Here is a 123383-nt window from a genome sequence, read left to right as displayed (position 1 = left end):
GATGCAAAGACAAAGAGACTTTACAGAGTTGTGAAATTTCACATTTTCCGCTCAGACCACTGATGGGAGATTCAAGAAAACACACCCACGTGTTATAATGAGAGGGGTGCAAACTGTTAACTGATTTACAAGAGGTTCCTGTCATTCCCCCTCTATAACAGTCATATCAATAAAAAGACTTGTGAAGCCTCGATATCCGGTGTTTTGCATGTGTTAATGTTTTAGAAAATGTGAATTTACCCTGTTAAACTCCTTGATCTCGTTACATTTCAGTCAATCAGACTTGCTCTCGGATGCAATGTTTGTTATTTACACAATAATCTGCAGAAGTTACACTCGTGCTCCAGATTCACAGTCACAACAGTCGTAAAACTCTCAACTGCTCTTCAGTTCAGACCGTCGAGACGTTACACGGGTGACAGAGAAGACACTTCACGCTCCTTTATTTGGTTTCTCCCCCCTGAGGTGAAAAACTGGGGCCCGACATAAGTCACGCAGGACGTTTCTGTTTTGTAAACAGTGTGTGACAGACGTTTGGAATCTGGATCATTCACGAGTGAGCGATAATCAGATATGTCAACAGCCTCCCGACATTTTCGCTGTACTTCACTGACAGGCAGGTGTCTGCAGTTGGATGTTTACGTCCTCATAATCTCTCATCTGTACTTATGCAAAGCAGCGACACTGAGGGAGTTGAACCACAGGCTGCTGGAGATGTTACACTAAACCAGGACATTCACTGAAAACATGTCCTCTCTGCAAATGATGATGTAATGACACCGTTTACAGTTTAACAGCTACTGAAATGTGTTGCTTCGTTTAAACAGTAATAACACACCAGTGTAAATACAGTCAAATATTAGTATTTTACTTCCGGTGAGTGACTCTTTCACATCTGTCCCTCAGAGATCACAAAACCCACCTACCAGCACCTCTCAAGCTTCCTAAATGTGTCCAAAAAAGCTGTGTTAACACAACAATTCACTGTTTTAGGGTCAGTTATGTGCCAAAGTGGAACTCAGGATGTGAATTGCTAATAGCACTTAAAAGCTCAGTCTGGCTGGATTCACTATTCTGCAGCCACTGCTATGGAAACAGACGCACTGTAATTGCTGTGGCAAACCTTAAGGAAAGACAAACAGAGGAAAAACCACCGCCGCAGTAATCACATGTAACGACTGCGATTGATTTAAAGTAGCACACAGATGTGAAGCTGACAGATGCTGCTTGGAAGATGACGGATGCAGGGGGGGCGACGAATGAGACGGAGGAAATGGTTCAGTGAAACAGTTTCCCAATGCACCGTAACACTGATGGTCTCTTCAGACGTGACTTTCTATGAAAAAAATCTTGTTCTTTTTGGGTAAAGCTTTTACAGATTAGCGTCAGATTAGAGCAACACTCTAATGATTTGTTATGTAAAAACTTTTCCCTTTTGTGGGGAAAGATCAAACTGCAGCTGATCCGATTACTGTTTGCAAATTCACAGCTTGCCAGTTTAATAATACAAGAGTTTCATACTTAAGCCGCATGCCGTCTTTTCCCATGGGTGCAGTGCCAGAGGAGGGATCGTCCTCCTCAGCACGTTATAGCGAGCCGGAGGACGAGCTTGATGGAGCATTTGCAAGATGCTGATCGAATTGTTTCAATGTGGGGATCGAAACTTCTGTTCAGATTGGAGAAGAAAGCAGGCACAGATGACTGATGTCTGCTTGAACACGATGTTTAGACACATAAAAGAGTTTCGTTCTTCCACTATACATTGCTGGAAGGCAAGGCTGTGATTAGGGTTTGTGGTGGGGATGTTTGCACCGAGTTATTTGTCTCCCATGCCAGGGTTTGCTGATGGTTCTTCAGCTACAGGCCTGCTGGGATACAACCTTTTTTAAGCTGACAAGATTTTTACACTTGATCATTTAAGCGTGTTTATATATAAAATATAAAAGAAATCTTTTTAAACTTCTTCTAAATAGAAAGAAATAAACTAAAATTAATTTACCTGACTGTTCTATACAGAGAAGAATCGAATTCAGCCTGCCATCGCCTTTAATGCTCTGTAATTAAACATGATCACAGGTCTCAGTAAATGATTCTTGGGAAAACAAAATATTAAACTTTACAGTATCAAAAGTCTCGGTCTCAGCAACAGAGGGGACTTTTTTTTTTTTTTACTGGGACTGCTAACAACTCATGTGATGTGTGATTAAACTAAACACTGTTGTTTCAGAAGTGTCACATGCCTAAAAGGTCGGGTTTCATCTTTATTAATGTGTCACATTTTATGAGTGTATCACATGCAAAGGAGCTGATGTTGAAATAAAACGACTTCCCGCATAAAAGTGTCTCATTATAAAAGCCAAAGCTCAAAAGTCTGCTATTATTTTAAACAAAATAACCCAGTCAAATAAAAACAGCACCATGTTAATATGTTTCTCAGTGGTTATGCACTTTTATTTAAAGTTTTGGGACCCACCCTGGGTCCCATGGTAGTTAATACCAGGATCAGCTCATAAACCCTGAGAGGACAGTGTCGGGAATGAACTGTTCAAACCCTCCAGATACTGGAGAATAAACACCACAGTCATTTAGCTGCACAGTTCAAAGCAGTACAAAAAAAAACAACTCATGTCCAGGTCATTAAAAGCATATGTAAACCACAGAGAGGAAACTACAATCTAAACATATACAATCACTACTTCTTTTTCGACACAGTACACAATACTGTAATCAAGATGTACAGCGTAACCCAATATGGGTGAGAGGCGACACAGAGGGAACAAACACCTCCATGTGGAAACACTGATGTTGCTCTTGTTAAGTTCTCGCTTCACAGGTCTCAACAGCAAACAGCCGATATTATGTGTAAATACAGAACATTCATGGTAATGTCGTTCATAATAACAGGCGGGCTCGTCAGTCTTTTGTGCAAACTATTACAGACCGAGGCTCAGATTACACTTTTACACTGGTTATTATTTATAGTGGATGCCGCTGTTTCAAACTGTGTGTCTCTTAGTTTTTCAAGTGGCATTCGTCCAAATTTAAAGCAACTGTTGAACCTTTAGAGGCGAGCGACTTCTCAGGAGCAAACATCAGCTCATTCGAAACTCAACTGTGCAACAATATATATATATATATATATATTTTTCAAAGCAATTCAAAAGCTGATTGTAACCCCGAATCAAAATCTCTTCGACTCATTACTTTTCCCTGATTGTAACAAATGCAATGAGAGTTTTTAAATACATAATAATGAATAGATATTGAGATTTTGAGGGGTTATTTCTTTTTTTTTCTTTTTTTTTTTTTTATCGTTTGGACACAAATCTGAAGTATGTCATTAAAGGACATAAATTAGGTCATTTCACCACATAAAAAAACATCAAAAAGGTAAAAGTGCTTTGTCCTGATATACCTCAGATTAGGTCAACAAAGGATGCATTTGGAAATCTGCCTCTTGCCAGCTCAGGGTTGTGGGAGTATTAACACTGTAAACTTAAAAGTACACCATCTTCATATTAGAGCATCTGTCCGGAGTCATCTCACTTAAAAGATCTAAACTGCCTGGAAGCCAATTTTATGTGTTAAAAGCCAAACAGCCTACACACGTAGACCATAGCGGCTTCGAATTTTTAAAAGCTAAAACAAAATCATGTTAATAAAGCTGGCAAAAAGGCTTGAATATAGGAGAATACATTCTATGAGAATTGCAGATTCATTTACAAGCAACATATACATCACAAAGCTCAACTGATTGCCTGCAAAGCTTAACGTTGAAAGCCGCTTCCTGCCGAGAGCTGGAGTCCCCCGTCCGGGCATTATGGGACGAGGTCATGGCTCTGGACAGGAAGAAATAGTCCCAAATCAGGCCGCACAGCAGCCCAGTAAAACTACTAAAGACCACGCTTGCTGCAGCAACAATACAGCAGCAGCGTGGTCAGATACCGAAACACTGGTCCCCGCGAGCCTTTCAGATACCGAGGCACGACGGGGACGAGGATGAAAAAGGAGCGGTCGCCCTAAAAGGCAACCTGAGGGGGGCACCATGGGGTGTCTGGATACAGAAGACAGTGCACAGACTTGAACCTGGAAATAAAAAAAAGACAAAACAGAGTTCGAGTCAGATTAGTGAATGAGTCGGATTAAATCTGTGCCACTGTCTTTGAAAACGGACGACGTCTCACCTCGATGGATCCTCCTCCACAGGAAAAGCCCCTTTCAAATTGATGATATTGCTTTTGTTTTCAAACATCCCATAACTGAGGGTGATCTGTAGGAGACATGACAGCAGAAACATGAACAACAAAGAAAAGGAGCCACTCAACAATGATTCTTAACTTCCTCCTCTTCTTCACACTGTGGAGTCTGTCTAATAAATGAAGGTCTGCAGCTCTCACCTGCTTGTGAATCTCAGATCTCGACACCTGCTGCAAGTTCTCCAGATGGGAGTGGAACAGGTTGCTGCGGGTCAGAGGGACCCCCAGAACCGACTCGATGATGTAGCCGATGGTGCAGTCATCGGGCAGACGGATCTTCTCCGCCGTGTTCATGAAGTGGCCGCCACTGAAAAGGGCAGAGACAGACGCTCGATGAGTGTTGATGGGACACATCTACTCCGGCTCTGACTTCTCCGCTCTGTTAAGGAACAGCGCACAGCGTGTATCTGTTTATTACCTGGCCCACGGGCTCATCTTCAGTGCCAGACCCCGACTCACGCAGAAGCCGGCGCCTCCAGTAGCGAACCAGAAGTTGACAGGTTTCTACAAGAGGAGAGAGGAATTAGTTTAGCTGAAAAAAAACATGTTGTACTTTTAAAATATATATTTATATTTCTTCTACTTACCATCTTGTTGTCCCCCAGTCTCTCAGTGGCCTCTATGGGCCGGTCCAGACTGGGTTTGCCGATGTACATGTCCTGGGTGTGGGGGTACTGGGACAGGTGCTTCACCAGAGTCCGAACATTCACATAGTTGTCATCATCAACATGACAGAACCACCTGAGAAGCGGAAACAGATGAATTGTTGTTATATCCTGAGATAGTCAAGCAAAAAAAAAGAAAGAGATAAACTTAGATAAACGAGTGTGTGTGTGTAGCCTGCTTACTTTTTCCCAGACTCTATGAACTTGTCATATTCGACGGCCATCTTACAAGACAGAGCTTGTCGGCTATGAGCCGCAGAGCAGTTGGTGTTGATTGCGTGACTCCCTGTGGCAACGCAGAAAGAAACAGGAGGCTGTTTAGTTAAAGATGACACCATGAATGGAGGCTCTGTGTTTTTAAATACCGTCTTTATCGTAGGAAATAATGCTCAAAGCAGAATTTTTATGACCTTTTCAAATATGATGGTTTTTCATATGTTCATAGCTTTGAACTGAAATAATCTCCATCTCTGTTCCCAACATGAAATATTAAAACCCCTCTTAAAACGTACCAATTTTCTTTTTCAGCTCCTCGTCCTCTCCGTCTGTGAAGATGTACGTCTGTAAACAAACAGAGGGGGGAAAACAATAAGTGCATTTGCTCTTTAACCGGCTAAATCACTTCGGCTGGTCATGTGAAGCGGTCACACGATCGAACCCAACAGTGTGTCCGAAGTCCTGCTTCCTGCCATGACGCCCGGTGTGATTAGCATCAATCATCACGTCTTTTATGCAGTGGGAAAACACATTGAGTTAAACAACCCTCTGCCCTAATAAAGGCCTTTTGTCCAGCGTTTCACTCTCTCCATGGAAACCATACAAGCACCCCGAAGCATCCCAGACATAGAACAAAGGAAGAGGCAGACTGTCCGCCCCCACACACACCCGATTCATGTATCACAACCCCCCCCCCCCCACCCACCCAGCTGAGCCCTGCACTCTGCTGGACCTGCTGCCAGGCTTCAACACGTTGAATGCATCTAAACCTGTCGCATAGATATGTCAGAGTCAACACGGATCTGACACAGCCCATACCGTTCCAGTTGCTGTATGACAAAAGGCTAACACATAGTTCAAACCACGGGGCCGCAGGTGCTTGTTAAATGTAGCAGTTAGTCATAAAAGGAGTAAACAACAAAGGGCACAGTACACACTTGAAAGGAGCAGGGGGGGAAGATTAGACTTCTCTTTATGATAGCTCACACTGAGCAGGTGCGAGCTGGTGAATGGTGATGATGAAAAGGCTGCCGGGCCCCGGGCTCTGTAACCGCCAGTGGTCTGTTTACTCTTCGCCTCAGGTGAGGCAGCACCTGCCTCGCACCTCTCCGCCTTATCTGCGCCACGTGTCTCTACACGCCAGGTCGTGTCGCCCTAACCCTCGCTGACAGAGCGCCGTTTGTCAGCTAGGACCCGCAACATCCTGCTGCCAAGCAACTGTGGTCTGTGAGCAGCATCTACAAGCATGCTGCCGACTTCATCGCCGTCATAGAGACAGAACGCCGACACGTCTTTCTACTCCTGTGGACTTATTCTGCACAGAAAAGGGGATGTCCAAACTGTTTACAGAGCAAACTCTGAGCAGATGTTGCTTGTCGCTGAAGCCATGAGCCTCTATTTGTTTAAGGAAGCATGGTGGTTTCACTGGTGAAGGGATCACAGGCTGGCGCTGTTTGCTTTAAAGCCCATTGAATAGACGGCCTAATCACTGAGGCAGCTGCCAGGGCACTGACAGAAAGAGAGGGGGGGAGGATGGAGGAGAGGGGGTGGAATCTCACCGCTGATTAGTAAATCAAAAACCGTGTGTGGCCATTCACCCCCTCTCCAGCCTCCATCCTGCCTCCTCCTTCCTCCACCAAGCCAGAGCCTCTTGAATAGAACAATGCTGCGAGTTTTCATGCTGGGTAAAGTCTCCGCTGGGTAAATCCTGGATATGTTTGCCAGCATTTGCATACAGCTGCAGGAGTTAACTAAAGAGAAGCCTCCCGGTCTTCTTTAGTCTTTGTTTCTTAAACTGAAACAGTTACTTTCCAGGAATGCTTGTGCACACCGAAAAAAAGGAAAGAAAAAGGAAAGTAGAGTTAGCCGTGTGTGAAGCAGAGATAAGAGGTGAGAGGGCACAGGGTGAGGAAAAGAGGGAGATGAGAGCAAACAGAGGGGGGGGGGGGGGGGCTGCACTCCTGACCACAGGAAGGGCTGGCACGGCCCCGTCTGAGCTGAACGTGGTGCCTGGCTGGCTGTCTCCAGCTGCAGGGGAAGGAAGGGCACCAGACTCCACTTGTTCTATCAACCACCTCCACCCTTCCCTCTTCTGTCCCAAACTTTCAAAGCATTTTAAGCACTTTTTTTTTTTTTTCATCAGGACTAATTATTCGAAAACAAAAGCTCACAGGGGGGTGAGGGTGATGTCAGAACGGGACATTGATACTGATGAGGTTAAAAAAAAAAAGCTCATAAAACATAAGGCACAGATTTTATCAGCAGGCTGTCCCCTTGAAGGACGCCCACCATCTTTCTGAGCACTTGCACTCCACTTCTTCACAACGCAGCCATTTCATTCACTCAAATACAGCGCCAAGTGTTTCCTTCTGAATGCTAAACCGCTCATTGTAGGAGCGCTGGCTAATTATCGTACCCTTAAGAGAGGAATGCGTGGCACACCAACACGATGGTGCCAGCTGTCCAGACACTCGAATGAATTTAGGCTCCATTAAATGCAGCTACTATGTGCCAGTTTCACAAATCGAATCAGGAAAAAGGAGAAGAAGAGGGGCTGTGTACGTCCTCTAAACTTGATATACGGGGTACTTTTCACTTCTGGTTTGGATTAAAGCTGTCTGGATCATTTTACAGATACTAATTTGGTTTAATTATCAGCGACAAAGAGTTTTCAAGGTGATAACAGGGTAGGCTAAGAAATGCTTTTTATTTTATTTTTGCCCTGAATGGGCTCAAAGATTAAGAAGATCTCAGCCCCTATTGTGTCAACACAGCTATCACAGAGATAATCTACCCTCCCAGTTCTCATGTAAACAGCAGAAGATAACAAGTCAATCTGCATACAAGTAAAGAAATCTGAGTTGAAGCAGAAAAGTAACAGCACAGACAGTTTTTTATATATAAAAAGCTGCTTTTTTACATGTTTCTGCAGTAATAATACTTCTGACCCCTTGTGTCTACGGCTGAAAAGGGATCCACACTCCACAGATGTTCATCAGCTGAGCGTGAGAATCAAACCTGAACACAGAAGATGGCCATATGTACATTGTGGGAACTCAGAGCATCATATGGCTGGCATTAAGGCCATCCTTTGTTCCGTCTCTCCCCACCACCTGGCACCCTTCCTCCAGGAACTCCCTCCTGCATTGTGGCGTTCAGTCTGTCCTTTTTGTCTGTGCAGCCACCCACCAGCTGCCTGCCTATAATCCCTGCTGTTAACTCTGTGAAATGGGTTAACCAACATCCATCCAGTACAGTAATTACAACCAATTAGCGCGATCATTTCACATATGAGCAGATGTTGTAGTGCCTGGTTTGGACATTACCATTAGCAATGCAGGTAATTGTGTCTAAGTGATTGTGACAGCTTATCTCTTTGCCATTTCCCTGCCTTTAAACACATCGTGAGAAAAGAAACCTCTCCCAAAACGTTACAGACCATGTGGCACCACCATTTTCCACACTATAGCCGTACTATAGTCTTTGTGCACCCTCTAAAGAGGCTTGGTCCTCAAGGCCACATTTTCATACCCAGCGTGCTACTTCCAAGCACTAACTTGCCTATAGATGCATCCCTTTGTCCCACCAGGCATCCCTTTAACGAAGCCCCCCTGTTTTCCCATCCCTCCACAGTAAGCTTGACCCAGACTCAGCTCCCACGTTCCCATGGAGAGAGGGGACACAAGGAGGCTGGGAAAGCTTTTCTTCCCCCTTCAGAAAGACGCTTTGTTAGTCCTGGAAGGGGGACAGCGCTGGAGTCGGTGCTGTGAAGCATCCATTGCACCGGGGGCATTCACAGGGACACCCAAAAAGAAGGAGGGATAATAGAGAGTGGGGTGAGAGGGGGGCTGAAAGAGAGAGAGAGAGGAGAGGGAGACCTGAAGCGGCTCCCCTCCGTTCTCAGGGACATCACTCAGAGAAGAATAAAAAGTGACAGAGCCAAGGAAATTCAGCATGGTTAACAGGGGTTGTGGCTATTTCAGTGTGTCATCTTGTGACAAGGGGAACAAAACAGCACTGTAAGCAGCCATCAAACGAGCATCACCTGCCTTAGTACACTGGATGATTGTTCAGCTCTGCAGCACAGTTTGCACAAAAGTACAATACAAGTTATACATGCATATAACAAGAATACAAGTTACACTTTTCCTTACCTGTTGCACGTTTCTTGAGATCCATGTGTCCAGCAGCAGGTTCAGTCTGGACTGGTGGAACTTCTTGGTGGTCTTCACAGCGATGAAGATGTCATCCGCGCTGATGTCCTCGGCTGGAGGCGGCTCAGCGGCGGATGCGGAGGAGCGTGCGGGGCTCTCCACCTCCCTCCGTCCCCGGGTCAGTTTGGTGAAGTACGCGGAGAATCCTTTCTTTGCCTGCGCGTCCTCGGGCTGCGCGTCCGTCTCGTCCTTGCGGAGAAGAGAGCGCGTCGCGGCGTCCTCTCCATCCGACTCCGCATCCACCTGAACCCGGTGATGCTGCACGGCGACTACGAGCAGCAGCAGGCAGAGGCATGCTGTGCTGGCCACAGAGATAGCAGCCTTCTTCCCATTATTCTTCAACATGGTTAAACCTAAACACGACTAAAGACGAATCCTCACTGCAAAGTCCATATGGTTTCTGTTCCTCTCTCTCTCAAACAAAATAATAGGTCCGTCTGTCTGAGTGGCTGTTTGGCAAATGAGTTCTTAGGTAGGAGTGAAAATATATAAGCTTCCATGCTGGCCACGCCCCAGGGGAGGTCCTAATGCAGCATGTCAGCCAATTAAAATGTGTGTGTGTGCGTCTGTGTGTGTGTGTGCGTCTGTATGTGTGTGTGTGTGTGTGCGTCAGTTGCATTTTTACTTTTCCAGATAAATATTTTCACCTGGGGGAAAAAATGCATCATTCAGCAAAGCTGTGACTCATTTTGGTAAAAATGAAGGTTGTTGTGTTTTTTTTTTTCCTTGTCTCCAGATCTGAATCTGTCATCACAGTTAACCTCTTCATTCGTTCCAAAATCAAAGCTATTTCCACTCAGGCCCTTGTGTGAGCCGAGTGTTCACCAGAGAAACAGGCGCCATTGTTCCTCGCTGACCTTGTGCGCACTCCAAACAGTTGGCCATTCCTGAACACTTGTTATTCAAATTCTGACTCTCACCACTCAGTGCCGTCTGGTGCTGGGAAGCTGACCAAAAAGAGTCCCATTCAGACCAGCGTGCAGCTGGTGGAGCCTCAGAAGCACCCGACTCCCAGCAAGCCTGGACAAATTAGTCTGAAACAAACATGCAGTTAGATATTGTTGGAGCGAGATTGAAACCAAATCTCTTCCTCTGCATCTCTGTTGGTTAATCTAAGACTTTATGAAGTTGTTTATCGCCACTCTATGACCCTTGAGTCTCCCAAAGCAGTTCACATTTAGGACAAACGCCTGTAAAAGCTTGCGTTGTCCTTTAAGCTGTATAAAGTTCATTCCCTATCGTGCCTGTGATCAATTTCAACACATCCTCCTTCACTGGTTAACTCCTCTGTCTTTACTTGGAGTTCCCAAAAATGTGTCAGTCCAAAGCATTTGCACAAGAAAACACTTCTTTTCCACTGCAGGTTTTTTTTTTAATTCCTTTTTTTATTCTGGGCCACACAGGACATCAGTTACCTTTCTGCTTTGTGGCCTCTGACAAGATCTTTTGTTCACGTTTTAAAAGTGTGAACATAAAGGCTTTTTAAGAGTAAGTATAAGAAACCAGGCGGAGGGGGTCGTCTCAGTGGCCTTCATTCTTCTTCGATCAAGCGCCTCTTTCGACCGGGCTTACAGGGCATCCGTCCCACCTCGGAAACGCTTTTTCGGTCCTTTTGGACTCGTGAAAACAATGTCACTTGCTAAAATGGCGAGTGAAAGAGTAAAGTCCTCCAGTTGTATTGGCTCCAGCCTCCCCTTCAGTTTAGCAGTTTCTTTCAGCCTTGTGCCCCCCCCTGGGATCGTCCCACGTCTCTGAGCCTCAACCATCTAACAATACAGAATAATTCCAGAGAGATTAGGTATAGTTTCACCGCACAATCCCACTTCCTCACTATGGTGCCACAAACCTATAATTAAACACCACAATGTCCTTGATTTTCCTTGTATGGTTTATGGAGGATCTGGGGGAACCTCAGCTGGATTGTAAAATTAAAGGGCCACTTCTACAAAGATGAATACTCAATGCACTACAATGCAGCAGGTAACAGTCCTTGCTTACTTTATTACAGAAGCATCTCTGGGACCATCCCACAACTGTCCAGAAAACATTAAAACAACATTAAGTATAACTTCGTCATATCACTAAACAGGAAACACATGTTCACACTCAGCTCTGCAAGCTGTCAGCTATAACTTGATACTCTGTATACTTCATATATATCTTTTTTCTGTTTTCTGATAGTTTTATGCATATTTCTGCTCTGTGAAGCCTTTGTTGTTGATTTGTATTAATTTAATGACTCTCACTTTAGCCCAGGATTAAAAATATTCTTCTTACATATTTTCACCATTTTGCCTTTAACAGTTAACAGTCATTGATTTTCTCTCTTTAAATACATAAAAAAAATAATTGTTGCAGATACAATTTCACCATGTAGGTTCTGGTTACGCTGACGGTGGCATCGGTCCACAGTTCTGTTTATTTTCCCATCACGGATACACTAATAACTCAGATGGGATTTCGGGTCACACCAGAAGTGAGAGCCAGGGGACCAGGCGTCCGCCTCAGAACTCGGTTTCAGTTTCCCTCCTCATGCAATATAAGAGGAAAGTCTCTACGGACTGTGGCTAAGAATGCTTCAGACAAATAAATACGACCCATTTTCATTGATCTGCAGGGAGAGTTCCCATATGTCTGAATGGACTTCATTCAGGTAAACACAATGGACTGGTGAGATCCTCCGCTGAGATACAGGACAAATGATTCTCATAATGGACGAGGAGTAATAATAATAATAATTAATATTTAAACTCCAACAGGACCCTATAGGTTCATTTCCATATAATATAAAGTACATTTTAGGAGGTAGGAAGGTGGTAGCTATGTTAAGAGGCCTGTGAAAAGGTCCCTTGTGTTGTGGTAAATGCCTATTGTCCCAGTCAGTACAGTCTCTCTGTGTTTGTGGCCTGTAGCTACTTTCCTGGGGCGTCCAATGGGAGGTCCAGCAGACAAAGAAAAGTCACCAGAGCCATCGAGCTACTTTTAGTTGTTTGTCCTCTCATCAGGCGCTTTGTCATTCAAATACAGCAAATGCCTGAGCCGCTGCAGAGGTGGTGTGCGCTGTCTCAGTCATCGTGAGACATTAGCAACGTGTTACAGTTAGTTGACGTTTCATCTTTTTTGGAGGAGGTATCAGAGAGTAAGTTTACTCTCAGTCTCTTGGCTAAACAAACAGGTTCAGCGCTGTGAGGCGAGGGAGATTTTTGCTGCTGAAGGAAAACATGACTGTGCAGATCCAAAGAAAACAGGAAGCCCACGGCTGGTGCTTGATGTCCTATTTTAAAGATACCACTCCACACCCCCCACCCCCAATAATAAATCCCCTTTCACTCTTCTCTCCACAACCAGAGAGACTCAAGCCATTTGCATAACTGTTCTGGCCTGCTCATCACCCCCTGCTCCTGCCCTACTTCCACTCTGTCAGTCTAATGCTTCCCAGCACTTTCTCTTTGTGCCGGCTCTTGTTATTCTGGGAACTTCAAATGATTGACACGTTAAATTGGGAGGACTCTTGTCTGGTTCAGTCTTTGCAGACTGGACAGCGTGAATTATGAATGATGAGGGAGATTGGCACGGCTTCCTGTTTGTTGTCTCTCTTCTCACCAGTGTTACAAGCAGGGCTTTATCATGTTGAGAAGCATGAAGAGGTACAGAGGTACGATCTGTGTGTGTGTATTATGGTGGAAGAATAGGGCTGTGGGATCTGATACTGTGAAAATGACAGAGCAGTCTGATGTGTCAGACTCTCACGGGGCAGTCGGCTGAGCGGAGCTGCAGAGAGAGAGGCTCCGATGGGAAACTGCTGAAGTTACGCTCTAGGTGTGTCATGTGGGTGTTACTCACACTGTGCAATTTCGGTTTTGTTAAAGAAACTGAACCACATTTCAGCCAGTGAAGGAAAAAAATAGCATAACCCAAACCCATTTCATAATTTAGACCCGTTGACTTTATCATCCTGAACTTTTTCTTGTGCTAACACAAACTAGCTGCCATACAATTCTTAACAGTCCCATGTAGATTGATTTTTATTGATGACTGATTTGTTCCCAGCCCTTCTGTTTGTGAACATTTGTGATGAGTCATGTGACCTCAGGTAGGAAAGTAAAGGTACCACTTTGGGTCCACCACTTCAGAGCGTCTTGTTAGTCTGTTTAGAAATGGCCAAACGTCTTCCACTTCCCAGGACTTGGGAGGTTTTGGTATCTCCCAGCAGGCTGAGAGGAAACTACCACTAACATTGCTCATCAGGGAAAGTCTGAATATTTGTCAGAAGCTTGATACACACTGAGTTTTATCACAATATTCTCCTCTGATACTAATCCCCCGCAGAGAACATGCATCTACATATGTCCATCTGTTGCTGTTTAGGACGTTAATGGATGTTTTTGCTATACATCCAGAAGTCTATTAGCAACTACAAAGATTAATTACCCACAATCTCCTAGATTCCAGCCTTTTGCTGGTTGTTTTGATAACTCGAGCAGATTTTAGTTCATGTTTTTGTAATGCAGAGTGGTAAAGTTCAGTCATGGCGTATTGTTTACCAAGAGTGAGCTCTGCAGGGAGCGGGGTGATATACAGCAACATGAGAGGCCAGACAAATTAAGGAGCCATGACAATGAAAAGCAGATGTGAGTGTAGGGCAGCTAAATTACTTTATTGCCATGTGAAAACAGGGAGAGACAATATAGTAAATCGTGGCTAATTGTCAAAGACACTGTGATAATTGGTCTAACACACAGTGCTTAATATAATGCAAATAGAACAGTTTGTGTCTTTACTTAGTGAATGAATCAAATAAGCAAATTGTTGATGAGGTTGTTATTAAGGTCACAGTGGATATCAGTAGTAATTTCTCTGTGATCTCTCGTTAATTTCCCAGCAATGAAAGCTGCTGTTTATTTTCATGATCTATTAATTGCTATTAAAATCAGACAATCCGGTGTTAAATAACAGTAGGACGCTGTATTAAAGGATAAAGTTTAATAAGGCCAAGCAGGGTTTGGCTCATGGTGTACAGTATATTCAACCTACCACCTGTCAGGAAATCCCGCATCACTGTTTCCACACACACACACACACACACACACACCTTCTTCCCAGCTTCTCTCAGCTGACCAGGTTGGACAACTGTGAGAATCCGTTTTATTTGTTGCTGGGATTCGTTTCTGGCACCACTCTTGGCCCAGCTCCAGCCGAGGAACCAGAGCAGCTTCCATCCCACAGAGCAGCGGTTTACCCCCTGTGGTGGGTCCAACTGGGCTGATCCTCTCATATTAAATGGATTAGCTGAGGCCTTGTTCTACTGTCAAGGTTTTTTCTTTTCTGAAAATTTTCAAACCGTAACCATGTAATCATTCACACACAAGTCTAGACACTAGTGTAGGAACGCTGTGAGTATTAGATATGTTTAGCTCTTGCAGGCTGAGTGATAAACTGTAGAATTAGTCCTGCATACAAGCATTTTGATTTCCCACGGGAGGTTAGGGCTAGACGAGATCAGAACTTGAAATTTGCAATGTTCACATTGAACATTTATTCCGAGACATATTTAACGAGCTTGTCACCTGTCCTCTGTGTCGCGTCGTCTCCATTTCTGGTGGACTGCACTTCAAACACAGTCAGCCTTAGATCTGTGAGTAGCTGGATGGCAGGTGCTGCTGCTTGCCTCCAATCTTGGATTAAACTTCTTTAGAAGACAACCAGCCTCTCACCCTCAGCTTCCATATGGGCGCCACGCTAATCACACTGTTCAAGAGGAGGAGGCTGTCTGTGTCCGTGATGCAGATGTGCCGGGACCAGGATGGGCACAAATAGCCCTGACCCAAGATCAGCCCTCTGTCCTTGTTCCAGGACCCAGGGCCTGGACTGTGTTAGCTTGTTTTAATCTGTTTCTGGTCACCAGCCTTAACATAGGTACTCATGAAATGATGTTGCTGTAGGCAGAATGTTCTTTTCCTTTTAACCTTATTACGGTGAATTAGTTTTACTTTAAAACACTATTAAGAGATTACAGCCCAACAACATGCATGCAAGCCATCTGGGACATATAAGTGTATGTGTATGTTTGTGCATCTGTGAATGTTTAAGCATTACATGTCTTCACACACTCACGCACACACAAACGCACGCATATATAGTTACAGTTTATCTGTCCCATCATGTTGAAGGTGTTCTTGGTCATGAATGTGAGCTGCAGTGAGCCCTCCCGGACTCAGCGGGACTCAACGCAGCGTCATTGAAGTCTGTGTCTACTCACTGAGGTATGACTGGCGCCCACACTTACTCAATGACCCTTTCCCACAACCTCCCGGCACCTTGGAGGAAGTCATCCATGCATAACTGTGCTCTTTAATCAAAGGCTTGAATGTAGAAGTTGTCTCGGAGGTTGGCTGCTGCAAGTGCACTAGCAAAGCACATGCTCTCCTTTCACAGAGAAACAATGCTGCCTATTGTGTCTGGCCACAAGTGTCTATCTTGATTTTAAAAAAGGGGGTCTTACAAGCAGACAATGAAAAAAGGGAATAATGCACAAGAAACGCTCAGGGCTGCACGCCACCAGAAAAAAAGGAATGAGCCGTGTGTGTCAGCACCATCCTTGAGATAAGACACCCTGCATGCTTTACTGCAAGATTAACAAACAACCAGATTCCACCGCAGCAGATATCAGAGAGGTGAAGGTGCTGCCTGCTGGCCAAAGCTGCAGAGGAATAACCTCTGTCACTGCCTTGACAGGTTGAACTGGGCTTCTTAGAGATGCTAAATAAGACCTTAGTGTGCTTAGTGTGGGTGATTCATTAAGGGTTTACCTGACACACAAGGCAGCCTGATGGATGTCACGAAACGTCCAACCCACCTGAAAATAGCACAATAAATTAGGCACGTCTCGGAGAGAAAAGCCTGAAATGTTATTCTCGTGTTCCATCCCACCTCCTGTGGCCTCCTCTGAGGTTTATAAACAGCACTGACCCATCTTTAAATAGGACATTGTTTTGGCTATTGTCTTTCTATCCCCGTGCTGTCCTCACCACCGATGCTGAAGCGATGCAGTAAACATCCTCTGACCTTCCGAACGCCCCCACTCCCATGAAACTCTGACCTCATGTTCTCAATCCTTGGTTACACTGTCCAGGCCTCTGTGTGTGTGTGTGTGTGTGTGTGTGTGTGTGTGTGTGTGTGTGTGTGTGTGTGTGTGTGTGTGTGTGTGTGTGTGTGTGTGTGTGTGTGTGTGAGGAATGTGCAGGAGAAAAGTGATAAGTTCATATATCAAGGTCTATTTGATAATTAAAGGGAACACTTTGTGTTTTGAGATTTGTTAGGATGTCTAAATATAAAGCTATGGGTCACTGGTGAAGAGTAAATAAAGATGGAACACAGCACAAATTGTTGAGATGTTAAAGGAAAAAGCTTCCACTTTGCTGGGGGAAATAAAACTTGCTTAGACATGGTTTCTCCTTTCAACATGATTAGGCTCAACATCAGACTGTTTAAGAGAAGCCTTTTAAAAAAAGGATGCTTAGGGGCTTGTAGCAGGGGGTGGGCTGGCATGGTGGCTCCCCATTCTTCCCATTATCCAGCTCTCTATTTTCACTGGAATGAAGACCATCTATCAGCCCCTATAGGCCTTTTCAGAGCTGAATAAAAGAATCACTGTGAACCGACCTGTCTGTGGGCTGCACAGACATAGGAGACAACAGATGTGTTAAACATAGCCAGCTCCCTCACAAAAAAAGCACAGAGCCGGGTCTGCATGCCCTCTAATGGCGAGGCAGCTTTACGTTAATTGCTCAATGGGGTTCGGTCAAAGCTGCAGCGTGTTTTAGTGAGCACGTTCAAGGAATCCCACATCATAAAGAAGACTTCCCGCCTCTTAAGAAAGGAGAATGAGCCACAAAGAAAAGGCAATAAAATTGTTACAAGGCCTGTATACATCTAGATCTTGTGAAGACCCACAGTGGAGCTTTTTCAACACGTCCGATTTCACATCAGTTTAGATTTATATTTAGTATTATATTCTGTTGAAGGAGTTTGTGTATGTGTATATGTGTTTCTTGCTTGCAGACACCAAAGAAAAAAATATTTAACCAAAACAGACAGAAAACCAACTGCAATATGGGAACTGGACTGGGAATATACCAAGCTGTAAGAGCCTGTTGTTTGCCTGCTGGGACTACGCTTACCTCCTGTATTCCTGTGGGAATCAGTATAATCCAGAAAGATCACAGTGTTTTCTCACAGCTAAAATGTTATGTTGTACTACTGTTGTTCTACTGCATGTTGCCTCAGTCAAACTCTTATGTTTGATAGGTTCAGCTACATGCATTGTAGCTTATGTAAAAGTGTGCGTGAAATATCAGATGCTTTATTGACTTCAGTACGCTCAGAAAGGCCCAACTTCTGCGCCTCAGTATCCTCTTGTGACACAGAAGGAGGAGGAGCGAAGATCCCTGCATCGAAACCCTGCAGCCTAAACAATGGGAGCTTGGCGTGGACAGCCTGAGGCGAAGCCATCTGCTGCGGAGAGAGTGGAGTCTCTTTGTCAGCTATTGTGGAATGTGGAGGCAGATTGATGAGGGCCGGGTGATTCCTTTAGGGCCCAGCGAGGCAGCAGGCAGCTCACAGACACCCCAGGGAACGCCCTCTCCTTCTGTTTCCACATTCAGCGGTCACATGACGGAGCAGCCGGACGCTATACCTGGAATAATGCAAAGTGTTGTGAGAAGGATGTTTAATAAAACTAAAGCTCGCTCAGTGTTCTCATCATTCAGTTCAATAGAAGACTATTTTCACTGATCACTTGAAGACGGATAAAGTGAATTTTCTTTCTGAGAAAAATGTAAGAATCTCCATTTTCTCCTTTACAATGTTGCATCAGCGTCCTGCCAGGTCACGGTAGCCTGTTCATGCTTGGGTGATGACCTCTAACCCTCTCAGCAGGTGTGTGTGGATTGGCCTTTATTGAGAGGAGCCAGTCCAAAAGGTCTGTGGCTTTTGGAGTGGGGAGACAGGGCAGATGTTGTTTGGAAAATCCCCTGGGGAAAGTGAGCCGCCACCAAAGGAAGAGGTCAGAGCAAAAGGGCGGATCTCTGACACAACCAGCACGACATACAACCCTGGTTTCCATGGCAGCCTGCTGCATCACTAAGCCGTCTGGGACATAAAACAGGACTCTGGGATCTGGAATCACAGACAAAACAAGTCTTTATTCAGCTTCTCAAAGCATTAAAACCACAGAATCTGTTTCAGAATCAGCGCCGGGAGCGGATTTATTTTTACCTTACACCTGGTCAGGTTGTTAAAACTAGCTCCACCATGGCCCAATACAATAGTCAAATGCAGCTTACACACTGGTGGTTTATAATTAGCCAGATTTCCTTTGCTGTCTTACATAATTATAGGAACATCAGTAAATTGTTTATACTTTAGCTTTAGATAAATACACTTAGTCGAGAAGGGTAAACATTTTTAATAAAGATCTTTTACTGGGAATAAAATGAGTCTGCCAAAGACACTCACACAGGGTTAATAGTGATTGTTACATCATTTTTATAATATAATTCAATTTTTACAGGGAGTTTTCATTTAGCTGTGATCACTTGATGCAATAAATAAATATATTTTACAAACCGGTTATGTTATTTATGAAAAAATCACATAAACCACAGCTGCTAAATCCATGTGAAGAAGTAGAAGTAGCCGAAATGGATGTATTCAAGTGAAGCATAGGTATCTCCAACTCTCCAAGTCTTTTCTCAGCACAAAATGCTTTCACACAGTGTTTGTATATCATTCTCTTCATTCCTTCCTCTGTGTTTTTCTGCTGTTCTTCTCTGTGAACAAGACAAACACAATACTAAATCTTCCAATAAACACTGACTATAATAAGAAACTTTATGCTGGGGATGGTTACAGCTGCAGGGCTTCAAAGCCACAGGGTGCCGCAGAAATAAGACAGTGATAAAAAAGCACAGCTTGTTGTCCTGGCTGTTTACTGTAGCTGGACTGTGACTCATTTCCTTTGAGGTGACGACTGCAGAGGAATGTGACTTTCTACCGATCTCTTTGATCAAACCCTGGCTTCATCAGTTTATCTCAGTGTGCACTAAATGGGCAATAAACCATTCACTTCAATTGGAGTATAGCCCATTGACCGTCCTTTTTTCACCATCCAACTTTGGCCATCAAAGCTTCCAGTATGCCCAGTGATAAAGAGCTTGTGATAAATCTACTGTTATAATGTTATAATTAATAAACCACACTACACTGCAACACAAAGAACTTTGTTCCTTTTAAACATCGCTCAAAGGAAGAGCCAACTCGAGTAATGAATGACTCGAGAGAAGCAGCACATATTATGAAACACCCTACAGAAGCACTGTTAAGATGATTTGTAACCAGAAACATTGCTTCACTGTCTTGGTGTTTTATTTCTGCCAAACCTTGTCCATAAAACATCGTTGTTCATTTTGCCTGGGGTAACTGTCCACCCACAAAGAACCCTTCGGCAAATGCTTGCCTCTTATAATGTGGAGTTGCCAGTTCTGTGATACATGACATTTGTGCGACATTACTGGTGTCACAGGTCACAGTCAAGGTGATCAGATTGAATAAAAGAAAGTGGGTCAGGACTCTAATGCTATAGTAATAGCATTATTTAAAAAGGCAGCAAATGTCATGAAAACAGATCAGCTTTATTCTGGGTTGCTTACTTGAAATGCAGTTCTGAACTTTGTTCATCAACTATATTATACCAGAACGTGTCTCAAATGAAAGGAAACTTAATGATTACACTACTTTTAATGCACTTAAATCAAACAAATACACAAAACCTCTAGCATGACAAACAAACTTGACCGATGAAGCTGTTGCGAGATTCGTTTACCATTCAAACCCAGTAGATAAGTCCCTGTATCCATGTCTTCTGCCAGAAAGGATACAGGTAGCTTCATACCTCCACATGCCAACACAAATAAGGAAACTTCATCACTGCTGGAGCAGAGGTGGAGGGAGGAGTGCTTTCCTTTCTGCAAATGTCCCTCTGATTAGCAGGAAAGGGTCATCATCCTCTGACATCTCTTTGTCTCTGTGGTATTTACGGAAAAGATCCTGATTTCCCAGGTCAACACCGCTGATGCTTTGCTGCTCTTTCTCAAAGTCTCACCATGACCTCTGCAAGGCAGTGTGGACACAGTCACATCTCCAGGAAAAGTCAGCATTGTGATTTTTTCCTTTGTTGTCTGCATGTTGAGAATATCGTCCTGGATATTTTTTCCTGTTATATCACCAAAATACCTCAAATATACGAAGACATAGTGGGGGAGTATTGGTATTTTAGGCAATGGCGGGTATCATTTAGTGTTTGTCAACAATTAACATGATAGATCATGTCATTGTTACATAAAGTCACAAGATGACACGCAATGTCAAAGATGTCTGTTCACGTACATTTGTCATGTGAGGATGCTCTTTCGCTGCAGAAATCAAAAAACGCACCTTAAGCCAGCTTTTGCTTCCGCAGGCCAAATTCAGCAACACTCTTGAAAGAACACAAAGCGAATCCTGCAAAGAAATCACAGAGGGATATCATGTGTGGAAATGATGAATTCCAGTCTGTACATGACAGTCTTTGAGGATGTTTGACTTCCCAGTTCTTGCTGTAATGTTGTATCTGGGGTCCTTTGTACATGACAAACAACGGTTTACTAGGAAAAAACTTTCTAATTATACCACTTTGCAAGACTTTTACGAGATGTCACTGCAAGTTTACCCCATTTTACAACTCAACAAAAATCCTGTGGCTCAGACCTCAGTATCTTTTCAAGCTGTCATGAACCCACTTATGAAGAGTTGCTGTGTTAACGGCAATAATCTCATGTGAGCAGAGCTTTAAAAAAGTCATTTTTAGATGAGTCCCTGGACATTATCCCCAGTTGGGAGTCTTTCTGTGTGGTGGCGGAGATTGGAAGAACTGGACAAATACTGAGTAGGATGTGAGCCACCCAACTCTGACCTCCATCTGCGCTGCTTCCTCCAGTCTCCCTGGGTGGGAGTCCCCCCCAGGCCGCTAAAACTCACACGTATGTACTATTCCCCAATAATGTCTCCAATTATGCAGTGCTACGCCTTCTCAAACTGGCTATAATGTTTCTCATGGTGCTGAGGTTAGGGACTGTCGCAGTCAAGGGATTGTTGCAGTTGGGCTGCTGCCATTAAAGATATTCATCTGCAGTCATGGAGCAGGAAATCAAAAATAAGCTGTAGAACACACTCGAGTAGTGGAAACAGCTAGTTAATCCCCTTTCACCATAACAATCAAATAAGAGACATGTTTGTCAGAACATATGTCAGTGCTGAGATCATCTGTAAGAGAGGAAAGTCATCTTAACACAAGCCATGGTGGGAAAACTGAACCATTGCTTACCTTAATGTAAGCAAATGGTACAAATTAAACTATGTCAGTGGAAGATCTACAGTTTCTTATCATTTTAAGCATGATGGGGAAAAGAAATATCTATACAAAATGTTACGGGAATCATTGTCTCCACATATGGCATCCTGTTACTGGCAAGATGTAGGCTTACTATTACCACTGAACATGCCTCATTAGCCACACTAACATATCTAAACACAAAGACTAAATAACAAACAACAAGTAGATTTGGATTGGATTGCTATAACTGAAGCAAAGTAGTAATATGTGAATAAGAATCTACAGTTATGCCAAAATGCCCCCAAGAATAATAATAATAATAACACCAGCCTGTTGAGGGTGAGTAGATCTAATGTTTACCATGGCAGCTATCTTTTTATGCACAATTAGCCATTGCTGAAGTGGTCAAAATAAGAATTTTAACCAATACTAATTTTAATTTCAGAATAGATCATCTGAGAACAGTTGATTTTTTATCAAAAACATTTTGAGTTGAGTTTCAATAAGTAAGCTTCAGCTTGCTTACATCAGAGAGTACATTATATACCCCAGAGATTTTGAACATAAGTTGGAAATGTAATCCATCCAGTAGCTGTTGATAAGACATCCTGGTTCTGGTTCCTCCATTCTGGTCTACAGTAACATCAGCATGTGGCATGAATTTGGTCGCTGAGCGAAACACGCCTAGCTCTTATCGAGGACTAGGTTCAATCTGATGCGTCGCTCAATCCCCTCAGGAAGTGCCTGCACCAGTGCAAGCAGAGGAAGTTTATTCTGCTGCTCAACAAATCACTGTTTTTGTTGGGGCCCTGTTGCAATGATGCAAAGACGTTCTGATTTTATTTTTCTTTCCATCTGTACCATTAAATTTGCCTTTTTTTCTCACATCATCAGTGAAAAACAAAGATTGGTTTCGTTTTTTGCTGACACGGTGCACAGCGGGTTTGAAGGTGAGGAACCCTGCTTCAGTGTCAGCGTCGACATCAACGTTACAAATTACAAAGTGCCATTTTGTTCCCTAAGGCAAAAATATTATCCTGTAAAACAGTGGAGTTTCCTGTCTGAGTTGTGGTGGTCTTACAGATGCAATCTAGCTGAAGATAAGGAGATTTGATGTTTGTTTTAGAGGAAGAAAAATGTAGGATTTGTTTTTTCTTTTGGTCACTGTTTGGGATCTGTTGTTATCACCACCGTGTTTTCCACACTACAGTGAAACAGAGATGGTCTGGCAGCCCAGACACACAATGCACAGGGTTATCAGTGCAGTGAACCCCACTCTGTTTCTCAGGGAGGGGGCCCTGCTCCAAATTTGTTTTGCCTGCAGAAAAAAAAAAAAGTCAGACAGGATCATAACATCCAGTGAGTTCATGGAGGTCAGGCTGTGTCATTTTTGACAGTTTCCATTTTTCACACCCTTTAGATAAGGTATTGTATTCAGACCTCTAACAGAAATATGTGATTTCAAATCACCCTGAACTGCACAGTGTCAAACTCATTGATACGTATATCATATACTGTATGTTGTTTCTGTGACTGTGCCAACTCACATTAACAATTTTCGCCCATGTCCCAAATCAACTATCAATCCAGAAAAGAATAAACCTTCCCATAACCAGGGGGTATAGCTCAGTGGTAGAGCATTTGACTGCAGATCAAGAGGTCCCCAGTTCAAATCTGGGTGCCCCCTCTAGTAATGGATGAAGGTTCATCTTCATATGTTTTATTGAGTTTATTACAGTGTTCTTTGTTGTAATGTAGAAAATCCAGTGTCAAGCCTCCTTACACAGTACTGTAGTGTAAAGGTGATAGTAATGGGACCTTTAAAGGGTTTATCGGGTCAAGACTGTAGGAGGCATGTAAAGAAATCTATTGTCTTTGTCTTGGTTACACATTGTTTCTGAGGCTACAAAGGCAGCACAGTTAAAGGAGCTGTGACAGATTGGGCGCATTCTTTCCATTTGATCTCTTTTGTTCTCTGTTTAGTTGCATTTACGTTACTGAAACAATAGGACATTCTGTTGATATGGAAACTGGTATTTAAACATAGCCCTGCGAAACTTTTCCTTCACCTTTATGCCTGCAACACAGCAGCGGTTGAAGTATCCTCTTTTGGCTTGACTACTATTGGTGTGAAGCTATAACATGTTTTTTTCTTCATGCAGATAACACACAAGTGTGTGTCCAACAAAGAAAGCATCCTTTGAGGAGGGGGTATAGCTCAGTGGTAGAGCATTTGACTGCAGATCAAGAGGTCCCCAGTTCAAATCTGGGTGCCCCCTGTATCAACACTGAGGGTTCATTGATTGTAAAGATGACTCCTGCAGTTTTGTATATTAAATGTGTTAACCTGCAATTTAACTCATTCTAACTCCTGCACAGAAAAGAGTTTGTTACCAACTCCTGCAAGTTTTACTGTCCAGTTTGAGTCTTTCAGAAATCTCCTTCACGTGTGAAAGGGAAACATTAGGCAGTTGGACTAACCCTTGGTAAATGCTTTGTTAAAAGATAACTGTATTACCTCTGGTATGAACCCTTTACCAAAATAGGTTACAGCTCCAATCTCAATCTATGTTGAACACAGAACTGCTAGCAAACAGTGCAGTTGCTTCTCTTGACAGGGTGTTGAATCATTTATCTATATTAAAAAATATCCCTTTTGTTACTTAAGAGCATGTCACTTTCCCAACCAGGGGGGGATCTATTATGCTGAAGAGGTATGAGTTTAGGATGGAGCCATGAAAGTCTAATTAATGATCCAGCATAACTCAGTGAGAACTGGGCCACAGTGGTGACAAAATCTGACTGAGAATGGTGGGAACCGAGGTCATTCAGGAATTGGATGGTGCTTTCTCAGGGAAAATGACTAAGTGAAAATTAAAACAGTGGAGAGCAAGAAAAAACAACAACAAAAACAACAACAGCACTGTGGTTTGGTTAAATAGGTTGCGAGAATTGGGTTTTCAAAATGCAACCAACTGTGGTTACCCAAGGCGGCAAATTTATGGTCTGACAGTTTATGAACTCATGGTGAAAGAGTGGAAATGTTCTCCCATTGTGGCAAGACAAGAGAACATCAATAAACAAACGAGATGAAATTGTAGAGGGCAGATACTTCTGTCAGAGTTTGCATTGCACTGCTTTGTTCTGCTGTCTGAGAAAAATATCCAGTTCACGTAGTCAATGTACAAAAGTCCAGTGCTCTCAGAGTTATTTTTCCTTTTTCTCTCTTTCTCTTTCCTCCACAGTGGAAGAATAAATAAATGATATTACATATGATGTATATTTATATATGTTGGAATAATGAAAAAACACAACTTAAAGTCAATCTTCCCAGTTCGTGCTGTAATGGATGTGATTAGAAACGAGATCCACCAAAGGAGGTAAGATGGGGAGATCAATTACTCTGAGATTTCCCATGATCCTACCTCTCTCCAGGGAGCGGAGGCCTCTGCTCCGGCGATGTGTGGCTCTCTCAACTGTCATTATCGCGGGACGGGAGCCACAATAGGACAGGGAGATGAGATAACATTGTGAGTGGCAGAGCAGCAGGTGAGAGACTCAACAGGGCATGATTAGGTATCCGGGTCCCAGGGTGTAGCATTGCCTCGGGCCTCTGGGGCCTCGGCCCCGCCATCTGCCAGGGTGAATTCTTCCTGCTTTAGAGGAACCGCTCAATAGCAACACAAACTGTTGCTGTGGGGCAATGCTTTGAGTTTCTCCTGTTACCTTTTCTTGAGAGAAGTGTTACACTTTACTTTCTTTTTTTTTTGTTTGTTTCTGTTTCCAACACGAGCTCAAACAATGAAGAAGAAGAAACTCGTTCACACAAAGGACTGAAACTTCAGGCATTTTGTAGTATAATGCTTCCTGTTTGTTGCAGCTGTAACAGATCATGTCTATATAAACTTAGACTTTGCATCATCTCTAGTCACCCTGCATCCTTAATTCATTCATGAAGTGTGATTTTAAATGAGAAGGGGAATCCCTTGTCGTATGTGCAGTCCAGGATCCTGTTGGTTTCACGGCACCAGAGAGGCGCCATCATTCAGCAACAGCACACCCCAGGGATGTTCTGATGACAGCTGTGCTGGATGGTTCACACATGACCCAAGGAGTGCTGCTGCACGCAACACCCTGTCCCGTGACCTGCGAGCACCAGCCCTCGCTTTGATCTGACAACGTAGTGTAAAATCGGAGATGCCCACACTTGCCAGACACGCAGCCTGTCTGACAGACAGGCATGAACACAGCTGAACACGACAATATTAAATTAGGAGCTGTCGTGCAAATCTAGGAGTTGCCTGCGAGGCTCTCAACTCACCAGGCAGGCAGGTAAGAAACGATCAATCAAGAGTTTGATATGGATACGCTTTGATCCAGAGCTTTGCAGAAAGTGACCAGCAGAGTTGAAACTTTACCCTTCAGATCTTTTTCACTTCACATGTAAATAACCAGTGTTTTCATAAAGCAGTTACAGAGACTCTGGGCTCTTGATGAGATGGAGGAAGTGTGTAACCGAAGAGCAGCAGCCGCATCTGTTAAGTCACTTAAAATCAGTTAAGAAGCTCAGGGTGCTGTTGTACATATCACACACTAGTAGCCGTGACCAGAACCTGAAGGTTAGAGGTTGGTGCTGGAAAGTAATGGATCTTGACATGGTCATTAGCCTCCGTATCTACTTTCACTCTTCCCAACAATAGATCATCACAGTCCATATTTGATATGTGTAAATAGTTTTCAGCCTATGCACGTGACAATTTGTTGATTACTGAATATAAAGATGTTTATTTTTATCTACAGGATGTTGTCGGACACCAGTCCGTCACTGGTCCAGGAACACTGGCTGTCATTGTACAGATATAGAGGGCTGATGACATGTCCAGATGTGGAGACTGACCCTGTGTTGACCCTCAGAGAAGCTTACAGAGTTCCAGTTGTGCATCACTGCTGGGTTTAATGGTAGCGTATTATATTACAGTGAAAAGAAATTCAAAACAGTATTTCTTGCCCATATTTTTTTAAATTGAATGATTTGCAATCGTATGTCATGTAAAGAAATACTCGTGTCTCTTAAACACATAAATTACCTTTTCCCTTTTTGAATTAAGAAAATACTAACATGCTTTATGACTTTTAGGTCTTGTTTAGGGACATTTCTCACAGTCAAACATATACATTTGTGAAAACAGTTGATAGAATAGACCAGGGGATGAATGGCTGTTATGGCCCCCACCTTACAACATAACATTGGCTCCATCTGTTCAGCCCATTAGGTCTTCTGCTGGAAGCTGCTGGCAGCCTCCAAAAAACCCAGAGCTAGGGTCCCCACCTCCTCTGGGTCAAACCTCCTGCTGAGCAACAAAAGGCCTCTGTTTTGATAGTGGCCATTGACCTCATTGGTTTGATTCTCTGAACTAACATCCGTGCCAGTAGATACACAAGTAAGCACAACTTCAAGCATGCTCCGTGACACTGGGTAAATATGGAGGAACGTGAAGACGGTCAGTTCAAACACAGAGTGTCAACAGAGAGGCTGTTTTAAATGTGCTTTATAAATACAGTGAATTGAATTGTTTGCACATGTTTTTTATCGGTTTGTATTTAATGCATAAACCTTTCTAGCCTGGGTGGACCACCAGCATGTGATGGATGGAGCACTAAATCTCACCTTCACCTTTCATTATTGCCTCCAAATGGATAACCAAGAGTTACCACTGTGTTACATCACTTTTTATTCATTTGGGAACCTTAGGATAGGACTTGATACAGTTTTATAAGTCAAATATTGGACCATTCTTGCAAGTCATTCAGCTGCTCAACAGTCTTTTTCACAATGTGCCACACATTTCATAGGAGACAGATCTGCACTGCAGGCAGGCCTTTCAAGGGCATGCACCCCGTGTCTAAGAAGGCATGCACAATGAAGCCTGGAATAGTTCTGCTATCCACTGACTTCCCAGGAGAAGACGCTGCCTTGATAGCAACACATGTCCCACTAAATTCCCATTTCCACTGCCTTTCACGCCATCTGACATGAGGTCAGGCCCAGTAAACTTCTTACTGTACACGATCGATGTAGAGTTACTCTTTGTGTGCCAGAGCTTCAGGTTGCATTTCTATCATTCTGTGATAAGTGACAGTTTTCCAAAGTACTCCTGAGTCCACATGGCTATACCCCACACCATGCTGGTTTCCTCAGAGTGCCCGTGGATGTGGAGGATCTCAAGTGTAATGAGAAATATTGTTTCTAACTTAATTGACAATTCTCTCACAAAGTTGTACAGCTTGTCGCCCTTTTGTCGGATAAATGGTTCAAATGAACGGACAAAACACTGGAAATGGGGTTTGTACATCACACTTTAATGGCTTATTGCTGTGCCAACTTTCTGAGGGATCAGACCTCTGCTCTCAAGCAAACACTCTGTGGAAAGTTGGGTGGCCTGCCGGGCTGTCGTGCTCCCTGGGGTGTCTGCTCCTCAGAGGGCCTGTTATTCAGAGAACATTCGGAGGCCCTCCCACCCTCCTGTAGTGTCTGGGAAAGCCCCGGTACAAAAGAGGACAATTTGTGGTTTGAAGCTAAGACATTGCTATTTAGGTAAATATTGTAGCATGGGTGGAGAGCTGGGATTTCTGTTATTACAACAAAAACAAAGATGAAAACAGTAATTGAGAGAAATATTTGTTTTTGAAAAGCAAACCCACAGATTAATGGTAGCTAACCATTAAATGATGGGACTGCTTACACGCCTGAGTTCACACTTAGCCACTTTCTCCTCTTCACATCCATAACATATGGTTCTCAGTCACTCCAGCATTAAGAAAGAAACACATAGAGATTCCTTATGTTCGGAGTGACGCTTCTGCCGTGGCAGACGGAGGACCAGGCTGCATTAAGGGTACGGGGGGGGGGGGGGGGGGGGGCACTCACTGATTCCCATTGAGAAAACTGTCATCTTTGCAAGGAGGAATAAGGGCACATGCAAATGACTCAGCTGATGCAGCCAGGCCATGAATACACTGGATCGCAGACACAATTGAGCATCTTTCTAGCTGTAATTCTACAAAGGAATCAGGTCAAGTTGTAGCTATAGCATCATGTAGTGAGGCTGCAGTCATGAAATAACGGTGACTGACTTTTAAATGACAGAGCTGCTGTGGTTAACGTGAAGTTAAACAAGCAGATTATGGTCAAAATGAAGACGATTAAGTTGTTTTCATTTAGGTTTGCGGTTAATTTGTGCAGCAATAATATTGCATAATCCTGCATTCTGGATAAAGTTTAAAAGCACAAACTGGGGGAGCTTCTGTATCTTTATTTCACTATTGCATGTTACGGTTGTCTGCATGATTTAAATCGAACATGGTAATTTACAGATACATGCATGCATTTTGAAAACCTCTAGTTCAAACACATGAAGTAGGTCCTCCACTTTAGGACTCAGGCAAGAAACACCTATTAACAAAAACAGGTGTGTGTCGCCCTCTACTGGACACATGAGTGTTATATTTGCAACCAATAGGGGGCGCCGCGTCTACAGGTTTATCAACCAAACATCAAGTCATCAATCATTAAAACTCATTTCAAACGTTACATAAACGTAACACTCATGTTCTCCTTGTTGTCTGGACACCTACAAATATACATAAAAATAACCTCTGTTTGTTTGTGAGGAAAATAACCACACAGTTCAGTTCTGCACATCCCATCTTGCATAAAAGTAAAAGGTGTAGTTCCTATAAAATGTGGTACTAAGATGCATGAGCACAGACATAAATGACTTGTGCTCTTTAATGTAAATAACACAACATACTCACTAACTCTATGTCAATCAATTCACAAATCCTGTGTCTTCCTTTCTTTCTTCTACATGTTACTCTGGGATGTACTACAGTAGTTTAGATGAGCAAACTGTTTAATTGTGATTCCTGTGAACTGGTGGTTTTTAAGTTAAAACTGTCACAAAGGTGATAATTCCACTTTATGTGTATTATTGACTTATATACAAATGCCACCTGGATGAATAAAATAATAATAATAATATAATGCATTATTGGATTGTCTTTGATTGCACAAATGTCCCGAATAATGTGGCTCAGTGTACTGTACATACTGCAGGTATACCTGCATAACACATCTTTGTAGGTGCAGAAAGAGTGGTCAGAACTGAAAGAAGGATGAATACAGTCAAATGCAGATGTCACGGAAGAAAACCTGCTCCAAAGTGCTTGAGACTTGAGAAGGTCAACCTCCACTAGTTTCTCATACAGGTTTATATCTGGATGTAGGCGTTAGATTATTACTGCTGTTGTGATCTGGTGCTATACAAATAAAACTGAATTGGTTTGAACTCAAAGGCAGGGTCACTCCAGCCTGGTCCTGGATGTGTGATTCAGGTTACTGTTGTGCCCGTGAGTTACCCCAAAACTTGAAAAGACCTGAACATTTTAGATTTCTGTAGAAACCCAACTCAAAAGTTTGTAGGTGTAAATTTACAGCTGATGCAAACAAATACACAATACTATGTCTTAAAACTGTTTATGCTCTGACAAATTTTGTAAAATAGCCACAGATATGGACAGAAACCCAGTGCCACATGGAGCAAAGCAGCCCTAGAACATAACCGAGCCTCCTTCATGTTTTGCAGTAGGTACTTTTCTTTGTATGCTTCATTTTTGTGTCCAGGTTCCAGTTTTGTCTCATCTGTCTAAAGGACATTCACCCAGAAGCTTTGTGATTTGTCAATATGCATTTTCTGTTTTTTTTTTTTTTTTTTTTAACAATTTGCTTTCTTCAGTTTCCTCCTCTGTCGTCTTCTATTATGTCCATTTTGGCTTAAACAGTGATTGATGCTGTGATCTGACTCAGATGTACCTTGACCTTGGATTTCACCTCTAATCTCTATGGAAGTTGTTGTGGGTTCTTTAGTTACCATTTGTATTTTCCGCCCATGGCCACATCCTGGGAGGTTGGCCAGAGCCCCATGGACCAAGCTGCTTGGAGATGGTCTTAACATCTTCAAAATGTTTTTCTATAATTTTTCTTTCTTATCTTCTGAGACAACTCTCTCTTTAGCTTTCTGTTGTCCATGTTCAGTGTGGTTCACATTATGATACCAAACAGCACAGTGACCACTTTTCACCCTTTAAATATACAGATTGATTGACAAGTTGACAAGTTTAAAAACACCTGTGATGCTAATTACAGGACACAACTTAGTTTAACATGTCCCGATGGGCAAGTTTTATTAATTTTTTCTAGTTGTCTAGTTCTATTGAACTACAACTAAAAAGCAATGTCTGATTTTCATGAGTTAATTTTTATTACTTTTGTTAGTTTGAAGTTATTTCTGTGACCTTTGTGGGTTTTTCTTTTTCTTTCACAGAAGGGGACTAACAACTTTGTCCACATCTGTATATGTAACAGTGGAGACGGATGAGATTGGCATGGGAATCCAAATGATGAAAGAAAAAAAAAAAAAAAACCATGAACCTATCCGAGCCAACTATTCCACTTGTCAAATTGCTTCTCTATTGGATTTCAGAGTCACAAGTCAATGCATTAGACTTCAAACCAGGCAACTACATGAAGTTGAAGTTTCAGATGCCTGTTTGGTGAAGCTTAACAAATTGAGGTGAGCTCATCACCTGTAATCTTCTGTCCTAATTTTGAACATGCAGACCAAACAAATTGAACCGTACTTTTTCCAAGAAAGCCTATTTTTCAGTGTCTCCATGTCACAGATAAGGCAATACCTAACTTGTCACAACAGTTTCTAATATGCAGTTTACCAACATGTTTATTATGCACAAGCAAAAGACTGAATTCTTTGGAAGCAAAACTGATTTTGCAGATGTATTATTTTGTTTCAAATGCAGAGAAACGTACAACAACCAACAAGGCTATTTAAACAAGGTTTTCTTTATTTGACAGTGAGACAAGTTAGCCAACAACAGCCTTCCTGTTCATGGTCAGATCTAAAACTTCTGGAACTGCTTCTTGGCTCCAGCAGCCTTTGTCACTTTAAGGACGTTGAACCTCACGGTCTTGCTGAGGGGTCGGCACTCTCCAACAGTCACAATGTCTCCAACTGTGACGTCTCTGCAGAAAGACAATTGAGACAAACATAAGCGGGTGGATAGGCTATGTTTGCCCCAAACAGAACTGACCAAAAATAGCTGTTAGAGCAAGAGGCGTAAATCAAAGCTGCATCAGTGTTTGCCAAAGGCAATGTCGTCAGAGCTTCTTGAGCTTGGAAGACCATCGTGAGAAAAAACATCATTTGCAGCAATCTCGTACTTTCTAGCAAAGTTTTAGCATAACTTGAGCTGATTTAAAACAGTGATGATCTGCTAAATTGCTTTTCTGAGAGTTATAGCAGAACACCCTCAAGGTCTACACAGATACAATTACTAAATTAAGCCAAACATTAAAGTTGGCTGACTATGGCCTTTTTTAGTCATCTCATACACACTTCTTGTGAACGGTCCAAGCCTGGAAACCACATCATCAACATCTGACTATCCTTTGTTTAATATGTCTATAGGGGCCATAACAGGTGTTAATACCTGAAGCATGGTGACAGATGAACAGAGAGGTTCTTGTGCCTTTTCTCAAAGCGGTTGTATTTGCGGATGTAATGCAGGTAGTCACGTCTGATAACGATGGTCCTCTGCATCTTCATTTTGGTGACCACACCTATCAAACAGACAGAATTGTGTGTTACAGAAGGCACTTAAGCAGCAGTTTTGACCTCTGCACTTCCCAGTTTTGTCACTAGACTACATCAGTAAAGCCATTAGGCACTGTCGTCAAAACCCAGAGGGCTTGGAAGACCATCGTGAGAAATACATCATTTGCGGAGCAGTGACAAAAGGTATATCTACTATGTGGCACAAAAAAAACATGGCAGAAGCACTACGTGCACATTAAACATTGCAAAGAACACAAACTGCTTAATTAAGATTTTTTTTAATGATTCACAATTGGATCACTTTGTGTGACCTTTTTACTACAGTAGATTTTAGCTTTAAAATATGTCATGTCTCTATATGAACAAACAGAATAAAGTTGAAATAAACTGACCAGAGAGGATACGGCCACGGATGGAGACATTTCCAGTGAAGGGGCATTTCTTGTCAATGTAAGTGCCGTCAATTGCCTAGAGAAAATCAAACATTTGTGTTAGCACTATATCCATTATACAAAGCAATAAAAACACTGTTTTTGAACTCTTTAAGTGCATCAGTTTTGCCAAAAGGCATTGTCGTCAGTACCCTGCAGGTTTGGAAGACCATCGTGAGAAAAACATCACTTGCATCTCGATAATCAGTTGAGAACTAGGCTTCAGTTATATTTAAACTTTCTCATTTGAGTAAGTTTACAGACTATGATTTACCTCTCTTGGGGTTTTGAAGCCCAGCCCGACACTCTTGTGGTAACGGGGGAGCTTTTCCTTGCCCTCCTTGCCACCATCAGTGACCAGAACACGCTTCTTGTTCTGGAAGATGGTGGGCTGTTTCTGATAAGCCCTCTCGGTCTGTGGAGAAACAAAAAGATCACAAGTTTACCGGAGTGCAACACCCGGCTACGACAACATACTGCTACCCGGCCTTGCTAGCTAGTTCTACACTTACTTCCTCTTACAAATGATTAATAACGCCTTCACTACCACGACATGTAAGATAAATAACAAGTTAGAATGCTTTGTTGTGAATCGCCATCTATAGAGTATGGATGATAGAAAGCAACATTACTGGAGAGAGTTCAATGTTTAGAAGGCTAGGCTAGCTGTTAGCTTAAGAATTAGCATCCGGCTATTTCAACGGTACACGAGGGTATGCAGAACGTACAACAAAAGTACGATGTAAAAGCCCGATAACGGTTTATAATGGCTCAGGGTTGTGAATAAGGAGTACATAAACTTGTATAAGTCATATCACACGGCCAATTGGGTTTTTGAATGCATTAATAACGATTTAAATTCACCACGCCGTTTTGCTGAACGTACTTGTGCATCCGCCATCTTTGCCAGCCGAGTCGTAAAGAGGCCGGAACATGCGCGCCACGGACGGAAGACTGCGAGGCACAGGAAGTGACGTCTACGAAAAGGCTAGACCCCCACATTTCAACACATATATTTTTTATTGTGAAATTATTTTCTTAGTCTTAGATTCAAAAAAACAATATTAAACACCATTTTAGCTGTTCATTGTTTATTCGGAGTCCAAACTGTACTAATGTGCTCCATGGTGTGCCATGCTGCTGTGAATAGATCTATAAAACATATTGAATGGGTACAGTGCGGCTCGTGTAACCTTCTGATATCACTCCAGGCTCCCGCGGAGATTAGGAGATCGGGTAAATCCAGTTCCACCGACAAATTAAATGTCGTCACATGGTTGAAGCGATACGGAAGTAAAGGCGATCTAAACAGTCAACAAGATGGCATCATACCCGGGAGGAGGCGATCAAGGTATTAGCTAAACTCAGCAATATTATGAAATAAAATCGACTGTGACAGTGTCGCTAGCAGTTAGTTGAAAACAGATCATCTTACACGCTAACATGTAGGGCTTGTCTTGTGGTCGGGGTGGGTTCGCCTATACTAACATTATCTGAACTGTGATTAGCAAAATAACTATATTAGCCTTACGTTAGCCTCAGCGATAGCTAGCGTTAGTCATTACTTTTGCTCCTTGACAGTGTTAGCATTGGTACGAGCTAACGGTACTAACATAATGTTAGCTACTTGTGCCAACAGTGAGTTAGCAAATATATTTAAACCAACCTGAATCAAACATATTACTAGACTACATCATTTCGTTTACCAGACTCGGCACTTATATAATATTATGTAACGTTAGCCACTACATTATCTAACTTGACTTAGGCAAATTAACGTTAATTTAAAAAGGTATATTTAACCTAGCTAAGTAGCATTGTGGGTATTTTGTTTACCGTTAAAGTGTCACACCGGATATAAAGAGTGAAATAAGCCGAAAATATAAATCCACAAATAAAAATTAACAAAACAGATCTTAGACTGCAAATATATCCGTCGTTATATACTAATTGTTTCATTTTTCTCTTATGAATTTCTACCTAGAATAAAACTATTGTTTTGATGCTTGAACTCTGGTCTTTGTTTTTCAGGAAATACCAAAGATCAGATACTGGAAGTAGGATGTGTTTTGTTAAAGGAGTAAGTATATGGTGTACATCTTCGTTTCTCATCATTGAAGAGAGCTAATAGTCACATTATTCCTACCACCGTGTATCTGTGTCCACCTGTGCAGTTTCATCTATGAGCGAATTCAGAGGCATGGAGATGCCAGTACTGCAGTGACCAGGGCACAGCTAGGTGGAGGAGAGCTGTGTGACCCAAACCACAAGAAGCTTGCCCAGTGTCTGCAGCAGATTGGAGATGAGCTGGATGCAAATGTAGATCTCCAAAGGTACAATTTCCGTGTCTGAAGTATTGGAATTGAATTATAATATTTTACCAACAACTGTATAAGTCATCACAAAATGTTGTTTTCGTCAGGATGATAAATGACTCTTCACTCAGTCCCACAAAAGACATATTTATGAAAGTCGCCTTAGAGATCTTCTCAGATGGAAAATTCAACTGGGGCAGAGTGGTTGCTCTATTCTACTTTGCCTGTCGACTTGTCATCAAAGTGAGTTAAAGCTGCTCTGTTGTTACTTACTTAATTATCAAAACAAAACAATGCTATTTGTATCTGTATTGTTGGGTTATTGTTGAATACAGCATATCTAAAGTATTTCCCTTATCACCTTCTCAGGCTGTTGTGACCCAGGTTCCTGATATCATCAGAACCATTATCAGTTGGACCATGGATTACCTCCGGGAACATGTGATAAACTGGATCAGGGAGCAAGGTGGCTGGGTAAGAAGCTAATGAATACCACACCTGTAACAAATCATTTATTAATAACTGAAGACATATTAATATTTGTGTGTGTATGTATATATATGTTTTTTTAGGAGGGTATTCGTTCCTACTTTGGCACACCCACATGGCAGACGGTGGGGGTTTTCTTGGCTGGTGTTCTCACCACTGTTCTCGTCATTCGCAAGATGTGAGGGATGTGTGAAGAGCAGACAGGAGAAAGATGGGAAGACCACGACTGACAAGAATAAGGACAGGAATAAATACAAAAGATCATCGCAAAGAGTGTGATTGAAGTTATAGTGGCTTGAACAAGTTGAACAGGAAGAACTTGTATTTTGACACAGAGAACCACTCTTTGTTTCTGCCTCCTCTTCATTTCTAAGAATTGGGAGTTGGACTAAGCGCACTGTTATACCCGTGATACCTGTGCCACTAAGGAAGGGAGTGATGTATGACTAAATGCACAAACTGGGGGGTGGAATGGTTGTCAGACTGGCAGTGCATTTTAAATAATTTATTTTTTACTTGGTACACATAACAAAAAGTCCCTGCATTCTGTTTTCTGTCCCAAAATATATATGGGCTGAGATGTTCTGATGAAGTTAAGAGGTTCCTCTCTGCATTATTTTCATGGTAGTTTTATATTTGTTCCACTTAACTGACTTTTCTGATCTTCCCACTGTCTCCAACCATCTCATCATGGTGTCTGTGTGCTAGAAATTCCATCTCCATATGTATTTGTGATTGTTCACTGGTGTAAAATCTGGAATAATCTGCTGGCAATGAGCGAGTGGGAGGGTGCTGACATCCCAACAATTCAAAGAGATATTTTTGCAAACATTTCTTATATTTACTAAGAGAACGATAAAGACAATGAGAAAATACACCTGTGCTAATAATTGAATTCAAACAACCCAAGTAATTTCTCCCCTTTCTTTCCATGAATACACAGTTCAACTGCAGTTTCAGTGAATAACAAAAGTGCCACAGCAGGGACTCGTGTACGAAGTCGTTTACATTTACCATAATCCTTCACATGGTTAAAAAGTCATATGATCTCAGCAAAATGACAGAAAACAGAATCTAAGTTCAGTCATATGCTGTTTTCGGGCATTTTGACCAGGATTTTGACCTTAATGTGGCTTCTAATAGGTCCTGTTTTTGCTTTGTATTGTGTTGTGAATGGAGCCACAACTCATGAACTGATGCTTCCTGATGCTGTTGGAAGGAATTGCACTGCGGCTGCAGAAAGCACTGGATTGCTCACAGATGCTTACCTCACTTTACACCTATTCAAAGTACTGTATTTTTACGTGAGTTATTCCAACTGCAATCTTATCTATATGGCAAAAGGCTTTTTATACAATTTTCTTGTTTGTCAGTGCCTTGGTGTTTTTTTAATTCTCAAATCACTTTGATATTCTCAGATTTTCACCTTTTTCTATCACGTTTGTAAAGTTAAAATTAGCTTCAAGTCTCCCTGAAAATCTTTTTGCCTACAGTTGTACTGCAAAAATAAACCATATATATACAGTGTACACATTTCTTACATGTCTATTAGCCTCCAAGAAACTTTGGGGATTCATCACATACTAAATATGTTATTATTCAGGTATTTGTGTTATGTCTCACAATTATGCCATATTGATACCTCTGAAGTCTAACTTTACTTGATGTAATTAGAATAGAAAGTAAATCCCAGGTAAAGTAATTATCTAGACTCTTGTGAATAAATTGAATAAGTAAGACAGCAAATGTATTACACACTGCGTAGCTGAGTATACTGTTTATTGATTTCATGTATGCATGCAATAAGAAAACACACCATGTAAACATTACAGTAAGCTCACCGCTGTGAGTCACGAATAGGTCAAAAGGTTCACAATATCCCATTACAGCATTTTAAACATGAGGCAGTTATGTAATAACGCATTTCACAGATGAAAAACATGGTCCTGACCCAAAGAGACAAATGAAAAAAGACATGTTCACTACAGCTCAAAGAGAAATGAACAAGAGTTAAGATAAACTCTGGCTGAAGGAAGAGGAGAGTCACAGGCTCTTTCTTGTCTCCAGTACTCCTTCTCTGATCCTCCACTTCCAGGTAGGGTTAAGGTCTTCTGCAGGAACACAGCAGAGCTCCAGACCGGACTCATGCACCTCCTCATCATGAGCAATCTGATGGCCCTGCTGGGTCTCCAGAGTGAAAACCCTCCTGGAGATCTACAAAAGACACAAAGACACGCTTTAGATGACTGTAGTCTTGCTCAAACACTAAAATGCATTAAGATGGGTTGCTGCGTTAATACAAAAATGTGTGATGCTACTAGAACTCACCTGGTCACTGATTCCAGTGGCGATGTGGCCAACCTTCACCCGTCGGGTCTCCCTGATACGGATACTTCTCCTGCTGAAGTCTCTGATGCAGACATCCACCCCTAAGTCAGAGAAAGACACAAAAAGTAAGGAAAATTGCATCACGTTATAGTTTCCTTTTATATGAAATAGCGTGAAAGAACAGAAATGTTAGTATTTCTCATCCTACCTTCAAAACAACAGGGTGGTGGTTTTTGAGTGTGACCAAGCAAATCTATACTGAACACCTGCACATCTGACTGGCTGTTGTAGGAAAAGACACCAGAGCTTAAGTCGTCTACTGGGCTCAGGGACCAGCGGCCAGAGTCCTGACATACGAAAAAATAAAAAACAGAGAAACACAGGTTTGTTAAGATTTCAGTCGAAATGGTTAAACACCCAGGAAGAACATGGTTTGCACGGGGATATCTTGTGTACTTGGACATATCAAATTTTAGACTGAATTGGAAAATGCTTCTCATGTGATGACTTAACAAAGAGACAGTGTAGACCTTTAAAAACATGTTTGAAATGTTCTAGATGTCTGTAATGGCTACACTAAGCCATTACTGATAACCAGGAATCAAAGGTTTAAGTTATTAACCTAAAACCAACATGATCATATCACGATTGCTAAAGGCCTCGGAAACTAGAAGCTACAGATGAATGACACTTGTAACTTGTGAAGTAAATTACAGAGGTATTGTAATGCATTTGTATACTTTAAGTTACCTTTTTGTCCCATGGTTCCCAATTGGAATAAGTCTCACTGCTGAGACACGACAAGAGCTGCTCCTGCATCTCAGCAGACTGAGGCTGGGACAGACTGCTCAAGTAGAAATCTGCAGTCAAACAAGAGAGCAGTGAGCAGACTAGAACATAAACTAGACCAGACACAAGAAAATAAGTTGGAAACAAAAGAAACCTCACCTCGCTCCAGTTTACTTAGTTCATGTTCAGGAGGTATTGTGGTGATGTTGTTGCCCTTTTTGCGCTTTAACTCAGAGCTCAGAGTTTGTGGACTGAAAGGCGAGCCTGGCTTTGACTCATTAGAATCAACCTTTATGTCTTCATCATCATTAAACAGTTTCTTTGCCATCCTGCCTAGTTTCTCAACCGACTCTTGATGTTCCACCTCCTCATAGTCAACACTGCTGTTGTAGAGTTGCAGGGAGTCAGGAGGTTTGTTGGGAATGTACAGGGGCTCTGTGTAGGGTCCCTTCACTGGGCTGGAGAGTCCTCCAACTGCAATTACACAATGACATTAACATTTGACAGACTATGTGTATGACAGTATGCAGTAAACTTAAAAAATAGAGTTAGAATACAGAGCTTAAAATAATTTTGCTTATTTTATATAACTATATATCTTGGTTACTTTATTTTCTTACACCATTGTGTCCCCTTCATCTCTCAAACAAAACCTAAACCTCTATGAACAACGGTAAGAACAAGAAAGTTGCAGTGGAGTATTAGCTACCTTCTTTCAGAGCTTTATCAGTTATTACTTTAAGGTCTGATGCTGATGCTCTCTTGACTGGATCCTTCTGGAGTCCCGCCTTTATAACTTCAGCCGTGTGAGGGCTGCAATCAGGTGGGATCTCTCTCAAAGGCGGAGGCTCGTTGGCGATCTGTAACCATCACAAAAAGTGGACTAGGTCAAAGCTTATTTAAAGAGAGTTAAGCTTAGACTAAATGTTAGTGATATAACAGCAGAGTGGAGTGTCTGTGTGTCACTGTAAAGGATACCTTCAGGTAAAGTCTGCAGGTGTAGTATCTTGTCCAAGGTTGACACCCATTGAGCATGTGCAGTAACATACAGCAGCTGCTCCACACATCTGCTTTAGCTCCGCGGGGTTCCCCTTTTACAATCTCAGGGGCCATGTGGGTCTCTGTGCCCTTTAGATCTGCATTAAATTACATTGAGAAAACATTAAATTAAGACATGGAAGTGGATAAATTACACTTCTCTTCGAATTAATAGCTAAAGTTACACATTTACCATTGGATCTACTGAGGCTCTGTCCATGCTTGTCGAGTCTCTCTGCATGACCGAAGTCACACAAGAAGGTATCTCTACCATCCTCCGACAGCAACACATTTTCAGCTACAGGAAAACAAGACAGATAATGCAAGAACTACATCAATCTGCATTGAGAACTTAGATGAACATTTGTGATTTTTAGATGTCCTCTATCATCAATTGACTTCACTAGTGCTGGTACTGTTTACTGTTAAAATAAAGTCATCTATAGACAAAACAAAAGGGAAACATAACAGCTGCTGTAAAAAAATGTTATTGTGGAATTAATGTGGAGTCTAGTAACAAGCAGCAGACAGAGATTAAGAGTTACTGCATTGGTATTTCTTAGGCATTACAGACACCAGGGGGCGCTTGAACTGTAACAGCACAGTGATGTTGTTTGTCTCCCAATTCAGCTTTTGTCTCTTTCTGCTCTTGCAGAAATAAACAAATACATTTAGTTCCCCTTTTGTTTTCAATCTCCTTAATTCCATTACAGATATTTTCATCGTTATATTTATTCTCTGCCATCTTTCTTGTGCTCTGTCTGTACTTTTTCTCCTCTTGTTCTCTCACTAACTTCCTGTTCCTCAGCCTTAACCGCCCCCTCCCTCCGTGTTTCGTTCTCCCTTTCCTTCTTGCTCTCCTGATTCTGTGCACATGCGCTGTTTCTAAAGAGCAGCAGTGAGTCACACTGTGGGAAATTCCCAGCCTGTCGTCTTCTTTGTCGTAGTCTGGTTTCACACAGGTGAAGATCAAATCTAGGCTGTATCTATGACACTTGTGTTCCACACAACAGCTGTACAAAAAAAACTCTATAAAAACATCTAGTGAGAAATAATTAGAAGCCTGATACTCTACTCTATATATATAATTGACTTTCACTAGGTAGTAAAAGTCCATCCGACAGATCTTGTGTTGTACTCTATTTCGCTACTTTGATCTATGCTATTAAAATTAAGTTTTGCTTATGTTAAGTTTCAGGAAATCTTTGTTGTTGCAGGTTGCAAGTTATAGAAAAAATACAGACAATAAATAAATTCTTTAATAATGTATGTCAGAAGTATCTTAACTTCAATGATGGTTAATTTGAGGTTGTACCTGGTGAAGTTAAAGACAAATCAAAGTAAAAGTACCTGTATATGTCATGTGCTTTTAGATTTTAGGTTTAACTGAGATGAGTGAATCATCATCAGTATTAAAAAAATGGCTTATGGCTAAAGTACACTACACTATCCTTCCACCAAATCAGTCTTCATCATGGCATCACCCTTTGACCAGATAAGACTCGGCACATTAGGTTAAAGGCTGTATATTTGTGTCAAATACATTTCCATTTTTACATGACAAACCTTTTATATCTAGATGAACAACTTTTTTCTTCACCAAGTACTCCAGTGCTGTTAAGACTTGAGAGTGGTAGTGCAGACTTAAATCCTCTGGCAGTCGGCCACGCTCCACTATCAGCTGGCCCAAAGAGCCTGGAAAAACAGATAAAGTCAGAGCAGGACAGAGACAGAGATGTCTTGTTAATATTTACCTTTACACAGTATGTTATTCAACTTTTCTATCTGAACAGCAGCAATGAGACTAGTACATAATGTACAGCTTGCTTACCAGATTTCTGGTCCATCAAAAAGACAACATTAGGCCCCTCTCTGACTACTCCAAAGAGTTCCACCACACAGGAAGATTTTAGGGCACTCCACGCACCCACCTCCTCACTGTTGAAACTCTTCAGAGCCATCTGTGAAAAAACAATGGAACAAATGATTAATCAATGAACACAGAATCACACATTTTAAATTAGGCAGTGGAGAAAACACAAGAGAGTATATACTCTGTGTTACCTTTTTGAGAGCAAATTTGAAGTCTGTGTTGACATCCTGTGCACTGTATACTTCACCATAGGAGCCTTTCTTGATAAACTGTGTGAGGATATACTCTCTTCCCTCCCTGTATTCAAAGTCTACAGGCTGAATGTTCTGTTAGAAAGAGTGAGAAACAAGTTAGTATGGTAGAGACTTTAAACTGACAGAAGGCAGGAAACTGAAGCAGTGAACTGAAGTAAAGCAGAACATACATCATTGTAAAAGATTATCCCCTCATTGCAGACTGAATCATATGCTGAGAGCTCCTCTTCCTCTTCCCTTGCTTCCCTCTCCATGTCTTTGGAAAAAGGCCCTGCATAGCAACGATCCCCCTGACTGACGTTACCCCTGAGGCCAGCAAGGGCCAACGAGCAGTCTCCCAGACTGCTGCGGCAGTCTGAGTCGCTGTCCTCCCCATAAGAATGGACACTGGAGAGGAGTCTGGAGAGAGGCTTGCAGACCTCTCGTTGCATCCATGTCAGAGGTGTGCAGCTAGAGCCTGTGTTGTAGATCTGATGGCTGTAGAGAGGAGGCCCTCTGTCCTGCTCCTCTGAACTTTCAATGCTGCTACAGCAAGAAGTACTGAGGTGGCCTCTGCCTCCAAGTGGCAAATCCTCCTACATAAAACAAGCAAACAGCATTGTTGACTATGTGCCAGACTAGATGGTGTTTACATTCTCATGTGAGTTTGCTCAGGAGCTAATCATTCAGGCTGTGAAGAGGCAGCTTTGTCAGAATTAAGTTGTGTTTTACACAGGAAAGTTAATTATCAGCTTCAATAGCGTTTACATGTGTAAGTTGGATGTGAAGAGTAATCTCAGTGCTCACCAGGATCAGAGAATCTCCACTCTCCTGTTCAGGGAATCCAGAAGGCATACGATGTCTGTTTCGCTGCTTCTTCCTCTCATCTCTTTTTTTCCTTCCCTTACGTTTCTGTCTCTTCCTGTTCTTCCTTCTGCTCGTGAGCAGTCCTGATGGGTTGCTCCGCTCTTCGATGGAGGCTGTGGTTGGACACGCCACGTTGTTGTGCTCTGAAAGACTGATGCAAAAATATGCCCACAATATTAATTCCAGACATGCCATTAAACAATTCAGTTAATCTCTGATAACACATACGAGGTCTGAAATGCAACCAGTGTTGTCAAGCTAAAGTAATACCTGTTAACGAAGCAGTTCGGGGACGGAACAAAAGAACGTTCAAAACAAGAGGGACTAAACTCCTGGGAGTCCTGGGTTTCACCTGAGGAGAGCACAGAGTTCCTGTTAAATTCTGTCCAGGTGCACTTGAAATTTAAAAAATATATATCTAAAAAATATATACATCTAAAAGACATATTTACATTCTGCCTGAGCAATGAAGGTTGATGTCTTCAATGGCATTTCTCCCACTTGCTCTGCAGTTCCATGTGTCAAGAGTTTATTTATAAGAGGTGAAATGAAATTTGCATAGCCCATTTTGCTGTCCTTCCCCTCCTCTTCCTCCTCCTCTGTCTCCTGGTCAGGGGCTGAGCTGGACGGGTATGACCCCTTCAGCTCAGCTTTGGGTGACCCGGAGAAAGGTGCTGTTGAGTTGAAAATTCTTTGTCTCACCGCCATTTCATCGGCTGGATCTGCAAAGAAAGAATAAAACAAGTACCCTATAAGTCAAGCTTTCAACAGCACCACAGTTTTTAAATGACCACATTAATGTCAAATAACAAATAATTGTTATAATAACTGATTATATACAGTTTGCTTGGAACCAACAATTTTTGGGAAACCCTCATTGCTACTCTTTCATGTATCTTTAGATTATAGGAGTTGGCTGCAAATATCCTGACTGTGTTTCACGAGACCTCCATGAAGAAAAATTAAAAAGATTCCAGGGATCAGACAATAATTCTCTTTATTAATAATTTTCTCTAGGCCATCTTGGAAACAAGTAAAAATTGCCCCTTAAGTCTAAGTAAACATTATCAAATATTTTGTCATTCAGTTTATCACATATAATAAAGAAAACCATCAAATCTTCACATAGGATAAGGTGAAACCTGGAAATAGTTTTCTTTGACATGATGATTTAAATAATTTTTATGTCAAACAAACATAATGTTACTACATCATAATTATACAGTAAATCGCATGGTTACTGCTTATTGTTAGTAGTGAGTGATCATAAATGTAAAGTTTATATTTACAAAACCTTTTCCCTATGATGTACTAAATGATTTTTGACTATTTACTAAAACACATAAAATATTTTTTTAAATAATAAAATCATTTAATTTCTGTTTAGTTTTTAGATTCTTCTTAGTTTAGTTTTTTATGTTTTGTGTCTTTATTTTTATAAGACATTTGGCTAATACCACACCTAAAACTTTGCTTTTGTCAAGTACATATTAATATTCTTTTTTGTGACTTGTTGAAAATATTACATATTTGAATGTGCCTTGTCAGTTCAGAAGCATGATGATCAGTTGATCACTAAAATAACTGAAACTTTCAAAGTTTGCGGTTGGCAGATGAGACAGGAAATTCAACCCATGCCTTGTTTTGACAGTTGCAACTATGTCGTTAAACGCAAGTACTCATTCTCACTCAGAGGAAGTAAATTACGAAGCATTAGACACGGACAAGCTGAATAAATCCAAAAAGATCTGCACACATTCATCCCACAATTCCTTTGATGAGTAGGTTATGATCAGCAAAACACGTACTGTAAATTGAGACAGTATTTATTTTTTTTAATGGGATATAAGAGACACAAACTTAGACTACAGCTGCAGCATGTTGCCTCGGTGTGCCCATTAGAGTCAACCAATTCCTGTCAGCTTTTAACTCTTTGTGCACACTTACATCTAGATGTTTTAACTGAGGGCACACCAAGATTCAAATAAATATCTTGTTGCCAAAGAAAAATAACCTCAGTAATATTAGAATATTCTTGTTCTTGACAATACTATTATAATTAGTATTAAAAAAGAAACAGACAACAAACTGCAGGCAAATATCAGCTAAAGTTGTTTAAGTTTAGTAATATTATTACCTTTTATAACCCCGTCATGCGCTGCAAAATAATCTAGAACGAAGTAATTCAACTGTCACTTCCTTCTAAAGACGCTGCACTGGTGTACTGAAAGCCCGGTGAAACACCACACCCCACTGAATTTACGTGTAAAGGAAATAGAGAAAGCCCCAGTGCAGTAAACACAACCACAAAAACAACTGTGTATGTGTGAGGTTGAGGGGTATTTAGACATACCAAAAAATGCCAGTCTGAAGTGCGATCTCGCTCCTGCGTATCCTTTGTGAATTACCTGTCATTTACATTACTAAAACTAGGTGCTGCGTTTGTCTGCCTCTTCCTTCATGCTCTGAATGTATCGGCTCAGTCTATGCCTCTCTGCTCTGAGAGTCAGTTTGATGCTGGCTCTCAGCCAACCGGGGGGGAGGAGCAGCCTGACACTGACTTATGGGAAATGCATCTCACTTCCCATATTCCCCCCTCCCTCTGCTCCAGCAGGGCTGGCTTATTTGCTCTTGCCTCTATCTAGATTATAGTACAACAGCTTTGTTTTGATGATCTAATAAGGACAGTAACAAAAGAGTAACATCAGCAAGAAAGAATTAAGGATATTACTATGGAATAGATTAAAGGTCAGATTATCAAAATATAGTTTGCTAATTAAGTCAAAAATATAACAGAAGTGCATCCACCCATACCAACAAATTAGTTTTGTATAATGACACATCTATTATGAGTCACATTTATTATGTAGATTTAATTTGAATAAACTAAAGAAGAGTTAAATTAATACATTTTAGCTCAATGAGTGCTGGCATTGTTGTCCTTTCAGGAGGCTCTCCCATCTGGTTCCTGGTTCCTGGTTCCTGGTTACCTCTGTGACCCAGGCCCTTTTTTGCAGAGTTACTCTGTTGTCAGCTTAAGAAATGGTTTCATAACCTTGCACTGATCTATGCCTCTCCACAAAATGTTATTGCAGAGGTCTACACATAGTTCCTTGGACTTCAAAACTTGGCTTGTCCTGAAATGAAGCCTTAATATACACAGGTACACAGCTTTGTAAAATTATGTTTAACCAATTAAATTTGCCAGGTGGACTCCAAAATGTATTCGCCAGGTAGGCAGAATGCACCCAAGCACAAGTGCCACAGCAAAAGGTAAATACATTTCATTTTGTCATTGGGAATTAAGTGAATATTGATGGGCAAAAATGACATTGACATTGTATCCATTTAAACTATACCGACATCACAGTAAAGTGTGCAAATTGTTGCAGCACTTAGATGCAAATGTTCAAGAGGTTTTCTTTTCCTTTTTAAATTCATCTAGCAATAAGTGAAAATAAATCATGAAATAATTGTGTTTTTCTTATGGAGAATATTTGTCATCAAGACAATCAGGAGAAAGTATATGAGCTGACACTTACTGGGTAACTTCTGTATCTTGCAGAGATAATCTCACTTGCTTTTCTTTTCAAAAGTAAAACAACGTACTCATATGAAAACCGCTACAGAACACAGGAAACTCATCAGAATGCAAGTTGCTCCTTCATGATAACGAAACCGTTTATTGTCATGGCAACAAGGTCTTAGATACTAAGCTACTAAACTGAGAGTGATCAAACATTTCTAGGAAAAAAATCTGAAAATTACATATCTCATATTTCCAGTGGCATTGAATTAATCAGGATCAACAGAATAATAGATGAGTAGTAAAACTACGAGTGTACTACTAGTAAGTAGCAGGCGGGGTGACAGTGGGTCAGTTGTTAGGGTAGTCGTCCACAAACCCCGGGGTTGGTGGTTCGACTCTTAGTTCCCCTCCGATATATGGTCACGTGCCAAGTTTTCCTGGACAAGACATTGTACTTCAAACAATTGGCGCCTTAAATTACTGTTGATCAACTAGCCTAAACATTATTTTGTATGTTTTTCAGCACCAAAATTTAATATATTCAGTAACCACTGAGTTCAGACCAACAACTGGACCAGCACCTCATTCACAGGGCCAACAAAAACCAGAACACTATCAAGTTCACATAAATACTACTAACAGCTACTGTGGGGTTGTTGCATTGGCTTTCATTCAAGAAACCTGTAACTAAGGTGCACATATCACCTTAAAACTTCAATGCATTTAGTTGAAATCCATTATAATCGAGTTTGGCTGAGAAACCTTAAGCTAAACTGCACATACAGTCAGTGGCTATACTAAGCAAACTTCTGTTATACTCCCACACAGATTAATGAAATTCCAAAGCCATTAGTAAGGACAGTGAAAAAGGACACAACCTGAAGTAGGCCGCAGCAAACACACAGGCAAACACTCGAAAGAAAAACACTGGCTGCTTCTCAGGAAAAACTCTTTCCTGAGAAGAAACCTGCATGCTATAATATCATGCACAGGTTTAAGTGTGTTTTTTCTAATAACTTCCCTTTTTACTCCCTAATACTAACTACAATGATGAAAGGGTGTCATCACATATAAAATATATGTAATAAATTGTTTTGTCCAACCAACTGTCCAAAACCCACAGATATTCAATTTATCATGACACAAGAGGAAGAGTATTAACTCCTCACATTTTAGATGCTGGAACAAGCAAGCCACCACATTTTATTTCTGTGTAAACAGCATCATGCACAATGTTTGATATTGTATAACAAAGCTATGTAATGGGGCCAATGTAAAACAATATACTGTTCTTTTCTGCTTTCTTTATTTTGCAGATGTAAGAATAGACATTTGCAGAGACAGAGTGTGATTCGTTTTTCATTTAAAGATCTGGCCAGGCCCGTGTTTCTTTAGCTGTAAATACGAGCCATGAGTTTGACTTTAGGCCAGAAAGTGCGGAAGCCGCAGAAATTGGGGACAACATACAGCACTATAAAGGCCAAGGCTGACTAATGTAAACCGCTAACTCTGGGGAGGAAAACGCTTATAATGGCATCATGTTTAACAAGGCGAGCAAAGATATGAGCTGTTAATGGTAATAACAAACATGTTGTACGATGTTGGAAAACTTGAACATAATTTAATGAACATCACTAATAATCCAGTGGTCTCTCCAACACACAGGTAGCCATTATTTAGGCTAAATTAGTCAAAAATGTCCCCTTTTTCTTTGTTTTCGTCTCTATTACTTATTATTTCTTACGTATTTTTCCAGATTATGATAATTTCTTAAAGGGAAAAATAAAGAAGTCCTTTCAAGAGGCTTCCTTGACGAACTAAAGTCAATAACCAGTAGAGTCACTGAACCAACATCTGGCTTCAATAGGAGTAAGGGCGGCTTTTAAAAGGGCTGATGACCTGTGCTAACAAACGTACAGTAACAATAACAGGTCGGATAATGTACTTATATCTCACAAAATAAGCGTAGCTGTTTTCTCCATTAGCTGTAATGTTAGCTTCGTATCACTTCGAGGGGACATATGCGCTCTCAGAGAAGTAACATAACAACTTCCTCCTGGTCCCACTAACTAACGTTAACCGCCATTTCACATCAAACTTCACCCGCATTGTTTTCCCTATTCATTCAGATTTCGAACATTTAACATGTGAAGCCGTTGTCTTAAAATGGTATTAAAAGGTTTGAGGTTAGAAAAACTGTTTACCAATGGAAACATTTTGACTTAATGATAAATAAAGAGTAGTTCGTTTCTTTACTCACCGAGTTTACCGTTAGTAGGCGTCGGCCGTGGAGAGCAGCTTGGTGTAAAGGCAACAGATGATTTCCGCTTATAAATTTCAAAGTAACTATTACTTTCCCTGACTTTACAATAATGTTCTTCAGTGGCATCATACCATCATCTGTTTGGCGCTACATTTATTATTCAATAACTGATTAACCGCACTGACACATATTTATTGTTGCCTGGGGTCTAGAAATATGCACTGTTCTTGCTAGTAACTGTTATGCTTTTATTTTGAAACTGTATCCGCCTGTTTTCAATTTGACAGCGACGCTTGTGAAGCTACAGATGAGGAAATGGTTCGGAGGTGTGAAACTGAAATGACGCCAGCCAGGGACCCGCAGACACACCTGAACCTGCGGAGGGGCCTAAAGGCAAAAACATGCATTTAGGCCCCTGTAGAAGTCCATTATAAATATATGGGGACACAGCTGAATAGGCTTACTCTATTCTAAAGATAAAATGACTATACTATCAATCTATTAATGATCAGGAGAAAATTGCTAAATTCTAAGCATCTTGATGAACAGTTTTCATTCTTAGGAACCCGGTTTTCTTCTTTTTCCCTATAGAGCCGGCTCCCAATTCCAATTCCAAAAATGGCCCCATCTACTTTCCTTTATCTAATCTAATAAAAATTATAGTAGATGAGAGAGTAGGTGACTCGTCATTATCTTTGTATCTTCTTTCTTCCATAGTTGTACTCGTGTGTGCCTTTTTCCAGGTATCCGAGGTCTCAGAGCTGTATGGTGTGCAGTTACTGTCCTCTTGCTTTTTTCTCTCTACTTTTGAGTCACTCCAACCTGTCCAGGCAGATAGCCACCATCCCTGAGCTATGTCTTTCCTCTCCTATGATGCCATGGCCAAGTGGGATTTGTTGAAGTTAAACTAAACTTTATTCTGAAATGTGATTATATAATACATGTGACATACTACTTTTCATGAACTCAACGTCCTTACAGTTCTATAATAATAGCATAAAACAACATTTTCTTAAATTGTACCACCTTAGAAAACACACATGCATGTATGAATATTTAATTTGGAAAGTGAAATTCTATTGGGGAAGAATGTTATAACTGAATGTATTAATAAAGACTTACAACTGATCAGACATTTAAATTTTTTTTTTTTAAAGCTTGGTATTGTTTTTGCATTGTCTTTTCTTATCATATGCTAAAATGTATATTCTTCCGTTTTATTTATGACTATTCATGATATTTCTTAGATTTTATGCCTTACTATTTACCATAAGTTTATCACGTTATTTGTATCTGTGTGCACATATTGAATATTATGTATGTAGCCCACTTTCTTAAGTTACCTGTATCGACACAAAGGTTCCACAAGATGGAGTCATAAACTACTGACTAAAGGTTTAGGTTTAGCACATATTGTTAGCATGTAACATTTTGGCCTGTCTGATGTGCAATACAATATAGTTATGGTTACATATTCTGTAGTGCATTTTAGGTAATTAATAGGTATTTATGTCTTTCAAAGAAATATCTAAATTGCAAAGAGGAAATGGCTAAAACATTCAGGTTTTATCATTTCCCTTCACTGTAGAAAAACAAGTTTTTACAAGAGTAAAACCAACTGTCTGCAAAATGTAAACAAAATTAAACATGACCTCCAGGAATATTTATCACTGTGCCTATGATTTTATTTTGACATTGTGAATTTATTCTGTCTAAAGAGTGGTAATGCTCAAATAAAAGCAGATCTCTGTTTCTAATATAAATATGTACATACAGCAGCTTTATGCAGAAATGTGCTGAAGGTCTGCGACCAAGTCACGTGTGAGAGAAGACCAGAGAAGATACTGAGCCTTTGGTAAGTGTTTCCTTTCAACTCCCTTGATATGATGTTGAGATACATGTGTGAACAAAGTCAAAACAGCAAATATAACATCAAAACATGTTTTATGTAAATTGAATGAAAAATTACCTACCATCTGAATACAGCACAGCATTCTGCAACAAGATAATATACATAATAATATGACAAACTGTAGGTTTCTCTTATCTATCTAAAACAAGTGGTGTCTTTTCAGATGGATAGGCTGAATGTGAGGGTGGTCATGTTCTGAATGAGATATACAACATATTTAAAAGCATAAAGAAATCACTCACCAAAACAATTTGTCTATGTATTCAGTCTCTATTGCAAATACACGTGTTAAATGTTAACAGCCCACTACTTGGTCCGCGGATTTTCTGCTTGTTAGCAAAATATTAAGCTTTGTAAGCTGATCGTAAACAAACTTTATATGAATTAATTATGTCATTAGCCGACATTACCGTATTCATAAGAAATTAGATAACACTGCCCAGTATTTTTGCATAGTATAATGCTGTAACATTTGGTTAGGATTGTGAAATGTCAATTCACAGACAGAATCAGATGCGGGGTGCGCATCATCGTTACAGCGCGTTTCTGTCGGACACTGACGGAGAGAGAGCAGAGAAGCTGCTGCTGCTGCTCAGAAAATGGCCGACAGATTTTCTAGGTTCAACGAAGAGCGTGATTTCCAGGTAATATATGACAAGCGAGTCAACATTTGCATTGAATTTAATATGTTGAGATGTTATAGCACACAAGTATTGATTTAAAAGCAGCGGACGTTTGGCATATATTACGATTAGCACCGTGTGTTTAGGTCTAGATGTCGCTTGCTAGCACTGCAAGTTAGCTAAGCTAACGCTAGTGCACTGCGGCTATTTTGCATTTACCTCCCTTTACGATTGAGTGCTTGGCTTCGTGCTATGTTTGACTCCTGTCATGGGTTGTGAGCTGTAACATTCGTCCACTTTAACCCTCCTGACAACACAACAACATAGTAACGCTGAGGCACAGTTAGTTTGTTAGTGACCTTTAGTAGACTGGCTATTTTATCGACATATGCTAACTACGATAGCCAGCTGGCTAGCTAGCGTTAGCTGGCAGATGGCTAAGATGTACGCACATTGGTTGTTTGCCGCACTAGCCAGAAATGGCTGTATGATTTGACAACAAGAACACAACCGCCGCAGCTAGTTAGCACAAATTAATGTGGCAGCAATCGGCGATTTGTTAGTTCGGTTATTAAATGCAATTAGATGAAATTAACTCGTATCTTCATTTAAAAGCGAACGAAGCACTCGTGTGGCACATAACGTTATAGATGGATCGTAATTAGATAAACATGCCCTTGGCCACTCATTTGCTGATCTTATATTACAACGGTGCATGTTTTGTCTTATTCTAGTTACTATTCTTGTAGTTGTGATATTTGTGCTAATGCTGTTTGTTTTTGTGATGCAATTTACATGGATAAAATCACAAATGGTCATGTTGGTTCACATTCCTCCAATTTAACGGGATACTGGTTTCCTTATGCGCTTTTATTGTTACAAATAAGGGGCAAAATTCACTTTTCTTGTTCGTTAACAAATGTATTCTAAAATTAATGTAAAATGTGGCATATTTGAAACCTTCACTTTGAGTAAAATCAGTTGGATATATTGAAATATAACAGTTTTTAGGTAAATAATTATCTTCTGTGTATGTTTCCCTGTTCATCTGTTGTAGCGTGATAGTAAAATAAACAGGGAGTTATCTACAACAACAACTGAAACTCTGGAAGGCATCCTCCAGTCTGCTCATACATAGACTGCTGAAGCCTCATAGCTAGTAGCTAATCTTAAAATGCAGGCTAGGTGAAGCATAGACTGTAAATCCCTACTATACATTAACAGCATTGTAAAATGATTTCAGGTGGAATATCTACAACATGAGAGCTGGAGCTGAGTTGCTGAACTTTACAACCCCTGTCTAAGCTGTTTGTCTTTCACTTGCCCATCTATGATCTGTGACCGCACCTAGTAAAAGCCAAACACAACCAAATAAACTTAATTCACATTTCTGGTTAATTTCTTGGGCTGTCACCATAAACATTTTGTCTTTCATCAGCTGTGTTGTCTTTCAAATCCCTCAGGTGCAATTATAATCTGCCTGATTTCCCAGCAGCAGTCATACTTTGTATGCATCCATATTATTAAGACATGTAACACATTTTAAATTTTTGGGAACTTTCCACATAGTTGTTGTTGGCTAAACTACCATCTGGTAATACAAGTGCATTATTTAGGGGGTTATAACATCCATTTTTGTCATTGTGATTTATTGTCTGGCTCTGAGACACTATAGAATGGTGAATGCCAATAGTGGTGAATACTGTACATTCACTGGCCAATTTGGTAAGTACACCTGTACAATCTAATGCAATCCAGCATTACAGCATACAGCAGCAATGAATTAGCCTTTTACATGCTTATAATTTCACAGTTTTATGTGAAAACTGTGAGAAAGGTAATTCTACTGTATGTTTATTGAGAAATTATTGAGGTCATAGTGGGTGGTGGAGCCATACTGGAGTTCACCATGTTAAATAAACTCTTCTGTTTACATTAATGAAGTGGCCAAAACATATAAAACATATTATAAACTTTAAAAGTAGAATTCATGGCAGTGCTGCTGTATTGGTTTGCATTATATTATACAGGTGTACCTGAAGAGGTCAGTGAGCGTAGTGTCTGAGCAAAGACAATGCACCCAGTAATGCTTTGACTTCATATGAGGGTAACCATCACTGTAGCTGTTTTACTTTAGAAATCATCATCAATTTCCTGTGGCAGTGTTATGGTGCAATGCAACCCATGGCAAGTTTAAGCATGTGTATAAAGAGCAGTTTTTCTATATCCACACTGTGTTGGTGTTTAGTGGGAACTCACTATTCTGCATTTTTGTTACTGAGAGGTGAATTGCTGTGTGGCCTGAATGAGTCTGTTCAGGGAGGCTCCAGCTCAGCACAGTGGAGCTCTGTGTGTGTGATCTGCTGTGAAGGCATTCATATGCTCAGTATTCAGAAAGTTTCTCATACTCCATGGACTAAAGCATGCTGCCAAGCAACAGAGCACCAGGAAACACCCACAGATGGTGCACTTAATATCTACTGCACAACCAGTCCAACGGCTCAGTCCGCTTTGTTGATTTACATTGTTGTTAGAGCTTTAGCATGCAGCTAACCGGGAGTTGCAGAAATATATTAGGCAATTTATGGGGGCCTACAGCAGTGGTCAGCCAGGGTGGAATGGCTGACAAATGAAAATTTATAGTTTTAATGTACAGCATGCAGGAGAAAGTGAAACACAATTCTATGCAGCATTGACAGGGAAACAAGAAAGCATCCAGCACATAAATTAAGAAGTCATTGGGATGAGGGTGGGCTACAGTAGCCGTGTTGCCAGCACATTAAGTGGTCTGAGCAGAAACTCAGGGTGGGGGTGGGGTCACTGAGTCATTGATTTGTTTATAAATAAATTCTATGCTGTTCCCCAGCATCTTTCCTCCCCATAATCCCCAGCTTCACTCCTTACATTTGAATTATTGACTTTCAATGTGGCATCAAATCACCTCATTATTGTGGGCTGATTTGAACAATTGCTTATCTCTGCAAAACTGGACTCCCTGGGAAACATGGCTGCCCAATTTACCATTGTTTTTTTTGTTTTGTTTTTTTATCAAACTGTTGTGATCTTCTAATGTACGATATGATCGATATGATAGAAAAGTAAGGTAAATATACCAGTGTGTGTGTGTTACATTCCTCAAGTAGACACAGATAAGTCCCAAAATGTCATAGTTTGCTACTTTAGATTTGGCTATCTACATGTCCCACTGCTTTGTAGCTGCAGGCATCTAGTAAATAATGTAACACCATGGATTATTTTTGGAATCTTTATGCTCATGTGAAGGTGACAAGAAAACAGACTCACAAACATGACCTTCATCTCTCCTCTGCTGCAAAAGTGAGGAAGCCATCTGTCTCAGAGCAGAATCTGCTCTGTAAACACACTTCTTTTGGTTTGAGTAGCAAGCCTATTGCTCACTCTGTCTAACCCAGGGCATGGTTTTAAATGTGAATGCTCATCTTGAATAACTATGCTGTACTTATATTTCTGAAAATAAATATTCTGAGGAAGACTTCCTTTACTGTTAAAACAAATTTACCAAGACAAAAATAAACATTAAGTAAATTTTCATTAAGGGCATTGAACAGCTTATAGCGTGTCTAGTCAAATGTAAGTTACAATATAAACTTTAAATTGGAAGCTCTTTGAAATTTATATTGCTGGACATTAGAATGGGTTAAGGGAGGCTAATAGACAAAAAGGAAAACACAGTCAAATAGTTTTGAAAATGCATAAAAAATTTAAGGTTTAACAAGTAATCATTTATCCAAAAAGTTGCAGATTGTTTTTTGTGAATCTAGTTCAGCTCTCTGACTGTTTCTGCTGTAGGTCTAAAATAAGCTTTTAAATGTGTCACTCAGGGTGGGAATCACTTTGACCAGTATGAAGAGGGCCAGTTGGAGCTGGAGCAGGCATCGCTGGACAAACCCATTGAATCGGTAAGGCTGCATACATCATCTCGCACCATTGGACCAGCTGTGAGAGTGGATGATTGGTCCAGGGAGGAATAAGAACCACACCTTTGTACTCAATTCATTCTTTCCATGTAGATGCATCCAGTGTTTTCTTGAACACACTTGCCACCTAACCTATAGAATCACTTGTCTCATGTCCATTAATACCCTTAAAGTCCCCCCACTTCCCATGTCCTCTGCCTACTTCATTTCCTGTGTGACAGTTAAAATGATGCTGATATATGCTAGAATTTTCTGTTTACAGATAAACTTTGATTTTGTATCAGTCTCCCATTAGTCATTGTTAGTGATCTCTATAAGATGAGGTAACTCTAAACGCATGGAGTGGATAAAGCACTGTCATTAATGGCTGTTATCTAAATTGTCCGTTCATTTTGTTATATTTATGATCTGTTAGTGAGATACCTATTCATCTACTCTAAATAATTATTAGGTTTTTTCTTGCCTGCATCTAAACAAGGACAAATAAAATAACGATATATATATATAAAAAAAAGAGAGAGATTTTTTCAGTTTCATTTTGTAAATTGTCCTAAACCATTGTTTACAAGTCAAAATATGATTGTTTTGCTGTGGCTCAATTTTGTCTGTTTATAAAATGTAGGCAGTTCTTATTCCACTTCATTTAGCAAACAAGAGAGAGCACATTAGATTGTGTGAATGGCTACATTTGTGTTGAGCGAGTGTGTGTCTATGTAGTTTTAGAATTTATGTGTTACTGTATAGTGTTTTTGTCTATAGGACAGTTATCTTATTGTACACAACTTGGGGTGTTCGACATTTCTCTCCTGCAGCGAATTGGCCCCTATTAGCTAAGCAGCAATGACCCGGTTTGTATTTGCACGCTCTGCTTTCTTACTCCTATCTTTAGGGTCCTTGTAACGCTTCTCTGACTATCTCTCTCTATCTGTTTCACCACTGTCACACGCTACATCTTTTCTCTTCCTCTTCACCTCTACTTCTCTCTTGCTCCCTCCCTACTACACAGTGATTCGGTGTACAGTACCCTCTGTCATTCTGTGCTGGCATGGTGCTTGTGCAACTGGGACTGCATTTTTCGCTGAAGAGGCACATAGATAATAGCGCAGGAAGCTCTCTTCTTTCTGTCTTTCCCACTCTCTCCATCCCCTCCTCTGTCTCTGAAGCATTGTGGTGAGCAGGCCAAAACTCCTCTTACCTTCACAGTGCTAGGTCACCTCTCTCACCATCATGGATGTGTTTTTGGAGACAATCAGATATCATCAGAAACCAGGTAGAGATCAAAAGAACTAGTTGTTTTTCCTCAGTTTAATGAATTGAACAACAATTTATAACCCTACATTTCCAGGATAATCCAGTAGACACACATAAGATAAGACAAAACGTGTAGAGTACTTCTACATGAGCTTTTCTTTTATTGCCCAGAGCTGTAGGCTACAAATGATGGTTTCCAAGCCCATGTCTTGTTTTTGAGCAGCACAAAGAGGAATGTTTGTCATCCTTGCTGACCAAGGTGATATCACAGCATTTATTTTTATATATATATATATATATATATATATATATATATATATATATGTATATATATATATTTTTTTTTTATTATTATTATCCTGAGCTCGCTTATCTGTAGTCCGAACATTTTTCTTGCATTTCATTCAGTTACATGAGAACATGAAATTATTCTAGTTGAGTTTTAGCTTTGACGTACTTTATCGCAGGCATAAACATCCCACTGTGTGTGGGAGGTGGAGAGGAAGACGGGAACAGAGAGAGGTGGCCTGCTCACCTGGTTTGAGTGGCTCTTTTGCTCCTGCGCTATTATTTGTGGAGGGGTGCTGAGAGCTGTGCTGCAGCATTACACAGTAGTTTACACATTCGTGGAAAAACACCCACATTCAAGGTGACATCAACTCTCACTCAGTTACCCATAGTATTATTTAAACACCTAATGTGCATGCCCAAAACAGAAGGTGACATTTTAGTCAAATACAAGTATAGATGTAATTCTTCCACCAAATGCTGATGCTAAAGATTCTTCAGTGGTAACGTTTTGTGATATGATACATTTTCATCATAAAAATGTGTTCATATTTAAAAGGACAAAATGGAAATACAATCAGATGACTGATTAGAAGAGGAAGACCAATGTATCTACGCCAGCATAATTTTGAAACGGATTTCAGGTTATGCTTTGCTGAAAACTTAAATTGATTCTTTACATGTTACTTTAAATGATAAAACACATTTGTGAGTAATATCAATCATTTTATGGTATTTGTTAGGTACATAGGACTGTCACTGCCTCATTAGTGTAAAATTGTAAAGTGGTAGGATATCTGGCAGGCGACCACAAGTGTTACATCTTGGAGCTGTTGGTAAATGCTTCGGCCCAACTTCTCGGAGCCCCTCCCTTGCCATTTATTGTGTGTGATCTATAGGCAGCTAGAGGTCTGTGTGTACTTTATTGGGATCTTTTTTCTCTTTCTGTCTTTTCCCTTTGGTCTTTGCTCTTTCTTTCTAACATTGTTTTTGCATTGCATGTGTTAACTTGGTAGCATTCAGTACTATCTCCTCTCAACACTCTGTCCTAATTACTACTACAATTTTCTCTCCCAGACTCATTACTCCCATGTCTCCTGCTCCTTCCAGACCCTCAAACCTACCCTCTTCTGCTTACCTAACCCTTGTCCCAGACCGATATGCAGTGGGCAACCTCAGAGCCACAGAAACTACCGCTATAGAAAGGAAATTTAAGAAACATGTACACAGGCCACAAAAGATAGATGTGTTGGTTAGTTCAAGTAGTAATTATGCAAGTGTAACCTTTTTCATTACAGCCAGCCATATTTTAATTTTATTACTCCTGTTAATCCCTATTCATTTTTTGTGTCTGATTAGGGGGAGAAGAACACAGGGAAAAAGTCACATCCAGTATTTGTAAAATCCTGACCCACAATTCACCACCAATTTAAACCCAGTGAAGGTGCAATAGGTTTAAAGTTTTTGTTATCAATGGTGGATAAAGAGTAAAGCAAAACCAAAAAATAACCTAAACCATTTATCTGTAAACCAGTCTGACTACCTACTCCAAACGCAGTGGGAGTATTAGTGTTACAGTGTCTTTCTTTAAAAAAAAAGAAAAGTTGGCAACCCCTCAGTTTGGGCCTTCAGTGTCTTTCTTTAACTACGCTTTGCTAAAATTTCAGTTTCATTTTTTGAATTGAGACATCAGAATTATGTGGTAAGTATTTGTTTTTGAGTTATTCTACGATATTCTAGTGTCATTCCCCATTACTTACTGTACAGTGGCTTTATTGTGTTTTAGATTTAAGTCTAAATTTATAAAATCAGCATTTTGTCCAACAGTGCAGACTCAATAACTTCTAATGACATAAGTTGAATCAATTCTTTGATGTTGTTGCTAAATAAAATCTCTCACTTAGAAAAGTATTCAGACCCTTAATTCGGGACAGCACAGAAGCCCCTATATGCCAAAGCAAAGAGACTATTTTTGCACTTGAGAGTACAGTTTCTAGTCAGCAGCTTTTGGCTTATCCGTCACAGCGGAACCTGTTCTTGACTGGTGCCATGGTCATCCTTGGTGGCTGGCATAAGAGTTCAGTTTCTAAATTATAATTTAAAAGTTGTATATTAAAAAGCATGTTTTCATTCTGTCATTAAAGGTTGTAATAGGTTGACCTATTTATCCATTTAAAATTAAATTACCACGCTGTTGAATCTGACACTGTTTACTGGGAAATGGAGGCCTTCTGTTTTGTTGGTTTGCTTCTTGATGCACAAAATAGTTTCCATTTAGTCACACCTGCAGTAGCTGAGGCTTACCAGGAATGTGCTGAGCATTAAACACAAGGGAGCAACAAGAGTTTATGAGGAGCAGCAGAGCCAGAGCTTGTGGACCACCAGCATTTGCCAAAAGACATTTTTTAGGGACATGAGAAATTATGATGTATAACTGTAGCAGCCAAAGTCAAGACAATACCTCAAGGGGTCTCCTTTAGTCTAATATCAGATCTATTTAAGACCAGGCAACTAAAAAATTTAGTAACTTGCATGGATTTGTATGCTTGTTCTACATTACATGATCTTTGGTAATGCAAGTCTAAGAGTTATTTCACAGACCCACACAGCAACACAAACACATACATATATATATATAAAAAGGGCACGATAGACTATAGCAGTAAAACTCCTAAGTACTCTGAGGTTTCTAGGTGGGGTCCCCTGCATATCACTTCCCTTACCCATGTCTTTTGCCATGCACTGTGCTGATCATGGCACAGTGCGACTCTGAAACTCACTCCCTCTTGTAGATCTATTTTGTTTGGATAACATTTTAATTTTTTTTCTATCTCCTGTATTAACAGTCAGTTGGTGGATTTATTGACATGCTTACCTTTTCTGTTTGTATACAGTGTTATGTTTGTTTAAAAGCAGAGAGAGATTTGCATTTTAAGAACTAGAGAAGCTAGCAGAATTGCAGTTGAAAGCGTTTGGCCGGTTTCTTACGTTGTGTCACGTGTGACTGTTTTTTTGACAGCCCAGTATTTTAAAGCCAGGTTCGTATGGAAATGCTTTCACTCCACTTGCACTGCTGTTGGACTCGCCGTCGTTGCTTTCATCCGTCTGTCTGTCTATTCTTTTGGTGCACTCGTCTGTTGTTCAACACGTAGCCTGCACCGCATCTCTGCCCTTTCACCTCATCTGAGCCCATTTTGAACTAATCTCTTTATTAGTATAAGCAGTTGCCTTCGTGCCTCAACCAACCTCCCCATCCAGTTTTTTTTAATCTCATTGAGATAAAATGAAAATGTAAGAGATTTGAAAAACCTTTGATTTAAGGTACAGCTTATGTTTTCTGAGCTTGCAGAGATTTACATTTGACTGCGATGCCCTTGGTCAGACTCATCTGACTTTGAAGAAAAATAAACTCATCACCTAACTGGGATTGTGTACAGCCTGAGCAAGAGTATTTTTGAAAATACATTTTCCTTTTTTTCCTGGCTCCAACCACATATTAGCTAATCCCCTAAATCAATATAAATGTTCATATTCATTTGTTGTTGCACCATAATACTGCAGTAAGGGACAGAAGCATGCCCAGTTTCATTGGGAGGGGAGGTGTTCACTGCAGCAAATTCTGCAGTATTTCCCTACACAGTGAATTCAGGGTAGATAATGTCCACTAGTCAGCAGGAACCACACATTATCAGGCATGCTGCCTCTGTCATGTCCAAAAACTGACAGTAAGGGACAAATCATACACATTGATTGCACATTATTGTGGCCTTCAGTGTCTTGGTTATATGGTGATACAGGCAGTTTTCACATCTCTAGTTCTCTTGCCACCTTATAATATCCAGTACAGATTCCTCTCTTATGTCCTTCTACACTGGAAATAATCTGACAGCACAAACATCTATTAAATGGAGGGGGAAATGGGAAACCATAGCAGAAACAGGAAGTGAAGCACTTTAGTATCTCTTGGGTATTAGAGGTGAACTCCAGACAAACAAAATGTCTGTCTGGTGTTCAAGTACCGTTACACGGTCTACACAACTGCTATACTTTGTTTTGTTTTTCTTCCAAAATATTAAATGGGGCAAAATAATGCAACAGTTTGCATTGGTACAACAGCAGTGGTTAAGAAAAAGGATAAGGCAAATTTAATCAAGACCTAGTGGGCGGAGATGCAGTGTATGTTGTGTGTGACTACCACTCCCCATCACATGCACTAACCCATACAAGCCCAGCTCACCTCCACCACCCTAGAAACTCAACTTCATCATGGCTCAGCCTGCTCTGTTATGCCCCCAGTACTGTTCTCCTCTTACGTCAAAGAGGACTAATTGAGCCGTCTTGAGCCATCACTTTCCTTTTTGTGCCTGATCCACCTCAGACTAACACAGTTGGAGTTTTGTTAACCCACCCTCCACCACCAGCCCACCCCCACCCCTCTGTACGTGTACCATTCACAATGCGCTAACACCGACGATCCTTTTTGTTAACTCTTTAACAAAAAGCTGCATGCTGTTTTTTTTATTTTTGTTTTGTTCCAACCCCTTCACTTTCTGTTCATGAAAGTTGATGTCAATCTCTTTGTGATTATAAATATCCTTTGTTTGGTTTGTATGTTTTTTTGGTAGAATGCAGCACTTTGGTGAATGTTAGACAAGCTTGGAATAGTTATAATCACAACAGAAACAACACTGCTTATTAAGAAGTCTCATTGTTTCCTGTTTATTTGTGCTTGAGGATGTACTATAGTGTGTAGTGGTGGGATGGTCTTGCATTTCACTTAATGTTTTTGTTTTCTTGCTGACCCATACTAGTGATATAACGATCTCAGACATGCACATTGAGTCCCAAAGTGTGCTAGGAATTTCTGTTATGTGTGTTCTTGCACACTAGCCTCTTTGATTCATCAGTTGCTCGGTCTTGTTCATATTGTTGGTTGTGTTAATTGTCACAATAATCATTAGTATTAAAAAAAACAAAACATTAACTTTAAAGTAGAAAAATGTGTCCACAATGAACTTGCAAAGCTGCTGTAAGCATGGTTATGTTAGATAAAAACCTACCTTGCAGTTTATAGAGGTCACTTAGTCTTTAGTTTATGCATACATAATTAGAATATTAAATTTGATGCAAGCATAAATGGTCTAGTAATGGCTTTGAATAAAAAGTATAAACATGGTTGAGACCAAATCAGAGATGCTAGTGGTGTTCAAGAACACACACAATAGCTATTTCTAGTATGTCTAATGGGACTATATGCACACAGTGTCTCTGTCTCTTCACCTGCACACCCAAGTATCCCCTCACATGTGCATATCTTGTCCACCATGGGCCTTGTAATGGTAATCCAAGGCCCACTAGCTCCACTTCTGTCTTCCTCTTGCTATATTTTTTGTGACAGCTGCATATGTTCCATGGTGCTCCCCTTGTCATGGTTACGGAATCACAGCAAGCTTGGAGTTTCTGGTCTTCGTTTTGTTAATGCAAGATTTCCATACCTGTTCTATGTTACTTTTCTTTGTGTACTAAGATCTTGCTCTGTACTGGTTCATATATGTATGAGTGTGATACATATATTGCCCTCTCCTTCCTTCCTCCTCCTGGTAACGTCTCAGTTAGTTGATGTGACTTGGTGTGTTATCTTTATTATCCAAAAAATAGAAATGCTCATGCCCAATTATTTTGCCATAAAAAGGTTAATAAACTCTACTCCTACTGTAGGCTACAGGCTACAGGTAGCCCCGTATATTCATTATAGTGGAAAACTGACCCTTCCTCTCAGTCTCCCACCCTCTATTTCCCCCAACCCCTCCCCACCGCCCTTACTACACCTTGTGCTGGAAGACACTGATGTTACACGCTGTAGGTGATGTGGATGACAATACTGATGATGGTGGTGGTGGTTGTGTTGATCATGAAAGTGTGGTCTGAGTGTTTTTATTTTTGTTTGTGTTGTGGGCCATGCCCACGGGGAAAAGCTCCTCTTATTATTGGAATATTTTTGGTTTTTTTCTCCTCTGTTCTCTCTGCTAGGACAACATTGGACACCGGTTGCTTCAGAAACATGGCTGGAAGTTGGGACAAGGCCTTGGCAAAACCATGCAGGGTAAGGACTGATTCTGTTGTATACTTGTGGTGAATTTATGCTGGTGGTACTGGACCACTACTTTCTGTCATTTTCTTTCCCCTCACTTTTACAGGTTTTTTTGAACTAGCAAATTTTCTTTTCTTTTCACATCCTTTCTCTTCCTACCTCTTACTTTGTGTCTGTTGCTGGGTAAACTACATTACTATCTAAACAAATGTCATTCCAGTTGTTTCTATTGATCTCATGCTGTCGCTCCCTCAAACAAGAAGAATAGCAAGGAAAGAGACTCTGGGGGTTGAGAGATGGGTGTTTGCCTTTAAATTGTGCATTTAGTTTAGAGCAATTTAGATTATTATAGGGTTTTTCATTCAAAATTACTGTATAATTGGCTGCAGTTTCGTTCACATGCTGTTGTTGCCAACCGAGTGGTTATGAAGTCATGATTTGCTTATGGGCTAGTTTGTGTGTTAACCTTTGCAGCACGTGGTTCTCTTACCTTCTCCCAATCTTGCTTGAAACCCCTAGTTAAAAATCAGCTCTTATCATCTTAAATTGTTGTTCTCAAATCTCAGTTCCAGGAGCTAAATATTTGTGTGTTTTGGGTGGCTGAAGATCACATAGTTCACTCTGGAAACACAAGCATGGCTGTGTCTCTGTAGGAATGTAAAGTTATTGAATTAACATGGAAATAAGAGCCTGTTCTTTGGTATGGGCCAGTTGGTTTGCAATTACAGGTGAGGCCCACCATGCTGGACTGTTAAGATAAACTAAAGCCCTGCATGGACTTTAAAGGATTGTGGCAAAACAATGCAATGTCGTCACACAAAAAATTTAAACCAGCTTGAACGTCTGCTGCGTTGCAATCTAGCGGCTTGTGACAAGGTGCTGTGTTAGTCCAATAAACACAAATAACTGCACATTCCCGATAGCGCAGACCACCTATTTGAAACTTTTCATCTCAAACATTGCAGCAAAAGATAAAAAATATACTGTGCTTAAAAATTTCCATAGTTGCAAAAATCCTTTGTGCCTGCCAGGTCATCATACACATTTATCTGTTACTCCAACTGGATGTCCTGGATAATATTTAGTTGTCTCAATTGTACTTTAAACAGTATGTCCAACCAATGCTAAAATCTCTATTTTAATGCTTGAATGGATCCCAACTGTATCATGAGATTTGTTTTTGTTACATGATTATAGTGCGCAACAAACAATTTTTTCAAAATGTTTAACTCTAGATTTTTTTCTCTTTTCATTTAAGGAAGGGGTTTGATGTCTCTTCAGAGTGTAGTTAAAACTGGACTATTGGAAATAAACTATGTTCTGCACATTGAACAAACGTAGTGTAGAAATCTAGACAAGACCTCTTAAGAACTAGTACTTATTGATCTGCTGTAAGCAGAAGAAGGCTGGACAGAGCAATGTGTGGGTTGGTCTTGGCTAACGTCAGCACCTCATTAGCTCAGTCCTGCTGTGCTCATTTTCGCTGAGGAAGTGGTGCAGAGGCCTGGCATGAATCCACTGAGCCCCTTCCTGTCTATTCACCAGCTTTTCTCTCGTCATCAATATCTTCACTCTCTCTTATAGTCTTACCCTTATCTGTGCTCTCTCCTAATGGATAATGTATAGCACTATCACAGTATGATATTATCACAGGCAGGCCAATGATCTTGTCTTTCCACATAATTTCTGGAATTTTATTGCATCCACCTCCTACAACATGGGCTTTTCTGTCCTCTCGATCCATTCGGTCTTTCATGCACTTGTTTCTGACCTTGTTTTGTCTCTCTTTGTTGCTCAATTGCAACTCTTACTTAAGCGATTACTGTCCCTGTAAATCCAGCAGTACCACGTGTGCTCAGTAATCAGAAACACCCAAATTCTTATTCTACAAAACTGTTTATCTAGCACACACCCAAATTACAGAGCGCTAGCAAAGTAAATGAGTGACATAAAAAAGATATTAAAAGACAGAGATATCTATGTTAGCTGGGTTTGTTGACAGCATAGTTACATTAAGAAAAGTCATCACCATCCAGTCAGTGCCATCCTCATGTTTATGGTTCTGGCATTGAGACCCAGATCTAATTTGCAACAAATCCTGAATTGTAAAAAGCATGCAGTCTGCTGAATCATTCCTTATATTTGCTCTCCACACTGATAACTTTTCTTCTGGTATGACGTTATGGTATGTTCTTGTGTTGACATTTAGATAATTAATGTGAATTGTACTGTGGTCCTGAGAGCTTGGCACACTACAACTCAAGAAAGCTGGGAAAACATAAGCAAAGTAATAAAACCGCTTCACCAAGCATTTAGAAACAAAAACACAGAATACAGAAAACACATCCAAACACAGATGTCTTAATCAAAACAATCAGAAAAACATATGATGTATTAAAACATATTAGCTCATTTTCCAACGCCAGTAAGGGATTTTGGACATCAGTAGTTTCATGAGTCACCATAGCAACAAGAAGCACTGTCCCAGCTGTATCCATCACTTTTTACTGCTGCCTGGAAACCTTTCTATTGTAGCCTGTATTGTGTGCAGGTGTCTTTTATTTCGTGTTTTTTTCTGTGTTTGCAGATTTTGTTAATAAATGCTGTGCTTGTGTTGTCAAATTAGTGAAGATATTTTCTACATTTACTTGTTTTCTTAAGTTGCAGTTCACTGACTCATCAGGGCCATCGTAGGAATGTGTTTATCAGTGAGCGTCCAGAGATGCATATCTGATGACTGGCTATTGAGATGTGTTATTGCTGCCATAGCACCTCTCATCCATGTACATATATGGTCTTTGTTCCCAGTGTTGCATACATATTCTCAGCCTGACAATGGCTAGGGACCAGAGTAGACCATGAAGCTGTTTCTGAGGATAGCATTCAGTGTCCATCATTGTTTATTTCCATTCGGTCTTGAACGTATTAAAGTCTATTTGATGTGATAAGGATGTGTGCCTTATGTGGAGGAGAGAACAAGTTGCAGGGGCTGGCTGTTTTCTTGTTGTTGCCGCTCGCACCACTGATGTCTGGTTATGTAAGCATCCTGCTTTGTGGGCAGATGAGACTGCGGCAAAGTGTGTCCAGTTGTTGTGTAGGAATTAATGGCCCAGTGTCTCTGTTCAAATATGCTACAGCACTAGGGAGTAGGCTAACAAAACCCTTGCATCCTGCATCTCAATGAAGTCTGCTGGATAATCATTATAATGTTCCTCTACTTTTCTGTCCTCCTCAGCAGAAGAGGTTTTTGAATTTTTAAGTGAAAGCATTGTGTCCCCTTTTTAAGTTTTTCACTGTATTGACTTTGTTCTTATTCTTCTTTTGTCCCTTTTGCCCTTTTTTAGGTAAGGTTTGTTGGATCCCCTCTGTATGTTAGTATGTGTGAGTGTGTGTGTGTGTGTGTGTGTGTGTGGGTGTGTTTTCTTTCTCCCACTCTGCAGTTGACCTCAATGTAACACCCCTTTTACAGTGTACCATAGGCTAATGGCCTCTGTCGGCTTCCTCCTCTTTGCTTCATAATCACTAAACCTTTATTTCAATCTGCTCGAGAGTACAGTGCTTCGATTTGAACACACACAAAAAAAAATCCATTTGAAATCAAGGTAGATTTAGTAAGGTTTGATTCCATCACATCCCTTAGAATCATCATCTCCACGTATTTTAGATTTCTGTTTCTCTTTGAGTTTCCGTGGCTGCTGTCGGGTATATGATTGGCTGTGACCACGGCTCAGACTTTGAATGGCTTGCAGAGTAGACAAAGTTTTCCTCCCTGTGCTTGTTTGCCTGTTTCTACCTCAAGACCTGTGAAACTTGTGTGTACGTGTGTGGTCATTATGTGGGACTGAGATGTGTGTTTGTGTGTGTCTGTTACTGACCGGGCCATAGAGTCAACTTACAGGGAAAACCTCACCACCCTTCTATACCCCGAATGTCTCCGTCCCCATGGTTACACGCTCCCATCCTCCCCCATTTCTTTGCCCCTTCTGCACAGCATGTTTGTCCCAGAGGTGCACTCCTGCCTGCCTCAAACTGTGACACTCACCCGAGGCTTTAAGCAGTGTTGGAGGTAACACACTAAACTACCTTCTCATAAAAGAGAAAAATTAATCCAGATCATGCAGTTCACATTTGTAGATTTTGGTAAAAAAAAAAATGAAATAACAGTGGTACAGAAACTGCTCTAAGCACTGCTCAAAGCCTTGTTGGATCCTTCCTCAGGTACATTTTATGTTTGTCATGTGTTCACTTGTTCCGGGGTTAAATATCCCAATGTCAGCTTGCTGGCTGAAAGCTAGCAAGAAAATAAAAGAATCTCAGGGAGATTTGCTAACTGGGCTGACAAGCGCCTGCAAGGTAAAAGCTCAAAGGGGGAAAATGGTGGTCGTCCCCAGAGGCGTTGATTATCTCAGACTAGATAATTGACCACAATTAAAAAATAATATTGTATTTGACAATATTTTGCTAAAAGTAGACGTTAGTTTGATTTACTATTTTTATTAGTGTGAAATACCATTTACTCAGCTGTTGTAAATCAGTAGCTCACACAGTATAGCTCCCTGCAAAAGATTTTATCAGATGGAGTTCTTTTTTATTTATTTATTTTTTGGTAAGGTCTAATTTCCCCAACCAAGAATTGCTGGGTTTACACTATGGTTGTCATACTTTAAGGGATGTTTTTTTTTTGGTGTCTTTGGGGCATATTTCAATTCAGAGAGCGAAATGACGCCAGGCTAAGGGCCTGGGGACTGGGACCAGTGGTTGGGAGAGAGTGGTGAGAAGAAATCCCTGTAAGCACCTAGCCCTGAGTGAAGGGATGAGGGGGGTGGGGGGTGGGGTGAAACACTGAAGCCCCTCTGATAATGAACCCCGTCTAAACCCCCCAACCACACTCCCAACCCCACCCTCCCTTCTCTATGTCCCTCAATCTTCCTGCTTAACCAATTGGTGTTTCTTTTTTACAGCGATTTGATCCTGCCCATGTTGTGCTGATGGTAAACTTAGTGGTAAATGTTATTTTATCCCCCAATTGAATTGTTTATTTAGTTTTAATTTCTCCCATTTTTTTGTTTTTCTCTCATCAGAGCACCAATGCTACATAGGCTTTCAATTCTCTTTGTATTAGTCCTCATTCTGCTGCTTGTATATTCTCATGCATATATTACTCTTAGAACATTGTCATTTTGTTTGTTTTCAGTTTTTTTTAACCTTGTGATTCACACCCTGTGATTTAGATGCACATTGTTTTTGTCTGGTCCCTTTCTTTTCCACTGGAATGGAAGTATTGTCACTGTGTTCAAAGATTGGTTATAGTTTGGGATGACTGTAATTGTTCATTAATCTTTAATTCTGGACCTTGCTTGTGGCTCCATTCAGACAGACCACTGCAGTGGCTGGCTAACAGACCAAACTCTGTTGCTGGTTTCACTTCTCTACCACTGTAAGGCAAAAAGCACAACACACACACATCTATCAGTAGATAGTCTTGTGATGTAGATATCACACAATCAGTGTTGTCCTTTCCTCTCACTTCCTCAGTGGAATAAAGCTTCTGCATTCATGAAATTGGAGTTAGGTTGCACTTAAAAGCCCACCCAGCTGGCAGACACTGCAGTGGGTCTGAGAGTCCAGGCTGGTTATTATACAGTATGTTACAATGGCCATGCATCTGTGATTTTCAGAATTAATGTCATTGGGCTGTGATGGCTAAATTTCTCAGGGGAGGCATAGGAATGACAGATATATTTACATCAAATGAGTTTCTTACCCTCCTCTGGCCAGGAAGGTAAGAATGTGCCAGGAAGTTAAAAGAAATCAATTTAAAGAAACAAATTAGTAGTTTAGGGAAATATGAATTTAATATTTAATACATTTTGCATTTGTCTGTGGGCCTTTTTGTTTACTTTACATCGCAGGACACTGGAAAATGTATTCTCTTCTGATTTTCCCATCTATTAGAAAAAACCCTAATTTTGAGTCAAATTGGCCCTGGGTGGAGCAGGTATTACAACAATCAAAGTTTGATTGTGCATTTGCATGCCCAGGGCTACTTGTAACTATTCCATATGCCCAATGGCATACATAGAACATTTGTTTATGTAAAAAAAACTATTTTGTGTGGGAGGAAAAAAAAAACTGAAACCAAACTGAATTGATAATCACTATCAGTAAAATGGATTATTGTATCTGGCTGGCAACAGGAGCAGCAGACTAGTCCAAATTCTTTTTATGCCTTTTTGTTTTGAGATTCCTCTGTCTGTCTGTCTGTCCGTCCTCCCCTTTCTTCTCCTCCTACCCTTACCCATGTTTTACCAGGTAAGTATCCCCATCCCTTGCACTGTCACCATGGCGATACCTGGCCTGTGACGTTACTCTGCTGTAGTTCAGTGCTTGTGTCCTTTTTTTTTTTATTTTTCCTCTGTCTTTCTCTCTGCTTTGTTTGGCTGATTATGAGTGGATTAAGCAATTCTGTGTCAATCTCCAAAGTAGTTTTGATTTTTATATATTTTATATCTTTAATGTTTCATTCTGTTTTTTGGTTGTCTTTGGTTTGTTTATTTTTCTACAGTTAATTTCCTTCTGGTCTAGCTCTTTTCACAGCTTACGTAACATGGCTTAAGTAGACAGTGGAAAATAATCTTTCAGTTCCAGTCTTCATGAGGAAGGGGGCCTGGGAAAAGGGAACAGATTTGGACCTCAGGACAGTGAAAGGGGCTTGCAAGGGTCAGTCAGCCTGCTGACAGTTAGGAAAGAGATGATGCAATAGGCTTTAGATAATATTGGGAGGCTTTGTTTCCCCTCATGCAGGATGTTGCAGTGGAACTAAGTGAGCAGTGGCAGCTGCGCAGTCCCTTTAGCAACCCCCTTCACATACACTACACACGTCCTTCATGCTGTAGTGTTCTTTATAAACTTGACATTCTGGTTTAACTGGACTGCAGCAGTGGAGGGGTGGAGGAGGGGTAGTGGAAGACATAATCACACTGAAAAAAATTGAAACAGATTTGCTCACACAATCCTGTTTCGAATTATAACTTTATCTTTTTCTAATAAAATAAAACAGGAAAACAATAGGTGCAGCTAATTTAACTAATTCAAAATGTCAATCAGCAGCCAGGTCAAATGCAACAGGAAGACCAAATTGGCTGCAGTAAGCTGTGAGAATGGCTGGTGTTTGGTTCACTGTAGCTTTCTGGTCTCTTTGCACTTCGAGGCAAAAATCTCTAACCCCAGCACCCTATGCTCTAAAAGCAGGCTGTCTTCGAGCTGGCCCTCTGTCCCAGACTCAGAATCTCACCTTCTCCTGTCTCTGTCTCTTTTCCCTTAGGACGCACTGATCCTGTGCCCATTATCCTCAAATATGATGTCATGGGGATGGGGCGGATGGAGATGGAGGTAGGATGCTGTTTACTTTACTATTTTAACTCACTGTCCAGCCTTGACCCATATTTCACCAAAACAGAATCAAGATACTTAAACAACAACTGCTGTATTACCATAAGGTGTATAAAATAACCATTCACCATGACAGTGATCTGGCGAACAGTAAATTCAGAAGTAGTCTTGTCAATATGTGTTCAAGACCTTGACTGCTCCTTAACCTCAAAACCTCTTGAGATGGGCAGGCCGTAAAACACAAATGCACAAGTATCACTAGTTACTTTGTAAAGATGGTTCAAATCTGCTGCCTACTGTATGCCACTGAAACTTCAGGAGTGTTTTGTTTGTTTTCTGTGTTGTAACTGCTGTGTTTGTCTTTTTAGCTGGACTATGCAGAGGATGCCACAGAGAAGAGAAGAGTGCTTGAAGTGGAGAAGGAAGATACAGAGGAACTGCGGCAAAAATACAAGGTGAGGCCTTTTAGCCTCTTACCAGTTATGGTTTGTTGTGTAATCTATTCTGTAGTAAACCTGTGTAAAAGTGGAAGGTTACAGCTAACTCCAGTTCCTTCTTTGTTTGTTCTGTTTTGTGTTTTTGTTTGTTTCTTTGTTTCTATTTTGTGAATAATCCTTTATTTTCCACCAACAGGACCAGATGGAAAAGGAAAAAGCCATTGCAAAAGCTCTGGAAGACCTAAGAGCCAATTTCTATTGTGAGCTATGTGACAAACAGTACACCAAACACCAGGAATTTGACAACCACATTAATTCTTATGACCACGCTCACAAGCAGGTACGGTTCACTGTCTAAGTTTTGTGCTCCTTATGAAGATACGTTTTTGATGTTTTTGAGTTCTCACCGTCTTGTCAATGTCTTGTTTTTGTGTAATGCAGAGGCTTAAAGAGCTAAAGCAGAGAGAGTTTGCTCGCAATGTGTCATCGCGCTCACGAAAAGATGGAAAGAAGCAAGAAAAGATGCTGCGCCGATTGCATGAGTTGGCTGAGCTGAGGAAACAGCAGGACCAGTAAGTATTTATTCCTGGTGCCCTCTGCTGGCTTGATTTTAACATAATCAATTCACTGCACAACTGCTTGGTTTTTTTTTTTTTTTTTTTTTTTGGGGGGGGGGGGGGGGGGGGGGGAAAAAAACACATCATAAAAAAATGTATTTGATATTTTAACTGTAGGTCAAAACAAGGGTTACTTTGAAACATGAAAATATTCACGATAAACCCTACTACCTATTAGTCTCTTGAATTATCATTAAGTTGAAAATACTAAATAGTTTTAGTAGGTCGATCAGGACATTTTCAGTAACCTGCTTAACTGTCAGGGCTGCTGTGTCTGATATTTCTTTAGTTGAAAACATTTATCCTACATCACATTTGTGTTGTTCTTTTGTGTTTTAGTACTCCAGGAAGTGGGCCCATGTTCAAAACCACCACAGTGGCTGTGGATGGAGAGAAGGCAGAAGACAGCGACAACCTGACACATGAGAGTCCTGCATTAACAGAGAGTTCCCTGGAAGGGTCACTGGCAGATAAAACTGGTCAGGCCTCACCAAAGCCTGCCCCAACTATTAGTTTCTCGCTGGGGAGGAACAGCTCGTCCTCCCCAACCCCTAGTGGTGGATCCAAAGTTAGTGTGTCCTTCTCTTTTGCCAAGAAAGCCCCAGTAAAGCTAGAGACAGCAGCTGCCGTGTTTGCTGATCATGGAGAGGAGGCTGTGGAGGAAGAGGAAAGCCAGGAGGGAGAAAAGCTAGGAGGAGAGGAGACATCTGGCTCATCTGACAGCCCCAAAGGACTACCAGTGGGTGGTGAGGTAGGAGATGGAGTTAATGTGACGGGAACAGAAGAGGTGCAGCAGCCTGATGATGGAAGCTCTCTAGCCTCCACACTGAACAAACTGAAGATGATGATGAAAAAGGAGGAAGGATATACTGGACAGGAGCCTCAGTACTATCACTATATACCTCCAGCTCACTGCCGAGTTAAACCCCACTTCCAGTTTTTGCTGTTCATGAAGGCGACTGATCAGTGCCAGAGCAAAGAAGAGGAAGACGAGGAAGAAGATCAGGAAGAGAAAAAGATTGAAGACAGTCCTGAACCGTCAGAGGCCAGCATTACAGAATGTAAGAGTGAAAAAGAACAAGATAGCATTACTTCAATCCCTGACCCAGAACCAACTCCTCCATCACCTCAAGTGAAGATGGAGGATGTCTCTTCATGTGCAGAAAAGGTTTCGACAGTACCTACTTCACCTGCTGAAAAAACGGAGAGCACACAGGAAACTCTAGATTCCAACTTGGGCCCTAAAATCCCCACTGGCCCCTTCTTCCCAGTTCTTAGCAAAGATGAGAGCACTACCCTGCAGTGGCCCTCTGAGCTCCTTGAATTTACAAAAGCTCAGCCTTCCCTGTCTTACAGCTGTAATCCCCTGTACTTCGACTTCAAGCTGTCCCGCAACAAAGGAGTGCGTGGTGTGAAAGCAGCAAAGTCTCCTAAGCCTCGTGAAGAGTCTGATGACAAGGGCCAAGAGGTAGCAGTCCTAACAGATTCAACTACTAAACCTGGAACTAGCAGTGACAGAGATAATTTAATGACGAAAGGAGAGACTGGCCAATCTGAAGTTGATGAACAAAAAACGGCAAGTGGCAACAGTAGTGCCAAGAAAAAAAAGAAAAAGAAGAAGCACAAGAAGTCTGCAAAGCACTCAAAACGCAAAGATAAAGAAAAAGGAACAACAGATGCAGCGGGAGAGACGGAGGTAACACAAGAAAAACCTAAAAAGAAGAAAAAACACAAACGGAAGAAGAGCAAGAATAAGACTCGAGATCAATATGAGGCAACAGGTGATGAGAAGGAGAAAGTAAAACCAAAGTCAGAAGAGAAGTCTGTTTCCTGCTCTGTCCAGCTGACCACTGGAGGGGGAGGAGCTACAGCAAATACTGGAGTAGAGCTAGGAAAGAGGAAACGTGCTACTAAGGAAGTGCCTGTCAAGTCTGACGAAGGAGGAACCGGAAATGCTACTGATAAAGCCATCTCTTCAGAGGAGCACAGTGGTACCAAACGACAAAAGACTGACTCCAGTGCACCTCAGAATGCCTCCTGCTCCACCTCAGCCCAAAAGAGTCCTGGTCCTGGTAGACCTCCCAGCAGTGAGAGTGAAGAGGAAGGAGGCTCTAATACTCAGCGCTCACGTCATCACAGATCAAGTCCACGGGAGCAACGGCACCATCATAGTGAGGAATCAGGACGGTCCTGCAGTCATTCATCAAGAAGAGGGGAAAGACGGGGCAGCAGCCGTCGGCGCCATCGTGGCCAGACCTCCCATAGTCATTCTTACTCCAGCAGCTCAGACCGCTCTTCTGTAGGCAGCAGCGCTTACAGCCATCGTAGCCGCAGCTACTCAGACAGCTATAGTGACTACAGCACAGAGGATCGCAGACGGAGGCGCTCCAAGCGTTCTTCAGATTCTGAGTATGAGCGGAGGGGTAGCCGAGGACGTAGACGATCCAGGAGACGTCAGTACTCCTCTTCGTCCTCAGAAGACTCACGCTCCCGGTCACGCAGCTACAGCCGCAGAAAAAGGCACCGGCGGCACCATCGGAGCAGCTCAAGAAGCTCCAGTAGCTGGAGCCGCAGCACAAGTTCAAGATCATGGAGGCGCAGCTACAGCCGAAGTCACAGTTCTGTCAGCCCCTCCTCCAGTTCAACCAAAGGTTCCCCTCACAGACGAGGCACCAGGGGTCGAGGGGACAGTGAAACACATCGCAGAGACTTCAACCGTTCCCGCATCTACCGCTCCCAGTCTCCACGATCATCTTCATCACGAGGCCTTAACCGTAATACCCATTCATCTGGCTCACAGGCTCTGAGGCCAGGGGGTTCCCGAGATGCGGGAGAACAGAAAAATATGCTTACTGCACGCCAATTGCTTGAGAAGGTTCAGTCTAAAAAAAGCTCGGATGACTCTGCCACAGGAACAAAATCTGGCATAAAGATTAAAGACCCACCACAAGGCTACTTCGGTCCCAAACTACCCCCAACTTTAGGGAGCAAATCCATGCTGCCGCTTTTTGGAAAGCTGCAGGCAGGGAAGAAATCACTTATTCCTCTTACCAGACCTGATGAGGGAGAGAAATCTGGAGCAGGGAAGGCTTCTGAGGCTGAGCGAGAGATTATCCTGGTAGAGCCAATAAGGGAGTTCCCTCCTCCACCACCACCTCCCGCTCCACCAGTGCAAAAGGTTGAGGAGGCCCCACAGAGCACAGTAGCAGAAGAGGAGACACAGCATCCCAACACTGAAGTCCAGGTGCACCAAGAACCACGGCCGTTGTTTGATCAGGAACCTTCCATGATGATGCCTCAGTACCAAGGGGAAACGGGGCAGGACCCTTCCCAGAACCCCATAATGGAGTCGCTCATGCCAGAAATGCAGCAGCAGCCTCCAATGCATGCCTACCCTGCTTACCCCCCACCCACCATGGAGGAGGATGGCATGGAGCCAGAGGAGGATGGCCTGGCTCCTTTGGAGAGTCAGCCGATTACATTTACACCAGAGGAGATGGAGAAATACAGCAAGCTGCAACAGGCTGCACAGCAACACATTCAGCAGCAGCTGCTGGCCAAGCAGGTCAAGACGTTTCCCTCCGCGGCAGCGGCGGCAGCAGCCGCCGCGGCCGCAGCTGCTAACTTGGCCCCAGCTCCCCCTCCACCAGCCCTGCAGCAGATCCATATTCAGCCCACTGTGTCTGTAGCCTCTGGCACATCAATCACCACAGTTCAACACGCCATTCTTCAGCACCATGCTGCCACTGCTGCAGCCATGGGCATTCACCCTGCGCATCCCCACCACCCACACCCTGCACATGCCCAGTTGGCCCAGGTACACCACATTCCCCAGCATCACCTCACCCCCATCTCCCTTTCTCCTTTGGGCCCCTCCCTTGGTCATTCTCTGGGACACTCACTGGGACATGCTGGACTTATTCCTGCACACCCGACAGCCTTCCTCTCTGGTCAGCCTATACATATAATCCCAGCTTCTGCACTTCACCATACCCCCTTAGCACTGCACCATGTCCCACACACCCTCTACCCTACCCTTTTCACACCTCGGCCTTCACAGGCTGCTGCAGCAGCAGCTCTCCAGCTCCACCCACTCCTACACCCAATCTTCTCAGGACAGGACCTTCAGCACCCACCTAATCATGGCTCTTGAGTAATGCAAGTGAGGTGTTCATTCACAGCACTGGAAGAAGGACGTAACCTGCACCGGCTTGATTAAGTCTTTGTGACAACATGCAGGCAGTGAGACAGGAAGCTTGTCAACAAACTGCCATTTTACTGGCCGACACAACGCAGCACATTGTAGCTGCTCTTGTGATGCTCCTGTGTTGGGCTGAAATTTGACACTAACATTTTCTTCTGGCTCATATGAGTTTTTTTTTTCCATTTTTTTGCCCTGAATTCACAAGACGGGGTGTAGATTCAAAGGAACTTCCTCAGAAAATTTCATTTTGAATTGTATTAACAGAGTGTTTGAATGACAAACCACTGGAGCTTTTTTTCCTGACATAAAAATATTCTCAGTTTGTTTATTTTGGCAGCCAGAGAGATGTAAAAGATAAAGCTGAAAGCGGAATCATGTCAGGAACGAGATGGAAGTTCTAGTGTTGTAGACACAGACGACATTGACTCTGTAACGTAACCTTCAGGCGGACAGTTTAATAATTACTTATCTATGTTTTCATATGAGTACTTGCTATTAATTGGTTCCCTGGTCTCAAAATAATTTGTAATGTAGTTACTTGTACATATATCAGTGTGTAATGTGAAGAATATCACCAATGATGACCATATGCAATTACAGCAATGGTATCCAAATCGGTATGACTTTGTCACATAAGATAGCCTTTGGTAGGGTAGGTGAGGGGAAATGATGCAGGGGTTTTAGGATCCCTAATGCTCTGAGGCAAAGTTCCCTGTGGTGAGGGTACACCTGAATGAATTGCACTGAAATCTGTACATCGAGATGATGCTTTTGCATCATGTAACAATAAGATTGTAGAATACTGCAATAATTGTATTTTTCTGTTTTTAAATTATTTTTCAAAATGCCCTTCAGAAGAAGGGACATGTTTTGCTTTTGTGTAAGTTTGTAAATAAAACTGCTGTAGAATAACCGATTAACATACTAGAGGTTTGAGACTGCTGTTAAAAAAAAAAAAAAAAAACAAAAACAAAAAGCAGAATGACAAGTTGGGTAAATGATGGACGCATACGTATTTTATCAAGTTTGTTTCTCAATTACCCCTGCTAACATGGGCTGCGATGGCAAAGGGTAGTGATCTGTCAAACAGTAGCAACTCTGTATTTTTTAAAGACTTACTCTGTTTCAGCAAATAAAATCTTGAGTTCATGTGTCCTATGTTTTTCCATGATATGCAGCCAGGGTAATAAAATTCACATGCACACGTGTGATCTAAACACTTGCAGTCACAGTAAGGTCACATTTCCATAAACCTCAACTGGGTCAAGACAGTGGAACAATCCCTGCAGAGGTCAGTGTTGAACACTAAACAGTAGATGTCGCCGTGGTTGTCTTGAACGGAGGATGCAGTTTCAAAGGAACTTTCTCACAGTTACCAGCAGATTTATTAGATTAAGATACATCATGAAAATTAAATGGTTTATTCTATAAAGATAAATCACTCACACAGTGAGACTAGACCAGAGGATGAAGTAAATGAAGTATATAACAAAAAAATGATTCCTGCTTCACTTCCTTTCTCAGCATCTCTGGTGTCTTACTACACGTATGCTCGGTTACCAGTTTATTAGGTACACACAGCTAAAACTGATGCAGCAGACTCCAGAACATCATACAGTTGAATCAAAACCTCAGTGGTTGATGAAGGATAATTGGGCTAGACTGCATTTGTTTTAGCTGTAATTAACTAGTAACTACACTGTACTTCATAAAACAATGATGCTCATGGTGTATTAAGTTACAAAGTTCAGAAACACGGGGTATTATGAACATTTCTGTTTGACATGGCAGAATGTGGCACAATGACACAGTACTGTCAGATTAAAGGACAAAACAAAATACAATAGCTTTTCACTGGAAGCAATTCAATATAAAGATTGTATTACAGTATATTAATAAGCTATTTTGAGGATGGTCACAAGTGATTCACTGTGCAGTGGTCTTGATGGTGAAAACATTGTTATGACAGTTATGACAGAAGAAAGCAGCAGACCTATTATTAGAAATTTCAAATCCCTCTTGGAGCCTCGAGCTGAATAAAATACTGTAATTTTTCATGTGCCTGAAATAATTCAACTGGCAAATTATACTGGCACAGTTTCTTTTAAAAATACTTTCATCTGATTTTAAAAATTCAGCTCTACCACTTTTCATATCATGAGGGACGATGTGCTACAGAAATGTCCTTGTCTTATTAAAAACCTCCAGGCTGTGGACAGAGGTCAGCCCAGGTATCTGATAACCAGGAACAAGATGATGCAGGTCAACAGCATGCCACCGATTATGATGAATTTATCTTGTGTAGCTCGTCTTTCTATCAGTCTCATCACCGTGTTAGACAGCCCCAACATGTTGGCCACATCCAGCATCTTCTTGTGTGTCCCCTGTGCAGAGTCAAAACAGTAATGATGCCGTGTTAGATAAGGCTACAACAGCCATAAAATGTTTAGAAAAGCGCTGACATTACACGGCCACGTTCTAATCGTGCACCCTAATTCATCTGATTTTGCGAGACGCTGAGTGCCAACACCCTCCCTGACGCACTACTCTGTCAGAAGTTTCTCATGGCTAAACAGCAGACACACCCTGATAAGAGGAGGCCTGAAGCAAAACCAGGAAGACCATCTCCTCCCTGGAAACAAGGACTCACCCTCCAGCTGAGCATATGCACACTAACAATAAGAGTATTGTGATCAATGTGGACACCAGAATCTGGGTCAGGAAACAGGATTTCTAATCTAACATGCATGCAGTTCTATACTGTTTCCTTTCTCTAGAAAAACTTTTTTTTTAAATAAAGTTCAAGTCCTCTGTTCTACAATCAGAGCTTTTTGTTTCGTTTTTTTTTTTTTTTTATATTGTGTAGCGTCATATGTACCTTCAGAGTAGATCTTTGATCTCTGAGGCCATTGAGGATGCTGCTGCCGCTGCCTATGAGATCGTCCATGCCTCTGTGTGCGTTGTGCAAACTGGAGTTAAACTGTAGGGTCTCATCTATAGGGATGGAGGTATCTGCGTCCTATTGAACAAGAACAAACATCGAATTCCACATGATTTTCAAAAGCTTGAGACAGACGTTGAGGGGTTACACATGCAGACCTCTAAATGCTAAGCTACTTTTGACTCACGTTGGTTGTGAAGGTACGGCTCATGAGTTCCTCTCTCTCCCTCTCCTGGGCCTCTTTGGCGTAGCGCCGATGCTGGAAATTCTGCAAGGCGCTCCGGAGGTGTTGAACATCATATTTAAGCTGGTCCACTCGCCTGAGGGAAAGAACAGAATTAATACAAATTTGTTAATAAATGGACAAAACCTACAACCACAATTAACAGTCTCTGTTAAACAGCCCTGGGTATCTGCAGGACTTACGAAGTATTTAATTCAGGTGCTGCAAACAGAAAATCTTTTTTTTTTAAATTTCTGTTCAAATGTTTCTCACCTACCGCAGACAGTGACCTCAATTCTAACTTTTTTCATGTCTACTTTCGAGATGCTACAGATCTATGAAGGTAGGATTGTTTCATTGGTGGATTGTGGACTTCTGTGACGTTGTAATCAGCAACATCCACGTGTAGCAGACACTGTCATTACAGCTAAGCTACAGTAGCTTACAAGCCAAATGACTCAATGCAACTTAATTTGCTCACCTCTATGATATATTTTATGACCCTAATTGCCTCATCTTATCACTAACTATTCATAACTGTTATTGCTGAGGAGAACATTTCTCTCAGACGTCATGCAGTTGGATTTCAGAGTCTTTCACAGTCTCTCTCCTGAGCTTCTCTCAGACCCCACTAGAGCTCCACTCAGATCAGGGGAGTGCTGTAAGATGGTGTGCACTGTTCCCCCTAAGGCCTGTTTACCCAGCTCGGAAATGAATCTATGCCCAATGCAACAGGAATGCTGGTGATGACGGGGCTTCAGAGGATATGTTCATATAGCCACGTCGCCACAGGACAGGGAACAGGGCTGTCTCATCGTCTCCCCCACACCATCAATTGACTCTCTCCTAACTCACAATTTGGCGTTCTGGCGGCGGTTTGGTGGCTCCTTGCTGGCCACGATCTCAAGACGTTCTAACTGATTGAAGATCTGGTCGATTCTAGCCTGGAGTTCATTCTCTAACACTTGAATACAGAGAAAAAGACAAACAAACAGCAACAATCAATTATATTCATCATCAATTATATCCTCAATTGACAAATCTATTTTCATTTAATTTATGATCTTTCTAAGTTAACTAAAAATATCCTTTCTGGAGTTATAGACAGAAAGTCACTTATCAAAACTCTCATGAACTGTATAGACTTCTGTATAGCATGTTACATTGTCCTCAGGTTGAAGTACAAGTTGATGTCATAATTTGGGAAGGAGAGGAGGGGGAGGGTTGTCTGCTGCCTGGCTCCCACCATTATCTAGAAGAAGCCCTCCCAGCTTCTGTCACTGCACCCACCTTCCTGCTTCCTGCCCTGGCACCAGCCTCGCCCAGAACTGATCAGGCAGGCACCAAGCACAGAAAACAATCAACCAGGGAGACATCAGCCCGACTACAGTCATTACATCAGAGAGAAGTAACATAATGCCCCAACAATACGTCTGTCCTGAGTAAAAGATAGGAAAATTGACTACAAGTGCTGCCATCAACACTGAACTCATGCCAGAATGACTGCAAACAGAGCAGTGGGGGAGCAGGCTGTGTAGTCCACTGCCTTCATTTTTCTATTATTGAACAAATAAAAGGAAACAAATTCAGAGAATGGACAGGAACAGCTCAATGGGAACCCATATACAGGAACTTTACATTTATAATTTGTTACCCTTGACAAAAAACCATCAAGCCTGTCCCAAACCCATTCTACACCATGATAATGTCTCCAAATATAGTGTTAGAGCCACGCAACAAATAGAAATGCTCCCATTTAACCAAATCAGCATCACTGACCATTACAAATTAAACATAAAGGGAGTCTTGTCACTGAAATTTGTGCTTTATGACTCTGTCTGTCGGACTGAATGTCGACCACTGTGGGGGGATAAAAATCTAAGGTACCTAAATATCTGCACACTACAGAAAGTACATGTATGTATGTTTTTCTGTCTTCATTTTTTGTTTTGGGTATTGAACTTAATACAGCAGCCAAAAAACTAATACAATTCAGAAAATCCCAGATATTCTTCTAGTTAAGACCAGATATGACAGAGTCACATGAGCTCAGTACTCACAGTGCACTGACTGACGGTCTGTCTTCTCCAGGTTTCCCATCAGAGACTGAACCTCCTGGATTTGCCTGATCCAGAACAAACATATGGTTAAATGACGAGGAACCGACCCATTATTAAAAAAAAAAAATACAACATTCACCGTTCAGTGCATTTTATGATAGAGTCCCAACAGTGGAAACATTTGAAGTAAATCACCAACAATCCTACAATGTTGATATTAGTTTAACTTACACGTTAGCATTAAAGCACTGGTAATTAGCTAAACATTTGCTAACTAGCTACGACAGTTTCCAGAGAAGACGACCGCACTCACTTATTTGTCTGGTGGTAAAGCGTTTCCATTTCCGAGATTTAGTGACACCGTTTGCTTCCCCTTACTTTATAATTTCACCTTATTATAACTCATTTATTGTGACATGTGGCTAAGCTAGGAGTCTAGCTAACGGTAGTGCAGTGTACACGTCATCACCTGAGCGTTTGTGTACGGAAAATGAAAGCGGAAGTTACGCAGCGTCACCGGAGATGGGAAAAACACGCGAAGAGCACTCACTCCGCTTTGATTTTCAGATACAGAGAAGGCTCTTGTAGCCATGCACCAGTGGTATAAAGAGGATAAGTCACCTACCATTATTACCACAGTTAGAACCCAATTTTATGAGCTATCCTTCTGACGCACCACTATGATTAAACAAATGTTTCCAGTGAATGTCATCATGAAACATCCTCCCACATGCAGGTGAAAACTGGGCAGCTACCCAGGGGCTTAACAATTTGATCAACTGCACATTAGTTAGAAATCAAGTCTAAAATCATAGGAACCAATAGGAACTGTGTGGCTCAGGTCTTGTAGCCCCAAGGGATTTCTACCATTTGCTATTTACTAAAACCAGCAAAATGATCTTTTGTAGTTTCGCTATATTGCACCGATTAATCAAATATCAGGATAGTTTTCTGTCATTAAAATCATCAGTTAATCAGCTAATTAGCGCCACAGTCCCTTCTCATTTCTGGGTGCCTGGTGATATAATGAAGTTGACATTTATAGTGGAGGTCAACACGGTGCCCCTTTATTAACACAGCCATGCACATAGTGGGCAAATGAACCTTCCCTTCAGGGTATTTAACTGATGCTAAACTGACAAAAGTTAAATCTAGGCTGTAGGCTACTGTTTGTGTTATATTTGATAGTCTTCTAAACCTAATTGTTGACAGGTGTGATAGCAGAGATCCTTTCCCCTTCTAAAACAGGCTCTGAGAGCATACAGCATAATCTGTTGACATGTAGACATGTGACAGGAAAGACTCTGAGAAACATGTCCTGGAGCTAGCTTTTGTCAGCTCACCCTGCCTTGGCCTAATTAGTCGATCCTCTTTTTCCACAGATAGGTGTCAGAATACTCCTGTCAGTCCATCCAGAGGCTTCCTCTATGCCTGCGGTCAGAGACACCAAAACTAATGATATCAAACTTTTCTTAGAGAGGTAAGATTACAAGTCACAGATCACTGTAGAGAGGATGTATGAGGCAGGTTTTAAACGACGTTGCCTGTCATAGACTCTGAGTGTCACTGAGTACTGTGTGAAAGTGGCATGATTGGATTTCCCAGAACAAACTTAGACAATTTCACAATAGTTCCTTGGTGATTTAGTGGAGGGAAATCATCCTGGGGCGTTGCCTGGTATCTCAGAAAAGCCACATCTCAATCATGTTGCGCCAACGCTCCATCGCTGAGTCGTCTACAGAGATACAAATTTAAGTATCTTAAAGCCTAATTAGGGCAGTGAGCTGTAACAAGCACCTATTCGTCAGCGATGGCTGTATTTGTTTACCTCATTCAGCACGGCCCAGACAGTCTTCCGTGGTTACCTGATGGTACTTGAGTTGATGGTTGTATCTTCAGGCTAGACACTTCCCAACAGAGGTCCTTTTCACCCACCCCCATATGTCAAAAACCTTGAGATCTGTTCATGCCACTTCTTGCTCTCGCTGTTCACCGTTTTCGGTTGTCATAACACATCCTCGGGGCAGTGGTTGGATGTGCACAGCTTTAACCTGCTGCTCAGAATAGAGAAATAGAGAAAGGGAGAAATAAGGCCCCCCTCAAACCATTCCTGAGCAGTGCATGTGGCCCATTTAGCTCTCTCTCAAGGTCGTGGGGTTCTCTCTGTCTGTCTGGCTGTCTGTCCTTTATCTTTCAGCCCTGGGGAAAGGATGAGATGAGCTTACTGGTTTTCCTCCACACCTGAGCGCCATGGACACAAGCTGGAATCCAGACTCCAGGTGTTGAGCATGATCACGCCACTCCAACTGACAGAGAGATCACAGGTGGCTACACCTAGTTTGATGTACAAATGTCACAGTGAAACCTTAATACACATTAAAAGTGTGTAATTAAGATTCTTCGAATGAGTTATCGATGTATCTCTTGTTGTGACGTGAGATATTAGGTTTAAGTACAGATCCGGGTTTTAATGCTTTTGGTATTTCCTCATCAATTAGTGGTCTTTGGTGGTGGAAATAGATAATTTAAATAAAAGTGGAAAATCAGAAGCTAGAAATGCTCCTTTAGAAATAAAAGGCCTGCAGTCAAAATCTTACTAAAGTAAAAATGTTGTAAAAGTATTATCAACAAAAGATTGAAAATATAAAAACATCATTACACAGAACAGACTCGGAGAGTAAGAGTAAATCAACTAGAATTCAGTTCACGAGAAAACAAATGTCAACATTGTCTCCATAAGATTTGCAATTTCTAAATGACACACTCACTTCCTCAGACCCTTGACTCAGATAAGGAAACGCCGCCCCCCTCACACACATACAAAAAAAATTAAAGAAACCTTACGAGGAGCCATTATGGTATGATAAAGTAAAACAGATTAATGAGAAGTAGAGTCAGAGTTCCTCAAAATGTCCTTTGGTTTGGATGTAGATGTAGAATTGTGTAGGTATTTTCTAGCATATTTACACAACTGTGCTGTCTTGCAGGGGTATGCTTGTTCAAAAAAGATTCCTGTGAGTCAACACACAAATTATGGGATGTGAGCTGGAGTGTGACACACCTTCCCCGTCAATGATTTTTCTTTTCTTTTCTCTAATATTGCTTTACATATGTAAATAACACATGTAGAGTTACTGAGTATGCAAAAAAAGATGTTTAACAAAAAAAATGTTTTATACTTTAGATTCCTTAAAGTAGCCACTGCGTGTGATGGTGATGACACTGTCGACATTTTATTGTGAAATCAAGAGCGATGTGACCACAACAATACCACACCATCCCATCTGGTTTGAGTTCACTGGGAGCATTGCTCTTATTTTCTTTCTAACAGGACAAAACACCCAAACACAGCTCCAGGCTGTGCTATTTGACCAAGAAGCAGCAAGCAAGACGAGTGCTGCGTCAGATGACCCGAGCTCCACGAGCCTGACTGGGACGGTTTAGAATAAGTTGGACTGCGCAGTGAAAGGAGAGCAGCCAGCGAGTGCTCAGCATATGTGGAGAAAAGCATTCCAGTTGATTACCACACCAAGCTGGTTGAGAAAACGCCAAGAGCGTGCAACGTTATTGTGAAAACAACAGAAGAATTAAACGAAAATTTGAAACATATTTTGTTTTGTTTAACACAGTTTTGCATTGTGCATAAACGTGTACGTTGATTTTATAGTTTTAATGTGTGTAATTAACCTGGTGCCATCACGGGCCCTAACTGGAACCAAACAACTTTTAGTGTTAAGTAAGTCTTGTTGTCCTTGTTAGACAACATGGCAGCAGTGGAAGAAAGCACTCAGTGTACTCTGTGATTACTCCCTTCAATAACACTGTTTTGTTCATCAAGGGAAAATGATATGTTATTGAATCACTTCTATACAACATATTTAATGATGTTTTCCAGGCAATATAATACATCATAAGTCGACAATGATTGCCCAAGACAGACAGAGTGAAGAAGCCAATTATGAGGAGCAAGATTGCCTCGGGTCAACAATTTTTGGATACAAGTCATATTTTGAAGACGCACTGATCTTCTCACTGCCCCCGAGGGAGATGATCCACTCGTCTTTGAAGCCGTGATGAGACGCTGAATGAAAGCAAATGAGGGCCTGTCAGAGATGATGGGAGAAACTCATAAGCTCCCAGCGTCTCAGTGGGTTCTGCTGCGAAAGGGGGACTTGAGGTTGGACGAGCGGGGTGGCCAGAGGTGGCACAGTGCCCCATGTATCACAGTAAGAAGATGATGAGTAGGATGTTAACGTCAGAATCTCTGTGTGGCAAAAACAAAGATACGCAAGATGACCGTAAGTGATGTGAAACAGTTTCGAAGAGACACGAAACGCAAGTGTGAAAAGCTGCACAATGAGCAAAAAATGATGGTAAACAACCACAAAATGATGCAAAGGAGTCAGGAAATGACAGAATAACAACTAGAACTGAAGCTGAATTGTTGGTAGTGGTTATGTGTCTCTTTCAGTTTGAGTCTCGCTCTTCTGTAGTGGGGGGATTTTTTTTTTTACTCTTGTTTCATTTCCTGTGCCTGAATTCAGTTATTGGTGTTGTTTCATATTAGATCATCTGTTATTTTTTTCAATTTTAAATAGAATAAACATTGTAATTATTATATTTCATTATGGCCAACACATTTCACTAATTTGATTAACATTCTTCTTATTGTTCTTGAATTAATGCCCCAAAAGATTTTGACGCCCCTCCTGTAACGTACCTCTGACCTTCTCTCTGATGTGGATAAACTGTTACCTTCCTTCTTCACAGCTTTACATTGGATGTCGAGGAGCACACGGTGATTATACCGCTGTCAGACGCTCACACAAACACACAGCCCTGTGGCCATACCACCTGTGAAAGCCAGACCTCTGAGGATGAGAGATGCTGTTCGCCCTTGTGGTTGGATGACGGCTTAGCCAGGACGGCAACACAAACAGCAACATGGCACGGAGCGCTGCACCGGGCTTCCCCTGCCTGACAGCTTCTAACCCACAGCCATGCACACGCTCTTGATTAAGTCATATGTGTCAGTTAGTGTGTGGTTCGCAGAGCTCAAAAGGTAATAGATTTTGATGAAATATTATTGTGCATCTGAATTCTTGAATGACAGTGATGATTTAATAAGTGTGAGCACTTGTGTGTGAACAGATGGCAGAACTGTGCAGCCGCAGATATTCCAAACAATCACAGTCAACATACCAGACTTATTTTTTCACACTTGTTGTCGGTTGAGAGAACACACAGCTCTGCACTTTATCTGTGTTTATCCCTCTTGGACATTGTTGATCTGGGAAAGTTTTGTTTCAGTTCTAATGGAGGTCAGAGTGTGTATGTAGGTGTGTGTGTCTTCTTGTGAGAGAAAAGCAGGGGAGTGCCATACGTTGAGCAGGGAGAGTTAGTTGTGGGGTTGCCCGTGGTCTTATCGTGTCCTATCGCGGCGGCAGCAGTGTGAACCCTGCAGCCGCACTGCAGGTGTTTCTGTGGAGCAGCATGGGAACAGACTTCCCTCCCAGAGTTTCCCAGTGGGATTCACGGTGGACTGGTCGGGGAGTATTTCAGTCAACTTTAGCTGTGTGAAATGAGTTCACAAGCACTGCGGCAACTGGTCGATATTGCAGTAAAAAAAAATTACTTTAAGGACACAGAATTAAAAGTGAGGTGAAGAGAAAAGCTCTGGATATGAGACTAAACATTTTAGCTGCTAGGATGCATCTGCAAACTTCCCAGCTACTTACTCAGATTTATTCTTATTTACTCTAATTTAAACTGCAGCAAAGTTCTACTCTGTTCTTTTTTCGCCAGTCTACGGGTGAAAATCCATCATTTCAACCCTGCTTAATTGACCATCACGCATGTAAACAATGTCTCTACACTCATGCGTCTCATCACCCACTGCGAGGAACTCAGCCACCATCCCAGTCCACCCCATCCTCTAAGCAAGGCCCCCCCATAAAGGTATGCACTCAGCCTTGTCATAGCTCTAGGCAGTGCATGTTCTTGTTGTGGGTTGAGCAATTGCATTAGTCATTTCACATTCCAAATTCCTGCCCCATGCCGTATTCACAACTCAGTCTCTCTCTCTCTCTCTCTTGACTCTTTTTGTCTGCTCCGAATCCATCTCTCCTCATCCTCTTCATCATTTCATTTTCTCTCTGCTCTGTCAGGGTGTGGGGATCAGGCCCAGTGCTGATGCTATCTAAAGTACCCTCTCTTCAGAAGCGGAAGTCTTGTAGGGTTTATATGTTTGACCTGGGGCTCGGCGGTTCTGATTACAGGACAGGACTGTGCTTTGTGTCCTTGAGCAAATTATCTACCAAGCCTTCTACGCTTCAGTTAACATCTACTGTTCTTACACAAATGAGTGATGTATAAACCTGAAAGCTATGTAAGTTGCTATGGATAATATCTTTTTTTCTAAGCAACGCAAATACAATACATATCACGAAAAATGCACCGAGCCTATTGTGCCAATTCATCTTCATCTATCCGAGTGCAGAGCTCTCTGCGCCCCTCCAGCATAGTAACCTTTACCTGAACCGGACCAGTTCAGACACAAGAGATAGTGTTACCACCACCGTCACCCTAGATTATCTATGTCATTCAGTTTCTCGGGGTGTCGGAGAGAGGCTCCAGCGTACAGCAGGTCGACTGTAGCTCACACCCGCAGAGGAAAACCTCACTACAAACACACACTAAGGTATCACTCCCACTGAAGTGACCACAGGTGTGTACACGGCAAATATGCACACACACACACACACACACACGTATGCAAAAACCTTTCTGCCCTCACCTGTCTCCTGTCAGGACATTTTCAAACACACACACAGACACAGGATCTCACATATTGCACCCCTGCTCCATCCAACCCCCCACCCTGCTCAAAGCAGCCACCCTCGGGGCTTGTGCGTGCGAATCCGGCTGTGGACTCAGCAGCCCCCATCGCCGCAACCCTCCACTCTGGGTAGCGAGGGAAATGAAGGCTTTAGGAGTTCATTATAAAACAACAACAGCATCAGCAGGGGATAGGCCTCCTGGTGCCACAAACTATCCCTTTTCATCCCTCCATCCTCATCTTTTTGCTTTCTGTCCCTCAATATCTCAACTTCAGTCCGCCGTGCTCTCCGTGACACACTCCTGTCTCGCCCTTTGTCTCGTAGCTTTGAGGAGAATTTGTTTTTTAATAGATGATATTCATGTTGAATAAAGTTAAATATTGATCTGCAACATTCTAATATGGCGAGTTAATAGACTGAGTCACTAATCTCAGCTTATGAACTGGTTTGACCTCAGTCATCAGAAAGGCGGCGCATTTATGAAGTTTTCATCTTTATTACTTTCATCTTCATTTATTCCTGAGACGGGAAATTAATATTGTTACAAATGACACATGCAAATGTTTATATTGGTAACATGATGCTGTTGAACATATCTTTGAGATGTCAACTTTTAATGAGCCAAGAAAAACAGGCTGTTTTTAATTTTCATCATTTCTTCATTTGATCATTTCTTCAGCCACTCTAGTAAGTCTAGTGATTTTTTTTTTTTAGTCTAAAAAACAAGATCTTGGTGAAAATGTAATGCAACTCTGGACAGGAATAAATGTTGAGACCTTGCAGAAACTTATTGAAATGATGCCACGATGAATGACAGATCATTTTCTCCAACAATGAAACATACTGTGTATATTGTATACTCTGTGATACAGACTTTTGATGTTATTAAAAACATAGTAATTTAGATATTTTCTTATAAATTAATGCAATATTTGGTGTTTTGAGATAACAACAAATAATAATGTGTAATTATAGTAACTAGAGAAGAACATCAAAAGCACTGGAGCACTTTACATATACAATAGCCTCTGTGTGCTGCAGCTTCACTGAGGCCGCGCATATAAGCGGAAAGCTATGATTCAAGGATAATAAGACGTGAGCTGCTCTCATCATCATACCGGGGTGGTCGATTGTAACTTTCTAATGGCGGTAGGGGGGTCAAACGCTCTGTGACACAGCATTCCTCTGAGTCATCATCTTTGTCATCATCATCATTATGATTGTGGTTGTTGCTGCTGGCCAGAGGCACAACACCTGTAAGCATGCCCGCCATCCACCAACCCACTCATCCACCCCTCCTCGCCTTATACCGGGCGGTTGAGGGTGATGCAGCGAGACCACAGGCCTTTCAGATGAAAAGGAGGGCAGGGTAATACCAGCAGGAAGTGGTTTTTGCTCCATGCAGGGTGCAGAGTTTCAGGCAGGTGCACTGCACTCGCGTCTCTGTTGCGTGTGGGGTGTGTGTTTATGTGTGTGAGAGCACGGTTGAGGGTGACCGCCCACGGCAACTGAACAAGACACAACAAACACACGGGTCTTACAAATGAATGTCCATTTATTAACCTTAGTTGTTTTAAATAAGAATGGAATGCAACAAGATAATAAAAAATTACTTGAAACATGGATGTCTATATATATATATATATATATATATATATATATATATATATATATATATATATATATATATATATATTACCAAATTCAAAGAACTGTACAAAAATCTAAAAACTGATCTTTAAACTAATGCTAAGGAAAGAACACGTATCTACAGAGGGAATAACTCTGCATAGCTCATAAATCTTTCTGATTTTGGCCAAAACATGAAGTGAGGTAGAACATGATGATTCCACATTGTAACATGCCTGGAGCCCTGACATGAGTTATATTCATATCATATATACAGAAATATATAACATAAATTGGCCAATAAAAAAGGTTTTGGGCCTGGTGTGAACTTTTGACCTGCACACATGGACACACAGAGTTGGATATAAGTATTAGGAAGTGACCATGGTGATTTTCTTTGATTAGCAATTTGGGAAAATAAGGCTCGCTTCAAAGGCATCGAGAACAAAGATGTGGCTAAATGAAACTTTGAAGACCAAATGGCTGAGTCAGGCAATTTTAAACATGAAAGTATTGCGAAGAGTGTGCCTCTATTAATAAAGAAAATAGAAGACAAGGTCTGGTATGTTAATAAATTAAGCGTTTTTCAGTCTTTTTTTTTTTTTTTTTGCATTGTTTTTCAGCCACATTGTCTGGTGTTTCCCTTACAATTATCCCGAGTACTTCCCTTTGTTCTGCTGAGCACACATTAGGCTACATGTAGTGATTTCCATAGACATTTCCATAAGAGCAACCGAAACCCGGCGTCTTTCTTTACAAAAAAACCCAGTTAATGCACATGGATAGTCACAATGTATATCAGTGGCCTCATCCACCTATTCTCAAAGCTTCCAGTGATTCAGTTAAATGTATTAGAACTAGTACTCATTTTTCTAACAATGAATTGTACATGTTGTCTCATATGTGGAAGAGCGATGGAAGTGCTTTTTTTTTTTTTTTACTTAGAAATGAACCCTTAGTTGCTCTCCACAGCAGAAAACAAAATACAGCAGACAGAAAGACAGACAGGTAGATTCCTCTTAAAGCCTCTTTGGCAACACTTGATTACAAGCGATTTGAAGAATAAAGCAGCAGTACAACAGACACAACGACTGAAACAATAAATAGTCAAATGGAACAATAAGGGACAATAAGAGTTGTTGCTGTCATGTCTCCCCTGCAGACTGGGTTTGAACTTTGTACTGTCGGTGGCATCCAGTCCAGTTCAGCACCAGATTTAAGAGCTTGTTTCACTCGGTCCTAGAGAAGTGGGACTTCAGTGCATCCGACAGAGTCTTTTTCAAACATCCTCACCCACTGTAATCTGCTGCATTTCAAAATGGCGACGATTAGCAAACATCTAGCAATTTTATAATGTTACAAGTGTATATTCCTCCCAAAATCATATGTAACTCACAATGGAGCTCTGCAAAGACATGCTCTGATGTGAGATCCATCAGTCAATGGGAGATTCTAGTTCAGTCACGACACATCCTGGATGAACTTTGTCACTATCACACCTTTCCATTGACTCAACCGACTGCTTTTCTCCACGGGTTTCATCTGTTTCCTCATTTCTTTATGCAGTTTTGCAGGTATACACCTCCTCCTCTCTCACACACGTCTGACACTCCACGTGGCAGCACCAGCGCACCTGACAGTGGCAGGACAGGCTGGTGAGACGCATGGCTGTGTTGTAACCGCGTCCACAGCATAGATTCTGACAGCTGGTGTCTTTGGCGCATGACCTGCTGCCTGTGCCCGGGGAGTAGCGGGAGGGTCTGCAGAAGCTGGGAGAGTCTTCCAGGTAGACCAGATCAGTAGTGCGGGGGCTCTGGCCATGGCGATGGGGCCCTGCGAGTTCTGTCTCTCCGGTGGCTGCGTTGGTGACACTCAGCACTCGCACTGCGGCGTCATACCGATTTTTTAGCAGCCGCCCAGTGTCGTGGAAAGGCGACAGCTGCTTCCAGCAAGTCCTTACGGCACAAGAGCCGGAGACGCCGTGACACTTGCAGGTTGTTTCCAGCCCTCTCTTCACTAACTGAGAATGGAGAGAGAGAAAAAAAAAACATGGGAGGAAAAAAGGAGCGATGTCAGTTCCTTGAGTTTGATTCATTACCTGGCCTCTTATCTGGGAGGTCTATCTGGACGGAGTGAGACAGTTTCCTGCAGGGTGAGTAGTGGGTTAGGGGTGGTGGTCTGCACCTACTACACCCTTAGCTCCCCCTGAGTCAAGACGTCTGACATAATGGATTGAGGAGGACTGCTCAGAATGCCATATTTCATTTACCTCACATTTTTCACTTGGACAACTCTTGCAATTTTTGTGTCTCTATGTGTTGAAACTGGCTCCGTCTGCTTCTCTCCTGTCTTTCTTTCTTAAAGCCCGAGGCAGAGGTGACAAACAGCAGACAGTGGAATCTCTCCACCCTGTTTTTAGTACATGCCTGCTCATGGAAAGCATTGATAAGAATTTCTGCGCACGAAAGGGCCAAACGCTGCAGCAGCGGTTTAGTGCTGATGCCCCCGATACAGGTTAATAGTTCACTGAGCTTGATGGTCAGTGATGAGAGCACGATCACTCAGCCTGCTGTCTTAGCGGGGGCCAGAGACACAGAGGGAGCTAGAGGCTACTTTTGGGTTGAAAAGTTTTGGTATGAACGCCTCGGGGGTTTCAGAGTACCATTACTGAGAGATGAGGGGGACGCCAACAACTCCATGTTTTTGTTAACACTGCTCCTGGACTCTTTTCAGTGTAAAGTGAGAAAAACATTTAACTCAGCAAAGATGAGATAAGATAGTTGCCTTCACTGCTTCCTGTTGTGTTTTTCCTAACTCTATCTAGGTGTAAACTACAGGAGAAGGCCCCTGGGGCCAGCTATTTAGGAGCTCCACGGGGCTGGTTATGAACATTAGGTAGATTTATGAAGAGCAACATGATTTAGTAAGTGGGAAAAAATGCTTGCTTGTATATTAAAAAGAGGCCACAATTATAATCGTTCACTCTGACACGAGACCTTTAATTTGCTTTAGGCCCGCACAGCAAGCTTTATCATGCCTGAGAACACCTGGCTCCAGCAATCCCACAGCCATCTTGTCTCCTTTGCTACACTGCCTCACCCTCTGCCACTGTTTTATCCACCAAGGCCGACGACGTTAGCAGCAAATAAGTGTGTGTGTGTGTGGGGGGGGGTTTGTCTGGCTGGCAATAAGCAAAATACACAGGTGAGGATTACAATCCTGCATTCTCTGATGGCGCAGGAGTGTGTCAGAGGTATGACTGCCATGTAAAATTGCAGCCCCACTAATTGCGCGTGTGGCTTCGGTGATGTTTTTGACGCCTTGGGCTTGGGAGGCAACTTAATCATAAATGAACTAGAAGGATATTTCACTGAGAAACATTTGATGTAATAATTCTGCATCTGTGAGTGTGTTTTCTCACACTCACCCTAATCCCAACGTTGATGTTGTGGGCGTCGACCTGAGCCCTCAGGTCCTTGCTGACCTTCTTCTGGCCGAGGAACTTCTTGAGGAACTTGGTGCTGTATTTCAGGTTGTCACCGCAGACCCCCCACTGCCACGCTTCTCGATGCTGGATGCCCGGAGAATCGTCACATGTGCACCTCTCCATTCGGCCTGAGCTGCACGCTTTAGCGATTGCGTGCGTCAGCGCCGCAGAGGACACTGCCAATAGGAAGGCAGTCTCCTTGAATGCTGCCATAAATGTAAAAGAAAGAGGTGGAATAAGTAAAGTGTGCAAAAGAAATAAATAAATAATAATACACAATTAATTTTCCCTAAGGCACATTTCAAGAATGCAGTTTCTGGGTGCAAATAGCATAGAGCTTATGGGATTCATTCATAGTTTATAAACATCAAAACAGCTTTTATGCCACTGAGCAATCCTTTGAGCCCAAATGTTTACTGAGCCTTAACTACGTTGTCATGGTCTACAACAGCCTCAACGTTACCATGTAAGTTTTCTTGTGTCATAATTCCTGTTCTGACCTTTCTTTGTGGTTTCGGACTGTTATTTGCTTCACCCAGAGCCGTCAGCAGGGTATATTTTGATCCAATTAATTATTATTTTGACTAGGAAGGATTTTCCCAGATGAAAGTGGGTAATCACGCCACCCTTTTCCTCTGGGAATGGGCACTTTCCTGAGATAAAAATAACAACAGGGCTTGAGCACTCTTCACCACACCACATTTGTTGGCTTTCTACTCCCTCATTATCTGCATGCTGACCTGTTCATGTTCTCCCACACACTGATATCCATATGCATAAAGCCTGGAAGATCCTGAAGCACTTTCTGCACAAAGTAGATCTGCGAGGGACTTGCAGGATATGCAACATGATGATTTATTATGGGCATTTTTTCCCCCCAGTGTAGCCAATCAATGCTTGTATCAGGCCATGCAAAAAATATTCAGCCAGACCACTCTTCTAAAATTAAAAAACGTATACTAGAGCTTCCCTCAGTATGCAGAGCAGTTTAGGGTGTTTTTGCAGTTGAGGCTACTTTATGGGTTGTAAAACGAGTGATGTGGTTACGAAACTCTACATGTATTTTAGTCTTGTTTTAAATGATTATGTAGAAGGAACAACCATTAAAAACAGCACGTTACATAAAATATGAATTGATTTCCATTTGATACATTGATTTAATTACATTCATATAAAGATGTACATTTACAAAAACCTGAGATACATATATTATTCTGTATTTACATACCACTAATCAAAATGACCAGTAAAAGGTAAAGTTGGACAAGAATCACGTTTGTTTAATGTCTCCAGTCTTGGCCCCAAACTGTTATAAAGTTCAACTGGTGATAAATCATCTCTTATCCTGTTTTGTTCACTTTTGCTGCAGATAATGACTCTGTTTTAAGATAAACTGATGTTGCCGTTCACTTCAGGGCCATGCAGGCAGATGCGGCACTGCAAGCTCTGCAACTCTAGTGTCCAGCTCCTTGAGACACTTTGGCTTCACTTTTTGTTTTTATATAAAACTGCATGTCAGCTATTTAATGGTGAAAAAAAAAATCGAGCAGCCACAAATTCTTGTCTTTTTTTTGTGTGTGAAATGAACATAAAGATAATTGCGAGATGAAAGAGAAGTAATCGAATTAGAAAACAAGCTAAACAAGAACTAATACTTCACTAACATCTAAATAAATGCTCAAACTAACGCGTCTTAAAATGCGGGTCTGAATAAACAGCTTACCTCTCTTCAGGAGGCTTCCCCGTCCATCCAGGCTGCAGTTCCATCGTTCATTCCTGAACTGATACCGACACTCCAGCAGGCTGAGGCGCACCGACTCTCTCAGTGTCTCGGCCAAACCAGGCTCCCTGCGACACAACCTCTTCTGGCGCCTGGTCAGAGTCATTTGCTCACACTGCTTCAGGTGGGCCTTTCCCGTTGGAGGTTCATTAGAAAACGGACCTGGTAAAAGTACCAAAGGTTCCCGACCTGTCAGCCTTGAAGAGGAAAGAAAAACATTTTTTGTCAGACTAGAACAAAATGCAAAACATTTTCCTCGACTTGCAACAAACTGCAGCACCAAACTAAAACACTGTCATAATTTTCCTTATGGACGAAGTGACCATGTCCAATCTGACGTGTAGTTAATTTAATGCTGGAGTCTCGACACAGTAAAATGTTTATTTCTCTGATAATGAGTTAAATGAAAAGGAAATAAATAGGTAGGGTAGCCTGTCATTTCAGTTTCCCTGCTTTATCCCTATGTTCTAAACTTTAGGAGTCTGTACAGCTGCATGAATAAAATAAAAAGGATAATCCAACAAAACCTAGAAAGTAACCAAAAAAGAAAAATAACCTTAATATGACTATGATTTAGAAGTTAGAATACAAATTCGTAAAATTATATAGGTTTCAGCTACAAAATGCAACTCACTCAAGAGTTTGCGCAATTACGCGTGCGTAATTTGGGTAGGGTTGAAAAAGTTGTCAGTCAGAAATTAAAACAGTAAACGTAATCGATAAATGTGATGAGCACAAGTAAAGGGGGAAATGATCTGACCCAAAGTAAGCTGCAGCGTGAGACAGGAGGATGCAGAGTGCAATGATTCGCAATAGGCAGGCGGTCCGTGGGAGCCTGGAGCGCATGATGCCGGGTTGGCGCTGCTCTTCATCTCGCTGATTCTTCAACGGAGAAAGTCTGTGCCGTCTGATCGGCGCACATCTTTAAAGAGCCCCTGATGCACACAGACTTTCAATCCGTTGCGCCTGACCTACAGATCCGCTGGGAGGCAGTGCCCACTCGGGGGATGCATCATAATGCTGCACCCTGATTGGATTTTCTCCGTCTTGTTACTTTATGTTCCCCACCCACTGCAACGCCACCCAGGTGGACAGAACTGCAAAGTGACTGGGGATACCTGCAGCGAAACAGAAATCTTCATTGCACCTGTGTGCCCGTCTTAGGATGCTCATGCACAGCAGTCAAAACCTCAAGCTAACTATCTTTATGGCCAAATATTTATCAGTAAGCACCGTTTGTTTGATGTCAAGTTTTTTTTTTATTTGTGCACTTGGTAAATGCTTTAATTATCAATTAAATGTTACACCAGATTTCATCTTTGCATAAATTGGTGTTATTTTGATCAGCAGTCTTAGAAATGCTATTGAGTATCCTAAATGTTCCAGATTTGGTCATTAAAGTTATTGCACTGTTATTATTGCCCATCGGCAGCATGAACCCAGTTTTCCAAGTTATTTTAAGGTTCAATAGAACTAAAAGGAGTTTCAATAAATGGCCCATTAAGTCTGAAATTAAAGGACTAAACTTAATGTATGTTATTAACATACCTATAGCCAATTCTTCCAGTGAAACAACACAATTACGTCCCACTACACTTCATAGGGCCTTCAGGGAAGAAGGAAAAAAAGATGGAGCCCCATCTAGTGGACACAGAAGTTCACCGATAATGTTTGTTTGTGAGGGAAAGCATATAATCTGGTGCATAATTGTCTATGATATGATATCATGTGGCAGGACATAAGTTGGTCAAGGTTTTTCTCTAGCATCAGATTTTTGTGCATTGCATTAGATCAGTTTTACCAAATTAGTTATGCAGAATATGTAGAAAGAAGCCCACATTTGGTAATTATATAAAACAAAATCTCTTTGCCATGTGATGGAGTGACAGCCTGTGTAAGCAAACATAGCAAATGAATGACTGTTTGGGTTTATTGTGGCAAGTCCATCCCTCCTCCTTTGCACATGTTTTATAATGTTTTATAATGAATCATCTCCACTGCACGTGATGTGACCATTTGTTAGGTGTTTTTTTAACAGTACATAGTATATTCCTATCTGTGGCGGTGCCAAACACACAATTTTTGGGAAGATGTGAAACAAAGGAAGCAAATTGTGCAACCTACATTTTTTTAGCATTGGGGAATCACTTTATTGTTTTGGGGCAATAATGGAGATCCCGAGCACAGACGAATAAGCTGTCGAGTGACTAATCTGTCTCACTTTTTTCCACATCTCTGTAGACGAGTATCTGTGGCTTCCACAGCACTGGACTCTCAAATGAGCGTTTACATTTGCAAACAGACTGTTCATGCTGACACGGTATGATCCCAAGGTGGAGTTGCGCTTCTGTTTTCCTTATGTCACTCTAACGAATGAGCATCAGTCACCAAATGGGCGCTGTCAAATAAAACTGATTTTTGCGGACTTGTATTTTCCATTAATCTAAATGTCCCAATAGACACATTTTCAACCAAAATCAAAGTCAACTCAGCTTCTCCTTTCATATATTCAGGTTTTTCCCCTCACTTGCTATCCTTTTGGGCTATAGGTATATAAGATACATATTTATTTTTTATTTTTATTTTGTATTTCATCGTTTTAGTTTTAGATTCTTCTGCTTTTGTTTTTCATAAGCTGTTGTTTGCACTCCACAATAACTTCCATCTCCAATGCCCACTCCGTGTCGTTTGGTGCCGCTGGTGGCATTTCGACGTTTGCTACCTCCATAAAAAAAAACAGAAGAAGAAGAGGAAGAAGTGATGACGAAGAAGAAGACGACGACGCCGGAAATCGCCATTTTGTTGTTGGACAGGAGCAGTAAAGAAGGATCGAGAAGCGTTAGTAAAGGTACGAATATCATTTGAAGATTAAACATTTATTCCACAATAATATCATTTTCACTTTAATAACGCTGTACGCCAAGAATCCTTTAACATTTTCTGCCTCACAGTTCGCTGTAAATTGTGGAAGCAAAGGTTGAAGCCGGATCCTTGAAGTTTGTTAGCTAGCGTTGACTGTTTCCTTAGCAGTTTAACTTTAGCTGAGGAAGTTTGATTCATTGACATTAGATCGCCGAATACAAACGCCTCTAAAGCAATCTATGAGGCATTTTCATCTCGTAGAAGACAGAAAGAAAATCTATATATTTAGAGTTACATATGGGCTTTGTGTGGCAAACGTTAATTTAACACCAGTGGTGATTAAAACAAAGACAGGCTAGCTAGCTAGCTAGCTAACAACAACGAGCTGTCACTTAACGCTAATTGACTTCTCTTTCTGCACTTATCTCATCCACACACTTACAGCGGCTTAGTTTTAAAGGCTTAGTTAATTAGCTAGTTTTCCAGCAATAAGCTTACTGACAGTTAATTACCATTATGTAGCTAACTATCACTTACACAGAATTTAACCACAAGAGCTATTGTTTAAATTAGCGTTAACTATAAATGTATTCGTTAATGTTTGATATTAGTCATCTATATTATAGGTTAGTTATAGGCAGTTGACTTCTCAGACGTCTGTCTTGCTCTAGAAATTATGCCAAATCAAAATTATAGAAACCAATAGGGGAAAAAGGGTCAAAGATCTCTAATGCTTAAAGACTTGATCTGATTTTAACCTCTTCATACTTACAGGCGGTAAGTCTGTAAGAGTACATCATTAGTTAATTGGTTCTATTTTGTATTAAGAACCCCACACGTCTAATGCTATTTCTCTAGTACTCTAAAAATGTATAATTCCTCCCATGTCTTGTAAAGGTAGCAGGAACCTGTCATTCCTGTTTACTTGAAGGAGCCACTGAGCCACACTTCCTCGTTTGTCTGTGAAGCTAGATGCTAACCTAACGATTGATTCATGTACATTTTTGTTGTAATCAAATATAGAAAATAATATATTTTTTAGGATTTTACACTTGCATAAATCATTTTTGGTTATAAAATGAATGAATTACAGGACTCTGGTACTAGCAATAAAAGTAATGAATGTTTCATTATGTATTATTGTCAGCTTTACTTGACGGACCTTTCATTTAATGAATGATGATGATGTCAAATCGAGATCTTCAAATTGCTTTTGCTTATATGTGTTGTATGACCTGTCTTGTGTCAAGACTCCAGTTAATTCTTAAGATTTTTACATATCAGTGTTGTAAACACTTTTTACATTACATACAGTGCCGTGTCAATGATTTCTTCTTTGATAAGGCATAACACACATCAGAGTGCTCCTAACATGATCACAACATTTTGTGTTTTGTTAATAAATTGGCCATATTATTTATTTGTTGTATTTGACTGTTTGTGACACCTGGTAAATATTGTCTGGTACATCATTGCACTTAAGATATCGTTTATCTTTCTCAATTTAACATTTTATAGCAAACCCTGATATATGTCTTGCCCACAGATTGTTAACTCTTTTTTTGGGGGGGGATATTAAGGTTATCTAGAATAGAAAAACACTCAAACCTAAGCGTTTGCCTTCAGCACATCTGTAGCATATATAAGTCCGTTGGTGATATAATAAAACACCTGATTGAAAATTATGCTTTGATCATGATCTACTGTTTTTTTTTTTTGTCCATCTGTTAGATCTGTGTTATGTCAAACTAAAGGTGAGGGTGGAAGTTAGCAATTGTCACTCTGACCTATCTTGAACAATCCTTGTATTGTACAACATTGTGTCGTTGTGCATTAGCATAACAATGAGGTGTGTTTTGATGGACCTATTTGTACCTATTTATATTTTGGGTGGAGTTAGGACAGGTGACTGCACAAGTTCATGTTTATACTGTAACAGCTGCTGAACTGTCTCCACTCAGGCTCACAAATGTTTAAGTACTAGGAACTACAGTAATGATTCTTATATTCTATATTTGATTATGTTGTTTTTTTTTTTATTTGACAGACTTTGTTCTTTTCAAAAAATCTCATACAAAATCTCAAGGCTGTAATTTAGTTTGCAATGTGCCTGCCATATTGTCAGCCACAGCTGCTTGTCACAAGAGCATACTGTAACTGTGAAGTTATTCTAAAATCCTGCATAAAGATGGTATAAACACAACCAGCCACAAAGCAGCTATATAACTCAGAATACTTAAGAACATGGTTGCCCTCAGCAACGCTTGGCCAGAACTGATTGGTTGAGTAATAGATCGATGGAAAATTAATCTGCAGCAGTTCTGTTTAATTGTGGTTGTTTAAATGCTGTTCCCACTTGCTACTCAAGCATAGATATTTGACATTTATCTTAGTCTTTTTTTTAAGAAGAGAATATTTTTGAGGTTTTAACAGTTTGAAAATGTCAATTGGTTTAAAAAAAAAAACACAGGATTCATTGACAGAGTTTATTGTTAGTTGCAGACATACAGACACCATGATGTGATGTCTGTATTTCTCACAAAGGTACAGTGTACTGAGATTTTCTTGTACTATATTCTAAAACATAAACATTGGAGGTTTTAGTGTCTCTCTGTCAGAATTGAAACAAAGGGGTCTTTTTCCTAGACTGGCCATATTGCTATCACAGCCAGCAATTAAACAGGCAGAAAATGGCTGTAGAAGAGGCAGCACAATCAGATTCTTCACTAACAATAGATACAGTTGTCTCAATTCTTACATTGCCACAGGACATGTTGTTTTCTTCATTACTCAGTCTTGCTGTTGCTGAACTGGAAGAATGTGCTCTCTTTTATAAACTGGTGCTTATCTCTGTTGCGGTATTTACCTGAAAATGTAACAGACAGCTGAGCAGAACAAGCTGAGGCAGGTTTTCTTTTAGTTGTCAACAGACATTGTGTAAAATCCTTAAACCCACTGGAGTGTAAAGTGGTTGGAAGGTTTAAGAAAAGGCAACAGAAATATTTCCATTTAATGAAGTAACACATGACATGGTGGGTGTAATTGGCCATATAGGCAGTAGTCTCATTAACAAATTCCTAATGAAGTCCCTTTACACCATTGTAATAAATATCAGTAAGTCTCTGAACGCAGATTGATAATAGCAATGGTTAAACTTGTTTACCTCTGCACTTAACATCACTGAGAGTGCTGTTTGTGCTGGGCATTTTAACAGCAGTGTTTGTTTTGCTTGGGAGGAGCATTAACAGTAGCTGTGTGCTGAAAGGGCAAACATTTCCGACTTTATGTTTTTAGTACTAAGGAATAGAAGGAACTAAATAGCTTATTGCTATAGCGTTTTGCAGTCGTTAAAAATGCACAATGCTGATGAACACAGGGTTTAGCAGAAGTACACGTACTCTGAATTTGTATTTTGAATGAATTTATAGGCCATTGTTGGTGATGCTTAGTACTCTCTGTAGCAGTATTGCAGGTACCCATAAAGGCGAGTAATACTTGATGACTGTACAGCCAATTATAAATGTGTTTGGTCGTGATGACTGGTCTTGCCTAGTAATGGTTCACTATGACTCTGTTTATGAAAAATACAAGTTAATCTAATCATTTGCAGTTTGTTGCCTTATTTTTGGACCTTACCATACATCTCTTGTCCTTCTGCAGGTGAGCCAAGATGGGAAATTTTGCTAGCCTGTTTAAAGGATTGTTTGGCAAAAAAGAGATGAGGATCCTGATGGTAGGACTGGATGCTGCTGGAAAGACCACCATACTGTACAAGCTTAAACTGGGAGAAATTGTTACCACTATCCCTACCATCGGTGAGTCCTCTCCTACATCTTCGTGAGCTTATCTCAACTATGGGGGCTGCTAACATGCAGTGTGACAACTTAAAAAAACCTCTTCTTTGTTTTTGTTCTGCTACACCCACAGGTTTTAACGTTGAAACGGTAGAATTCAAGAACATCAGTTTTACAGTGTGGGATGTCGGTGGTCAGGACAAGATCAGGCCACTCTGGAGACATTATTTCCAAAACACACAAGGTGAGAGGCTGCCTGATGTTAGCACGTATCTCAAGGTCTGTTCTACGACTCCACTGCACTTTGCATTAAAGCTATTAAAACCCTTGACCTCTGCCTTCACATTTATACGAGCCTCAACTCTTGTCCATTTGTCAGGCCTCATCTTTGTAGTGGACAGTAATGACAGGGAGCGAGTTGGTGAGGCAAAGGAAGAGCTCATGCGAATGCTGGCTGAGGATGAGCTGAGGGATGCTGTGCTGCTTGTGTTTGCCAACAAACAGGTGAGTTTGTGTCGCTGTCTGGGACAACCACGCAACTGGATGCTGTTCTTAGTGAGCCAGTAAATTTATACACAAATTAGTGTTTGTTTTGCAGTTTTAGAATAGAACTCGTGTTATTATGAAATCATTATCTATTGGTGTGATGGCAGATTTTACAATAAAAGGTTAAGTACCGATACTGTATGATAAGTTTACAAAAAAATAAAATGGCAAAAGATATTAAAAAAATAATCTACGTTTAATAAATTAGGGCCTGGAGTGTTTGTGATCAACTCTCATACTTATCAGCTCAGTATATCTTAATGTGTGTAACTGATTTTTTTTCTTTACTTCTAGGACTGCAATGATTATTTTAATTATTTATTAGACCCATTATTTTCTTGATCCTTGACCTTGATCCTTGACCCAAACATAACGTTTGTTTAGAAACCCAAACATGTCCAGTTTACTGACTACTTGTACAGTATTTTGGATGAATTATGAATTGGAAAAGTTAATTATTTTCTTTTTTCCTTTTTCTTGTTTATTTACTGCTGTGTTTTCTCCTTCAGGACCTGCCTAATGCCATGAACGCAGCCGAAATAACAGACAAGCTGGCCTTGCACTCCCTGCGTCACCGTAACTGGTATATCCAGGCTACATGCGCCACTAGTGGAGATGGTCTCTATGAGGGTCTGGACTGGCTTTCAAGCCAGCTGAAAAACGCAAAATGATCAATCACTCCTCCTTCTCCCCGTCTTCTCTGTCGGCAGTGTGATGGGATACTGCACTGGTCCTCTGGTGTCACTCGCTCCTCTCCTTTCCTCTTATTTCTCTGAAGTGTCATACCTTTGGCCAGTGCTCCCCTGCATCAGTGTACTGTATGGGTGTGGTTAGATGAGTATTTTCAGATGGATGGATGAAGGTGTGTCTGTCTGTGTGTGTGTGTGTGTGTGTGAGTGAGCGTGAGTGTGAGCGTGAGCCAAGTGGGAGAAGCCCTACAGTGCCTTGAACACAGTTAACTCTCAAACACCTCCTCCCTCCAGTGGGAGCACTGGTTACCACCAAGCAAACAACAACTCAGACAGCTATGTCATCTGTCAAGAATGTAAAAGGAAAGGTAACAATATATATTTACTTTTCATTCGCTGGTGACATGAATCCCTTTTTGTTTACACCCAGTACCACACACAAAGTCCCACAGTCTAACCTGCATTATGTTGGATAAGATAAAATACCCAAGCATAACATCCCCAAGCATTTTGTTTGTGAAAAATATGACTTTTGTTGGATTTGACTATTAACAGTTGCAGCAAACACTGCTGCTTCATGTTGATTTATGCTTACAGTTACATTGTTCAGTCCATATACTGCAGGTCCTGTCACTGGTCAGAATGTAGCTGCATTCAGCACCTGTTCCAAGATGCTTCAGTATAACTAAAACCATTTCTTCACTCCCACCACTGAAGAGCTTGATACTTCTTTTTTGTTAGGTCTTATGTTTTGCACACAAACGATTAAAAGATGCACCATTTCCATTCCCATTGATGATTTTAAAGCATTTAACATATGTGGTGGTGTGTTGAGTGTAACTGTGATTGGATTTGTGGATCCTGGGAGTGCTGTGTGTGTGTCAGCTACATCCAGACCACTGGAACAACAAGGCCTTTTTAGAGTTGCTCCCACTCTGGCTTTTTATTTACTGGTAGTCTTATTTTCTCTTGTATTTGTTGGGGTTGGGGTTGGTTTTCTATTTTATTTTATTGTTTTTTATGACCTGGTTTACTTTAGCATGAGCTGTCGTGCCAGGTGTGCAGCCTTATGAGTAAAAAGCTTTTGGGACCAATCGGTTGGATTCAGAAAGGGCTCATTGTCCTTGGTTCAGTTTTGGATTTGCCTGCAGATGGTGACGTCAGCTCGTCATAAACAGTACAGTTGAATGGGAAGTGTTTGCTCCAGCCTGCTGTATGAATCAGCACTGTAAATGCCTCCTTGATGCTTCAGGCTTTATGGTATTTTCCCAGCGTGTATCCAGGGCGCTTCCCTTGCTGTTATTTACATCATGTCCCTCACAATCTCATCAGCTTGCACAATACAGGCGTATGTGAACGCAGCAGATTATCCTTAGGACCCTGCAAGGAATGCTACACCAGTTCACTCAGTAACAGAAAAGTTTCCCCACACATCCATTGATCCCAAATGATCCTGTCATTAATCAGAAAACGACCTCGAGCAGCGCACACCCATTGAGTGAAGGTGACTTCAAAGTCATAATATCACACTGACCTCTAAAGGGAAAGAACTTTTCCCATTTTTTGTTTTTTTACAACTGGATATTTAGATATGCTCTTAGTTTGAGTAACTGAATGACTAATTCTTAGGGCTTCGTTTGTCCTTATGTTATACTATCTGTTAAACATCCATACAGTTCATAGGATACGTTACATATTCTGGAATACAGCAAGAAATACAAATGTATATATATTCTGTAAGAAAATGTATTTAACGTGACACCATCCACTTATCCTTGTTCATGTGAAGCTTTAATTTTCAAGATTGTTTCTGTACAAATGACAAGGTATGTGCATATGTATTTCTTATGTACCTTTACGCTTTTTTAAATATATCTTGTAACATCTGAAAAATGCACTGTAATAAAGAGATATCTATTGTACATCTGATTTACTGTGCTTTTCACTGAAGCTATTTTATGTTTCACTTTTTTTTTACTTGTCAGTATGTTTGCTGAGTGTGGACCATATCGGCCATTTCAGTAACTGGCATATTGAGCATTTTCTGCATTATGAACAAAGTGACAGGTGTCGAGAATGTGAGATGCCTTTCAGATGTTCTTTTCCTACTCAGTGAAATGTACGCACTGGTCTGCCAAAGCATTCTCAACGTGTTACCTGTCAGTCAACAGATTGGCCCTCTGAGGTTGTTTTTACAAGCCAGACGATGTTCGGAAAAATCGTTTCAATAACAGTAAACCTCTAGGCATAAGTTTAGTCCATTCCTTCAGGTGTTTGTGGTTAATGTGATAAGATTTCAATCACACAGTGTGAAGACAATGTGGCACCATTTATCCACCATCTCATCCTCTCACTCTTAATTTCAATTTTAATCCAATGTGCCTGTAATAATAAACTATAATAGAAGGCTGCTTAATTAATTGTGATGACTTAATTAGTTTATTTGATGCTGTCTGCAGTGTTGAAGCTTCAAGATAATTATTCTCTTTACACTGAAAATACAATGTGGATTGATAAGAAGATAAAAGACCTTTTGATTCCAGCCAGCTCCTTTCTATTAACAACACGTAGATGTTAAATGAGGATTAAAAAAACGCTTGAGCTGAGGTAATTACCAAATTTTGTTAGTGTGTATTTTTACAACTTCTTGATTCTTGTTCAGCACACCCTCACTAACAAGGCTACCGTTCTGACGTGTATGTATCTGTGTTGGGTCACACCGATGTCATGTGAACGTACACGATCAGACAGAAGTTCAAGATTCAAAAAAGCTTGACTGATCCTAGAAGCAAATTGTTTAATTTCTAAATTAGACTTATCTCCACACTGGAAAACTGTTATTAAAATTCAGTACTAATTGTGGGCTGAGTAGCACACTAATAATAACTTGTACACATTAATATTAATGATGATTACTGATACTAAAACTGTGTTAATATAGTTTTGCAGTTGCTCACTGGAACCACTGGAGGGCGGCGAACACTCATAAACACACTTAAAGGCACATTATAGCCACCTGTGTATCCATCAGCATCACCTTGTTGACTCATCTGACTAATAATTCTGGTACAAACTTCAAAAAAAAAGGCAGTCAAAATAGTATTCAGTGGTTTTCTTAATGTGTCTCGCTGCTCGTATAAACATCTCTACAAATTATATATATAAAGGTCACTGTAGTTACCATAGAGATTAGATGTTTGTTACTGTATGTCAGTCGTTTTTTTTACTCAAGTAAAAGTAGCTGTAACTTGAAAGTACAATATTTCCTCCAGTGGACAGATGGTGGTGTTTTTATTTCCCATGCTAATATACTACAACATTTAAGTTCTAATCTACAGCCTATATAATTCAGGATGTGGCTGATGAAGGGACAGACATCAACAATGAAGATCAGGCTATTTCCCTGACAGTCAAAGAGCCTGCAGACCCCTGTTCACCCTCCTTTTCCACTCAGTCTAGATTTCAGGTGGCCAATTCTCTATAGAGTTGTTACCTTGGAAACAGCACCTTATGTATTTATAGAGAGAAACTGAGTAGATGAGGGGAAGGAGAGAGAGAGAGAGACGAGACATGGACTGTGATACAGGTTTCCATTTAGCTTGGAGAACGCAGAAGGACTAAAGCTCTTTAATTGAATAGAGGATAGCCTGTGGTCACATCATCTCTCGCGTTGCAGCAGGTGTTTGCTGCTTTTTATATTGAAACTGCAAGATGTTGTTTGATGTGGTAATATTTCGCTCGTCATTGAGCTTGAACTTGGGGCGATCATCATCTTTTTACAGTGCTACGGCTCTAAATCACCTTTGCCAGGTGCCGTCCGTGGCACCATCGCGTCTCGCCTTGATCTGTGACGTCACACTTGTTTCACAGCACATTAACTCTGGACCGTGAGTGAATCACTGTGCTGATCTTTAATGTGCTCTGTGACCTCCCGCGGCGCACGGCAACTGAACACGTGCAGCCAAATGCTGTGGTGTATGTTGCGGTCCTGAACCTTTTGTGGCTTCAGAGACTGCTGCGTGTGTAATCTGATTAACTGTCCCCCGTGATGTCACTTGAGCATGGACGAATTATGACTAAATGGGCCACTGGGCACAGACAGGCAGTGTAAAAGGGCCCCCACCCCTCAAACCTCCACACTGAAGGTGACAAAACACAACTATAAACACATTGTAGTTGTTTTGCATAACTTGGTGTCATTTAGCTCCTCTTAGCAGCTGTCTTTGTAGTAATTTAGATATAATTTATATCTCTGACATTGTTTTGAATGACTTTTTTGCCTTTTTGTGTATACTTCTTTTTGCACTTGTGAACTTTTATTAGGCTACTTTATGTGTTTAAATAATTGATCACCGAGGTAGGAACGCATGTTTACTTCGGTGATGAACTGTACTGTACAGTACCTTGCTTCCCTCCTCAAATGTGTAGCCTATATGTGTATATATTGCCTTTCTTGGCGTGCAGCAGTCACAGAAGGTGCTCAGCAGTGTAGCGCCTGTAGCTGGGCTGGTTTTGTAAATCCTGATCATCCACCCACACACGCCAAAGGAAACAGAGTTCACCACTGACTACCCCTTTGTATAAAGACAAATGGTCTCTAGCCTGTGGAAACACAGGGTTTGAGCAGCTGACTGGCAGCAGACGAACACTGGTTTCATTAGGCTGCAGAGTCTGAGATCTTGTACTCATGGGAAGAGGAAATAGAACAAGCTAAGTCATTAAAAAACACACTTACCACACACACACACAGGTATATATGTAAATCCTACTTCACTTTATTTTGTCCTATTCCCCACTAAACATAATGACTCTGTCTCAGAGTGGGTCACACTGTGGTTCTTTACATCCTTATTATTTATTTGACAGCTTTAGTTTCTCCACAGTCTTAGTAATAGTATCGGCTTCTACATTATAATGGCAACAGGACTTATATTATGTATCTGTGCACTAAATGCAGCCTATTTACTATTTAAATACATGCACTGATTGCAAATTATGCACTGACATTAGTTATAATCCTGATGTGCTGTGTTAGCTGCAACATGCTAACAGTTTCTTTAAGCGATTGCCCGCTTCCTAACGCAGTTTTTCCAGCACTGCTCGTGTCAGCTGACCCCTCAAACACCCCTTCAAGTCATCTGGCAGAGCACTCATGGCCTAAAGTAAGTATTTAGTTCAGTTAATGCTGCTAACATGAATCTCTTTGCTCAGCTCCGTCAGCTAACTGCACTTTGAGGCTAACATGCTAGCGTTAGCTGCTAACTTCCGCCTTTTGCTACTAACCTTAAGTCTGTAGTCAGTGGACATGTCAGTAACACTTGTTGTTTACAATCAAATATTTAAGCATTGAATAAAAAAAGTCATTCATGGTGTTACACGGGATATTTACTGTAAAGTTGTTCCAATATTTAGCAAACTCGTGTTGCAGGGGAATGACAAAAACCACTGGAAAAGCTAATCACGTTAGCATCACGTTTACCTTTGACCCCAGCGAAAACACATATACTGCAATTTAATTATCATTTAATTTCAGACGTCACCAAAGTATAAAATTCCTAAAGATTTCATGTGACGATGATGTGTGTTCAGATCCATTACATGCATTATAAATAAGGAGTCAAAGTAGGTTATATAATAAGCAAAGTGGACTTAACAACAACACATTGTGCAGCAAAATGGTCCCTGTCATGCTTAATTTGTTATTTATTATTATTGGATAACATTTGCTAATTTAGAAGGTGTAAACTGCATTTTGCAATCTTCAGTAACAGTTATTGCCGAAATGTGTTGCATTTGTCATGTTAATGCAATTTTAATCTGCAGTTAGTGTAAAGTAAAGATCAGTGGACTAATACTATAATATTACCCACTGAAATATAATGTTTTCATGTTGACATGTCAAGTAATAAAAACTTGTACATTCGATTACAATCCACTGACACAACGTATATAGATCCTAGACGTTAACTGTGTGTACAAGTGCAGCCTGTCAGCCAAACAAGCCACATCACCCTGGGGTGCTGTTGTAACTAAAACCTCGTAAAGTGGCCCACACTTTATGTACAGTATGTGTGAAGTCCATATTTGTGCTCCTACACTTGAATAAATGTATTCAGTTGCACATCACCACTGTTTATAGATTTAATTGTAGCGTATTTCCCTGTAGCAAGCTGCCTTTGTTTTGTTTTTGTGGTTCCTTAGAAGCTCACTGCAATCTTTGGTCTCTAGTAGAGGGTAATAAGATGTATTGGCTGTAGGGATGTGAACATGTTTGTTGTTTTGTACACAGTCGAGTCTGTGGTTTCGATAGTGTGATGTTTTTTCCTCATTTTTTCAGTTTATATAAGCCTATATCCATATCCTGCTGGTTATCTGCTGTTTACAAATGCATTTCTTAAGGAGAGTTACTAGCTCTGAGTTTTGAGAGCATGTGTAGCATAGTAAATAAGCTTTACTTTTAATTATCAGCTAATGCAACTGTCTCTGAAAAATTATGTTCTTATCCAACTGAACTGCAAACATGATTACGTTGTTGTAGAAAACATAATCAGATTATGATTAGATTCTGATGCAAAGTATGTTTTTAATCAGTGAAATCCTACAATTATTAATAGAGTTTGGCAGGTGCTTAGGTTAAAGTAAGAAAAGCACTTTAGTTAAGGTTATAGAAAGATTGTGGTTGTGTTCAGTTTAATACATTTAAATACTGCATCAATGTTTTGTATTTGTGACTTGTTGTCATCACATCTTCATTATGTTAATTGGAAACGTAATCCAGTTGCACTTTGGTTGTATGAGAATGTAATTCAGGTATGTTGCTAAATTTAAACCTATTGTATCTCAGTGGGCATCTGTTGCCCACTCCTCATACACTTCCCTTCAACCATAGTAGATTCCACAAAATAGCTGCTGTCAGACCTTTTGTCTAATCTAGTTTTTTGGCAGACGTTTATTGTTCTATGTGAGTTGACGGACTGAATGTGGGTCATTGGCTCCAACACACAATTTCCTCTGGAACCTCAGTCATAAGTGCATTAGTGGCAGTGGCATTGCTGGATTTCTGCAGAGTTTAAAATGGTTAGATGATAAATGTGTGTCATATAATTGGAGCTGTCCTCGTTCACTGTGTCTCACAGGCCAAAGGGGAGTGATATCCATCATTGTGGACGTTTAAGGATTCAGTTTACCTCTTACCTGTTCCCCCTGTGCTCAGAGGACCCTGTGTAATGCACTGCATCACTCTGAATGAACGCTGTCTGGTGCTCTCAAGGTTGGAAGTCATACTGGATGCAGCTGCATGCATTAGGGCACATACTTACTGTATGTACACGCAGAAAGGTTGAGCGATGATGTGTCATTATGTGTCATTATGGTTACCTCACATACAGTAAGAGCACCTTTTTCCCCTTTCTGACCACATTGTGTTGTTGTCCTGCAGTCAAGTGAAGTCATTGACATTCCCATCCCACCACCCTCTACTAACCTCAGATAGCCAGTTCCCACTGAAATGAGGGCAGATCTATTGTGCCACAGAATGTGCTGAAGGGGTTTCTGGGTTGATGAGCTCACACAGCTGAGGAGGAGAGAAGGAAGGAGGACGATCAGGACTAAATAGATTCCTTTTAGCTCCTCGGGGGCAGTCAAAATTGTATTAAAGACATTACTTCCAAGCTTGTGCAATGATATCTTATAGATAACCATCTCCCATATACAGTACGGTTACTTTTAGAGCCAGCAATAAAACAGCAAATGCCATTTTATCAGAAAACAGTGGCAAAGTGTGCTCATCAATTCTACATAGCTACTTAGTCAGCAAGTAGCACCTCAGGAACAAGCAGCTTCTTGTCAAGAAATATACAAACCCTGAGGCAAAGCATACCATCAGCTCTTCTTTAGCTCCACAAAAGTTTTCTTAAACAATATGTCAGACAATAATGTGATAAGCTGTTCCACAAGTAATGCAGGTCACAGCAAGTAATCTTAATATCACAACTACAATGTCCTTGGGTTGAGAATAGATGCATTTAATGACATTTGACATTTGTTGTAAACCTCCTTCACTTTAATATAAATTTAAATACATTTAAAAAAATAGTTGATGAATTATAAATGAATGACTTAAATCATTAAAAAAAAGTAAATAAATCTGTGCTGTTGCAGGGCGTTGCTGACTAGCTTATAGCTCAGGTGGAAAGGTTGATCTTTATCCTTCCTGAGCCTGTGAAACAGCTGCACGTGACGGACAGGCCAGTGTGCTGTGCAAGTCATGAGCAGCCTGACCATACATTATTAATCACTTTCATCATGAAGAGGCCCTCCATCCTTTTATCTCCTGGTGGTTTACGTTTTCTCTCTCTCTCTCTTGACGCCGCCACTCATCCCCTAAATAACTTTCTTAAATCATCAGCACCCATTAGCTGCTATAGCAGAGAATAGCTTTACTCAGCTCGACAGCATTACTCCGAGTCTCTCTCATCCACAGCACCTGACAGTTTCCACTTGTCACACTGTTTGCCCTTGATTTCACTCCATCTGTTTGCTTTTTCCTGCCACTTGTAGCTCATATTTTGTCTTTTGTTTGTCAGATACAATTTTATACATGTTTGATTACAGTACGAATAATCTCCATTGTGTTTTATTAAGGGCGTTCTTGAAAAGCGCACGTACAGTAGCTTACTACAGGAGTCTGTCCTAGTTCTGGACTGTGATTGTAAGTGACTGGAAGTGATACTTGCCCGGATTCAAAAGAATAATAATTTATCCTTGCAAACAAACATCCAGCAGGGCAGAGCCACAGGCCATAGTCATGCTGAGGTTTTCCTCCTGTGGCATCTTCTCATCATTCTCACCTGCCACATAGGCTCTGGTTTCCATGCCAGTCTGCTACAACCTTGCCTTGGGCCCAACACAGCTTCATCATTAGCTGCTGTTGTCACTAGGGGATATTTCAACTTTTGTCTCTGCCTTCCACATACTCTCTCTCTCTCTCTTCCCATATCAGCAGCAACACCCCCCCATCTACTGTTACAGTAGATGCTTCAAGCTTTCCAGCATTTCTCCACCCACCTCCCTACTAGCTCAGCTGCTGAGCCCCACACAGGAGCAGGTCCGTGGACTCCCCTTTATTAACATATCATGAGATGTGCCTTAGGCATGTAGCAATGCAGCGTGCTGCCTGTGTCTTTAAGAGAGAGAGAGTATAATGTGTAATGGGAAGGAAATAAAGCATGGAGCGAGCAAGTGAGAGAGTGGGTGAGGGAGTGTGAATTTATCATGGGCAAAATTTGTGCTTCATTCGTTGCTGTGTGCTGAGCATCCCTGCACCGGCATGCACAACAGCATCTTCCAAGGCTCAAACTGCTGAATTGTACGCCCCTCTCTCTCTCTCTCACACACACGCAAACACTCAGGCTCTCACACCCAATCTTCCCCTCTCTCTCTCTCTCTCTCTCTCTCACACTCACACACACACGCACGCACGTGCTTGCAGTCACACACGCGCAGTGCTGTCAGGAGCGCCGCTGCTAGACCACAGCCATCTCGCGAAGGAGGTTCCAGCGGAGGGAAGAAAAAGCCAGAGTGAGAGTGAAACAAAGGGAAGGAGGACGGTAGAAGGAGAGGAGCGAATAGGAGCGCGGGGACCAACAGAAGGAAGGAGAGCCAGCGCTTTGTGAAGAACAGAAAGCGAAGGACAGGAGGAGGGAGGAGGAGAGAGGAAAAAAGAGGAGGGGGTACAGGAAACGCGATCACTTTCAGTTGCAGCGGTCCGTGTCGCAGCATGGGCAATGCACCATCCCAAGGCATGTCAACCCTATCTCCATGCATACTTGTGTAGCAGGTATTTTTTTGATTCTGCGTGTTGTGCTGTCCAACCAGCTGGCTGTCCTCCTGTCACACTCTGTGAGAGCAGAGGATGGGGGTTGGGCTGAGGGGTCGTAAAGAGTGACATCGCTTGAGGAGAGTGATGCTGTATGGCAGCATCAGTTCATAGGTAGTAAGTCAGAGGGCTTACAGGGTTGTTGAATCAAGGGGTGTGATGCTGGAGGTGCTGGAAACACTGGGTGGAGGCACCATGTGTGGGAGCAGCAAGTAATGGGAGGGGGCCAGTGTAGAGCAGAAGTACCATCAGTGTAGCAGGTGGTGCTGGTGGGTGAGTCTGTGTATGTGTGTAACAGAGAGGGAGGTGACTAGTGAGAGATGTTGTCGTGTGTAGTTGAGCGCAAAGTGTGAGAGCGTTATTTGTGTGTGTTAGAGCGGTGGTTGCAGCTGATGCTGGAAGCCACCTGGACGACCTCTGGGAAGTGAAGTGCTCCTAGGTGTGTGTGTGTGCGTGTGTGTGTGTGTGCAAAAGACAGGAAGATAAAGAAAGAAGGACACAAATAAAAAAAATAATGTATGAAATCATAGGGGGATAGGCAGATTTGCCTTGAGTGAATGGGGGATGGTATTGTAAATGGATATTGGGTGGGTCAATTCTTTCATGTGATGCTCTCTTGATTCCCCTTGGACGCTTTCTCTCTCTCTCTTATTTTGTTTCCTCCTTTGGTAAAAAATACCAATTGCAATGTAGCTTTGAAATCTGAAAGTGCTGTGTTATAAAAATGTACTGATTCCTGGTGAGAAGCAGTTCTCACCAGGAATCAGTACATCAGTACAAAATTCACTTCATGCTCCATGTCTAGATGCTCAGATGTACATCCTTTATTTCTCAGTATATAGTGTGTCTGCATTTGTTTGCATGTGTGACACCTGTGTTGGTTGTAAATGGAGAGACACGTGAAAATGAGGGATTGAAAAGAGCATAGGGGGTTAGAGTGAGAAAGAAAAGGGCAAATATACATGAGATTGAGAGGCTTCTCTGACAGGCAACAGATGACAAACATCCACCATCAACATGCAAAGAAATAAATAAAAGAAAAGAGGGGAAATGCATAAATGCTTATTTTTCAGAGAGGAGGGCAGCACTGCACTGCCTGGGGAATTCATCCACCCTTATTTCCTTCTCTAACTCCTCATTCTCCCTCACCTGTTTCTCCCCCCTTCCTTCCTCCCCTTCCTCTTTATCCCTTGCATGCCTCTCTCCCAGGGACAGTGTGGGAGCTAGTGGGTAGGAGGAAAGTGAGACGGGAGACAGAGGATATAAAAGACAAGGAAAGAATGAAAGGAAATTTGAAAGAGCCTAAGACCAAAAAAAGGTTGCTACATAGGTGGACAGGTAAGCTGCAGCCACAGAAGTGAATAGAGATGGCAATTGTTGACTGCTGTGTTTATTTTTTTGTATTTTTTTGTAGATGACCTTTTGCAACCTTTCATTTCTCCAAGTTGTCATTTGATTTCTCTTGTCAGATGTTCTTATTGGTCTCTAAACACAGAAAAAATTCAGTTTGTTGCTCAGGTCAAGGCGCACTGCGAAGCTGCAGTGGCATGAGACCTTTACACTGACTGGAGGTCTGTGTGTATATTGGATTTCTTCTGCTTTATTACTGTAAAGGTTGTCCTTGGAGTTCTGTCTGTAGCCTGTGTCTATTTTAGAGGGACTAACATGGATTGTGCTGAATACAGAGTTGTATTTTATTTAAAATAAGGGGAATTGAGTTGGTGGAGAATGGTGGAGCAGTGGGTTTCTTTAGTTTGAAGTATATCTCTAGACATGCAGTACTCAGGATGACCATTCCTGGGAAATATATTTAATACATTTGCCAGTCCTCACAATAAAGGAGTACTTCATTGACATTTGGTTGATATATTTTAACCACTTCCTAGCATTGTAGCTACTGTAGAAGCATCTTTATGAGCCCATTAGAATTGTATGTACCATTTAACACTGCTAGGTTAAACCGTAAAGAATAGATTAGACAGAGTTAAGCATTAAGCCCAGTATTAGTCTGCCACAGAGCTAGTGCTTATCGTAATGTTGCTATTGTGTACTGAGACAGCAGATCCTGGTTGCTTTCTGCCTCCATGTTATACCTAGTATGTTCAGCTGAGGTTTATGTCAACTCACATGTCTGTCTATCTGCTGATCCTCTCTAGTGAGGCAGAGCCAGTACAGTGTCTGGGAGGGGCCTACAGTGACTGAGATGCTGCTACACTGCGTGTTGAACTGATGTTAACACTGCATGAAAGGAGATACTGGCAAAGACATGGACATGAAAAGACTGTAGATGGCATGGTGAGGAATAGGATGATATAAACCCAATCCGGTGCTATTAGGACTAAGAAGTGTGAGGTAATGTGATGACCTCTTCGCAGCCGGGAGCTGTATTTTGTTGTTTTATAATGGGATCATACAAGATGTAGAGGGGTTTCTTGGTTCAGACGTTTAGGCGTCACTGTGACACAATCAATGCAGCTGGCTTGAATGCTTTGTATGTCATACTCCAGTTTGTTATTTTTAATTTCATATTTCCACTCAGCACCAAACCAAAGTAAGCTACATGACATTCAAGGAAAGAAGCAGCTGAATGATTGAAAATAGATTTTGTTTCCAACCCAGCTGCGCTCTGCCCCACTGTTTATCATCTTTTCATTTCAGGGGACAATACTGAAAGCAGGTGGAATGTAGTGGGTCATGTCATCATGCGCTCGTCAGATATTTATCTAATATGCTAGGACACAACCTTACTTTACATCCTTGCTTTTTTTTTTTTTTAAAGTCTATCTGAGTTTTTGATAGAGCTTATCAGCAAATACACAGAACCCAAAGCTTTTAAGCATCTGTCATTGACAATAGTGTGCAGTTGTGCGAATCCCAGTATGTTTGCAGAGTCTGTTTTGTACTTGTGCACCTGCTTATTCCCCAGGTTTGTGCCAAACAAAGCCCCACGAATGTCGCTTTGTGATTGGCCGATGATGATGCAATGTTTTTATAGCAGAAGAGCTGCATGTTTTGAGGGTATTTCTGAAGTAATTGACCCTGCTGGGAATATCATTGCCAGAGTTGTACTGATGTTTAAGTAAATCAGCTAAACAAAATATTAACACACTCCACGCAATCTGGGGCTCGACCTCTCGTGCATGAAAGGGGCTGAGAACATGATGATTGTGTGATGGGACAAGACTTCTCTGTCCAAACAAGCAAGCTGTTCCTTATGTTAGGTTTGATTCATGCAGTGTCCTTGTCACAGCAGGTTGTAAATGCACCAGTGCACATATGTACAGATACATGCACACATGTAGCGTGCTTCATTAGAATATTACAGTGCTCTGAAAAAGTGGTTTCACAGAGCTGAGAATGAGAGACTTCAGGCTTTTACTCAGAGGGTTTGTGGCGTAAATGATGGGTCTATCACAACAGTAGTGATAAACACTGTAGGAAATTCTCAAGGTCATTAATGATTCAAGACACGGGTGGGTGATAAAAACAATTGTGATTATTATACAGCTAAAAATTCCCCCGATAAGTGTGATAAACGGTGGAGAAAATTCTGATGCTCCACTTTGTAACTCTATTGTACAGCTGCAGTCGGAGTGAGTGTTAATGGAGCTCCAGAAAATCCACTGGAGTGATACATATTTACTTTAGAGGATCCCATCACCCCAATTTCACACAGTCATATTCTCCCAATTACTGTTTTCATTCATATGGAAATTCTTAAGCTTATGGACATAATATTTTTAGACAAGGATCTTCACTATTTAGTCATTTGGTGTGTCAGTAGAATTAAGTAGGATACAGCTGTTATATGAGTGTGTTAGATGCAAATTTAACCAACATTCACTGTAGGTAAATATGAGGATTGAATCTTTATATATTTATTATACTGCCGTATTACCTAACCTTTACTCAAGAGTTTAAACATGTTTATCTAACTATCATCCTTGTTTCCATGTCATGCAAAGTCTACGATTTTATGATCTCTATTGTGGTCACTGTTTTACCTGTTACCGGCCACGACATGACTGATGCACATTAATTACAGCTTTGTTATCAATAACATAACAAAGCATTCTAAAGGTAATGTGAATATATAAAGCATATGAATGTCCATCACAAATATCTTCCTGTTTACTTTAAAGTTTCTGTCAGTACACAACACAAGTTAGACGGTAGAAGTTCAAGCCAGCCTTTGCCTAGACAAGCGAGGTGGCTGCAGCTGCTTATACAAAAAGAGCAGAAAATGACAATAAATTTACTCCATAGCAGCCTGGACCACACGATCCTAAAGCAATTGCACTGTGGGTCCAAGACGCCAATATTTACTGCATTATCCTCTAGATTTTCCCGCTCACAAATCTTTAGTTGCTCCACAGTGATATGGCGGAAAAGTCTTGCTGCCCTAATGTGATCCTTCAAAGCTCCAGCCTGTGAGTCATAAAAACAACGTGTTGTGTATTAAGGTGTTATGTAGTGAGATATGACAAAATGGACTCTAAATCAAAAGTAGCTTTCCACTGGCTATTTAAGAAGCCGGCACAAAGTGACTTTGTGCTGTAGCAGGAGGAAAAAGAGAAGAAAAGATCCACATTTGTAAGTGGTGTCAGTTAAATAATGAGAATAATAGATCTTGGCACGTCTGGGATGCAAATGTATTTATTATTAATTAGTTAAAGAGCGGGATGGCAGCGTCTGTTTAGTGTTTTAGTTACAGTTGGTCCAGTGTTGATCAATTTGTGAAATACTAGGATATAATGAGGTAAATATTCAGATGTGGTTGGCAAAAAGGAATTGTTTGGTTTTAGAACCCAACTATTTGTGGTGATTAATAGTAACCTTTTGCCCTTTTGGGCTCCTCCGTTCTGCAGGCATTTGATATGAAACTGCACCAGGTAATGGCTAATAGTTACATTTTATTTTCAAATGCACACTTCACTAGCGTGTGAGGCTCAGTAGGAAATGACAAATTTTCCTTTCTGCTCTCTCTACATACCCACAGAGCCTGTGACAATCGGCATACACATGATCCTACCGACAAATCTTACTGTCTAGACTTTCATAATGGTGAAATCGTACTGATTTATTCACTGGAGCAATGTCCTGATTTTCCGCCTGCTGCACAAGATGGATGTTTTTGACACTTGCACTGGATAACCACTACCTCCACTTCTAGCTAATCTATATATCTTGTTTTATTAATGATTTCAAGGATGTAGTTTGTTAGTTAGTGGAATAGTTTGACATTTTGAGAAATATACTTACTTCCTTTCTTCTCAAGACCTCTATAGGTCACTGTTTGACATGTTAAATGTTGCATTTTAATCCATACAAAAACTGAATGGAAGATTTGGATGGATTTTCCTTCTTGCAGGGATGTGAGCATGGAGTGAATGTTTTTGCGCTAAACCTAACATGTCCATTTTCAAAATTTTAACTGTGGCTCTCCCACAAGGTTTTTGCTGGCAGTGGTTTTTGACTCAGCCATTATGCTGCTCTGCTCTTGAATTCTTTCAATGTGTCTTCTCTTCAGGTGCTAAGGCATTACCATTGTGTACCTGTGTTAAGAGAGATCAGACTTGCATATTTGACATTTTAACTTTTTCTAACAGTCTGTAATATAAAGTGCTTCCAAACCTCAGACAACAAAGACTTTTTTATGTTTATTGTTTCCATTACATACTACTGATACTGACTAGCTTTTACACACTTACATAAACTCAGCTAACAGACAATTCAATTTGTTGCCAAATATTTTCATAGATTTAAACAATTAGTTGTTGCAACCCTAATTTAGGATACACTGTGTCTTGGAGCACTTATTTTTCTTGTCTTGACGTTTGAAAGAAAAGTTCTAACACTCTTCTCTAGAGGAATGCACATGTTCGCTGGTGATACTAATAGACATACAGGCAGCCAGATGGTCACCCTGCAGCCCTTTTCTCAGGTCAGGTCTCACCTGGAAATACATAAAACACTAGACAATAAGTGGGTAGAAGCCATGAGGGTGGAAATGAGTATGAATAATGAATCTGATTAAAGGGACTCTACTCGGGGTGGAGAAGTCTCACTCACAGCAAACACTAGAGTTTTATTGTGTAGCTAATTGCAGCCAGTTCACTCAGGGCTTGATATATCTGCCCTCATTTAACAGCCAGTGATGCCAGATTCTCTATGAGGTGCTGCTGGTGCATGTTCTGGCACAAATTGCATGGGACATTAATCAGACCAAACTAGTCACTATATTTCCCTCTGATCCTCATTCGCATTCATACAGGTTGTGCTGCTCGAATGCCCAAACCTCATTGTCTGTTGTAGGCCCAGGAGCATGATTGGTTCATGGTGACAGGTCCATGTTTTTGAATCACCTTTCCAATGTTTCATTGCTTAACAATAATGAGCAAAAACAAAACTTATTACATTACACAAAAAGTCTCCTGACTAGATTAGTGTACCTGGAAGCTACACTGTCCATGAATCCACGCCTCCAAAACCAAAGGATTATCTCCTTGTGAAACGGAGAGCTCCAACACCAATTTGTGCTTCAGCTCGTGTTTTGTTGTACCTGAAATAGCAGCATGTGTACACTCTGTTTCCGGTGTTCAGGAGAAAGAAATGGGGCACTCAGTGTCATACTCAAATACATCTGCTTCCCTCTGTATGAGACACCAATAGTCTAAACATAGGAGATGCAGATCAGGTTGCACTGTTCTCCTTGTGGCAAAGGTTGGAGAAAAGCATCTACTAAATGTAAATGTAAAGTTGGGTTTTGTTACATGGACATGTTTTTTTGTGGTTATTCTTACACATTTAAAGTCAGGTGAATGCTTAAAAGGGGTTCTGGGGGAGCTGAACGAAGTCACTTATGAACTCCTGAGTGTAGGTTGGATTGCATTTTATATTAGGGAAAGCCTGATTTAGCTTACCTTTCAGATAGCTCTGGGCTAAAGACTCATTTCTGGCATCTGTCCTAGTTCACAAGAGGTGCTGAACTGTGAAGCAACTGAGAAAGCTGAAAGAGGGAAAACAGTCTTTCCTACAACTTCCTTTGAAGGCAGAAAGAAAGAGTTAGAGGAAATGAAGACGGCAGTGTTAGTGAGGTGCTTGAAGGAGCAGTAATAGTCGCTCTTCTCACTCAGACCGTTCCCTCCTACGTTCTCCTCCCATCACTACTGATTTTCATTTCCAACATGTTCAGGCAGGAATACAAAACAGGCAGCGCAGGCTCTGGTGATTTTGGGTAGATTAGCCTCCTTCTGTTCCTGACTGGATCCAAATATTCCTCATCTCATTCTGGTCCTGGTCTCAACAGAATTCACCATCTCCTACCTCGCCCTCCATTCTGCTTTCAGAGTTAAACTTGATTTATCAAACTGTAACGAGGGTTTAGTATCACTAAATTGAAGTATCAAATATGTTTGCCCTGCCTTGGGGCTCGGCTACAATTTAGATTTTCATCTTCGCTCTGCCGCAGTCAACATTTTAACCTCCATTGCATTTATTGTAAGATGTGCTTCAGTCTCCTAAATCACTTGTTCATTTCACTGTGTCTATATAATTGTTGATCTGTTCTGTGCTGCACTTTTTCCTGGGATTGCGAGTCCCTGCAGCGAGAAAGGCTATGCTCTGCTGCAACCTTGTGGATCACTTTTCATCTCCTTCCTCATTTTCCCCACTAGGAGCTACCCTTCTCACAAGGAAACCAATTCCCACATTATCTCCCACTAATATACATGTAATGACTTGTAACCGACTGAGAAGCAGATACAGACTTGCATTATCCGCAAGTCCAGCTAATCTTAAAAGGATTTTCTTTAACAGGGACAATTGCAGCCACAAACATTGCATGTGAAATCCATGGATGAGCCCAAACCCACTGCCATAAACTATTAGAGCAGGGAGTATGAAAAGGTCAGATCAGCTTTCCCCTGAGACAGACCTGCATACCTCTGGTTCATCGAATGCTGCCTGTGTTTTGTGTCTTCAAATTGATTAGCTGGGCAAGATCCATCTCCTCAGCCGGAGGCATTAATGGGAAACCAAGGGCTTTTACGTTGTGCATGACATTTGCATTTTTGAAACGCAGCCAATACTCAACAGAAACACAAGACAGGCAGAGGAGATATGCTGCGATTGTGAGCAGAGGAAGCGAGTGAGTGGTGATGAGACAGAGAAGGAGAGAAAAGAAAATGGCTGTGCTGAATATAACTGGATGTGTTCATTTGGTTTTGTGTTATTGTTGCTGGTGGTAGTGACTCATTCATTGGTAATAATTTTAGCAGCAAGGTTGCTTGCCTTTTTATGTTTGACCTTGTTCAATAACAGGAGCTCTGTCGAAGACTCCACACAGAGGTAATCACTGTAAGTTATAAAATAGATGCTTCACGGTTTTCACGGTGTGGACATCTTCCTCCTTTTAGGTTTGTTTCCTGTTCATGTTGCTTAATTTGTCACCGCTACAGCTAACTAATGGCTATTATTATTATTTATTCTTTATTTCTTATGAATCAGTTTATCATTTTGTATAATAAAATATATTTAAAATATTTCATAAATAACTAGGTTGTAAGGTAAGGTTTTTTAACTCTCTTCTTTTTGACTACCAAAGTGTAAATATATTCCAGTGTTTCTGCAGACATACATGCATTAACAAGACTAACACTCACACTGTGTTGTAGTTGCATGTGGCTTTTTGCTGTAGCTTTACTGATTGGTTGAAAGGAACCTGTCTAATCCCTTTTTCCATATCCTTTAAAAACACACCAACAATAAGATTAGGTTTTACAGAGTGCACTGACCCATAGAAAAACTAGTCTAAAGCTATACCAGCAGCTTAGTGGAGGAGCATAGTGTTGCTTTGAGGTGAGTGCTAACTGCAGCATGGTAACCACAACCATGATTGTTATATACTCACATCAGATGCTGTTGCTAAGCTCACCATCACAGTACTAACATTTTTCCAAATCATCAGCTGATGAGTTTTGCAAGTATTTAGTCATAAACCAAAGTAGTGGACACATTTTAACTAGACAGTAGTGATAGTTTAAGAGGTTAAAGGCTCACTGAGGTTCATCCATCACTTTTACTTAAAACTGCAAATGTGAACGTGTTACATTTGTGGTGGTGTTAGAGGAATCATCATGAGGATCAGCAGATTTATTAGGATTCAGCAACTGCCTCTGGGTAGTTCGATTGTCATGTACAAATTTTCAGTCAATCCAGTGGTTGTTGAGATATTTCAGTGTGAACTGACTCATTGAAAGACATTGTCATCCCCAGAGCCTGCTACCTGCTATGCTGCTAGCATAGCTAAATGAATCATACACCACGTATACACATATACACATGCAATTATTTTATCATTTGAAATCGGTTCATGCATGCACACAGCTGAGAGACACCTGATGATTAGAAAAGCTCTACCACTCGCCAACCCCTACATTCCTCCCACAGTTACTAGGAAACAAGAGGCTCACGGAGCCGGTTGTTGAGGCAGCGGAGGTGCAGCGAGAAGCAGACTGGCAACGAGGGGTAATGTGATTATGAGAGATGATGCTCTGGGGTTAAAGACTGTATAAATACTAGATACTGTATGCACTGAAAAGATTACTGTGTCATCTATTTTGTTGGCATCACTACACTGACACCTGTGCCCACGCTGTATTCTCGGTTTCCATCTTAAGCTTCTTCACTCGGCTCCAATGCTCATCATTCCTCCTATAATAACTACAGCTCCTGTACTTTAATCAAACATTCATCCAGAACATTGTCTTGTGTGTTTACTTAGGTTTGTTGCTAAAAACTATGCAAATTCATGCTACCGCTGGTGTAATAAATGTGCACGCCCCTAACCACCCCACTTCCCAGTTCACTTTCACATTGATAAACAGCGTATTAAACACATTGTGCATGCTTTCTGTATAATCCAGCATTACATCAAGCAAATGGTGTTCCAGTAGGTCTTTGGAAACAAAGCGCAGCAGGCTTGACGTAATGTGTGGCTGTGTTGATGCCCGTGTGCATGTTTTTCTTTTTAATGCGTGTGTATCCAGCTCTATTATTTCACTCCGTGCAGAGCGGTGGACACGACAGCGTGGCTCCTGCAGCCTCTCTGATTTCTCATGCTGCTCCTGGGCACACCAGGGCGCCAAAGGTTGTCATGGTAAAATATCAGCTCCACCCTTTATATGGCAGCAGGAAAGCTGCACCAGCAGCGGCGGAATTGCACTGAGAAGCTCCAGGATTTGGCAGCGGTGTACACCGGTCCAACCCACTCCCTATTTACTGCCAAACAGATGCTCTGGAGTTGGAGGAGCATACTCGGAGAGGTCCCTGGCTGTCATTCAGACCACTGTGATATTTGTACAATGAGCTAAATATTGCCTGCAACACAGGCATTGATCACGACACCTCTAATTCTAGAGAGGCTCACCCTTAAATTTTTAAGGACATTCTCGTAATTGGAGGTGTTTTGTGTCTCTCTGTGGGCATTTTGCTTATTTCTTCATAGTTTGGGAAGTTGTTATTAGTGTTTCTTTGTCTTTCTTTGGTCTTATAGCAACTCTGTAGTTTTCAGCAGTTGATGAGGAGAGAGGAACATTTCTGTGCTAAATATGACTGGCTGTGATCATTTGGTTTTGCATTTCCTTATACATTTTGTTTCTTATCGCAGTTATTTCACATCTCTTTGTAAACATTTTGCTTTTCCAGTCATTTTACAACTCTTTTAGTTGCACTTTGCAGGTCTCTGGGCCTGGGCCTAGCAGGACAGTTCAGTAATCCAAGCATGCAGGAATGTCTCTTCTGAAAATTGAGGATAAGTGCTGGGTGGTTGGTGAGGTTAGTAAGATTAATATATAAAGTATTGTTATTATTGTATTGTTATCCCTTTATTATTTTGTGTTTTTCTACTTCTACTAGTACCTGTTCAGGTTATACAGGTGATGTCTGGGAATCGGCTCTTTTTTCCATCGTCAGTCACTCATTTCTCCAGAACTCACAGGTTTCACTAACATCCGCCCCGAACCAAATATTCAAATACTCATACTTTTTTATTAATGCATAATATCCTCTGGGTGGTGTTTGCATTTTAGTGGCTTCATTAAAAGACATGCTGTTTCTCAGCTGTGGAAAATAAGCGAACAAGGTTGGTGGGGCCACTGTGGACTTTTCATTATTCCTTTGTCTTTGTGTGTTGTCTTTGAGAATTGCACAACTGCATACTTTGCTTCTCTCTTTTCTTCTGTGAGTGGAGAAAATTA

The 123383-nt window shown here is 41.1% G+C and overlaps 8 protein-coding genes and 5 non-coding genes across 20 annotated transcripts; 5 read left to right on the top strand and 8 right to left on the bottom strand.

The window, feature by feature from the left end:
* Nucleotides 1-2416: 2416 nt before the first annotated feature.
* Nucleotides 2417-9795, bottom strand: lfng (LFNG O-fucosylpeptide 3-beta-N-acetylglucosaminyltransferase). Its single transcript, XM_026361116.1, has 8 exons — nucleotides 9292-9795; nucleotides 5434-5482; nucleotides 5105-5207; nucleotides 4844-4997; nucleotides 4675-4760; nucleotides 4398-4563; nucleotides 4185-4270; nucleotides 2417-4086 (listed from the first exon to the last, which is right to left on the bottom strand). The coding sequence occupies exons 1-8, from the start codon at nucleotides 9694-9696 to the stop codon at nucleotides 4020-4022; spliced, it is 1116 nt and encodes a 371-aa protein (XP_026216901.1). The 5' UTR covers nucleotides 9697-9795; the 3' UTR covers nucleotides 2417-4019.
* Nucleotides 9796-23396: 13601 nt separating this feature from the next.
* trnac-gca lies at nucleotides 23397-23468 on the top strand. Its single transcript has one exon. It is a non-coding gene; the product is annotated as a tRNA-Cys (tRNA).
* Nucleotides 23469-23988: 520 nt separating this feature from the next.
* trnac-gca lies at nucleotides 23989-24060 on the top strand. The gene has a single exon. It is a non-coding gene; the product is annotated as a tRNA-Cys (tRNA).
* A 7620-nt stretch (nucleotides 24061-31680) lies between these two features.
* On the bottom strand, nucleotides 31681-33873 carry rps11 (ribosomal protein S11). Its single transcript, XM_026357888.1, has 5 exons — nucleotides 33790-33873; nucleotides 33178-33318; nucleotides 32865-32940; nucleotides 32348-32477; nucleotides 31681-31880 (listed from the first exon to the last, which is right to left on the bottom strand). The coding sequence occupies exons 1-5, from the start codon at nucleotides 33802-33804 to the stop codon at nucleotides 31757-31759; spliced, it is 486 nt and encodes a 161-aa protein (XP_026213673.1). The 5' UTR covers nucleotides 33805-33873; the 3' UTR covers nucleotides 31681-31756.
* On the bottom strand, nucleotides 31982-32066 carry LOC113164005. Its single transcript, XR_003298966.1, has one exon. It is a non-coding gene; the product is annotated as a small nucleolar RNA SNORD35 (small nucleolar RNA).
* LOC113164011 lies at nucleotides 32557-32640 on the bottom strand. The gene has a single exon (XR_003298969.1). It is a non-coding gene; the product is annotated as a small nucleolar RNA SNORD35 (small nucleolar RNA).
* Nucleotides 33015-33098, bottom strand: LOC113163997. The gene has a single exon (XR_003298965.1). It is a non-coding gene; the product is annotated as a small nucleolar RNA SNORD35 (small nucleolar RNA).
* Nucleotides 33874-34122: 249 nt separating the features above from the next.
* Nucleotides 34123-37236, top strand: LOC113156223 (apoptosis regulator BAX). Its single transcript, XM_026351213.1, has 6 exons — nucleotides 34123-34254; nucleotides 34935-34983; nucleotides 35078-35236; nucleotides 35326-35461; nucleotides 35588-35692; nucleotides 35791-37236. Exons 1-6 carry the CDS (start codon nucleotides 34224-34226, stop codon nucleotides 35887-35889), a joined length of 579 nt encoding a protein of 192 aa, XP_026206998.1. The 5' UTR covers nucleotides 34123-34223; the 3' UTR covers nucleotides 35890-37236.
* A 221-nt stretch (nucleotides 37237-37457) lies between these two features.
* On the bottom strand, nucleotides 37458-50006 carry map3k14a (mitogen-activated protein kinase kinase kinase 14a). The gene is made up of 17 exons (XM_026352908.1): nucleotides 49971-50006; nucleotides 48625-48691; nucleotides 43288-43557; nucleotides 43106-43187; nucleotides 42776-42986; nucleotides 42160-42564; nucleotides 41927-42061; nucleotides 41694-41823; nucleotides 41429-41557; nucleotides 40056-40160; nucleotides 39803-39960; nucleotides 39534-39684; nucleotides 38984-39298; nucleotides 38786-38895; nucleotides 38244-38382; nucleotides 38036-38136; nucleotides 37458-37921 (listed from the first exon to the last, which is right to left on the bottom strand). The coding sequence occupies exons 1-17, from the start codon at nucleotides 50004-50006 to the stop codon at nucleotides 37751-37753; spliced, it is 2715 nt and encodes a 904-aa protein (XP_026208693.1). The 3' UTR covers nucleotides 37458-37750.
* A 1043-nt stretch (nucleotides 50007-51049) lies between these two features.
* Nucleotides 51050-76547, top strand: gpatch8 (G patch domain containing 8). 7 transcript variants are annotated; one of them, XM_026347987.1, is made up of 8 exons: nucleotides 51050-51183; nucleotides 55023-55100; nucleotides 62688-62760; nucleotides 70073-70140; nucleotides 70509-70595; nucleotides 70774-70917; nucleotides 71019-71149; nucleotides 71534-76547. In XM_026347987.1, the coding sequence occupies exons 1-8, from the start codon at nucleotides 51139-51141 to the stop codon at nucleotides 75345-75347; spliced, it is 4440 nt and encodes a 1479-aa protein (XP_026203772.1). In that variant the 5' UTR covers nucleotides 51050-51138; the 3' UTR covers nucleotides 75348-76547. The 7 variants fall into 7 exon arrangements, with proteins under 7 accessions (XP_026203772.1, XP_026203789.1, XP_026203780.1 ...); XM_026348004.1 differs by lacking the exon at nucleotides 51050-51183 and adding an exon at nucleotides 59677-59695; XM_026347995.1 differs by lacking the exons at nucleotides 51050-51183; nucleotides 55023-55100 and adding an exon at nucleotides 56733-59695.
* On the bottom strand, nucleotides 75578-83136 carry gosr2 (golgi SNAP receptor complex member 2). Of its 2 annotated transcripts, XM_026348047.2 has the most exons (7): nucleotides 82451-83136; nucleotides 81966-82357; nucleotides 80623-80687; nucleotides 79418-79526; nucleotides 78527-78659; nucleotides 78277-78417; nucleotides 75578-77782 (listed from the first exon to the last, which is right to left on the bottom strand). In XM_026348047.2, the coding sequence occupies exons 3-7, from the start codon at nucleotides 80660-80662 to the stop codon at nucleotides 77621-77623; spliced, it is 585 nt and encodes a 194-aa protein (XP_026203832.1). In that variant the 5' UTR covers nucleotides 80663-80687; nucleotides 81966-82357; nucleotides 82451-83136; the 3' UTR covers nucleotides 75578-77620. The 2 variants fall into 2 exon arrangements, with proteins under 2 accessions (XP_026203832.1, XP_026203828.1); XM_026348043.1 differs by lacking the exons at nucleotides 81966-82357; nucleotides 82451-83136 and adding an exon at nucleotides 80936-81164.
* Nucleotides 83137-89166: 6030 nt separating this feature from the next.
* wnt9b (wingless-type MMTV integration site family, member 9B) lies at nucleotides 89167-95286 on the bottom strand. The gene is made up of 4 exons (XM_026350812.1): nucleotides 95118-95286; nucleotides 94301-94554; nucleotides 92518-92783; nucleotides 89167-91110 (listed from the first exon to the last, which is right to left on the bottom strand). The coding sequence occupies exons 1-4, from the start codon at nucleotides 95201-95203 to the stop codon at nucleotides 90649-90651; spliced, it is 1068 nt and encodes a 355-aa protein (XP_026206597.1). The 5' UTR covers nucleotides 95204-95286; the 3' UTR covers nucleotides 89167-90648.
* A 1823-nt stretch (nucleotides 95287-97109) lies between these two features.
* On the top strand, nucleotides 97110-104170 carry arf2a (ADP-ribosylation factor 2a). Its single transcript, XM_026350826.1, has 5 exons — nucleotides 97110-97205; nucleotides 100880-101034; nucleotides 101147-101257; nucleotides 101393-101517; nucleotides 102069-104170. Exons 2-5 carry the CDS (start codon nucleotides 100890-100892, stop codon nucleotides 102228-102230), a joined length of 543 nt encoding a protein of 180 aa, XP_026206611.1. The 5' UTR covers nucleotides 97110-97205; nucleotides 100880-100889; the 3' UTR covers nucleotides 102231-104170.
* Nucleotides 104171-123383: the final 19213 nt, after the last annotated feature.

The sequence above is a fragment of the Anabas testudineus genome, chromosome 8, assembly GCF_900324465.2.
Source record: "Anabas testudineus chromosome 8, fAnaTes1.2, whole genome shotgun sequence".
NCBI lineage: Eukaryota > Metazoa > Chordata > Actinopteri > Anabantiformes > Anabantidae > Anabas > Anabas testudineus.
The sequence above is the reverse complement of the archived record's forward strand: the minus strand, read 5'-3'. Positions and strand labels throughout refer to the sequence as shown.

Coding starts and splice junctions, on each gene's coding strand:
- wnt9b (XM_026350812.1), bottom strand. CDS start 95,203: ATGCGCTCCAGGCTCCCACGGACCGCCTGCCTATTGCGAATCATTGCA. Junction 92,784..94,300: donor GGGAAGCCTCCTGAAGAGAG/GTAAGCTGTTTA, acceptor CATTTATGGCAG/CATTCAAGGAGACTGCCTTC. Junction 91,111..92,517: donor ACATCAACGTTGGGATTAGG/GTGAGTGTGAGA, acceptor CTCCATTCTCAG/TTAGTGAAGAGAGGGCTGGA.
- rps11 (XM_026357888.1), bottom strand. Junction 32,941..33,177: donor GCTTCAAAACCCCAAGAGAG/GTAAATCATAGT, acceptor GATTTTCTCTAG/GCAATTGACGGCACTTACAT. Junction 32,478..32,864: donor CCGTGGCCGTATCCTCTCTG/GTCAGTTTATTT, acceptor TCTGTTTGATAG/GTGTGGTCACCAAAATGAAG.
- lfng (XM_026361116.1), bottom strand. CDS start 9,696: ATGTTGAAGAATAATGGGAAGAAGGCTGCTATCTCTGTGGCCAGCACA. Junction 5,483..9,291: donor TCTCAAGAAACGTGCAACAG/GTAAGGAAAAGT, acceptor GTTTGTTTACAG/ACGTACATCTTCACAGACGG. Junction 5,208..5,433: donor GGAGCTGAAAAAGAAAATTG/GTACGTTTTAAG, acceptor GCGTTGCCACAG/GGAGTCACGCAATCAACACC.
- gosr2 (XM_026348043.1), bottom strand. CDS start 80,964: ATGGAAACGCTTTACCACCAGACAAATAA. Junction 79,527..80,622: donor AGACCGTCAGTCAGTGCACT/GTGAGTACTGAG, acceptor TCTGTATTCAAG/TGTTAGAGAATGAACTCCAG. Junction 77,783..78,276: donor ATCAAAGATCTACTCTGAAG/GTACATATGACG, acceptor GACTCTGCACAG/GGGACACACAAGAAGATGCT.
- LOC113156223 (XM_026351213.1), top strand. CDS start 34,224: ATGGCATCATACCCGGGAGGAGGCGATCAAG. Junction 35,462..35,587: donor CCTGTCGACTTGTCATCAAA/GTGAGTTAAAGC, acceptor TCACCTTCTCAG/GCTGTTGTGACCCAGGTTCC. Junction 35,693..35,790: donor TCAGGGAGCAAGGTGGCTGG/GTAAGAAGCTAA, acceptor ATGTTTTTTTAG/GAGGGTATTCGTTCCTACTT.
- gpatch8 (XM_026347987.1), top strand. CDS start 51,139: ATGGCCGACAGATTTTCTAGGTTCAACGAAGAGCGTGATTTCCAG. Junction 51,184..55,022: donor ACGAAGAGCGTGATTTCCAG/GTAATATATGAC, acceptor TGTGTCACTCAG/GGTGGGAATCACTTTGACCA. Junction 70,918..71,018: donor ATGACCACGCTCACAAGCAG/GTACGGTTCACT, acceptor TGTGTAATGCAG/AGGCTTAAAGAGCTAAAGCA.
- arf2a (XM_026350826.1), top strand. CDS start 100,890: ATGGGAAATTTTGCTAGCCTGTTTAAAGGATTGTTTGGCAAAAAAGAG. Junction 101,035..101,146: donor TACCACTATCCCTACCATCG/GTGAGTCCTCTC, acceptor CTACACCCACAG/GTTTTAACGTTGAAACGGTA. Junction 101,518..102,068: donor TTGTGTTTGCCAACAAACAG/GTGAGTTTGTGT, acceptor TTTCTCCTTCAG/GACCTGCCTAATGCCATGAA.
- map3k14a (XM_026352908.1), bottom strand. CDS start 50,006: ATGACTCCATCTTGTGGAACCTTTGTGTCGATACAG. Junction 42,565..42,775: donor GTGGAGATTCTCTGATCCTG/GTGAGCACTGAG, acceptor TGTTTTATGTAG/GAGGATTTGCCACTTGGAGG. Junction 39,685..39,802: donor CCTGCAGACTTTACCTGAAG/GTATCCTTTACA, acceptor TGATGGTTACAG/ATCGCCAACGAGCCTCCGCC.